We start from the raw sequence: 143,666 nt of genomic DNA, 5'->3' as shown, positions 1-143,666 counted from the left end.
GCTGCAAGCATCAGGAATTCATGCCAGTCTTTGCTGCCTTTATCCCTTGGGTGTTAATGTACTTGTAAAATCTCTCCTAGGGAATGCAGCCAGTTCACCTCTCAGCATCCCAAGTGGGAAAGGAGAAAAATCAGCTGGCCTGTCCTCATCCCCAGTCCCTGGGGGATCTGGAGGATAAAGAATAGAGGAGCTGCCAATCCTAGAGAGCACTGGGCTGTCCCTGTGTCCCTTCTGAGATGGGAGAGGCCACGTGGGGTGAACTTACAGGCTTGGGCTTTTGAAACAGTTCAAACGGTGAGGCCTCACCAGTAGAGGGCAGAGAAACTACGGCAAGTTCTGGATTTTACCTTGAGTACTGCTATTATTTATTTATTTATTTATTTATTTATTTACTGAGATGGAGTTTCGCTCTTGTTGCCCAGGCTGGAGTGCAATGGCGCAATCTTGGCTCACTGCAAACTCCGCCTCCTGGGTTCAAGGGATTCTCCTGCCTCAGCCTCCCAAGTAGCTGGGATTACAGGCATGCACCCCCATACCCAGCTAATTTTGTGTGTGTGTGTGTGTGTGTGTGTGTCTATATATATATGTATATATATACGTGTATATATATGTGTATATATATATATGATACGTGTATACACACACACACACACATATATATATATATATATTTTTTTTTTGTAGAGACAGGGTTTCACCATATTGGCCAGGCTGGTCTCGAACTCCTGACCTCAAGTGATCCCCCTGCCTTGGCCTCTCGAAGTGCTGGGATTACAGGTGTGAGCCACCACGCCCAGCCTTGAGTACTATTATTTAATATCCTTTGAAATAAAAGATAAAAGAAGAGAGAATTTTAAGAGGTTTTCATTTTTGACAAAAGTTTGAGCTGGAAGACACTGGAAAAAGTTGAATTCTTTGAAAAGTACGCTGAATTTACAACAAGCAAGGGGGAATCTGGGGGGTGAATTGATACCACATAACAAAGAGGGCATTGGGATCCAGGACCGTTCGCCTGCAGCGTTGCAGGGGTCTGGTGTGCTTAGCCAAGGGTCTTGGGGACAAGCTCTGGCCGTGGGGGGCGTAAAACTGAGACCTTGCAGGAAGCAGGACCTTGGAAAGGGCCACGCTCTCTGTGCAGGGGGAACTACAGAAACCTCTACCCTGCAGAACAGGGAACGAAAAGGGATTTTGCCTGTATCGGCCTGGCTTCTGGGTAGAAAAAAAAACAACTGCCCTGAGATGTACACACAGGCCTGAACTTCAGATGGCTTTGGGGTTGGAGTGGATGCTGCCTGCATAATTGCAGAGATGCCAAGCCAATAAATCACACCAAAGTGTGGTCTTGCCTTAGTGACATCCCTGGGGCTCCTGGGGAAAGAAGATGAGACCTGGATATGAAGGGAAAGGAATCCCCTGAAATAGGGGCTCCCAGAAGACAGCTTCAAGATTCATGATTTCAAAACTCATTAGGTAACACACCCACTGAGGGTGACATGTTGTAGGCACAGCAAAGGGCAGAATTCGTTCCATGAGACCTCGGAATAATAGCACTTTGGAGAGGCACTGCATGATACATAGTTTTAAATAATTGGAGACGTAAAAGAATAAACTGGGAGGCTGGGCGCAGTGGCTCATGCCTGTAATCCCAGCACTTTGGGAGGCTGAGGCAGGCGGATTGCCTGAAGTCAGGAGTTCAAGGCCAGTCTGGCCAACATGGTGAATCCCCATCTCTACTAAAAATACAAAAAAAATTAGCCAGGTGTGGTGGCGGGCGCCTGTAATCCCAGCTACTTGGGAGGCTGAGGCAGGAGAATCTCTTGAACCCAGGAGGTGGAGCTTCCAGTGAGCTGAGATCGCACCACTGCACTCCAGCCTGGGCGACAGAGCGAGACTTCATCTCAAAAAAAAAAAAAAAAAAAGAATAAACTGGGAACAAGATAAAATAGACAAGATTCCAAGGTATAAAAACAGGAGTATTTGAAAGAAAAAGCAAACAATCATGTGAGTTCTTGTATTAAAAGCTACATGTTTATTTTCTGTGCAGGGAAGAGTGTATCACAGCCATTGGGAACTTTCTTCACCCATCAAAGCCTCAGGGCTGAAGCATCCTGAACAAGAACTCAGGAGAGTGAAAGAAACAGTTACCTGTCGGCTGTAGCTGGTACCAGCTCCCCACCCTGTACAGAGACCGAAGCGTCCTCTCTCTCCCCATCACCCAGCACCAGACTCTGCCCCGTGACCTCAGCCTGCACCTGCTTCCTGGCTCCATCCAGCCTTCCAGCCTCACTAGATCATCATGGGCCACTGGCCAACACACAGATCAGGGCTGAGCCCAGGCCGTGGTCACACATGGCTGGGTTAGCAGCTAAAAACATTGTTTTTCACTGGCCTCACAGTAATGGCACCTGCCCCCATTTTCTGTGATTGAATTTTTGGATCCTGCTACCAGGTTATGATAGATTTTATGGTATGTCTCAAGATGTTGAGATAAAGGTAATAAAACAGCTATAAAGTCCTGGCTCAAGAAGTGTTACAAACCCAAGCAGGGTAAATACAAGAAAACTGCACCCAGACACAACATAGTAAAATTGCTGAAAACCAAAGATGAATAGAACACTTAACAATTGGAGGAAAAAAGCCACATTACCTTCATAAGGACACCAATCACACTAACATCTGACTTCGAAATAGAAATATAAAAGCCAAACTACAAGGGAATGTGATCTTCAAAATATTGAAAGAATTTAATTGTTAAGTGAAATAATTAACTGCCAACCTAAATTCTATTCCTAGTGGAAATACTCTCCAAGAATAAAGGTGAAATAAATACAGACTCACACAAGAGAAATCAAGAGCGTTCTTCCTCAGGAGACATGAGCTGATTGGTATAGAAGAGGTGTTTGAAACTTCCTTAGAGGGAGGGCTAGAGACACAGGGAGGAGAAACCTTCAGAACACACCTTCCATTGAGGGCCAAAAAAGTCAACTATCGATTCTTTGAAAGTGCCCCAAACTCGTAAATCTCTGGTGATGCTGACCAAGAAAACAATGAAGGAAGGCACCCTGTGATGGGGAAGGAAAAGGGGAGATTGCTGGAGATCTGTGGACATTAAAAATAGGCACATATACACCATGGAATACTATGCAGCCATAAAAAAGGATGAGTTCATGTCCTTTGTAGTGACATGGATGAAGCTGAAAACCATCATTCTGAGCAAACTATCGCAAGGAGAGAAAACCAAACACTGCATGTTCTCACTCGTAGGTGGGAACTGAACAATGAGAACACTTGGACACAGGGTGGGGAGCATCACACACCGGGGCCTGTTGGGGGGTGGGGGGAGGGGGGAGGGATAGCATTAGGAGATATACCTAATGTAAATGATGAGTTAATGGGTGCAGAACACCAGCATGGCACATGGATACATATGTAACAAACCTGCACATTGTGCACATGTACCCTAGAACTTAAAGTATAATGATAATAGAAAAAAAAATAGAGCACAAGGAACATGCTAACAAATTTGAAAGTTTCGATGAGATGGAAAAATTCCTAGAAAATTATAACTTACCAAAACTGAAAGAAGAAGAAAGATAAATGACCCCACATTTGTTAAATAAATTGGATCTGTCATGAAAATATTCCACACAGTGGAACCTCTAGTCACAAATGCTTCACCAGTGAATTCTACTAAACATTTAAGGAATAAATAGCACCCATCTCACACAAACTCTTCTAGAGCCGAGGCATCATGGGAATAGCAACTCCACCTGTCATGTTTCACCTCCAGGAAAACGTGATTCCCAAACTCAACAGAGAAAAAATAAACTTACAGACCAGTCTCACTCATGAACATAAACAGAAATCCTCAGCAAGATGTTAGCATATAAGACCTGGCAGTTGGCCAGGCGTGGTGGCTCACGCCGGTAATCCCAGCACTTTGGGAGGCTGAGGTGGGTGGATCACGAGGTCAGGAGATCGAGACCATCCTGGCTAACATGGTGAAACCCTGTCTCTATTAAAAATCAAAAAATTAGCCGGGCGTGTTGGCGGGCGCCTGTAGTCCCAGCTACTTGGGAGGCTGAGGCAGCAGAATGACGTGAACCCAGGAGGCGGAGCTTGCAGTGAACCGAGATCGCACCACTGCACTCCAGCCTGGGCGACAGAGCGAGACTCTGTGTCAAAAACAAAGAACAAATAAACAAAAAACCCTGGAAGAATGTAATGAACATATTAAATTGAGTCATCTCTCTCTCTCTCTCCTCCTGCCTCTGTGTGTGTGTGCTTGTGTGTGTATATATATATATATATATCTATCTACAAACCAATGAAAAAATGACCGGCAGCCTAGGAGGCAATACGCGTAGAATTGAACAAACACTTCACAAAAGAAGATGTCCCGTGGCCAATAAACATGAAATGGTGATCAACCTCATTAACACCAGGGAAATGCAATGCAAAGACAAGATACATCAGCATGTTCATCAAAATGTAGAGAATTGAGGAGACCAACCACACCGAGCATTGGGGAGGTTGTGGGGCGAAGAGAGCTCTGTGCACAGCGGTGGGGAGGGCACATGTGGAAGGTCCTGCCATTGCCTGCGAGGTGGCAGGGCTGGAACGTCTGTGCTGGCTTCCTTCCTCCCTCGTGGCTCTGTGGCTTGGACAGCTGCAGGCTGGCCGGAGCCGCTCCACTGGAGTCGCATTTCTGGGGCCTCAATTCCTGCTGTCAGCTGGGTTCCCCGATTTCTTTCCATGTAGCCTCAGGCTCTCTCCCTCTGCACATGGCTTCTCCACCTGGTGTCTTTAGAGGGGCAGCTGGGCTTCATCCATGGTCACCTCTGGCTTCCAAGAGGCGTAAGACGGAGCTGCCCAGTCCTCGTGAGACTCAGACCCAGAACTACAACATAGGCCCTACCCAGATCCATGAGGTGTGGACTACAAGGGCGCAAATACGGGAGGCAGGTTAACACCTGCACCACCTGCACCACCATCCCCGCCGTCGTGTGCCCAGACGATGGCGAGTGAGAAAGCAACCGCACAGGCGTACGTAGGGGATGCCATGATGTAAAAATTTTAAACCAGCCTGACAGACACTGTGTATTAAGCACATCTTTAGCAAAGATACAGACACATTTGGAGGGCAAGGATAGCCCCGTGTGAAGGATGGGGTTACCTCTGGGTCTCACTCTGTTTCCCAGGCTGGAGTGCAGTGGTGCGATCTCGGCTCACTGCAACTTCCGCCTCCTGGGTTCAAGCGATTCTCCTGCCTCAGCCTCCCGAGTAGTTGGGATTACAGGTGCGTGCCACCATGCCCGGCTAATTTTTGTATTTTTAGTAGAGACGGAGGTCTCACCATGTTGGCCAGGCTGGTCTCGAACTCCTGACCTCAGGTGATCCGCCCGCCTTGGCCTCCCAAAGTGCTGGGATTACAGTCATGAGCCACTGCGCCCGGCCAAATCATGTCTTTAAAATAATTAGAAGCAACTATGTCAAAATGTTAAAATAGGACATATGTGGGTGGTGAGTTTACAAGTGTTTGTTATGTTATTCTACCATCTATCTATTATCTATCTACCTATCTATATCTATCTATCTACCTACCTATCTATCTACCTATCTATCTATCTATCTATCTATCTATCTATCTATCTATCTCTATCATCTATCTATCCATTATCTATATCTATCATCTCTATCATCTATCTATCTCTATCACCTATTATCTATCTATCTACCTATCTATCTATCTATCTATCTATCTATCTATCTATCTATCTATCTATCTATCTCTATCATCTATCTATCTATTATCTGTCTATCTCTATCTATCATCTATCTCTATCACCTATTATCTATCTATCTACCATCTATCTATCATCTATCTGTCTATCACCTGTCTATCATTTATCTATGTAATCTGTATGAGAAATGTTAAGCAACACTTACTTAAAAGTTTCCAGAGCGGTACTAAGAGCTCCCGTGTCCCCTCTGTCTCTCCAGGAAGTGGTCACTGCCTTTGCCCCGTCGCGCTGTGGACGTGCACTCTCTGCCATCATTCTTTCTCGGATGCCAGCCCTGGCCCCTGGTCCTGTGGGGGTTGGCCAGGTTTCTCCACCTGAGATTCTCCTTTTTCCCTTTGTAATTGATTGGTCTTTTGTGGGAGTCGTTCCGGATTCCACCAATGTCCTGTTCTTTAAGTCTCCACCCAGCAGCCTCATAGCTCGAACAACCACCCCAAATTAGCCGCCTCCAGGAGAGTTGCCCATGGACAAACCTTCATTTCTGTAATTCCTTCTGCGTTTATTAGCTGATATGTGACTATTAACAAATGTGAGTTTTCTCATCTTCCTTGTTCCTTCATGTACACTATTAACTTCTGGGTTCCTATTTTATTCAGAGGGCTATAATCCATGAATTACCTTTATTTATTTATTTGTTTGTTTGTTTACTTGTTTTGAGAGTGAGTCTCTGTCACCCAGGCTGGAGTGCAACGGTACAATCTCGGCTCACTGCAACCTCCACCTCCCAGGTTCAAGTGATTCTCCTACCTCAGCCTCCTGAGTAGCTGGGACTGCAGCCGCCTGCCACCATACCCAGTGAATTTTTTTATTTTAGTAGAGATGGGGTTTTACCATGTTGTCCAGGCTGGTCTTGTACTCCTGATCTTAACTGAGCCACCCGCCTCAGCTTCCCAAAGTGCTGGGATTATAGGCATGAGCCACCGTGCTTGGGCAATTATTTATTTTTGATGTTAAAATGGTTTCTGATTTAGGCATGGGGGCCCCTTCAGGCTGTGTCCCTTTGACAGGCCTATATCATTCATTGACTAAGTCTGTCCTTTATGGCACAAAAAGATGTCCCAGGCTCATTTTATTCTTTCCCTGCCTGGCCCTGGAATCATTCCTTTTAGTGCAGGATGGTGTTTAGAAATCAAGATCCGGGCACTAGGTCTGCTCATTGCTGCCAGGGTGTTAATGCCGCTGAGTCCTCTCAGTGGGCAGCCTGGGAAGTATGTGTGTGTTTATCCGTACACGACACTCATCTGTAAGTATCTTTGTATCTATCTGTGCATCCAGTCAACAGCCATGAGTTCTTACCAGTACTCTCAGTTCCAACCCAACACCCCAGGATTCTTTCTAGCCTCTCAGACTTCTGTGTTTGTGAATGTCTTCCCCAGCAGGGAGTAACTCGATCCCCTTCATCCTGAATATATTTACTTGTTTGCTTAACATTACTGATCTCTCTATCGCACCGATGGCCTCCATCCACTCACTTTGTGCCCCTTCCCTGACACCCCTTGGCAATGGGGCCCAGTGGCCTGCATTCTGAGGGGCTCCCCTGCACTCCTGCCACCCCCTGTGTCCTAGGAAGCCAGAGCCCCTGGTCCACACCTTTGTGCAGCTGACAGGCTCCAGCCTGTGCCTCAGAGTGACTTCCCAATCTCCATCACTTCCTCATGTCCTCAACCCCTTGGCTGTCTCTTCCATGCTAGAAGGGGAGGGAAGAGAAGGGGAAGGGGAAGGAAGGTGTCTTAGTCTGTTGGGGTTACTATGACAGAATACCACAGCACAGGTATCTTATAAAAAACAGACACTTATGTCTCACAGCTCTGGAGGCTGGAAGTCCAAGATCAAAGTGCTGGTGGATTCCATGTCTGGCTAAGGCTTCCTGCTTCATCGAGGCGCTGGTGGATCCCGTGTCTGGCTAAGTCCTGCTTTCTGGTTCATCGAGGCGCTGGTGGATCCCGTGTCTGGCTAAGTCCTGCTTTCTGGTTCATCGAGGTGCTGGTGGATCCCGTGTCTGGCTAAGTCCTGCTTTCTGTTTCATTGAGGCACTGGTGGATTCCGTGTCTGGCTAAGGCTTTCTGGTTCATTGAGGCGCTGGCGGATCCCGTGTCTGGCTAAGTCCTGCTTCCTGCTTCATCGAGGTGCTGGTGGATTCTGTGTCTGCCCAAGGCCTGGTTTCTGGTTCATCGAGGCACTAGCAGATTCTGTGTCTGGCCAAGGCTTTCTGGTTCACAGATGCCACACTCTCACTGTGACCTCACATGGGGGAAGGGTGCATGAGCTCCCTTGGCCCTCTTTCTTAAGGGCACAAATCCCATTCATAAGGGCTCTGCCACCATGACCTAATCACCTCCCCAAAGACCCCACCTCCTGATACTCAGTCCTTGGGGACTAGGATTTCAGCATAGGAATTTTTAGAGGACACAAACTTTCCAGCCGTAGCATTCTGCCCTGCAAAACTCATATCTTCCTCATATGCAAAATACGTTCACTCCATCCTAACAGACCAAAAGTTTCCAGTCATTCCAGCATCAACTCGATGGTCTAAGTCCAAAAGTCTCATTTAAATATCATGTAAATCACAGCTGGGTGAGACTCAAGGTATGATTCATCCCGAGGCGGATTCTCCTCCAGCTGTGAGCCTACAGAAGCAAACGAGATGTGAGCTTGCGAAACCCAGGGGTGGGACAGGCAGAGGACAGACGCACCTATTCCAAAAGGGAGAAATAGGAAAGAAGAAAGGGTCACAGGTCCTGATCAAGGACGAAGGCAATAAAGCAAACAGCATTAGATCGTAAGGCTCAAGAATAGTCTTTTTTTGGCCGAATTCGCTGGTCTCCCATCCCACTGGGGCAGTCGAGGGATCCACCTTTCAGAGACAGTGGGCGCAGCCCTGCCGGCTCGCTCTGTGCCTAGTATTTTGTATCTTTAGTAGAGACGGAGTTTCACCATGTTGGCCAGGCTGGTCTCGAACTCCTGACCTCAAGTGATCCAACCGTCTCGGCCTCCCAAAGTTTTGGGATTACAGGCATAAGCCACTGTGCCAGTCCGGCTTCATGCATTTTGACATGAGTGACTCCATTCTGAGACATGAGGATCACAACTAGGATGACAGATCTCTCTTCCCTGCCTGCGCTCTCCCTGCCTGCGCTCTCCCAGCCTGCGCTCTCTCTCCCCTGTGCCCTCCCAGCCTGCACTCTCTCTCCCCTGTTCTCTCCCAGCCTGCGCTCTCCCAGCCTGCGCTCTGCCAGCCTGCGCTCTGTCTCCCCTGTGCCCTCCCAGCCTGCACTCTCTCTCCCCTGCTCTCTCCCAGCCTGCACCCTCCCAGCCTGCACCCTCCCAGCCTGCACTCTCTCCCCTGCGCTCTCCCAGCCTGTGCTCTCTCTCCCCGCCTGCGCTCTCTCCCCGCCTGCGCTCTCTCTCCCCTGCAATCTCTCTCCCCGCCTGCGCTCTCTCCCCGCCTGCGCTCTCTCTCCCCTGCGCTCTCTCTCCCCTGCGCTCTCCCAGCCAGTGCTCTCCCAGCCTGCACTCTCCCAGCCTGCACTCTCTCTCCCAGCCTGCACTCTCCCAGCCTGCACTCTCTCTCCCAGCCTGCACTCTTCCAGCCTGCACTCTCTCTCTCAGCCTGCGCCCTCCCAGCCTGCGCTCTCTCTTCCCTGCGCTCTCCCAGCCTGCACTCTCTCTCCCCTGCGCTCTCCCAGCCTGTGCTCTCTCTCCCCGCCTGCGCTCTCTCCCCGCCTGCGCTCACTCTCCCCTGCGCTCTCTCTCCCCTGCGCTCTCTCTCCCCTGCGCTCTCTCTCCCCTGCGCTCTCCCAGCCAGTGCTCTCCCAGCCTGCACTCTCTCTGCCAGCCTGCACTGTTCCAGCCTGCACTCTCTCTCTCAGCCTGTGCCCTCCCAGCCTGCGCTCTCTCTTCCCTGCGCTCTCCCAGCCTGCGCTCTCTCTCCCCGCCTGCGCCCTCCCAGCCTGCACTCTCTCTCCCCTGCGCTCTCCCAGCCTGCACTCTCTCTCCCCTGCGCTCTCCCAGCCTGCACTCTCTCTCCCCGCCTGCGCCCTCCCAGCCTGCACTCTCTCTCCCCTGCGCTCTCCCAGCCTGCGCTCTCTCTTCCCTGCGCTCTCCCAGCCTGCGCTCTCTCTCCCCGCCTGCGCCCTCCCAGCCTGCACTCTCTCTCTCCTGCGCTCTCCCAGCCTGCACTCTCTCTCCCCTGCGCTCTCCCAGCCTGCACTCTCTCTCCCCTGTGCTCGCTCTCCCAGCCTGCGCTCTCCCAGCCTGCACTCTCTCTCCCCTGTGCTCGCTCTCCCAGCCTGCGCTCTCCCAGCCTGCACTCTCTCTCCCAACCTGCGCTCTCCCAGCCTGTGCTCTCTCTCCCTTGCGCTCTCCCAGCCTGCGCTCTCCCAGCCTGCGCGCTCCCAGCTCTCCATCTGTCTCTGTCTGCTTCTCACCCCATGCTTTTTCCACTCTCTGTGCCCCCACCTGCCTGCACTTGCCGCCACCTGCCTGCACTTGCTCCCGCCCCTGGCCCCCGCCCCCTGCCTCTGCCTCCTCACATCTTGTGCAACCCCAGGCTCTGGTCTGTGCGGGGGGCGGGGGGCGGGGAGGCGAGTGGCCTGCAGGCTGTTGCACCCGGGAGCCTGCGAAGGGAGAAGGGCAGAGGATGCCGAAGTCTCCAGATGCCGCTCCTCCCCAGGGACTCTCCACTTCTCTCACGCATTCCCTTGGCCTAGCAGGGGCTCCTTCCTTCTTCAGTTTCCACCAACCAACCTCAGCTTTCAGAGCCTTTGTTCTGGAAGCCTTTGGGGGTGGTGCCTCAGACATCCAAATCAGCCTGTGCAGGCCTCAGGCTCCCAGGCATCCCCAGCAGCCTTGGGACCCAGAGAGGCAGGCACCTGTGGAGGCAGCACAGCGAGGGGAGGGGCACAGCCAGACCCTGTGCTCCCAGATGGCTCTTTTTGCTAGGCCAGAGGAAGCACCCTGGGGTGACTACCCCAATTGTCCCGCTTCCGTAAATATGGAGCTTTCAACACCTGTTCTCACATCCCAGAAATGACAAACTGAGAAATGGCAGAGCTGCTATTAGAACCCAGGTCCCCTGGCCCAGGCTCTGGTGGCTGCCCAGTTCTGGCAGACACGAGAGAGCCACATCCCAGGCCACAGGCATGTCCATCAGCCCCGGCAAGTGAGGGCAGTCAGGTGAGAACTGGAGCCCTCCCAGCTGCCTGTGGGCTGCCCTGCCTGGTGTCCAGGGGCACCTCACAGTCAGCATAACCCACTGCCTTCCCCAGCATTCGCCCCCATGGTCTTGCTGTTGAAGAAGTGTGTTGTGTGCACAGCTGCAGATGCAGCTGGAGAAAAGGATGGCAGTCAAGTCACACAGGCTCAGGTGTGCACACAAAACCAGAGGACGCCTGGATTTGAATGTCAAGGGTGTAGTGTCCTGAGACAGAGAACCAAGACAAAGGGCATATGCAAGGTGAAGGCCAAGGACAAGATCAGATCCACAGTGAGAACAGCTACATCACATCTAGGGCCAGGAGGAGAATCGAGTCCAAGACCCCTCAACCAAGACCGAAGAAACAAAAGACCTGCAGGCAGAGGAGAGAACAACAGGCAAAAGGGATCCAAGAGGAGGGACACCCAGGGGTAGGCCTCGGTCAAGGCTGACAGCAGCCAACAACTCGACCAAGATGGAGGCCAGACCAAAGGCAAGGCTAAGCCCAGGCAACGTCAGTGCACGGAGAGGCTGAGTAGGCTCACTGGGTTCTGGGCAGGCTCGCTGGGTTCTGAGCAGGCTCGCCGGGTTCTGGGCAGGCTCGCCGGGTTCTGGGCAGGCTCGCCGGGTTCTGGGCAGGCTCGCCGGGTTCTGGGCAGGCTCGCTGGGTTCTGGGCCTCTGCAACAGACAGCTGGGATGGTTTGGGCCACACCTGGGGTCAGGCCTCTTGGTCCAAGGATCTAAAGGTTTCTCACTGTTGGAGATAAATGCTCAGTGCTGCAAAGAGAAACCAGCACTCAGGCAAAAGTTTTCTCAGCAAGGCAATTTTCTTCTGCAGAAGGGTGCTGTTTGCATCACTCATAATCGCAAGAGCACACCGAACAAAGGAGGGAAAGGGTTTTTATTTCTAATGCAGCCCCTACCTCTATGTCATTCTCTCATGGGCTGGGGTCGGACCGCACATTTTAAATTGACCCAATTGGCTATTTGTGAATACTTTCCCAAATAAGGAAGGGAATGGGAGATGTGAGTTATAGTGGTGGGACGTGCAGTTTCAAAGGGAGGAATGGGTGTACAGCGGTAACAAAAGGAACAGATGTGAGTTATTGCTTAGAGCTGACTTGAAGGTTGTTTGCAGTAACTAGGGGCAAGGAGGCATGGAGAACAAGAAAGTGGAGTTTGAGAACAAAGAACAAGGAAGTTAACAGGCTAAACCTTTGAAGAGGAATTTTATTGTATCTGACACCACTAAGTCACATCAACCTGGTGCGTGTTACCCCCCATCTAACTTGGGGCTGGGCCAGAAACATTGGAGTTGACTTTTGGGTGTGCGCCTTTCAGAATTTATTTTTATCGTAGTAAAATATACAGAACATAAAAGTTGCCATTTTACCTATGTTTAAGTATAAAGTTCAGGGAGATGAAGTGCGTGTGTGTCTGATTTCCCTCGGCATGATGTCATCAGGGTTCCCACGGTGCAGTGCCTGTCAGGATTTCCTTCCTCTTTGAGGCTGAATTCTATATACGTATGTTCCATGTTTTGCTTATTCACTCCTGGATTGAGGACTTAACATTGTAACGACATTAATGGTACCCAGAGCAGTCCGGGATTCTACATCATCCCCGTCAGAATCGCAGCAGACACTTGGGCTGTTGTGATTAATATCGCTATGAACATGGGGGTACAAACATCTGTTTGAGCCCCTGCTTTCAATTCTTTGGGGTATGCACTCAGAAGTGAAGTCGTTGCATCTTATGGTAATTCTGTTTAAGTGTTTGAGGAGCCGCCATCCTGGTTTCCATAGCTGCTGCACCATTTTCCAGGCTCTGCCCACCAATGGCACACAGGGGCTCCAGTTCCTCCACATCCTCACCAACACCTGCTGTTTCCTGCATTGTTGATGGAGGCCATCCTAATGGGCGTGAGGCCATTCCTCCTTGTGGTTTTAATGTGCGTTTCCCTGATGCTTAGTGGCATCGAGCATCTTTTCCTGTGCTTACCGGCCATTTGTGTATCTTCTTTGGAGAAATGTCTATTGTTGCATGATGAGCAGGTCTATTCAAACCCATCCCAAAAAGCCAAGGAAGCTGAGAGGCCAAAGAAAGGACAAATCCAATTTCTTGGAAGGAAGCATGTAATAGAGACTTATGAACAGAAGCCGTGTCTTGGGAACTGTGAGACGAGACGGTGAATCTCCACACCATTACCACCCACCCCCTGCCCCGAACCAGGGTTTATGTACCATAGGGAGGGGGTTTGCTTGCATCAGGAGGGGCATGCAGGACAACTGCCTAAGGGCAGGGTTTCTGGCGAGTGCATGCCCTTCTCGTGCCCTTCCGCAAGGATGGTAGATCAAATGGAACTGGGGTTAACCAGAAGTCAGCATAGCAGGTGAGCACCCAAGGTGCAGCCGCTTCAGTATTAAGGCTAGGGCGACTGAGGGGAGACAGGCTCAGAGTGGAAGCCGCTTGCCCTCCTGGGATCTGGGACTCAGGGCCCAGCGCTCCCTCTGCTCTGGGTTTAGGGCTGAGGTCAGAGGCAGCCCTGACCTCCTGCGGGTGGTGGGGTGAGTGGTCCCACCAGGTTCCTGCTGCCCCACCCTCGGGAGGTGGGAGACCCCCCAGAGACAGGTGTTTCCAGGAGCAGAGGGAGGGAGCCTGGGTTGTGTCCTGGGCCTGGGGCAGAGGGAGAAGCCCAGCGCACAGAGTTTCAATGTCCTGAAGCCTAGGGGAGGGAGGCTGGGTGGTGAGGGGTGAAGTGGGGAGGCCTGCAGGGAAGGGGAGGGAGAGGAAGGAGGCCATCTCAGGGCTCTGGACCTGAGCCTCCCGCCCACACCCTGCTAGGAGGTGGGATTTCCCAGTCTCCATGCCCCGGCCCGAACTGGGCCCCCTCCTCTGCGAAGCCCTATCCACGCCCCACTTCCCGGCATCTGCCCGCAGATAAGCCTCCAGAGGATGGGTGGCCCATCCAGGCGCTGCCCCTCACCTGTCCCCCACCGCTCAGCCCCTGTGGGGACCTGGGGGGGTTGGGGGGCGAGGCCCAGGCAGGACCCTGTGCCGCCTCCCCCATCCACAGGCTCTGAACCCCTTGAAGCCCCCGCCCTCTGCAGTGCCTTGCAGGAGTCACCAGCCTGTGGGCCCGGGACCCTTTGACAGCTGTCCATGGTCATGGAAACCCAGCAGCCATGCCAGGCCTGGGCCGGCAGTGCCTCCACCCCTCCGCCGCCTCTGGCAACCCCCAGTAAATCTTCCTCGGGGGGCCCAGCCCCGAGTTTGAGACCCTCTACCCCTCCACTGCCTCTGGCAACCCCCAGTAAATCTTCCTCGGGGGGCCCAGCCCCGAGTTTGAGACCCTCTACCCCTCCACTGCCTCTGGCAACCCCCAGTAAATCTTCCTCGGGGGGCCCAGCCCCGAGTTTGAGACCCTCCACCCCTCCGCCCTCTCTGGCAACCCCCAGTAAATCTTCCTGGGGGGGCCAGCCCTGAGTTTGAGCCCCTCCACCCCTCTGCCCTCTCTGGCAACCCCCAGTAAATCTTCCTTCGTGGGGGCCCAGCCTCGAGTTCGAGACCCTCCACCCCTCCGTCTCCTCTGGAAACCCCCAGCAAATCTTCCTGGAGGGGGCCAGTCCCAAGTTCGAGACCCTCCAGACTGCTCCTGGATCTCAGGCTGAGTCCAATCCTGGCTGGAAATGAGCACAGGGTGGGGGTGGCCTGGGGAAGCCCCTCCCATCTCAGAGCCCCACCCTGGGGAATTGAAGGCCACAGGCCAGACCCCGAGGGTTAAAAATGGGACAAAGTCTCTGGGCTGAACGCATTTACTCTCCAGCCAGCAGGCTGGGTGATAGGGGTGGGGGGTGGGGCCTGAGGGCTGCCCTGGGCGACCACCGTGGTCTCCTCTAGTTTACCCAGAAGTGGCAGCGTACTGAGTGGGCTGGGCTCACAACAGGGCCTAGAGGAGGGGCCCCAGGTTGAGCAGGCAACCCACCTCCACTGCCTCCCCCTCCCCTCTACTGCCTTCCCCCTCCACTGCCCTCCCTTCACTGCCTCCCCCTCCCCTCCACTGCCACCCCCTCCCCTCCACTGCCTACCCCTCCCCTCCACTGCCTCCCCCTCCCTCCACTGCCTCCCCCTCCCCTCCACTGCCTCCCCCTCCCCTCCACTGCCTCCCCTTCCCTCCACTGCCTCCCCCTCCCCTCTACTGCCTTCCCCCTCCACTGCCCTCCCTTCACTGCCTACCCCTCCCCTCCACTGCCTCCCCCTCCCTCCACTGCCTCCCCCTCCCCTCCACTGCCCCCCTCCCCACTGCACTCCTGCTCCCCCTTTCCCCTCCTCCCCTCTCTGCCTCTCCCTCCCCTCCACTGCCTCCCCCTCCCCACTGCACTCCCACTCCCCCTTTCCCCTCCTCCCCTCTCTGCCTCCCCCGGCTCCCCTCTTGTCTCCACCCCTTCCTTCCCCCACTTCCTCCTGCACACCCCCCACTTCCTTTTGTTACCACTTCCCCATCCAGGTCCCAGGCAAGTATGTGCAAACATTTACAAATATTGATCATATAATGAGCCATAAAAAAAGTATCCACAAAGTTCAAAGCATTGAAATGATACAAAGCGGCTTCTGCATTTGCAGTGTAATTATACTAGAAATAATTGACAAAAGCACAGAAAATCTTGATCTTTTTGGAAATAAGGAAACATAAATATTTATGAATAAGCCCCAGATCACCTAAGAAATTGAAAGGAAAGTCCTGACTTGGTGGTTCATGCCTGTAATCCCAGCACTTTGGGAGGCTGAGGTGGGCAGATCACAAGGTCAGGAGATTGAGACCATCCTGGCTAACATGGTGAAACCTGTCTCTACTAAAAATACAAAAAAGTAGCCAGGCGTGGTGGCATGCACCTATAGTCCCAGCTACTTGGGAGGCTGAGGCAGGAGAATCACTTGAACCTGGGAGGCAGAGGTTGCAATGAGCTGAGATTGCGCCACTGTGCTCCAGCCTGGGCAACAGAGCAGAGACTCTGTTCCAAAAAAAAAAAAATTGGTGGGGGAAAGGAAGAGAGATCAGACTGTTACTGTGTCTATGTAGAAAAGGGAAGACATAAGAAACTCCATTTTGATCTGTACTAAGAAAAATTGTTCTGCTTTGAGATGCTATTGACCTATAACTTTAGCCCCAACTCTGTGCTCACAGAAACATGTGCAGTATTGAATCAAGGTTTAAGGGATTTAGGGCTCTGCAGGATGTGTCTTGTTAACAATTTGTTTGCAGGTAGTATGCTTGGTAAAAGTCATCACCATTTTCCATTCTGTATTAACCAGGGACACAATGCACTGTGGAAAGCCCCAGGGACCTCTGGCCGAGAAAGCCTGGGTATTGTCCAAGGTTTCCCCCCACTGAGACAGCCTGAGATGTGGCCTCGTGGGAAGGGAAAGACCTGACCGTCCTCCAGCCTGACACCCACAGGGGTCTGTGCTGAGGAGGATTAGTAAAAGAGGAAAGCTTCTTTGCGGTGGAGATAAGAGGAAGGCCTCTGTTTCCTGCATGTCCCTGGGAATGAAAGGTCTCGGTGTAAAGCCGACCATTCATTCTATTCTGAGATAGGAGAAAACCACCCTACGCTGGAGGCGAGATATGCTGGTGGTGACACTGCTCTGTTACTCTTTGCTGCACTGAGATGTTTGGGTAAAGAGAAACATAAATCTAGCCTACGTGCACATCCGGGCACAGTACCTTCCCTTGAACTTATTTATGACGCAGATTCCTTTGCTCATGTGTTTTCCTGCTGACCTTCTCCCCACCATCACCCTGTTCTCTTGCCACACTCTCTGTGCCGAGATAGTAAAAATAAAATAGCAATCAATAAATACTAAAGGAACTCAGAGACCAGTGCCGGTGCAGGTCCTCGCATGCTGAGTGTGCCAGTCCCCTGGGCCCACTTTTCCTCCTCTATACATTGTCTCTCTGTCTTATTTCTTTTCTCAGTCTCTTGTCTCCACCTGAAGAGAAATACCCACAGGTGTGGAGGGGCAGGCTCCCTTCAAAAATTAAAAGGAAAATCAGAAAACAAACTAAACGATGAGAAACGGGCTCTATGTCAAAGTTCACAGGGTGCATCTCGGGCACACTTAGAGGGTACCGTGTAGACCTCATATATTAGAAAACCAAAAATGTTGAATTTTAACGAACTAAGTATGCACCACAAGAAGTTACAGAAGAAACAGGAAAGTACAAAAAATAATAGAATGGAAATTAAAGAGTAGAAGTTAATGATATAAGATACAATAAATTTTTCTGAGTTTCTCTTTAAAGGGTTTAGCCTGTTAACTTCCTTATCCTTTGTTCTCAAACTCAACTTTCTGGTTCTTCCTTGCCCCTAGTTACCATAAACAGCCTACCCCCTTCCCGTCAGCTCTAATCAACTCACACCTGTTCCCTTGGTTACCTGCACACATTGTTCCCCCGAAACTGCACGTCTCACGCCTCTGTACCTCACATCCCCCTCCCCTTCTATATTTAGAAAAATATGTACAAGTAGCCAATTGGGTCAGCTCAGATTGTGCAGTCCAACCCCAGCCAATGGGGGAGTGACACAGAGATAGGGGCCACGTTCAGGATAAACCCCCTGGTCTCCTTTGTTCTGTGTGCACTTGCCATCTTGATTGACACGAGTGACGCCCTTCTGCAGAAGTAAATTGCCTTGCTAAGAGGATTAAACTTTTGCCAGAGTGCTGCTTTTACTTTGAGGCACTGAGCATTTATTCCTGGAGCATCTTATATCCAACAATGATATAGAAACTATGTATGCATTAGATAAGATCAATAAATTAGTTATTTCTTTGGAAAAGCTAGTACCGTGGATAACTCTGGTGAAACTAATGTTAAAGCAAACTAAATATGACCTGAGAAGGACTCTGTACTTCTATATCTGAGTTCTTGTGGGTGATTGTAACCTAGCTTAATAGTCAAACAAAATTGGAAACCTAACTTAGGAGTATTCGCCTATAACAATAACTGAATCTTGGTCAATCCCAGTGGCCATACTTCAACCACTCAGGCTGCCGAGTGTTCAAACCGTGTTCAAATCAGGCCAATGCCAGCCTGTAACCCATCCAGCTGTGCTGTACCTCACTGTCAATTTCTATATGTCATTTCCTTTTTTTGTCTATAAATCTTCCACCACGTGGCTGCACTGGGGTCTCTGTGAATCTGCTGTGATTCTGGGGGCTGCCCGATTTTCAAACTGTTCATTGCTCAATTAAACTCCTTTATATTTAATTCGGCTGAAGTTTTTCTTTTTTTTTTTTCAGACGGAGTCTTGCTCTGTTGCCAGGCTGGAGTGCAGCGGCACCATCTCAGCTCACTGCAACCTCCACCTCCCAGGTTCAAGTGATTCTCCTGCCTCAGCCTCCCAAGTAGCTGCCCAGCTAGTTTTTGTATTTTTAGCAGAGACGGAGTTTCACCATGTTGGCCAGGATGGTCTCAATCTCTCGACCTCGTGATCCACCCACCTTGGCCTCCCAAAGTGCTGAGATTACAGGCGTGTGCCACCGTGCCCAGCCTGAAGTTTTTCTTTTATCGCTAGTAAAGAGAAAAACATTTAAAATAACTAGTACTGGCAATGGAAAAAAATAAAGACCAATGGAGATTTAAAACATAAGAAAATTTTACAACTGTATGCCCAAAAATTGGAAATTTAGCTAAATTGAATAAATTATTAATAAAAAGCTGGCCGGGCGCGGTGGCTCACGCCTGTAATCCCAGCACTTTGGGAGGCCGAGGCGGGTGGATCACGAGGTCAGGAGATCGAGACCATCCTGGCTAACACAGTGAAACCCCGTCTCTACTAAAAATACTAAAAATTAGCTGGGCGTGGTGGCGGGCGCCTGTAGTCCCAGCTACTCGGGAGGCTGAGGCAGGAGAATGGTGTGAACCCAGGAGGCGGAGCTTGCAGTGAGCCGAGATTGCGCCATTGCACTCCAGCCTGGGCGACAGAGCGAGACTCCGTCTCAAAAAAAAATAAAATAAAAAAAATAAAAAAATAAAAAAATAAAAAGCTAACAAAAACTGACAGAAGAAAAAAGTTTTCCATTTTTATTTGTATTTCTACAAATAGCTCTGATTTTAGAGAAACATTTTACTTTGAAATATTGACAAAATAAAAACTTCAGCCAAATAAAATTTAATTGAGCAATGAACAGTTTGAGAATCCAGCAAGCTTCCAGTCAGCGTAGGCTCAGAGACTCCAGTGCAGCCACGGGGTGGAAGATTTATGGACAGAAAAAAGAAAGTGACTTACAGAAAATGGAAGTGAGGCACAGAAACAGCTGGAGGGTTACAGCTTGGTGTTTGCCTTATTTGCACATGGTTTGAACAGTTGGCTACATTTGGTTGGCCAAAACTCAGTGACTGGCACAAGTGTAGGCTATGGTCTGTTTATACCTCCACCTGTTACAGTTCATGATGTACAGAAAAACCTTTAGGCCGAACTTAAAATATGTAAAGACGTGGCTTTAGGCTAAACCTGATTTGACGATTTCTGTGCAATCTCAGGTGTTACAGGAAAGGGGCCCCAGTCCAGATCCCAAGAGAGGGTTCTTGGATCTAGAGCAAGAAAGAATTTGGGATGAGTCCACAGTGCAAAGTGAAAGCAAGTTGATTAAGAAAGTAAAGGAGGCTGGGTGCGGTGGCTCACGCCTGTAATCCCAGCACTTTGGGAAGCCAAGGCAGGTGGATCACGCGGTCAGGAGATCAAGACCATCCTGGCTAACACGGTGAAATCCCATATCTACTAAAAATCCAAAAAGTACCCAGGCATGGTGGCAGGTGCCTGTCGTCCCAGCTACTCAGGAGGCTGAGGCAGGAGAGTGGTGTGAACCCGGGAGGTGGAGCTTGCAGTGAGCTGAGATCACGGCACTGCACCCCAGTCTGGGTGACAGAGCAAGACTCCACCTCAAAAAAAAAAAAAAAGAAAGTAAAGGAATAAAAGAATGGCTGCTCCATAGAGCCACCCTGAGGGCTGCTGGCTGCCCATTTTCATGGTTATTTCCTGATGATATGCTAAACAAGGGGTGGGTTATTCATGCCTCCTCTTTTCAAACTGTATGGGGCAACTTCCTGACGTTGCCATGGCATTTATAAACTGTCATGGCGCTGATGGGAGTGTAGCAGTGAGGATGACCAGAGGTCACTGTCATGGCCATTTTGGTTTTGGTGGGTTTTGGCTGGCTCCTTTACTGCAACCTGTTTTATCAGCAAGGTCTTTGTGACCTGTATTTTGTGCTGACCTCCTATCTCATCCTGTGACTTAGTATGCCTTAAACATCTGGGAATGCAGCCCAGTAGGTTTTAGCCTCATTTGACCCAGTTCCTGTTTAAGATGGAGTTGCTCTGGTTCACATGCCTCTGATATTTCCCCCCTTCCTTTTATAAGAGAACACTTATTCCTAAAGGTTGCAGAGGGATGGAGATCCATCTTCTGTAACTTCTTCAGGCTGAATAGGGGTGATGATATTCCTCTCTAACTATGAGGGTCTCTTGCAATCAGGGTAGAGAGGAGCTCAGTCAGAAAGCATCAGTGTGGTAAGTCCATTAATAACTCTTGAGTTTTGATGAAAGGTGATATCTGGAAGATTAATATGTGTTTAATTTAAGAAAACATTCAGTAAGCTTGTCCTGTATTTCTATACAAAGAGTATGACAGCAATATATTCCCCAAGAGTAAAGCAAAATAAGTAAAGTTATTCCAAGTAAACATAATTAGAAGGCTTTTCATGAACTGGGCAACTGTTGGAACTAAGCTGGTATGGGGTTGTTAGCTGATTGTCATGTGCCCAGAATTAGAATACCAATTCAGATTTTTACATTGCCCATCCCTCTTTGTTGTGGGAAGTCAGGGACCCGAAATGGAGGGACTGGCTGAAGCCATGGCAGAAGAATGTGGATTGTGAAGATTTCATGGACATTTATTAGTTTTTATAAAATTAATACTTTTATAATTTCTTATGCCTGCCTTTACTGCAATCTCTAAACATAAATTGTAAAGATTTCATGGACACTTATCACTTCCCCAATCAGTACCCTTGTGATTTCCTATGTCTGTCTTTACTTTAATCTCTTAATCCTGTCAGCTGAGGAGGATGTATGTCACCTCAGGACCCTGTAATAATTGCATTAACTGCACAAATTGCACATCATGTGTGTTTGAGCAATATGAAATCTGGGCACCTTGAAAAAAGAACAGGTAACAGCAATTGTTCAGGGAATAAGAGAGAGAACCTTAAACTCTGACTGCTGGTGAGCCGGGTGGAATAGAGCCATATTTCTCTTCTTTCAAAAGCAAATGGGAGAAATAACGCTGAATTCTTTTTCTCAGCAAGGAACATCCCTGAGAAAGAGAATACGCGCCTGGAGGTATAGGCTTATAAACAGTCCCCCCAGGTGCGCCTGTCTCTTATGGTCGAAACTGCAGAGATGAGATAGACTCCAGTCTCCCATAGCGCTCCCAGGCTTATTAGGAAGAGGAAATTCCCGCCTAATAAATTTTCGTCAGACCGGTTGCTCTCAAAACCCTGTCTCCTGATAAGATGTTATCAATGACAGTGGTGCCTGAAACTTCATTAGCAATTTTAATTTCGCCTCGGTCCTGTGGTCCTGTGATCTCCCCCTGCCTCCACTTGCCTTGTGATATTCTATTACCTTGTAAAGTACTTGATGTCTGTGACCCACACCTATTCGCGCACTCTCTCCCCTTTTGAAAATCCCTAAAAAAAACTTGCTGGTTTTTGTGGCTTGTGGGGGGCATCACAGAACCTGCTGACATGTGATGTCTCCCCCGGACGCCCAGCTTTAAAATTTCTCTCTTCTGTACTCTGTCCCTTTATTTCTCAAGCCGGCCAATGCTTAGGGAAAATATAAAATAACCTACATGAATATCAGAGCAGGTTCCCCAATACCTCTTGTTTCTACTGAGCAGCAGTCAGAGATCACTGGTTGATTCACAGGAATAAGCAGGGTTAGCCTAAATTGCAGAAACAAACTTAAAAACAACAGATAAGACTAGAATTTAACAACAAGTGCACCATAGTTCTTGAAACATAATATTTCTCTCTCCAGTTTTCCATTTTTACTAAAGACAAATTATGGTAAGACTGATTTGCTTTATTATACTTGGCCTGATTATTTGTATAAAGTGCAGCAAGAATAATTATTTTTCACATAAGCTGTTTTTAAATTGGCTTTGATGGAACTCTGTTTCATAAGGAATCTCAGATGAGACTTTTTTAAAGCCGAGCCCAGCCATCGGTTTGTACCTTTGGATATCTATGAGTTAGGTAAATTTTTTTTCCTGTTGATGTCCCAGGATAACCTGGGGCTCCTGGACCTGTCAGAAAGTGACATTCTTTACTCACCACAGGTTAGAAACCCTGCACAGGGACTGTTTTGGAAAGGTATAAGGTCAGTTCCCTAAAGAGATTTTATTGGCTCTATAAGTCAAGTTTAATTCCCTAAAGGAAAACACACTATTCCAGCCAAAGCCTTGACAAAAATCACCAATTTCTCCCATTGTGTCCTGTTACAAAAGAAAACAGATTCTTATCGCACCTATGCAAAAAACTATATTGCCATAAGTTAAGAATACTCACAACTAGCTTACAAATTCTGGAGAAATTAGGTAGAGAGAAACAAATATGCTCCACATTTTGTTTCTAGGTGGATACATACTTAACTGTTAAAAGCTGTAAATAGCTCAAAAGAAAAGTTTCCTTGACTTTGAAAAACAAAACAAAGGATCAGCAATGTTTTAAGCAAAGTTTAAAAGATTACTTCAGTTTTTTTATTGGTTTAGTGAATTTAGTTAACTCCTGTTTTGCTTGATATTTATGAACATTTTAGCTCTCCATGAGAGTCCTGCAAGTTTTTCCTTTATTCTGATGTTACAATTTCCAAAGTTATTAGAAAACCTACATTTAAGAATGCCTGTTAGGCCAGGCATTGTGGCTCATGCCTGTAATCCCAGCACTGTGGGAGGCCGAGGCAGGGGGATCACTTGAGGTCAGGAGTTCAAGACCAGACTGTCCAACATGGTGAAACTCTATCTGTACAAAAAATACAAAAAAAAAAAAAAATTAGTGAGGCATGGTGGTGCATGCCTCTAATCCCAGATACTCAGGAGGCTGAGGCAGGAGAATTGCTTGAACCTGGGAGGCGGAGGTTGCGGTGAGCTGAGATCACGCCACTGTACTCCAGCCTGGGCAATAGAGTAAGATTCTGTCTCAGAAAAACAAACAAACAAACAAACAACAACAACAACAAAAACCTGTTAGAGTTCTGTAATTGATTTTAAACTGCCTTTTAAAGAGGACTAAAACAAGGTAACAATTGTCTGTGGCCAACAAAATGTGTTAGGGCAGCCACAGTCAAATAAAAAATTGACAAGGAAATTTGTTACCACTACGGTATACAATGATTCTGTGTAACAATTATAATTATTACTGCTAATGTACACTGTCATATCTGGATTATACGAGTTGCCCATAATTTTGGAATATATACCAATAACACATTTATACAAATACTGCCCAGATAAAACCATACAGGACAGGGCTTCCTGTAGGATTTTTGTACCAAAATAAGCCAAATGTCACTGTTGCATTAGTGCACTATTGATGCCAAACCCAATTCTTAATAAAACCTTATAAATAAGGTTTTATTTATAAAAATATGTCCAGTCTTAATCAGTTTGACCATAAGGTAAGATTCTCATAAACCTTTTATAACCCTTTACAAGTTTTTGTTAAAGAGCAGATTATAAGCAGTTTTTTTGCTCTAAGAAAAACCTGTTGTGCTTTTATTCCAATGTTTAATTTATATAAAAACGGAATAATATCCCTTTAATTTAGCCAATGTACACACATAGAATCTCTTTTACAATTAAGTTTTTACAAACTTTCCACAACTGTTCAAACCTTTACCTTTATTCTACTAACTTACAACAATTCTTTATCCCTTTAAGCAAAAAAATTCACATTCCCATGCCTTCTTATAACCTTGTACCAAAAGTACATTCTACTTTCCTTACACACCTTACATGTAAAGCTGTTTTTTTCAATAGTCTCAATTATGTGTTACAATGTTAACTTTTAGCGACGCTTACTTTTGGTGAAAACGCTGGTTAGTGAGCAATTTTAATTGTCTACTAGATGTGGAGCCTAGCCTAGGACATACGAGGTAGAAGTACAGATAACGGCTGACTCTCCGGCATAGCTAGGGACGTGACTAACTCCACATGTCCCCAGGCCTTATCTTACCGAAGCAGGCAAATTGTATGGTAAGCGTCATGGTGGCATTTTATGAAGCATTTAAGAAGCCCAACCACCTTTGAATTGTAGAACATTTCTCGCACAAATTCCCTTTCACAAATCCTTTCACGACTTACACAGACCACATGAGGCATTTTTCGACTTTCTGACTTGCCGTAAACATCCCTCCTTTTAAACAACCAGTTATTTTACTTTAGGACAAGAATTTACCATACAAGATCCTTTCTCATATAACATTTCTTTCTTTATAATCTTTGTACAGCTAGGGGGCATGGCTAATTCTACATGTCCCCCCAGGCCTTATCTAGAATCTAATGGCTTTAAGGTAGGTAAATTGAACAAATTTTAAAAGTTAAAGAAGCAGTTTACGACCTCAAAGCATTTAGCCAACTTAATATCTGACCTGCATACTTTAGACTAAATGGTTTTATTTTATCAACAATTATTAAAGCTGTTTTTATTTCCCAAAGATTTCTAAAGTTACATGAACTAAAATACATTACAGTTTTTATTTTGGTTTCAAAATATTTGATATAAGTGCTTATTTTTGTTTAAGCCAATTAATTAGTTTTTAAAAATATAAACATTACACGCAACACATATGTAGCTACACAGAAAGACAGAAGCAGATCACCACAGGGGTTGTAAGATTTTTCATTTGCCAGTTTTTAAGTTTTTTAATTGGATTACCAGCTTTAGGGTGGAGCACTTGTAAGAACAGGGCCAGCAAAGGGTTCTCTGGTGCCTCCTGTTTTTCCCAGGGAGTCCTGGCTGTTAGAGCTTGAATATCCACTTTTAGTTAAACTAATTTTAACCATAGCACTCTTTAATATTAAAGTCCTTTTGTGTCCGGAATTGGTGGGTTCTTGGTCTCACTGAGTTCAAGAATGAGGCCGTGGACCCTCGCAGTGAGTGTTACAGCTCTTAAGGTGGCGCGTCTGGAGTTTGTTCCTTCTGATGTTCAGATGTGTTCGTGGTCTCGCTGGCTCAGGAGTGAAGCTGCAGACCTTCGAGGTGGGTGTTACAGCTCTTAAGGCGGCGCGTCTGGAGTTGTTCGTTCCTCCTGGTGGGCTCGTGGTCTCGCTGGCTTCAGGAGTGAAACTGCAGACCTTCCCCGCGAGTGTTACAGCTCATAAAAGCAGTGTGGACCCAAAGAGTGAGCAATAGCAAGATTTATTGCAAAGAGCGAAAGAACAAAGTATCCACAGTGTGGAAAGGAACCCCAGCGGGTTGCCACTGGGGGCTCTGGCAGCCTGCTTTTATTCCCTTATCTGGCCCCACCCACGTCCTGCTGATTGGTAGAGCCGAGTGGCCTGTTTTGACAGGGCACTGGTTGGTGCGTTTACAATCCCTGAGCTAGATACAAAGGTTCTCCACCTCCCCATCAGATCAGTTAGATACAGAGTTTGGACACACAGGTTCTCCAAGGCCCCACCAGAGCAGCTAGATACAGAGTGTCGATTGGTGCACTCACAAACCCTGAGCTAGACACTGGGTGCTGATTGGTGTGTTTACAAACCTTGAGCTAGATACAGAGTGCCGATTGGTGTATTTACAATCCCTGAGCTAGACATAAAGGTTCTCCAAGGCCCCACCAGACTCAGGAGCCCAGCTGGCTTCACCCAGTGGATCCCAAACCGGTGCTGCAGGTGCAGCTGCCTGCCAATCCCGCACTGTGCGCTTGCACTCCTCAGCCCTTGGGCGGTCGATGGGACTGGGCGCCGTGGAGCAGGGGGCGGCAGTCGTCGGGGAGGCTGGGGCTGCACAGGAGCCCACGGAGGCGGGGGAAGGCTCAGGCATGGTGGGCTGCAGTCCCGAGGCTTGCCCTGCGGGAAGGCAGCTAAGGCCCGGGGAGAAATCGAGCACAGTGCCGGTGGGCCGGCACTGCTGGGGGACCCAGTACACCCTCCACAGCCGCTGGCCTGGGTGCCAAGTCCCTCACTGCCCAGGGCCGGCAGGGCCGGCCGTCTGCTCCAAGTGCAGGGCCGCCAAGCCCACGCCCACCCGGAACTCCAGCTGGCCTGCAAGCGCGGCACAGCCCGGGTTCCTGCTCGCACCTCTCCCTCCACACCTCCCTGCAAGCTGAGAGAGCCAGCTTCGGCCTTGGCCAGCCCAGAAAGGGGCTCCCACAGTGCAGCCGTGGGCTGAAGGGCTCCTCAAGTGCTGCCAAAGTGGGAGCCCACGCCGAGGAGGCGCCGAGAGTGAGCGAGGGCTGTGAGGACTGCCAGCACACTGTCACCTCTCACTTTTAGAATTTCTTATGCCAAAAGGCCGATATTTCTGGCTTTGAACTTACCAAAGGTAACCACCCAGGTGCTTAGAGAAAGGAAAATTTAAGACGTTCTGCAGAGGAGAAGAGAATAGACAAGATATTAAACCAGAAATGACTTATTTCTTATGGGGGAATTGAACCCCAACTGCCACTGTGAAAGTGCAAAGCCTTGGCTACTGAGCTACAGCACAAGGCAGTACCCAGTTCTCTTCCCAGAAGGAGTCTTGAGTAGTTAACTTTGAGCTTGCAAAGGCTTTTAACTGTTTAATATGATTTTTAGAGCTAATTATGACATGAATCCTAAAATTCCTCTTCCCCGAAGGCGGAGACCAAAAGGAAGTACTGCCATATGGTTAAAAGGTCAAGCTCCCAAGGACATAAAATCTCCATCTCAAATGCCACAAACTATGGCTCCATGTAAGTAACCTTCCCAACATGACAAAACTGTAGTGATGGAGGACAGTTGAGAAGTTGCCAAGAGTTAGTGGTGTGCGAGGAGGGCAGCCATGTCCACAAAGGTGTAGCACAAGGGAGGGTGTCTGCAATGATGGAAGGGCTCTGCATATTGAATGGGGTGATGGCTGCAGGAATGACACAAGCGTGGAGTTCCTGGAACTCCGAGCACATTGTATCATGTCGATTTCCTGATTATCACATTTTACTATAGAATGGAAGATGTAACCACTGGGGGAACTGGGATCTCTCTGGACAGTCTTTGCAACTTCCTATGTCAGAGGTGCGTGAACCAGAGCAACTCTATCTTAAATAGGAGCTGGGATTACAGGCGTGAACCACTGCGCCTGGCTCATGTACTTTGTTTTTAAATAAAATGCCAAGCTGTTTTCCAGAGTAGTTGTACCGTTTCACATTCCCACCAGCGACGAATGAGCCATCCAGCCTCTCCACTTCTTCACCAGCATTTGGTGAGGTCGCTATTTTATTTTAGCCATTCTGATAGGTGTGTAGTAGGATCTTATTGCAGTTTTGATTTGCCTTTTTCCCTAATGGCTAATTATGTTGACATCTCTTCATTGGCTTGTTCTCTGTATTTCCTCTTCAGTGAAGAGTTTTTCATGTTTCTTTTTCTGACAATTTTCTAATTGAATTGAGATTTTTTTTTTCTCTTGGGTTTAGAGAGTATATATAAGAGCTCGTATCTAGAATATAGAGCTCGCTATGGCTTCAATGTTTGTCCCCTCCAAAACTCATGTAATCTCCTTTGAGGCAGTACAGAGCAGGGGGCCTTTAAGAGGTGATTGGATCACAAGGGCTCCACTCTCTTGAATGGATTAACCCATTCATGGGTTAATGGATTACTAGATTAATGGGTTAATGAATTAGTGAGTTATCATGGGATGGGACTGGTGGCTTTATAAGAAGACGAAGAGAAAACTGAGCTAGCACAGAAGCACACTCAGCCCCCTCGCCCTCCCTGGGATGCCCTGCACTCCTTTGGGACCCTATAGAGAGCCCCCACCAGCTAGAAGGCCCTCACCAGATGCGGCCCCTTACCCTTAGACATCGCAGCCTCCATAACTGTAAGAAAGGAATTCTTTTTTTTTTTTTTTTTTTTGAGATGGAGTTTCGCTCTTGTTGCCCAGGCTGGAGTACAATGGCACAATCTCGGCTCACTGCAACCTCCGCCTCCCGGGTTCAAGCAATTCTCCTGCCTCAGCCTCCCAAGTAGCTGGGACTACGGGTGTGCACCACCACACCCGGCTAATTTGTGTATTTTTAGTAGAGACGGGGTTTCTCCATGTTGGCCAGGCTGGTCTTGAACTCCTGACCTCAGGTGATCCACCCGCCTTGGCCTCCCAAATTGCTGGGATTATAGGCGTGAGCCACTGCGCCCGGCCAGGAATTCTTTTTCTTTATAAATTACCCAGTTTCAGGTATTCTGTTATAAACAACAGAAAACAGATTAAGACAGAGCTGTATTCTAGGTATTAGCTCTTTGCCAGATATGTGGTTTGCAAATATTTCAATAGTTCAGCATTTCCCATTTAAATCTAGGAGCTATTTTGAGTTAATTTTTCTATAAGTAGTTTAGGTCGAGGTTACCTATGGATATCCAATTGTTTCAGTACAGCTGTTAATATGACTCTCCTTCCTCCATTAAATTGCTTTTTACCTCTGCCAGGTGTCCACTGGCAGCACTTGTTAATATGACTCTCCTTCCTCCATTAAATTGCTTTTTACCTCTGCCAAGTATCCACCGGCTGCACTGTGAGGGGCTGTTTCTAGGCTCGCTGTTCTGTTCCATCCATCTATGGGTCTGTTCCTCTTCCAGGACCACAGTCTTCACTACAGTAGCTCTATAGTAAGTCTTGAAACTAGATAGAACAATTCCTTCCATTTTTTAAAAGTTATTTTAGCTATTCTAGTTCCTTTGCCTTTTCATATACATTTTAGAATAATCTCATCTATACGAAGAACAGCTTTTCCTGGGCTTTTGATAGGGATTGCATTAAAAGTATGTCAAGTTGGAGAGAACTGACACCTTTCCTATGCTGAGTCTTCCAATCCACTGACAGCCTATATCTCCATCGATTTAGGTTTTTTTTTTTTTACTTATTTCAATAGCATTTTATAATTTTCAATAGCATTTTATAATTTTCAGCATACAGATGCTGTACATGTTCTTTTTTTATTTCCTTTGGAGTAACGGCAGAAAGTATTATGCCTTTCATTTCTATTTCCTCTTATTCATTGTTAGTATATAAAACATCATTGAGTTTTGTGTGTTAATCTTGTGACATTGCTAGACTTACTAGTTCTAAGAATTTTTTTTTGTAGATTCATTGAACCAGCAGGCATGCCCCAGAACATCTCCCAGACTTACTCTCACACGTGAATTATGGAAAATTGACTTATTGGTTGCAGTGTTGTTGGAAAGGGCAAAAGACAGAAAACCACCAAAACGTCCATCGGTAGGAGACTAGTTAAATAAATTATCATCAGCCAGCCTGACGGTCAGCAATTTTAAAATAAGTTCTCCAAGATGTGCATTAAATGACCCATGTACATAATGTGTGAAATTTTGAGCAAAATTGAAAATAAATTAGACTCCATACCCTTATGTGATTGCATTCCCATAAAGGAACCTGGAAAGGATAAGAAGTCAGTACGCCTGACCGCTGGCGGCAGCTGCCCTGGCGAGTGCCTGGGAAGAGGTGTGTGCCTTTATTCCACTATTTGAAGCATTAAGTCACCTGAGATGGGAAGGACGGAGACCCCTGCCTGCAGGCCAGGGCCCCTGCTGCCCCTCCCACAGCCTGTCCCCAATGTGGGGCACTGCTCTCCCCTGTAGTCCTGCCCCCTCCCCACTCCACCTGCCAAAGGGGAGCAGTGGTCCCCATTCCACCAGAAACATGGCCCCTCTTAGCTGCCCTGCAGCCTACTTGCTGCTCCTTGGAAGACCCAGACCAAAAAACTCAAAGGAGCACCCTGGCTGGATTCTGGAATGTTCCAGAGCTCTCTGGATGTGACTTCTTTCTGAGATGGTCCCCAGAGCTCTTGGAGGCCCACAGCTTCCCTAGTTTTGCGGGTGGCACCCCACAAGTTCCCATCTCTGGCCTCCTGGGTCAGGCCTCCTCCCTGGCAGCAGCCTGCTGCCCACATGGGGTGAAGGTGCAGGCAGGGCAGGGGCCTAGCACCATCCACGGACCCTGGTCAGAGGTCACAGGTGGTGTTTTTCACCTGTGGCACCTTCCAGGTGGGGACTTCCTCCTCAGGGCCTCAGGGCGACACCTGCTCTCAGGAAGGGTCTCTTGACCTGGAATGGGGGGTGGGATTTCCTCCTCTGGGGGCTCCTGGATCAGGGATATGGGTCAATGAAAATGAAAGAAACACAGACTTCTATTTTTTTCCCCCAAACTACAGATTTATTGCCCATATGACTGTAAAACATAAATCAGATTATGAGCCTTCCTTCATTAAAGTCCCCCAGGAGGCCCTGTCTGTTCCGACAGCCTTGCCTGTGTCTGTTCTACTCTTTCAAAGGCCTGAAGTCATCCTGTGGCCTTGGCACTAATGGAGGAGTGTGACGTGGCCGTGCGCAGGGAGGCCAGTGCAGCCCCCCAGAGGAAAAGCAACCCCCTGGGCCCCTGGACCTGGGCCTGCGGCAAAGGAGGCTCAGGCTGAGAGGGGCAATGGGGAACTGGCCCAAGTGAGAAGCCTGTGGGGGTGGTGGGTGTGCCAGACGCAAAGCCAGAGTCCCACAGAGTCCCAGGGCTCTCTCTGCCTGTGTTAGAGTCTGACCTGCCCATTAAGGGGCTTTTGAGCCCTCTCTTGTGAAGGTGTAAGGAAGGGGGTCCCCGATGGCCTCTCAGAGCCCCGCCCCATCAGATGGGGTGCCCAGGCAAAGTTGAATTTCAGATGAACAACAAATAATTATTAGTACAAGCATGTCTCATGCAATATTTTAAAAATTCAAAATTAATGGGGTGTCCTGTGTCTCTTCACTTTTGCTAAGTCTGGCAACCCTGTCTCTCTGCCTCTGCACCTGGCACGGGCCCAGGGCCCGTCCAGTGAGTGGCGAAGGAAGCCCTCACAGTTCCCCTGCCAGCTGCCGCTCCCAAGCGTCATAGAGTGTCATAGAGCAGCTGGAGCACTCTGCTTTGCTGTGGGGAGAGCAGCACAGTAGGGCCGCTTTAGGGACGGTGTGGCCACATCAACCCAAGCTCAACAGGTGCCTTCCATGTCCATCAATTCCGCCCCTAGGTACACAGCCAGGGGAAGTGAAAACATGTGTCCACAAAGAGACTTTTGTAAGCGTGTTCATCCCCAATCTGGAAATGACACAACTGTCCGTTGACAGAAGACAAGATAATAAGTTGTGGATATTCATCAAATGGAATGCTACTCAGCAACAGAAAAAGAACACGGTACCGACACGCACGTCAGCGTGGATGCACCCTGCAGAGAGGACGCTGAGCATGTGACAGAGGGCACCCTGTGTGATTCCACTGATATAAAAGTCAGAAGCAGAAAAGACCGTCAGCTAGCCACGGAAGTCAGAAGGGTGGTTACTCCAGGTGGGGGTGGCACAAGGGAAGCTAGGAGTGGTCGCATAGGTGTATACTGTTAGGGACAAACTGCCCCAAGCAGCTTCTTGGTGCTGCCCGCCCCTCCCCACTCTGCAACTCCTCTCTGTGCTGCCCCAAGCCTCTACATTTCTAAGCCCTTATCTAGACGCCACGGTGAAGCCAGCAGACTTTACCTATCAGACCTTGCTGCTATAAAGCAAATCCCAATTACAAACCGTTGGGACCGCACAGGGGGAGGTCGTGGGAAGCACAAACAAACTTTACCTACACCCTCTGGTAGCATAAACGTCACAAGGTGATATGTGGCAGAGTTAACCAACAGACACCCCAGGGTCTCTCTCCCCCATATAATAAGCTCAGGGCTGCCTCGTCTGTCTGTAATGGAGCAGCCGGCAGGTTCAATAAACTTACTTGCCTGAACTTGGGTCTCTCTCTCTCTTGTCCTTTCTCTCGGCTGACCTTACATATTCGTGTGCAAGAATTCATGGAACTACACACTTGAGGTAAGGGTGTTGCAGGCACCATCTGCTCAGGTGTTATGCTTCACTTTTAAGTGGCGAAAAACACAAACTGGGGCAGCAACAACAACGCATTCAAAACATGCACAAAGACAGAGAGAAGCCGGGTCCTCGAGGGCCCCGGATGTGTGACTGAAGACAATGGCATCTGGTGCTCATGACTGATGGGAAGGGCCTTTGCAGCTGAGCATGGCAGCCAAGTGGCCAGAGGTGCCCTGCAGCCTGGGATGGGAGGGGAGTGGGTGGGGGAGGCAAGGAGACCAGGGGTAGACTGGGACCTGGTCCGAACAGAGATGGAGGGGCCTGAGCCTGGGCAGAGGCAGCAGGGGTGGGGAGGGGACAGGTGGGTCATGAGGTGGATTCAGGGCTGGCACATCCCCTGTAGCCTGTGGGGCTGTGGCACCAGAGGGTCTTGGCTGACAGTTGGGTCCATGGCGAGGTGCCGAGGGCATGCGGCTTGGAGCAGGAGAAAATTATAGCTGCTTTGGTTGAAGGTGGTTGGGCAACACCCTGGAGGGAATGATCCTGGGACACGTCTTGGGAGGGAGAGTTGGAGGCCAAGATGGTGGAGGGAAGCGACAAGGGACTGGGGGTGACAGGAAGGGGAGGGGCTTAGCAGGGGATGCAGGGAGAGTGAGAAGCAAGGGAAGGAGAGGTGAGGAGAGAAGAGACAGAGCAGGCAGGCAGGGAAGGCAAAGAGAGGAACGTCTATAGGAGGACTTAGGGTACAATCATATCATAGTAATTAACACGTCTTTAGCACTGACTGAGCCAGGCTTTGTTCTAAGGGCTTTATAAATATCTCATTGTTCCTCACAACGAGCATCAAAATAGAGACGCTGTCGTTTTGCAGATGAGGAAACAGAGGCAGAGAAAGCACATAGACAGCGAGTGCCTGTGCCGGGGCTGGAGCACTGGCTGGTGCCCCATCATTCTGCTTTTCAGCCTCTGCATGCCCTTCCACTTCTAGGCAATGGGACCGGACTGTGGAGAAGATGGTTAGAGCTCTAGGAAGCTCAGGGGTGTCTGGATGGGCGACTGGGAGTAAAGGGGAACCTGGGGGATGGTGGCTCCCAGGAGGTAGACAGAGAAGAGCTTCCTAACTGTGCAGGAGAAGGTGAGGCATGGGGTGTGCTGCCGCGGCTTCAGGGCCCTTGGGCAGTCGTCTCATGGCTGCCTCTCACTCTCCACCCCCAGCCACCCCCTCAGCCACAGGGAAAGGGACAGATCCTACTGCCCGTGTCAACGGCCCCACTGCCTGGCCTGACTCTTCTATGGCATCGCCAGGGTCCAGAGTCCCCTGAGTGTGTGCTCACAGCCAGGTGCATGGCTGGGAGCCTGAGAAATAAGGTGGGGTGCAGCCAGGGCTACTGAGCTCAAGGCCCGGCTGGCCCTGTGGAGAGGCTGTGACTCACCAGCCGCTGGGGTGACTCAGGGGCCAAGGCTGTGCATTGCCATCACCACCACGCAAACTCTGACGCTGCTTGGCCATGCTGTTGGAAGACTCCAGTGCATCAGGCTGAAAGCACTCACCCGTAGGGTGCATGTGTGGGGCCTGAGAGCCTTGGATGGGCTGGTCCAGAGCCTGTGGTCCAGGGGAGGAGGCAGAAACCTGCCCAGATCATGATGCTGCAACGCCATGATCTGAGCCAAGTGCTGGGAACGTGGAGCAGCTGCTGGCCCAGCCTGGAAAAGGGGAGGTCCAGAAAGACAACCCACCCTCACCTTCCCACCACCAAGGGGGTCAGTGAGAATGTGGCCCTTGACATCCTCAAAATAAACCTGAGCCAGACAGAGCGCTTGAGCTCTGGTGATGAAAATGGTAAACACTTACCTAGTGCGTGCCAGGCACCAGGTACAACTTTAAAGGATTTGTGTGTATTAAACCTGCCTGATCCTCCCCCATACCTTATGAGGTAGGTGCTATTATGAGGCCCAAATTACAGATAAGGACGTTGAGGCACAGGGAAGTTAAATAGCTTTCCCAAGGCCACACAGCTAGCAAGTGGCAGAGCTGGGATTAGAACCAGTACTCTGGATCTGGGTTTTCATCTCTAGTCACGGAGCAAAGGGATGATGACCTCAAAGCATGCAGTGTGACTAGAGTTTGACCTTCTTTAGTGGGAAATGGAGCACCAGGGAAGGCTTTGAGCCAAGAGTGGCATGAGCGAGTGTGGCTTGGAGGGTCAGCGTCTGCAGCAGGGGAAATGGTGGTGCAGTGCAATGGAAGTAGGTGGCATCACTGGCTGGGGAAAAACCTGCATTGAGATGAGGCAGCAGGAACAGAGCATACAGGGGTGATTCTGGGTGGGCAGAACTTGAGAGACCAACTGGATGTAGAGAGAAGGAGATAAGGAATCAAAGGGGTGCAGGGATGTTTGGCTAATTTGGGTGTTCTTCTTAATACATGATGTGGGGACGCAGGTTTTGGTAAGGAAAGCCTCAGGGCAAAGAGAGCAGCTAAGCGGCCAAGTCTTTGGGACATACAGGGGGCATAAGTAGTCTTCAAAAAGAGTCGGGGAAAGGTGAGCATTACGGATGGAAGCTGTCTGACACTAACCACTTCGTGGAGTCACAGCCAAAGAGCAGGCGATGCTCTGCAAACTACAGTGGTGTCTCCAGGGAAAGACATACAAGAGGAAAAGGGGTGCAGGTTGCTGGGAAGAGTGTCCTGAGTTGAGGCAGAAGGGCAAAAGAAAGAGTATAAAGGCAGCAAACAGGTGGGTTATGACAGGTCACAGAGCTAGAACAGGACAGAAATAGTGAAAGTCTGGAGACATCAAACAGCCAGCAGGGATGGAAGTATGGGATGGGGTTGGCAGACTGGTGATTCTGGGTAAGTCATTCATGTCATTCCCGGGCTCAGCACATTGTGGTGGTGATCAAACCCCGCATTCCCTTCATGTGAGTCCTGTGATTCCCATTCCACTGGTGAGGTGAGTGAGGCAAACAGATGACTCATGTGGCCGTGGTCATGCAGTGAATAAGTGCTGGAGCTGAGAGTCAAGCCCAAGTGTGTAGGATTCTGAAGGTTGGGCCTTTAATCACAACTTGTTACTGACTCATGGCAGGAAAAACTGCAACACACTCTCCTCCACCTCCTTTTTCACCAATACTGCTAGCAAAACCACAGCCACCACTCTTATTCCCACCAATAACACCGTCACCAGCACCATCATTACCCCTTCCATCACCATCAACATCACCACCACCACCGCCACCACCACCACCACCATCACCCTCATCATAACCACCACCACCAAGAACACCATCAACACCATCACCACCACCACTATCACCACCACCACAATATCACTGTCATCATAGCCTCCACCACCACCATCATCACCACCACCACCACCATCACCCTCATCACCACCAAGAACACCATCAACACCATCACCACCACCACTATCACCACCACCACAATATCACTGTCATCATAGCCTCCACCACCACCATCATCACCACCACCGCCACCACCACCACCACCACCATCACCCTCATCACCACCAAGAACACCATCAACACCATCACCACCACCACTATCACCACCACCACAATATCACTGTCATCATAGCCTCCACCACCACTATCACCACCACAATATCACCACCATCATAGCCACCACCACCACCACCACCACCACCTCCACCACCACCATCATCATAACTACCACCACCAACACCATCACCACCATCACCACCACCACTATCACCACCACCACCACCACCACCACCACCACCCTCATCATAACCACCACCACCAAGAACACCATCAACACCATCACCACCACCACTATCACCACCACCACAATATCACTGTCATCATAGCCTCCACCACCACTATCACCACCACAATATCACCACCATCATAGCCACCACCACCACCACCACCACCTCCACCACCACCATCATCATAACTACCACCACCAACACCATCACCACCATCACCACCACCACTATCACCACCACAATATCACCATCATCATAGCCACCAACACCACCACCACCACCTCCACCACCACCATCATCATAACTACCACCACCAACACCACCACCATCACCATCAACACCATCACCACCACCACTATCACCACCACAACAATATCACTGTCATCATAGCCTCCACCACCACCATCATCATAACTACCACTACCATCACCATTACCACCATCATCAACACCATCACTACCATCACTATCACCACCACCACCACAATCATCACTGTCATCATAACCAGCACTGCCACCGTCATCACCACCACCATCATCACCATCATCATAACTGCCACCACCAGCACTATCACCATAATCAGCACCATCACTACCATTACTGCCACCACCAACTTTACCATCACCACCACCATCATCACCACCATCACAATCATCACCACCACCACCACCACCATCACCATCATTATCACCGTTACCATCACCACCATTACTATTATCGCCATCCCCACCGACAGTCCCACCATCCTTGTTGTTCATTTTGTGTTGCTAAAACAGAATACTAAAGACTGGGAAATTTGTAACAAGAAAAAGAAAGAAGGAAATGTATTTCTCAAAGTTCTAGAACTGGAAAGTCCAATATCAAGGTGTCAGCACTGGTGAGGGTCTTCCCTGTGTACATCAGCCCTATGGTGAAGGTGGAAGGGCAAGAAAGCAGGAGGGAGCAGGAGAGGACAGAACTTGCTTTTATAACAAACCCACTCTCATGATAATGACATTAGTCCATTGATGAGGGTAGAAATCTCATGACCTGAACACCTCCAATTAGACCCCACTGCCTAACACGTTGCATTGGGGATTAAGTTTCCAACACATGAACTTTGAGGGACACATTCACACCACAGCACTCGGCCCTGACCCCCCATTTCATGTTCTTCTCACAATGTCAACTCCATTGATTCTATCCCAACAGTCTCCAAAGTCTCAACTTACTTCAGCATCAACTCAAAGTCAAAGTCTCATTTAACTTGATATAAATGAGACTCAAGGCATGATTTACGCTGAGGCAAGTTCCTTTCTAGCTGTGGGCCTGTGAAATCAAAACAAGTTAAGTGTTTCCAAAATACAATGGGATGGCATAAAATAGACATTCCCATTCCAAAAGGGAGAAATAGATAAGAAGAAAGGAGTAATAGCACCCAAGCAAGTTTAAAATCCAGCATGACAGAAGTTAAGTCTTAAGACTCTAGAATGATCTTTCACTCCATACACCACCTCCTGGGCACACTGCACTGGGGATTGGGCAGCCTTGGGTGGCCTGGCCCCCATGGCTTTGCAGCTCCTTTGGGTTGGAGTCTCATGCCTGTAGCTACCCCAGGCTTGCACTGCACACTGGTGGCTCCACAGTTCTGGCATCCCAGAGGTGGCAGTCCACTCTTATGGCTCCACCGGGCAATTATGCTGGTGAGGACTGTCTGTGGTGGCTTCATGTGTTAGAAACTTAAGCCCCAATGCAAAGTGGTGAGAGGTGGGATCTTTAAGAGGTAATTGGGTCATGAGGGCTCTGCCCTCATGAATGGATTAATGCCATTATCACAAGCACGGTGCTATAGTTTGGATATTTGACCCTCCAACCCTCATGTTAATATTTGATCTCCAGTGTTGGAGGTAGGGATCTGATGGAAGGTGTTGGGTCATGGGAGTGAATGCCTCATGAATGACTTGATGCTGTTCTTGAAGCAATGAATGAGTTGTTGCTCTGTTGGCTCCTGTGAAAATTCCCCCAAGAGCTGGTTGTTAAAAAGACCCTGGCATCTCTCCTCTCTCTTCCTCACTTTCTCTCTCACCGTGTGATTTCTGCACATGGTAGCTCCTCTCTCCCTTCCACCGTGAGCGGAGGCAGCCTGAAGCTCTCACCAGATGCAGATGTTGGCACCACGCTTCTTGTACAGCCTCCAGAACCATGAGCCAAATAAACCTTTTCTTTATAAATTACCCAGCCTTAAGTATTTCTTTTGTCCCCTCTTTGGGATGTTTGGGCGCCAGATAGAAGCACAGCCTCCCCCAGGTATTCCTTATAGCAACACAAATGAAGTAAGGGTTAGTTATCCTGGGAGTGGGTTCCTGATAAAAGGATGAGTTTGTCCCCCTTCCCTTCCTCTCACCCTCTCTTTGCCCTTCGGTCATGTGATGATGCATCAGTAAGGCTCTTGCCAGAAGCTGGACCCTTGATCGATGGACTTCCCGTCCTCCAGGACCATGAGCCAGATAAATTTCTGTTCATTATAAATTACCCATTCTGTGGTAGTCTGTTATAGCAGCTTCTGGAAGCTTCCATGGCTTGTGGCCTCTTTTCCCACCTTCAAAGTGAGTCACTCCAGTCTCTGCTCTGTCCCTACCTCACCATCTTTGCTTCCTCTGGCGCTTCTGCCTCCCTCTTGTAAAACCCTGTAATTACATTGAAGACCCACCTGGGCAACCCATTCCCCTCTCCCCTTCTCTAGATCTTCAACTTAATCCCATCTGCACGGTCCCCTCTGCTGTGTGAGCTAACATATCTGCAGGTTCCTGGGATGGGAGCATGAACATCTGTGGGGGCCGTCTTCCTGCGTAACACACCTAATGAAGTTCTGACCCACTGTTTAGCTCGCCTGGAGAGACCAGCCTTAGTAACAAAAAAGACAACAAACAAACTTTCCTGGGGCCTGGCTGTCAATGACTAGTCAGGGTGTTGCCGACTTCCTTATTACGGATGTGCTATTCCCTGTCTGACTCCTGCTCCATTTTCTGCTCACCCAGAGGGAGGTGAACACAGTGCAGACAGGGTGGCCAGGAAGCCTCAGTTGCCCTGTCTGGGAAGCGGGGATCATGATCAGTCCTTGTCCTGAGGTGGCTGCGAGGATTCAGGATGATGAGTGTGGAAGGCCTGCCCAGAGCACAGCTGCCCCTCCTGTCCCTTGGTCCCGTGTGGGTGGCTGGGGCACAGAAGAACAAAGCCTGGGACTTGGAGGGATCCACTGTGCCTGGCCTTAGGCCAACATCTGGGCAGGTTGCTGCCATATCTCGTGGAATTCTCCAGGTTGTTCCTGGGAATCCTGGCCAATGTGTCAGCCCATGGCAGGCTGGGGAGGGGTGAGGCCACAGATGTGCATCACAGGGCTGTGGGGGTCCCCATCATAGGGGTCCCCCAGGAGGATGGCAGCTGTTCCCCTGCAAAGGGAGAGCCATGCACGAGCCCATAGCACCAGGGGGAGCCCATTCCACACCTGTCAGGAAGACCCCCAGGCTGGCCGGAAGACTCAGTCCCACTCTGCAGAGGGCAGCCCCCACCTGGCAGCCCCCACCTGGTAGCCCTCTCCTTGCAGCCCTCACCTGGCAGCCCTTACCTGGCCAGCCCCCACCTGCCAGTCACTTCCCACCTTGGGCCTTCAGTTTCCTTGTCCTTAAAATGGGGCTAAAGCTCACACCTGGAATCCTTGTAGTCAGGAAGAAAGGACAAGTTTCTGGCATTTTGTAATTGTGAATATTTATTTGTCTAATGGAAGCAGAGCCCTGTGGGCCCAGATGTGATCAGCAGTCTCCCGACTGAATGGATTCCAGGTGTGAGTTTCGGTCCCATCTTAGGAACAAAGATACCTGCCCCCATGGGGCTCTCAGCGATTGCGTCTGTCATGCCCAGGCCTGAGCATGGAAAAATGACCCATTTCTCCCTCTCCCTGTGTTAGGGGCAGAATTGTGTTCCTCTTAATTCCTATGTTGAAGTTCCAACCCCCAATACCTCAGAGTGAGACTGTGTCTGGGGGCAGGGCTTTTAGAGAGGTGGTTAAGTTAAAATGCGATTATACAGGGGGCCTTAACCTAACCTGACTGGTGTCTTTATTAGAAGAGGAGATGAGGACACAGACACGGGTGACCGTGTGAGGATGCAGGGAGAAAATGCCTTCCCCGTGCCAAGGACAGAGGCCCCAGGAGGGACCAGCCCTGCTGCTACCTCGATCTTGGACTTCCCAGCTCCAGAGCTGTGAGATGCACACAGCTGCCATTCTGGCACCTGGCCTGTGGCCTTTGCGATGGTGGCTGAGCTGAGGGTGATGCACCCTAGGGAGAAGCAGACAGCAGCACTGCTGGCCCCTGGTGCCGTGGTGGGGAGGCGTGTGTGCAGGGGGCTGGTGAAGGGGGCACTGAGTGGCTCTCTAGGGCCCAGGGCACCAGGCCCAGGCAGCCGGGGAGCTTAGAAGCGGGGTGCGCTCGCGGAAGTATTTACTGCTCCAGCCACACCTCGGGTGATGTCACATGTTGGGATGGAGTCAGGAGACAGTGAGGGACACACCTGCCCCACCCCAGCCACAGCTGGAGAAGGCCCCATAAAGACCAGATGGCCTGATCCTGGCCAGACAGCCCGAGCTCTGGACAGGGCCACCACCTGCCTATCTGCCCCGCCCTAGCCATGAGGATCCACCTGTCTTGGCTGCTGTCTCTGAGGCTGGTGTGTTCAGGTGAGCCGACGCGAACCCTTGCTCTGGGTCCCCCCTGGGTCCCTGGGGATGCTGGCGGCCACCCTGACAGCCTGGGTTGGCCTAGCTGGACCAGCCTCTGCAGTCAGGCACCGGTGCTGCTCAGAGGGGAAGCTGGGGCACAGAGGGCAGGACTTGCCAGAGGCCCCACAGGAGGTACAGCCTGAGCCTGAGCCAGCGCAGGGCCACAGCCTGGGCCCTCCGCCCCATTCCCAGCCCCTGGGCTGCTTGCCTGCGTAACTTGTCTTTCTGACTCACCCAGAGGCACCGTTGGATCTGCTGTTGCTTTTGCGCAGTCCTGCAGAGAGTTGCCCCCATTGGCCTGGTGGGCTTTGAGGGGTACCAGGGGTGCTGGGGGTTGCCTGGTAGCCTGGATCTCTGGCTGCTCAGAGCTTTGGTTCCTAACCCAGGTGATTTCTGGTCGTCTCTGGAGAAAGCAGGGACAACTTCTTTATCTGAGCCTAAGTGTGCACCACGGAGCACTTCCGGGGCCCAGTGTCCACACGGGTGGGCGGGTGGAGGACAGGGTGCAGGGCTTGGTAAGTTGGTGCTTTCCCAAAAGCAGAGTCTATGCCTGAGGTTGTGATGTGGGAGGCTGGGCAGGGACCAGGGCTTGGTCTCTGACCACCAGCTGTGCCTCTCCCAGCCCAGGCACTGAGATGCCATGAGTGCTCTGTGACAGGGAATTGAGGGAATTGTTTCCAGCCCACATCCTGCCATAACACCACTCGCTACTGCCTGACCACCTGGACCAGTGAGTGCCTCTCCTCTGGGTGGGCAGGTGGGCAGGGCAGTGTGCCTGGGCCTCAGCAGGAGGGCAGGGAGTGGCGGGGAGATCAAAGGGGCTGGGGAGACTGGCTTCTAATCAGAACTCTGATGTTTGCAGGCAATGCCTCAGGCAAATGCTGCAACTGCCGGGCCCTCTATCTCCTCCCTCCAAAATAAGAATGGCAGGTGGCCCCCATCCTAAGGTCCTTAGAGTGGACGAGATTTTCCACGTGAAATGCCCCACAGTGCTGGCACACACGAAATGCTTAATTTAAAGCCTTGTAATTACTGAACAGTGGGTACAGGCTGCTCAGAAAGGAAGAAGGAGAAAAGTGGGACAGTGGGTTAAACCTGGAATCTGCTCACACACTGAGCCTGACTCTGGTCACACACTGAGCCTTGACCTTGGTCACACACTGAGCCCTGGGCCCTGTTCATACATCAAGTCCTGGTCCTGGTTACATACTAAGCCCTGACCCTGGTCACATACTGAGCCCTGGTCCCTGTCACACACCGAGCCCTGGTCCTGGTCACACACTGAGCCCTGGTCCCTGTTGCACACTGAGCCCTGGTCCCTATCACACACTGAACCCTGACCCTGGTCACACACTGAACCCTGGTCCCTGTCACACACAGAGCCCTGGTCCTGGTCACACACTGAGCCCTGACCCTTGTCACACACTGAGCCCTGGTCCCGGTCACACACTGAGCCCTGGGGCTGTACTTGCCTCTTGCTCTGCATCCCTGTAAGGTGGGAGAACAATGAGGAAGAGTCTGGCAGGCTTTTGTCTGTCGAGAGGGGCAGGAGTGAATTTCACAGGTCTCAGGTCTCAAAAAACAGCCCTCTGCCCTCTGTTTTCCAGCTCCCCTAGGTCAGCAAATGATTATTATAAAATTGTGTGCTTACACCTGCCCTGGCTACCAAGACAGCCTGGCCGCCTCCAGGGCCTCATGTTGCAACACAGATCTCTGCAACAGCACAACAAGCCTCAGAGTCAGCTGGGGGCTGCTGGCCCTCAGCATCTGGGTGTCCTGCCTCAACAGATAGCAGTGGGGCTCAGCCCCAGGAATGCTCAAGAGGGGATTAGGAGTCTGCAGCCAGGTTGCATCTGCCACTGACTTGCTTTGTGACCTTAAGCGGGGCACTTGCCCTCTCTGGGCCCCACCTCCAACTGGAAGGATTCCAGGAGAGAATGGACATGCACATGGGCATTACAGGAGACATTGTGGCTGCATTTGCACATGGTCTTTGCCGCTGTCCAGGGTGCTGCATTGTGATTGCTGGCCCGGAGGGTTGGCCACCTGCTGGCCTCCAGGGGCTAGCACCATTAGGCGGCCACAGCAAGAAACCTGTTAATGATGCCAGGGGCTGAGGCACCTCTGGTAGTCCAGACCACTGCCTTCGGGCCTTCATCTTTACCCGCATTCCAAGGCTGGGTCCTCCTAAGAACCTGGAATCATTCTCAAACGTGCTGCTGTAAGTTTGGTCCCAAGACCATTGGCAAACAGAAACCCTGTGGTGGGACCCCCTGGTCTGTATGCAGGGGAGGAGTGGCTGCCGACGTGGGGACTGGTGCGCCTCCAGCACCAGTCTGTGTGCGGGAGAAGCGGCTGCCCACATGGGGACAAGTGTGCCCCCAGCACCGTGTGGGTCAGCTCTGGTGGCAGCAGGGGATGATGCAGGCAATGCCAGGCTGCCTGGGCACCCCCAGCTCCCGCAGCTCCCGAAGGACATGGTGTCCCCAGGGGCTGGGCCCTGGGGGATGCCCTCCTGGAGGTGGAAGCACTAACCCCAACCGGAATCTCAGCTCCTATGTACTGCAGTCCACTCTGGACTTCCAGAGCATTGCAGAGCAGGAAGACCAAGGGTCAGGCTTCATCCAGCTGGGAGACTGGGCTTCAGGGCCGGGGCACCAATGGTACCCCCCAATCCCCTCCACCACTGCCTGCAAGCCCATGCCTCTGGTCTTGGTCAGTGTGTTAATCCACACATCCTTTAATTAAAAAGCCTCATGAGAGTCACACCTGTTCCTTGAGTGTGTTAGCTGACTCTCTCCTTAGAGACCTGAAACCCTAAGATAGTACCTCTCCCAGTCTCTTCAGTGGAGCCCCTCAGACAAGCATTTGTGAACAAGGCAGACTTCACTGAAGCTTCCCTGGAAGGCCTTTTTGCACGGTGGGAGGCTTCCAGCATGGGAGGTGTCTACAGCCTCCCCATGGGGGCTCCATGGCCCTCCTCCTTCCTCTCATGCCCTCTCCTCTGGAAGGCATGTGCACAGGTAGCTTCTCTAATGTTTTGCAGTGCTGGGGCTGGGCTGGGCTGGGCCACCTTCCTAACAAAGCCAGGGCTCTTCCTCAGCTGCAGCCCAGGGTCAGGGCATAATCCCGGGCTGACTTCACTCTGCAGCAGGGAAGCTGGTGTGGCCTGTGTCCTCAGAACCCTCAGTTGTCCCTTAAGCACACAAGGGTTCTTGAGATGAAATGGTCCCTCTAGCCAGCAGGCTCCTGGGACACAGTTGGCCCCAGGCTGGACCTTCTGCTGAGACACACACTTCAAGCACCCAGCAGTGGCCATTCCTGTGAGTTAAGTGTTTGCAGCTGGTCGAGGGGAGCCATGGGTGCTGACGCTGGTCAATGCCTTCGGCAGGTGTAGACGCTGGTCAATGCCATCTGCGGCTGGGTGGGTCACTGACTTTCTCCCGCAGGAGTTTTTCAGGCTGAGTGTGTGTGTGGGGCTCTCGCACCTGCAGGGGACCCTATGAACTGCATCCCAGGAGCTGGTTGCATATAGAAATGGTTCCATAGCTGATTCCTCAGGGATGGGCGGGGGGTCATCAAAAGGGGCTCCAGTGGAAGTTCCCCACCCAACCCAGTCCCAGCAGGGTGGCCTGGTGCAGCCTCGGATAGCCTCTAATGACCAGTGCCCTCTCCCTGGGTCTGGAATGGCACTTGGTGAGCATCTCATTAGGCTGTAGGGATCCTTGAAGCCTGTGTGCACACTGTGAGCTCTGAGCTCGGGCATGCGTCACTGGATCTGCCATCTAGAAGAAGGTGGGGCAGCAGGGTGCACAGCCCTCTGAGGACAGCCATGAGGCATCTGTCCAGGTGATGGAGGTGGGCTCTCTCTGGGCCTAACAGTGGGTTGTGAGCATTTTCTCAGGTCCTTAGAAATTGGGTCTTTTCTTTTCTTTTTCTTTCTTTCTTTTTTTTTTTTTTTTTGAGACAGAGTCTAGCTCTGTTGCCCAGGCTGGAGTGCAGTGGCGTGATCTCAGCTCACTGCAACCTCCGCCTCCCGGATTCAAGCGATTCTCCTGCCTCAGCCTCTTGAATAGTTGGGATTACAGGCGCACGCCACCACACCCAGTTAATTGTTGTATTTTTAGTAGAAACGGGACTTCACCATATTGGCCAGGTTGGCCTCGAACTCCTGACCTCAAGCGATCCTCCCACCTCAGCCTCACAAATGTTGGGATAACAGGTGTGAGCCATCACTCCCGGCTAAAACTAGGTCCTTTCTGATGGGGCCCCATCACCTGTGGCACGGGCACCCTGGAAACGCAGACTCAGGCTGGTGTCCGGCCTGTCCCTGCCCCAGGAGGCAGCGCCTGTTCATGCTGGGCCGTGGGAGGCATTCCATGGGCTTCTCAGGGCCCAGCACAGTCCAGCCCCACGGTCCCAGCGATGCACAGAGCCCCTCTCCTTGACTCCCTCTGTCCCTGTCTCACTGACCCTAGACCCTCTTCCTCTCCAAATCCTGGTCTCAGGCTCTGCTTTAGGGGTCTGAGGGGAGACAGTGGGTGCCCGTCAGTTTTTCCTATTCCCCGCCTGTGTTTGCCTATCATGAGAAACAAAGTCATATGCACAGGTGGTATCTCGGATTATTTCCTTTCAGTCAAATTCTAAAATTGCATGACGGGGTCAAAGACTAGGAACAGTTTAAAGCTCTGGGCGCACATTAGCTCACCACCTTCTGGAAGGACTCAGTGCACTGCAGTTTGCCCGGACACTCACTCCCAGCCCCCACACGAAGCTGGCTTTCATGACTGAAAACGAAATAAAACAAGAAGGCTTATAAATAAGCTGGGCTCAAGAGCGTCTCCTGGCTCTGTGACTTCTTTTTCACTGGTGGTGAGGCTGGGCATTCTGATCTGTACAGGTCACTTTATCTCTTTGTTTATGAATCAAAAGTCCCCACTTCCAGCCGGGAGCGGTGGCTCACATCTGTAATCCCAGCACTTTGGGAGGCTGAGGCGAGTGGATCACTTGAGGTCAGGAATTTGAGACCAGCCTGGACAACAGGTGAAACTCTGTCTCTACTAAAAATACACAATTAGCCAGGCATGGTGGCGCATGCCCGTAATCCCAGCTACGTGGGAGGCTGAGGCAGGAGAATCTTTTGAATCCGGGAGGCGGAGGTTGCAGTGAGCAGAGATTGCACCACTACACTCTAGCCTGGGCAACAAGAACGAAACTGTGTCTCAAAAAATAAATAAATAAATAAATAAAAAGTCCCCACTTCCTATTATTTTTTACACGTGACAATTTGACTACCACTTCTTGTTCACTTTTTTCTTTATTTTTTCCTCAGTTTATCTTTTTTGTATTTTTCCGATTTGTTTTCTCCTTTTTTTAATTTTAAAAGTTGCCTTTGAGAAAATGAACAATTACTTCTTTATTAAATATGATAAGCCCTTGTCATATATTTTTCCGTTTTTCATATACTTTTAAATTCACTTATGCAGAAGGTTGACATTTTATCATCAATCTATCAAGCCTTTCTTTTCATGCTTAGAACGTCCTTGCCCAAAATAGAAGCAAATTCGCATGAAGCTGAGTAATTTTCCACTGAACTCTTTGATCCCTCTGGGTCCTGATAACATTCAGTTGCCACAGGCTTCAAGGGAGGCGGGGGAAGCCTGGCTGGGGGGGCGTTGGCCTCTGCCTCCCGCTTCCTCCCCTCAGTCCCAGCCTGTCACATCCACAAGGTCCAGCAAGGACCAAGCCTGGACAGGGCACGCGGACATGCGTCTCTCTCCAGGACAGCGCTGCCCGACTGTGCCTGTCTAGGGCCTGCGCTTGCTCTTCCATGGTCCGGATGGTGGGGTGTGGGATGGAGGAGCACAGTCGGGTGGAGGAGCACACTGGTCCGGATGGTGGGATGTGGGGTGGAGGAGCACAGTCGCGTGGAGGAGCACGCTGGTCTGGATGGTGTGGTGTGGGATGGAGGAGCACAGTGGGGTGGAGGAGCACACTGGTCCGGTTGGTGGGGTGTGGGATGGAGGAGCACAGTCGGGTGGAGAAGCACACTGGTCCGGATGGTGGGGTGTGGGGTGGAGGAGCACAGTGGTCCGGATGGTGGGATGTGGGGTGGAGGAGCACGCTGGTCTGGATGGTGTGGTGTGGGATGGAGGAGCACAGTGGGGTGGAGGAGCACACTGGTCCTATCCCGCCCACTGCGCTCATAGCCTCCTGCGTGAGCTCACCGTCCAGCCAAAGGTGTTTGCGTGAAATGAAGGCGGAAGGATGTGCCCCTGGGGTGAAACGCCTCGGAAGCATCCAGGGTGGGCGAAGGGAAACGCTGAAAGCCGCGTGTGCTCAGTATAGGCCTCACCTGCCTGGGGGATGTCACTGTGGCAAACTGGGTCCTTCTGGTGACTCATCCTTGTTTTCCTGGGTGGAACTTGACTGCCAGCCCCACCCGTGGGGGCAAGGACAGCACCGGCCCAGCGAAGCAAAGCTCAACGGCCCGCCGGCGCCTCCTGGCCTGCCCCGACTGCAGACCCCGCCACCCGCTCCTCTGGAGCCCCTGCCCCTGCTGGCCTCCTGGGAGGCCAGGCCCTGGGGACATCCTTGTGGGGAGCCTTCAGGAAGAGTCCGGGGACTTGCTGTGTCCCGCCTCAGCCGCCAGGCGAAGCATCTTCGCCTCCCTTTCCAGACTGTGTGACTCTCCCCTTGGTCACTGTGGCTGACCCGGAGCACACAGCGGGTGCTGGGACCCAGGGGTCCAGGAGCCGCCATGCTGAGAAGTGATTCGTGGAGAGGACACTGGGAGTCCCTGACCCCGGGGCCTTCTGGGAGAACAAGCACCAGCCCCGCAGCCTCAGGGGCGCCCCACAGGCCCCCAGGAACAGCTGCCCACCTTTGTGTCACGCCTCCCGCACCAGAATCCAGGCTGGACCACCGACTCCTGCAGCTGCAAAGCAGCCCGGGGCGGCCTCCTGGAAGAGGCGGGGCCTGGTCAGGAGGGAACTGCATCCCGGTGCTCTCTCCCAGGGCAGCCGGTGATGGTAGCAGGCGCTTCATCTTCCTTCCAGAGAGAATTAGGATTCTTTATATTTTTATTAATTTAATTTTTTTGAGATAGGGTCTCTCCCTCCGTGGCCCAGGCTGGAGTGCAGTGGCACAATCACAGCTACTGCAGCCACCACCTCCTGGCTCAAGTGATTTTCGCGCCTCGGCCTCCCAAATAGCTGGGACCACAGGGGTTCGCCACCACGCCTGGGTAACTTTTTCTATTTTTTGTAGATATGGGGGTCTCACTATGTTGCCCAGGCTGGTCTCAAACTCGTGGGTTCAAGAAATCCTCTTGTCTCTGACTCCCAAAGTGCTGGGAGTACAGGCATGAGTCACAATGCCTGGTCTGTGTTAACTATGTTTATTGGAGTTTCTGGGGCCTTAATTTTTAAACATTAATGTGTCTTGTAGATATTTTAATGTTAGGATCTATAGATGCATCGAATTCTTTTTTAAATAACAGTTGCCCCCAGTATAACAGAGCCACGACTTAGACAGTGCCTCTTGCATGGAATGGAAACTTCAGCGCCCTCCAGCTTTTTGATATTACAGCTTTGCACATCTTTGACACACGTCTTCGTGCCCAAATCAGAGTATTTCTGTCAAAAAGATTCCTAAAAGTGAAATTTCTGAAAAAAGAGAAATGCTCACATATTTAACATTTTGGTTACCCCTGCCAACTGGCCCTCCTAAAGGATGGCACCAGTTTATACAGGATATAAGCGTATTCATTCCCCTACACCCTTGAAAACACTGACTTTTATCAGGCGTTTACATTTTTGCACCCTAATCTGGGTGGGGCCGGGTGGCATCTCATCACCGTGTTGAATTGCTTCCGTGGATGTTCCGTGGGGGGTCCTGTCACTTCCTCATCTGTGAATGGCCTGCTCAGGGCCTCTGCTCTTTTATGCTGGGTCTTTATGTGCTTGAGATGTTACTTTTTGCTTGTTACACCTATTGCAAATAGTTTGTCCTTCTCATCATTTGCCTTTTTTTAATCTTCAGTTAATGGTTGTTATGTAAATATTTTCACTTTTGAATAATTTAAATTTATACTTCTGCAATATTTCTCCACTCTAAGGCTGTAAAGAAAATTACTCACGGTTTTCACTGAGGTGTTTTTCAGGTTTTCTGTCTCTCTCCTCCTCTCATTCCAAATGGTTAACACATTATCCCAACGCTGCTGACTCCAAGCACTGGTTGGAACCACCACGCTGATGCCAGTGTTAAATTCACACACACAGACACACACAGAGACACACACACACACGCAGACACACAGACACACAGACACACACACTGACACACACAGACACACAGACACAGACACACACAGACACACACACAGAAACACACACACAGATACACACACACAGACACAGACACACACAGACACAGACACACAGACAGACACAGACACAAACACACACAGAGACACACACAGATACACACAGATACACACAGACACACACAGACACACACATTGACAGACAGACACACACAGACACACACAGAAACAGACACAGATACACACACAGACACACACACAGACACAGACACACAGACACACAGACAAACACACACAGAGACACACACACAGACACAGATACAGACACACACAGACACACACACTGACAGACACAGACACACACAGACACACACACACAGACGCAGACACACAGACACACACACAGACACACAGACATAGACACACACAGAATTTGTAGGGTCCAGTACCTACCTCCTGCCTACAGAGCTTGATTTCTTTGATTTGTTTATTTTTCAGATTTCACTGTGAAGACTGTCACTGCAGTGGTGTTTGGTAGGTAATTAATTTATGGCTCTCTGATGGCAGTGTCCTGCGGCAGTGCAGTATGGCATGAGACTGAGGACAACGGTGGGGCCAGGGTTTTGAAATGGGAATGGCAATTCTCAGGTTTCATTATACCGGCTTTCATTTATTCATTGCACACTGTGCGATAGGGCAGGCATGGCCCTCATGGTCGGTGCAGCTGTGGCATTTTAAGGCTCAGGCTGGAGATGGGGTGGGCACAGACAGAAGGCAGGGTGGTCGCTGGGTGATGCAGGACGCCCAGGGCTGCCCCAGCCTGCCCCTGCCTGACCTGATGGGGAGGACCCCTGCGTGTCACCCCACCTGGGCCCTGTGATGCAGCCAGCAGAGTGAGGCCTTCGTCTTGTGATAAGCAAGAAAGTTGAAAAGCTGCGGGAACCCCAACACTTTCAACTCTGAGAAAGCTGTGGCTGTGATGTGAGTCATAGATGGTAGAACTTCTATTTTCAGATTTAGATGAACTTGTTTTCTTATTTTTCTTGTCCCCCACAACCCTCCTTCTCCAAAATGAGATTTAGAAAACTGTACTTCCCAGGCCCCCCTGCTGCTACAGGAAGTCACGTGACTGGGCTCTGCCAATCAGAAGCTCAGGGTGAGACTTGCAGGGAGACTGAGTCCAGGAGACTCCAGCTGGCTTGGGGTGTGGCAGGTTCCAGGTGGTTCTGGGGCTGTGGGCCAATCCTTCATAGGATATAGTTAATTGGAGGTCTCTAACAGGCACCTATGGGTGTTATCAAATTCTTTTAGCTTAATAAAAACCCTGACCAGGTGCAGTGGCTCACGCCTGTAATCCCAGCATTTTGGGAGGCCGAGGCGGGTGGATCACTTGAGGTTGGGAGTTCAAGACCAGCCTGACCAACATGGAAAAACCCGTCTCTACTAAAAATACAAAATCAGCTGGGTGTGGTGGTGCGCACCTGTAATCCCAGCTACTCAGGAGGCTGAGGCAGGAGAATCACTTGAACCTGAGAGGCAGAGGTTACAGTGAGCCGAGATTGCACCATCGCACTCCAGCCTGAGCAACAAGAGCGAAACTCTGTCTCAAAAAGAAAAAAAAAGAACCCTAAAGAACATTGCAGTCAGGGCTCCTGAGCTGCTTGCTTGAGCCTGCTGTCACTCTGTGGAGTGTACTTTCATGTCAATAAATCTGTGCTTGTGTTACTATGCCTTTTGGTTGCTTTGTTTATGTGTTTATGTGTTTTGTTCAATTCTTTGTTCAACATGCCAGGAACCTGGTGGTGATGATGGTGGTGATGGGTGTGGTGGTGATGGTGGTGATGGGTGTGGTGGTGATGATGGTGGTGGTGGGTGTGGTGGTGGTGGTGATGGTGGTGATGGGTGTGGTGGTGATGATGGTGGTGATGGGTGTGGTGGTGATGGTGGTGATGGGTGTGGTGGTGATGATGGTGATGGGTGTGGTGGTGGTGGTGGTGGTGATGGGTGTGGTGGTGATGATGATGGTGATGGGTGTGGTGGTGATGATGGTGGTGATGGGTATGGTGGTGATGGTGGTGGTGGTGGTGACAGTGATGATGATGCTGGTGGTGATGGTGTTTTGTAACTGTGCTTCTCAGACTCTGCCACGCATGTGGGCCATGGGGACCTTGTGAAACGATGGGTTCTGGTTCCATTCAGACTCTGCTGTGCGTGTGGGTCGTTGGGATCTTGTGAAACCTTGGGCTCTGGTTCCATGGGTCTGCTGGGCTCACACGTTGCCATTTCTATGGAGCCTCAGCTGCTGCTGCTGCCACCTGCAGCAGGTCCTGCAGAGCGAGCATTGATTGGCCAGGTTCTGCCCTGTGAGAAAGCCCCCAGGGTTCTGTGAAGCCTGAGATGCTGATCTTGGGCTGGGCTTTCAGGAGTCCCTCCCAGACATGCGCCACAGACCTGGCCAGTCAGAGTGCTCACCTCTGCCACCATCCGTGGTTGCCGGGGCCCCAGGACTGTGCCACCTTTGCCACACCAGGAACCGCCCTCTGAGTGCTGGCCCTAGAACAGATGGAAGAATTGGCTCTAGCAGTGCCTGGAAGGGCTCCACAGACAGAGTGCTGTGAAGACGATGTTGCTAATAGTGGCTATGCTCTGCCATGTCACGATGGCACCATCACCACCGTGTTCGCCTATGTGTGTAAGCGCAGCTCCCCCAGGGGCCAGCTGGTACAGCTGATGTCAGCCTTTGAGGAGGAGGTGTTAGTCCTGTTGGCCCTCCCCCAGTTTCCTGTGGACTTGGGGGTGCCTGGATGCTTATTTCTGTGGCCACTCATGGGCTCCATGCACGGTGCAGAACATCTGGCTTGAGCCTCATCCCACGCTCAGTTCGTTATCAATTTCATGCAGAGACCGGTAGTCACAGCAGCTGCACAACTTTCCTGGGGCCTGCCGCGGGTCTCATGACGTGAGTGCGGTGCTTCCTGCCCACGATGCTCACCAGGGCCTGTGGCCCTCAAGGTGCCGAGCTGCCCACACCTGCAGGTGATGAGACACAGGCCCGGAGATCTGAAAATCGGAGGACTGATCTGACCCAACATTTTCCAGGCCAGCACTGAAAGACTGAGGATCCCCCAGGTTCTCGAGGTGTGGAGGGAGTGCCAGCCACGTGGCCAAGTAGAACCCACTGATTCCAGAGTCAGTCCCTGGGGTGCTTACATCCTGGATGGCTCCTGGGGCCGCTGCTCAGCACCCTTCTTCAAGTCCTGCAGCCCACCAGGCAGCAACTGCTCCCAGCCTGGCGCTGAACGTGGGCCCAGGAGGAGCACAGGCTGTGGAACCAGAGAGGAGGGCTGGGCTCCATGGTACCACTTCATAGCCGAGTATCCCTGGGCAAAGGCCCTGACTTTTTCTTGGCTTCATTTGTTTGCCAATAAAATGGGAATGATCACAGTTCTGCCTCATAGTGTCATTTATATGTATTTGATATAAAGTGTAACGTGGTGCCCAGCTGTAAGTGCTCAGTTGTGCTTCTTATTGATATCCTCATATCGTATTGTTACTGCTGCTGTTACAATTGCTCCAAGGCCATGTTACGATTAAGGAAAAACCCTAAGGACCAGAGGAGTTAAACCAGGCTCTTCCCCGGCAGGCGGCACCCACCGCCGAGCTTACCTTAGCGTCTCACAGGCAGAGCTTCGGCAGTCCACCCTGCTGCCTGAGCTGTGAATGAGAGGAGTGAGGTCCTTGGTCATGCACCAAAGACTAAAAAGGGCTTCTCGGCCAGGCGCAGTGGCTCATGCCTGTAATCCAAGCACTTCGGGAGGCTGACGCAGGCAGATCACTTGAGGTCAGGGGTTCAAGACCAGCCTGGCCAACATGATGAAACCCCATCTCTACAAAAATTAGCCAGGCATGGTGGCAGGCGCCTGTAATCCCAGCTACTCAGGAAGCTGAGGCAGGAGAATCGCTTGAACCCGGGAGGCAGAGGTTGCAGCGAGTGTAGACCACACCACTGCACTCCAGTCTGGGTGACAGAGTGAGACTCTGTCTCAAAAAGATAAAGAATAAAAATGAAAAATAAAAAGGGCTTCTCAGTATAATGTCTGGTTCTGAATGCTGACCAAGAAAAGACATCAAAGGGGAATTCTATCTGGAACGTTCTAAGTATTTCAAAGCTAAGTACCCACGGGTTATTGCCCATAGGCTATTTTGAAGTTCTTGAGCTATTGGCCTCTCCATAGTCAATTGTTAATTAAATGTATCAGCATAATTGTGTCAACTTCTGAACTCACACTCACTTTTTTATATCCCTCATCTTATCTCTGGATCACTTTCCTTTCTTTGAAGCAAATTCTGAATAGTTCTTTTGGGCAGAGTGTGTGTTGAGTAAACTGATTTTTTTCATTAATAGTTCCTTTAGCCTGTTCTCTTGGATGAGCATTTAACTGAATTTAAGATCCTATGTTTACAATAATTTTCCGTTTGCATTTTACATATATATTATTACTCCATTGTCTTCTGTCACTGAATGGTACTGTCAAGGCAAATTTATAGGTTGTCTTTGCTTTCCAGAGGCTTTGTTTGTTTGTTTGTTTGAGACAGTTTCACTCTTGTAGTACTCTCTTGTAACACGCTCTTGTAGCACAATCTCAGCTCACTGCAACCTCCACCTCCCAGGTTCAAGTGATTCTCCTGCCTCAGCCTCCCAAGTGCTAGGATTACAGGCATCTGCCACCATACCCGGCTAATTTTTGTATTTTTAGGAGTGACAGGTTTCACCGTGTTGGCCAGGCTGGTCTCGAGCTCCTGACCTCAAGTGATCCACCCGCCTCAGCTTCCCAAAGTGCTGGGATTACAGGAGTGAACCATCATGCCCAGCCTGCTTTCTAGAGGCTTTTAAAACTTTACTCTTTATTATTGACGTTCTGCTCAACACCTACTAGAACACTGGTTTATAGACATTGTTGTGTATGTGTGTGGGGGGTATTTGCAAGAACATGCAAGTGTGTCTCTGTAGATATGATTCTGACTTGTCCTTTTGCTTAACGCATGGTAAGCAACATTTTCGGTTAATTCGGATAGACCCACGTTTATTACCGACGTCCACTGTCCCACTCAACGGGGGCACCTTAACTTACTGCTTCTTTTATTACAAGACAATTATGCTGTGTCTACTCTGACATGATCAAAATTAGGGAAATAGATGTGTTAGCACATATGTCTATAGTTTAGACTTATAGAATGGAGTCACTCTGAGGGCAGACACTTTCTTTTTCATTAGCATATCGCACAGCGCCTGACTGGTAGAAAGTTCCCAGTAAAGACGTGCTGGGTGAATCAATGAAAGGGTGTACTCAGCCATTTAGAATTTTTTAGACAATGCCACTATTGCCCAACAGTCCATGAGGTCAGAAGAACAACAACCAGCAATTCCAGGGCCCCTCTTGCAAACAGGCACAGATTTCTTCAAGAAAGCTGGAACCGTTCTTTTGCAAAGTGAGGCCTGACTTCCATGATTATGAGGCGGCCACACACCTACGGAGTCAGCCTTGTCTTTCCCTCCTACGGTTGCGGAGAGCTGCCCGACACCGTGAGCTACTTAAGAAGCTCCAGGAAATGTCTTCAGGTTCTAGCAAAATTATGGAGCAGAAACTCTGAAAATCCTTTCACTTCCAGCAACAATAAATACTGAAAAGCATACAAAAATGCATTTCCAGGCTGTCAACAGAACACATCTTCAGGAGCCCCAAATAGGGAGGGACGTGGGCAAGGGATAGTCTACATGGGTTTGGATCATAATCCCAAAAGACACAGGACGGAATGCCATAATCTAAACTCCTAAAGTCTAAAATCTCTAACATCTAAAATCCCAAGATCCCAATCACAGGACAGTGGCACCGTGTTAGACAGCACTGTTTCCTTGTTCTTGTCCCTTTTTTTTTGGAAATTAACTGTGATTTCAGGAGGAGATGGGTATGGGTGCCAAGTTGACAAGGGGTGAACTTGTGGACCTAACTTTAAGTGTCAACTCAACTGGATTCAGAAATACCTGAAAACCTGGTGACACATTATTCAGGGTGTGTGTGTGAGGCATTTCCAGAGGAGATCAGCATGTGGGTCTGAGTGGTTTGTATGGGGAGGATCTGCCGCAATGTTGGTGGGCACCGGCTAATCCACGGATGCCCTGGAGAGAACAGATACAGAAGGTGAATTGTCTCCCTGAGGGCTGGGACAGACCTCTTCTGCTGCCTTGAACACAGAACTCCAGGCTCTCCAGCCTTTGGAGTCCAGGACTTTTACACCAGTGGCCCCTGGCTTCTCAGGTTTTCAACTTTGTAGTGAGAGTTACACCTGTCCCCTCCCATCCAGCAACGGGTCCTGAGGTTTTCAGCTTGAGCCACACTACTGGCTTCCCACAGTCTCCAGCTTGCAGACAGCCTGCCATGCGACTTCTCAGCCTCTGTAATCATGTGAACCAGTTCCCCTAATAAACCCCTCTCATATATCCATACCCAGAACTTATTGGTTCCGTCTCTTTGGAGAACCCTGACTAATACAGACTTTGTATTGTGGAAGTTGAATACTGTTCCTTCTTACTGTATTTCTTACAACACAATGGAAGAGATCTGTGGAATCGTTCCTTTGCAAAAAGGCTGCAATAAGTGTATTAAGCTACTTAATGGTGGAAGACAAAAGTTTAAAAGCTAATTATTATTGGCACTGCAATTAAGCAGAAAATTGCTTAATTGCAACAAACGATAATAAGACCTTCAAATAGACAGCATATACCTGCAAAAGTCATAGACCACCACCACTCTGCAGATACAAGTGCAGCGAGTGTTTTGAAGACAATGGAAGTGAAAACTCAGGTGAAAAATGCAAGAAATCTCCCAAGTCACATTATCCATTCAGGCCTGACTTCTGCCCCTTCACACACAGCACCAGGCTTGCCTTCAAAAAATGCCCTTGGGCCGGGCGCGGTGGCTCACGCCTGTAATCCCAGCACTTTGGGAGGCCAAGGCTGGTGGATCACGAGGTCAGGAGATGGAGACCATCCTGGTTAACACGGTGAAACCCCGTCTCTACTAAAAATACAAGTAATTAGCTGGGCATGGTGGCAGGTGCCTGTAGTCCCAGCTACTCAGGAGCCTGAGGCAGAAGAATTGCTTGAACCTGGGAGGCGGAGGTTGCGGTGAGCCAAGATAGTGCCACTGCACTCCAGCCTGGGTGACAGAGTGAGACTGTGTCTCAAAAACAAAACAAAACAAAAACGCCCTTCATCAGAGAATAAAGCGAGTTCGACAAGCTCAGCGAGCTTCGGAACCAAGGAGGTTTGCTCTTTGCCACTGGGCTTCCTCCAGTGACACAAACACACTGCATGGTGAGAGATTATTGATTAGGGATTTGACTGTTGGAGAGGATAGACTTCTTATATTTACCACTAAATCTGACAGAAAAACTAGCACATGCTTCACTTCGACTAAAGACGGCACTTTTAAAACTGTTCCCACTGTTTTCTTTCAACTATATGCAATTCAAGTCCCTGTTGGATCTGAAAATTCTAGAACTTTATCTCCTCATTTGTGTTTCAATGACAGGAAAAAGTGAAGCACTTTATGAATGCTTGTTTGAAGATTTGGTGGACTGTGCAGAAGAGAATAGATTTCGATGGAATCCCCAAACCATGATGATAGACTGGGAACGAGCTGTGACCAGGCTCCTACAAGTTGCCCCACGCACTCCCACTCCCAGGTGATGGCCTGAGTATTTATGATTGCAAAAATATGGAAGTTCTTATTGCCTGTTTTATTGCGTAAAGTGGCTGAGGAAGTGTTCTGCCATGTTTCTATGTGTTTCTCAAACAAGTCCCCCTTAAAAATGTGAATAAATATCTTTAAAATAATTACAATTTTTTTCCAGAATTGTATTTTTGAGATTTTGATCTTTTGGGATTTCAACATTTGGGATTATGGCATTTGGAGTTGTGTCTTCTGGGATTATGATCGACAACCAGTCAGTACAGAAGCCAACACAGCCATCACCTGGGAGTGGGGGTGCATGCAGCAACCGCTTTCATCACCTTGATGAAAAGATGGCTTGAGTTCTAAGGAGGAAAGGAGGTGAGGGTTAGGATACAAGCAAAGTTAGAAATTGGAATTGAATGGCTGGGCACTGTGGTTCACGCCTGTAATCCCAGCACTTTGGGAGGCTGAGGTGGATGGATTACAAGGTCAGGAGATGGAGACCATCCTGGGTAACACGGTAAAACCCCGTCTCTACTAAAAATACAAAGAAAAAAAAGAAAAGAAAAGAAAAGAAATTAGCTGGGCATGGTGGCACACGCCTGTAGTCCCAGCTATTTGGGAGGCTGAGGCAGGAGAATGGCTTGAACTTGGGAGGCGGAGGCTGCAGTGAGCTGAGATAGTGCCACTGCACTCCAGCCTGGGCAACAGAGCAAGACTCTGTCTCTAAAAAAAAAAAAAAAGAAAGAAACGAGTTGAAACCCCCACATAAAGCCTTAACTTTCAAGACTACAACTCCAGTGAAAATGTGGTCCAGAAATATCTATCTAACAGCATGGGAGATGAGAAGGAAGCTTGGCTCTTTAACCCTGGGAATGAGGAGTGAGAAATGTCCCCTCCTATGGATCAGGATGGAGGCCCTCAAATTGGTTTAGGATTTAGGTCACCCCACCTTTGATGAACCCCAAGCCGAGCCTTTAACACAAAAAGTGGCCCTGGGCAAGTGACAGTTTCTGGAAAACCAGAAAAGCAAACAGCAAGGCTCAGAAGGGAATACACAGCTGCAAGCCAGGCCCACCTGCATGAAGACCAGGTCCAGGGTTCCTGATTTCCAGTCTTTTGAAGCCAATAGTATCTCTACATTTAAAGAAGTGAGAAGGCGTAAGGTGTGTGACTAACGAACAATCAAAATAAACTACCAGACTGTCCTGGAGGAATTTTAAAAGAGCTGATGAAACACTAAGAGTCAGAGGCACAGAGAATTCCCAGCAGGGTGAGGGAAAAGGAACTCTTCCACAGACTCCGAAGGGATCTCAATAACAAAGCTCTCCCTGTAGCCTCCAGGGCATCCCACACCCTGGGATGGCAGCGTGATGGCCGGCGTTCCAACGCCAGCTGCGGAAGCCAGAGACAGTGGCCAAGGGGTTGGCATACAGCCACCGCTGCAACAAAAAACATGTGCACAATGGCTCCAACGGGAAAGAAGTCCCTCTCACAGACACTCGGAAGTGAGAATTCCTAATCAGGTCACCCTCCTTCCACCCGTCGTTCCGACACGTGGTATCTGAGGCTGCCAGGCCGAGATGGGGTAGGGCCAGGCCAGGGGAGGCACATGTGTCTTCTCCCCCATTCCACTGGCCAAACTCAGACACAGGGGAGCACAGACTACAAGGCAGGCTGGGAACGGACCCGTTCACCTGCCAGGGAAGAACAGAACGTGTGTGGAAGGGCAGTGAACATCGCCTGCCGCATCTAACATCCTCAAAATGCTGAAATACAAGCACTGCCTACCTGGAAACAAACACTCAACACAACTCTCTTTGAAGATTTAGATTAAAATAAGACATTTTTAGACCTAGACACCTGAAAGAGATCTCTCCAACAGAAGCTTTTCCAAAGACGTTTTAAAGAATGACCTCCAGAAAGAATGGAATTCACCTAGCCCAAAATCTTCCAGTGTAGAGATGAATCTGAGCAAAGAAAACACGTGACTAAAAGGAGGCAAACGTGAACTCTGATCACAATGATAGCATCCAGTTTATGTTGTTAAAAAAACAAAAGAGAACTTTAATATTGGCCAATAACAGCATAACAGTCAAAAGAGGGTGACCAGAGTTAAAAAGCTCTAAAGTTTCTATGTTTGTTTGTTTTTTATGGGAAGATACTGAATAGTAATATTGTACTTTAAGTTACAAAATTTACTTTATATATTTATTTATTTTTGAGACAGGGTCTTGCTCTGTCACCCAGCCTGGAGGGTTGTGGCGATCATAGCTCACCGCAGCCTTAAGCTCCTGGGCTCAAGAGATCCTCCCGCCTCAGCCTCCTGAGTAGCTGGGACTACAGGCATGTGCCACCATGCCTGGCTAACAAAATTCACTTTAAAATGTCTAAGGTAACCATGAAAATAATAGAAATGGAGAATATGTCTTCCGAAGTAGGAGAGAAAAAGAGGGAACTTAAAAATGGATAACTTGGGATAAACCAAATGCAGAAAATAAAGTGAACATAATCCACATACATTAGTTATCGTAATAAATGCTAAATGGACGGACTTTGAGAGTTAAAAGACAAAGATTGTCAAACTAAATAGAACAACACTAACAACAACAAAATATCTCTATAGGATGTTTAAATAAGAAATATCTAAAACACAACTTACAGAAAGGTTGAGTCACAGAATGAAAAAAAAAACCTCCAGGCAAATATTGACCGAAAGGAAACAACTGTGCCTCTGCAGCTGGCACTGGAGATACGTGAGTATTTTCAGTGGATCAGATGAGGGCCCCATGGAGAGAAAGTCAGCCTGGGTTCTTCTTGCAACCTGGTCAATAGGCTGCCCTCAGGGAGGGGGACTGGAGCACAGAAGGAGACGGACGCAGGAGTCATCTGGCTTCTGGAGGATTCTCAAGGGACCAGGTGGAATAGAGACACAACAGGCCAGGTTCAAGAGAACTGCAGGAGAGGCCTCCACAGAAACACCCATCAGACTATGGCTCCGTTCTAAACACTTGACTGGCTTGGGGCGTGGTCATTCAGCTCCTGACATGGGTTCGAGCAGTGAAATCTTTGATGTCTCTTCACATGCTGACCCCTCTCAAAGTGATTGGCAAGCTAGAATGCAAAAGGAGAGACACAGGAGGAGGAAGAGACACACCACACGCTGCACACTCACATACACAAAGCATACACACCTCCCACTGCTGGCTGCCAGCCTGATGCCAGCCCAAGCTTGAGGCAGTGAGCTGTGTGTTTCTGAAAGCGGAGGACGGTGGGCTGGTTGGAGGACGACGGGCTGGGCAGAGGATGACGGGCTGGGTGGAGGACAACGGGCTGGGCGGAGGTCAGCAGTCTGGGTGGAGGACAAGGAACTGGGTGGAGGCGAAGTGGCTGAGGTGCAGACTCAGCAGGGGCAGGAAGGGCCCTGGGGGTGAATCAGGGACAGCAAAGGCACAGAGGAGGGAGGACGGCTGCAGCTCCTGCACCAGCTCCTACCATCTCCATGGCGTCCAGGAATCCAGCGGAGAGGGCCGCAGGGTGCTGAGGCAGGTGGGGTCTGTGTGCGAGGGCTGCTTGTGGTCAGGGACAGTCACGCATTTGCTCCTTCAGAGCACGGACTGAAGAAGGATCCCAAGTCGCCCTCTGTGGGGTGTGCCAGGCCACCTGCATGGCCCAGCGGGGAAGACGGCTGCAGGTGCACAACGTGCTCCCCGAGGAGTCTCCGTGCTCCCCAGCAGCCTCTGGGGCAGCACCCACAGTCCTGACTCCTTGCAGATGCAGCAGGAAGTCTTCAGATCCCCTCGGCATTTGATGTTTCCTTTGCTTGTCTGCTCTGAGCTCTGCTGTATCTCCCTCTTGGTCCTCACAGCCATTGACAAGGTGGCAAGCACCCTCTCATCTGCTGCCCCACACGGTGGAGATGGGGGAGGCCCATGCCCATTGATCAGCACTGCTGGGACTAAGTCTGTTGGACCAACCAGGTTGTCCACACGTCCCTGTGCCACACCACTGATCCGGGGCCTCCAGACTTGGCATCCTGCTGCCTTTTCCTAGGCCCTATCTTTGAGACGTCACAAACACTCCACCCAACCCAAGCCCCGCCACACGGGCAGTAAGTCCCCGCTCCCCCATGTTCACAGAGACCAACCTTCCCACCTCCCCAGCACAGGCACCCACACCCAATCTCGCGCTCTCTCTGGCCTTTGCTGCTTTTGTAAGCGGTTCACTGAATGCATGTGAACCACGTGGGACACAATCTCCCGACATTCCCTCCTTCCCTTCAAGGCTGCACTGTGAGTCCCTGCACTGTTGATCACCCTCATCTTCATGTGAACCTGAAAGAATTCATCTCCACAGTGGCAAAAACTCACCTCGCATGTGCCTGGACCACATGGGCACAAACATTCTCCAGTCAACAGGCGTTTTGGTTGCTGTTTCCTCCATTTTCAGTTTCTTTCATTTTTCTTCTGTGTATTGGTTTTTGATTTGAGACAGGGTCTTACTCTGTCACCCAGGCTGGAGTGCAGTGGTGATCACAGCTCACTGCAGCCTCGAACTCCTGGGCTCAAGTGTTCCTCTCACCTCAGCTGCCCTAGTAGCTGGGACTATAGGTGCCACCACCGCGCCAGGCTAATTTTTAATTTTTGATAGTGATGGGGCCTTGTTGTGTTGCCCAGACTGGTCTGGAATTCTCTGCTTCAAGTGATCTTCTGCCTCAGCCTCCCAAATTGCTGGGATTACAGGTGTGAGCCACCGCGCTCACCCATTGTTCTGTTTGTGTTGCATTTTTCTGTTTGCGTTTGTGACACCACTGTCACTAATGCCATGGCCCAAGAGTAAAACCACTGCAGGAAAGGAGATGTTATGTCCAAGGCTACAGATGAGGGGCTGCTGCTTTCTGCACCAGCCCTAACACTCACGGTCCTCTTGGCTGGGATCAGGAGACACAGCTGCAGGTGGACAGCCCCGCTGCTCCAGAGACTGCTGGGCACACAGGCTTCTGGCCCAGGGCCACTGGAACTCAGCCCGGGGCAGGCGGATGGAGGGTGCTGGGTCAGGGCTGAGGTTTGAGTTGCTTCTCAGAACTGGGAGAGGAACCTGAGAACTTTTCAAAATATCATGGGGTGCAGACTTGGACACTGGGTGTGGGGCCAGAAAGGATTGGAATGAGCAGGACCCACAGACCCAGGGGAGGTGGAAAGTTCTGCTGCAGGCCTGAGGGCTGGCCCAGCCTGGTTCACAGGAGTCCCTGAAAGTGGGGGCCTGGTCTGTCCCCGGAGAGGGAGCCCCTCTTCCTCCACAGTGCACCTTGGGGGTGTCCAGCCTATTCAAAGACAGTTGCTCTGGCCTTGGCCTGTGACCGCAGCCCCAGGATCTTCTCCAGGCGGCTCTGGCACACCCCACCAGGGAAGAACATCAGGGTGGGGGTTCCTGGACCACCAGGGTGCCCTCTGCCTGCCCCTCTCAGCTGCCTCTGGGGCTTGGCTGGGCCCTCACTCTACAGCTGAGTTAAAGGAAAACGTTCCGGGTCAGCCTTGTCAGACCATTTCCTCCCCAGGAGGCAGACTCCAGAGGGGTGCGGCCAGACCTATGGGCAGGGAGAGGGGCCCGGAGGTGAGGTGGGGAGGGCCCTTGGGACCTGCACCTCTTCACTGCGTCAGCACGGCGACGTGACAGGCTCTGCAGGAAGTGAGTTCTGGGATTTGCTTCCAGGTTTCAAGGTCAGGGCATCTGGAAAGCCGCAGAGTCTAGAGCAAGTCCAGGGTGCTGGTTCTGGCACCTCCACACCTCAGCTGCACCCACATTGTCCTCTGGATGGGAGGGGCCTTCTGGGGTCCTCTGGGGCCCCAGCCTCCTTGTGGGTGGGCTGAGGAGGGATGGGAAATGCTGGCTCATGGCCAGAGGTTCAGAAACCTCCAGAACAGATGAGAACAGACCCAGCTGATGGGAGAGGGGAGGGTGCCCACAGGCAGGAACAGGCAGGAGGACTGTCCAGCGTGCCCGGGCAGATTGCACCACCACTCCAAGGACGTGCTGGGAAGCCCGATGGCATCAGCCTGCCCAAGGCCAGCTCTGACATGACAGCGGGAGGCACACGGGGACACACAGCACATCACAGCTGCTGAGGGGCCGAGGTCTTTGAGATTCCCGAGGAAGAATGGGGAGTGGGAACTGATTAAAGTAAAATGAAAAACAACAAATGGGTCTTTGCCCTCCCCTGTGAAAACCCTCCCAGCACCTCATCTCACTCCCCCCAGCCCAGGCCTCACGCCCCGTTGCTACCCACTCCTGGCCAGGCCTGACCTCCTGTGTCCCGGGCTGGAAGCCCCTTCCCCTGACTGCACTGGCGGCTGCCTTTGGCTTCCCCTTCAGCTTCGCCCCCCAGCGAATTCCCCACTCAGTCTTGCAGTGCCCGCCACGGCCCCTCCTGCAGTTGGAAGGACTTGACTCGGGTATTAAAAACATAATCAGCAGTCAGAGGCCACAGTCTACACGTTCCCCGAGCAACCACCCGCTGAAACGCAAGCCGTCTTCATGTCCCCACACCCTGGCTCCAGTCCCAGCAAAATGCAACAAGGTGTTCTCTGGACGTCCCTGTGAGCACAACCCAGAGAAAAGGAGCCAACCGGCGGTCCCCAAGTTAGCCTGCAAGCTCTGCAGCCCTGACGAGAATGCGGAGGGGTGACTGCCAGTGAGGGGACAGAGGGGACAGACTGCCGCACTTGCTCCCTCTGCTTTCTGGGCAACATGGTGCCTGCAGCCAGGCGGCATTGCCCACTTGGCAGGAAGTCTCCCACCGCGGTCGGCCCTTTCTGCCTGTGGGATGGTGCAAGTTGAGAGGTTTCCTAACTTGGTCTCACTTCACTGGACACAGGCGAGATGATGGGGTCCACACAGACACTGTCTTGCTTGTGAGAGCTTTGCCTGGGGACTCTGCAGTGCTGTGCAGGGTGGGATGCACACCCTCCCTGGGCCCGTGGAGTCCTGGGGACATGCAGCTGTGTGAGCCGTGAGTATGAAAGGGCCCCTTCCTCTAGGCTGGCCCCGGGCCACAGCTACCGCAGGGCAGTCCAGCCCCACTCTGGCCTTGGCTGGTGTGGCGGTACAGGCTCTGACCTGCGTCAGGGTGCCCCAGGGCACCATTCCCAGGGCATCAGGAACCCTGTCATCCTCCCCCATGGCCAGGTGCCGCCCCCCTCGACTTGGAGTGAGTGCCTTTCCAAGGGAGGGTGGACAGGCAGTGCCAGGTGCCACTGATCTGTCCTCCCAAGGGAAGGCGGGGGCCCTGGCGGGCAGCATCAGCAGGGAGGGGCGGGCAGCTCAGGCCTGGCACGGCAAGCGACCAGGCGTGTTCCCCTACCCAGGGGTCTAGGCTGAGGGTCCCTGGGGCTTTGGCGGGTCCCCCTGGAGTCTCTAGGCTCTGACATCAGAGGGTTGGAGTCAGAGGAGCTGAGCGGAGCAGATCTCGGGATTTTCTGGTCCTTGAAACTGGAAAAGGCCACAGCGTGTAGAAGCCACTGCGGAGCAGCAGGAGGGGTGTAGTCTCCCTGGGGCCGGGGCTGCTCGGCCTCAGGCTGGGCTGCTGGGCTCAGGGCTTGGAGGGCACATCTGAAGGGTGCTGAGGAGTGAGAGCTCTGCGGTCCCTCAGATCCACTGGGGGACGTGAGGCCGGGGACCGCACACCCTGGACCTCAGTTTCCTCCTGTGGAATGGGGACAGTGACAGCAATGCTCCCTTCCTGGGACTGCTGCAGGCTTCAGTGAGACAACACGTCACCAAACCGCAGATCCGCCTGCAAGTTTCGGTGCCTGGCGTGTGGCTGCTGGAGGGAGTTCATGGGACAGTGGGGACCCTGAGAGAGGCCCTCTACTCAGTTGTCACAGGCCCCTCATGGCTCTATAAATCTGAACTACAGACAACACGTTTTAGGACAGGAAAGGGGGATGTGAGCCGCTGGCACAGGGCCCCTGCCCGGATGAGGACAGACTCAGGCAAGCACTGCTCGTCTTCCAGCCTGGGTGTGGCTCCCAGCACCCGGCCTCTCGTGGTCTCCTGGGTATTCCCAGCTCCTTAGCAGGACCAGTGAGGTGAGCCCAGAGCCAGCCTCGGACATGTTTTCATCTCCTTCCACGCCACCTTGTGCCCCTGGGGACTCACAGAATTGTCCCGAGAGGACTGAGCCCTTCACAGGGAAGGGCCCCTGCGGGCTCTTGTTCCCGCTCCTTGCACCCAGCATAGGGCCTGGAAGAGGAGGTGCAATGCCATTGGGTAATTCGGGAAGTACAGCCCTCTGCCCTTCCTTCCTGTGTGGGACCTTGCTCCAGGGAGATGAGTAATCCAAGGTCCAACCTTTGCGTCCAGTTAAGCATGCTAGGAACTTGAAGCTGTTAATTCATCCTAACATCAAGTAAAAAGGAAAAAACTTCCCAAAATCAGCAACTCTTCTTAGATTCCTAGGAGAAGTGAGACCACACAGCAAACTGCCACCCCCAAGACTGGAGAGTCAGACAGGTGAAAATGGAGAATTGCCACTCACCAAGGGCAGGCTTCTTGGGGGCCAGTGACAAGAAAAAAAATCCAGAGCAATCCCAGAAGAGCTTCTGGGGCTCAGTGTGTACAAGCGTAAGAGCTGAGATCAGTCAGGAACCCGGGCACTCACTTATGTGAGTTTCACCTCCAGGAGCTCTACGAGGTGCTCACCGCAAATATCAGAAAAGCTCGTCTATGTCAGGCAGCAAGAGAAAAAGAATGGCCATTATGAAATACACCAGAGCATTCTGTTCTTTAAAAGGCCGGCCTTTCAGAGAGACTGTCTTGCCAGAGCCTAAGCTGCTGGGTTTTATCAGAGCTGAACTATCTGGGAGAGAAGAGAGACATCCAACCCCAGTCCGTGTAGCGTGCCACATGTGAGAAGAGCCACACACAGCCCCAGCCCTTACTGCTCAACCTGTCTCATTTATGTCAAGGAAACACTGAGAAGCCCTTGTAATGTTCATGGGTTGGGGACACAGGCTCACTGAAAGACTCAGACCTACTCACAGGACCACAACACACTTCCCTCTCCGCACACCTTACCTCTGCATCATCAAAGGCACCTATTTGCAGCAGTTTCTTTTATGCAGTGTATTATGTCTGGGGCTTAACAAAAAATGATACAGCATACTAAAAGGCAAAAGCCAAGGTTTGAAGTGATGGAGTAAATATTACAAGCAGGCTCAGATGTGGCAGGGACCTGGAATGATCAACTGGGAATTTTAAACAACTGTGATTAATATGCTAAGGACCCTCATGGAAAAGTAGACAACGCACAAGACCAGATGGGGAATGTGGACATTGAGATGAAAATTCAAGGATGAGTGAAAAAAGAAATTCTGGAGATCAAAAACACTGTGACAGAAACAAAGCGTGCCTTAGATGGGCTTATTAGTGGACCGAACACAGCTGAGGAAAGAATCTCCGAGCTTGAGAATATGTCAATGGAAACTGGAAGCTGAAAGGCAAAAAGAAGAAAATGGAACAGAATACTGAGGACTGTGAAACAACTACTGCTGGTGTAACATACACATAACGGGGACATTGGAAGGAGGAAAAAAGAAAGGAACAGAAGAAACATTTGAATCAATAATGATTAATGTCAGACACCAAACCACAGATTCAAGCAGCTCAGAGAACACCAAGCAGAAAACAAAACAAAACAAACGTCTCCACCTAAGCATATCATACTCAAACTTTGGAAAAATCAAAGATGAAAAAGAAACCAGGGGTTGGGTGGGGGACACCTTATCTATATAGCAGTAAAGCTAAGAATTATATGTGACTTACCCTCAGAAACCATGCAAGCAAGAAGACAGTGGAGGGAAACATTTCAAGTGTTAGAATAAAAAAGAAAATACATCAACCTAGAATTCTGCATCCTGTGAAATTATCCTTCAAAAGTGAACATAAATATTTTCTCAGGTAAATAAAAATTGAGGGGATTCGTTGCCAATAGAATGGACTTGCCAGAAATGTTTTTTAAAAGTTCTGCAGAGAGAAAGAAAATGATACAGGTCAGCAACCCTGAGCTACATAAAGAAAGGAAGAGCATTTCAGAAGGAATCAGTAAAGAGAAAACAAAGTCTTTTATTTTTTCTTAATCTTAATTGATCTAAGAGTTTGCTAAAACAAAACAACAACAACAAAAATAGGCCAGACGTGGTGGCTCACCACACCTGTAATCCCAGCACTTTGGGAGGCCGAGGTGGGCAGATCACCTGAGGTCAGGAGTTCGAGACTAGCCTGGCCAACATGGTAAAACCCCGTCTCTACTAAAAATAAAAAAATTAGCTGGGCGTGGTGGCACATGCCTGTAATCCCAGCTACTTGGGAGGCTGAGGCAGGAGAATTGCTTGAACCCGGGAGACAGAGGTTGCAGTGAGCCGAGATCACACCATTGCACTCTAGCCTGGGCGACAGAGTGAGACTCTGTCTCAAAAATAAATAAATAAATAAATAAATAAATAAATAATAAAAATACATAAATAAATAAAAGCCAGAAAGTGTATTTGATGATCATAGTTATGTATATGTGAAATGAAGGACAGCAATGATGCAAGGGATGGGTGAGTGGAATTAAAAATATCTTATTATTTATTTATTTTGAGATGGAGTCTTGCTTTGCTGCCCAGGCTGGAGTGCAGTGGGATGATCTCGACTCACTGCAACCTCCGCCTCCTTGATTCAAGCATTCATCTTGACTCAGCCTGCCGAGTAGCCGAGATTACAGGCATGCGCCACCACAGCTGGCTAATTTTGTATTTTTAGTAGAGACAGGGTTTTGCCATGTTGGCCAGGCTGGTCTCGAACTCCTGACCTCAGGTGATCCACCCGCATCGGCCTCCCAAAGTGCTGGGATGACAGACATGAGCCACTATGCCTGGCCTAAGAATAACTGATGATTATAAAGTGCTTGCATTACCTCTGAAGCTGTATAGTGTTATATGAAGGTGGACTTGGAGAGATGAGTTTTAAGCGTATATTGCAAACTCTAGGGCAACCACTAAAGAAGTGAGACCCAGCCTCTAGAAAAAAAAAAAAAAAGGAAATTAGCTATGAAGCCATGAAAAGAAATGGAGGAACCTTAAACGCATATTACTAACTGAGATAAGTCACTTTGAAAAGGCTACAAACGGTGTCATTCCAACTATACAACATTTTGGAAAAGGCAAAAGCATGGTGATGATAAAAAGATCAGAGATGTCAGGGACTGGGGCAGGAGGGATGAGCAGGCAGAGCACAGGTTTTCTTTTCCTCTTTTTAAGACAGTGAAAATACTCCTAGGATCCTGCAAGGAGGGATACAAATTACATACATTTGTCAAAACCCACGGCATGTTCACCACCAGGAGAAGACCCCATGTGACTCCAGGACCCTGGTTGATAACAACGTATCAAGATTCCTCACACGGAACCAGTGCGCTCCTGTGGTGGAGGGTGTGCCTGTGTCAGGGCAGGGGGTACGTGGACATTTTCTGCAGCTTTTGATCAATTTTGCAATGAACTAAATCTGTGGTATAAAAATAAAGTCTATTAAAAGAATCCAAGGCCCCCTCTCATCTCACGATAAGATAAAGTCCCCATCCATTTTACTCCTCTCAGCCCTGGAGAAAGGAGAGGCCAGGTCCCACCACCTTCCACCAGCATGGACCCCCAGTCCAGACCCCACGCCTTTTCTCAGCATCCTCAGACCAGCAGGACTTGCAGCAATGGGGAATTAGGCACCTGACTTCTCCTTCATCTACCTTTGGCTGGGGGCCTCCAGCCTTGACCTTCGCTCTGAGAGTTTCAGGCAGGTCCAGAGCCAGTTCTCCCATGACGTGATATGTTTCCAGAGCAGGTTCCTGGGTGAGATAAAAGGATTTGGGCTGAACAGGGTGGAGGGAGCATTGGAATGGCACTCAGGGCAAAGGCAGAGGTGTGCGTGGCAGCGCCCTGGCTGTCCCTGCAAAGGGCACGGGCACTGGGCACTAGAGCCGCTCGGGCCCCTAGGACAGTGCTGCCGTTTGAAGCCATGCCCCAGCAGCCAGGCAACAGGTGGCTGAGGCTGCTGCAGATCTGGAGGGAGCAGGGTTATGAGCACCTGCACCTGGAGATGCACCAGACCTTCCAGGAGCTGGGGCCCATTTTCAGGTAAAGCCCTCCCTGGCCCTCACTGGGAACACCCAGATCCCTGCCCCTGCTGCCCAGGACCCTGCCAGGCACTCAGCACTGCCATTCCCAGCAGGTCCCGGCACTCTGCATCCTTAGAAGGATGGGGGAGGAGTGCAGCACGTGCTGGTCTGTGGTGCTGCCAGGGCAGGGGATAGTGCAGAGAAAACCCCAGCTCACTGCAGAGAGGGCAGGACTCAGAAGCACTGAAGTTGAGAGGTTCCAGGGAGCCAGCAGGAGGGCTTTAGCTGTGAAGCCGCTAATCCAGGAGCAGGGAGGGTGGACAGGAGACACTTTGGATTGGGACTGCAGGTTGGGGCCACGAGGAACATGGCCCCGTCCAGCAGGGCCTCGTGCTTGGCCCCACAGGTACGACTTGGGAGGAGCAGGCATGGTGTGTGTGATGCTGCCGGAGGACGTGGAGAAGCTGCAGCAGGTGGACAGCCTGCATCCCCGCAGGATGAGCCTGGAGCCCTGGGTGGCCTACAGACAACATCGTGGGCACAAATGTGGCGTGTTCTTGTTGTAAGCGGCGAGTTGGGAGCTGGGAGCAGGGTGGGCAGCCTGGGTGTAGGGGGGAGGCGAGAGAGGCAGGACCCAAAAGCACATCTGCCCTGGGCCCCTGTGGTGGGCAGTGAGGGTGAGCACCCGGCCCAGAGGACGGCCATCGCATGGGGTCGCGTCTGCCCTGTGGGTTGGGGAAGCAGGGCGGTGGTGGAGAAATGGGCACGGGCACCTCTGCAGAGAAGACGCAGAGCAATGAGCCCTTCTGTGTAGTGAGAACCCGCTCTGCACCAACCTCGGCAGCTGCTTTCTCTTGCGGTCTGGGGACTCTCCTTCCCATAGGTCAGAAAACTGAGGCGCTGAGAAGGGGACTCCCACTGGCCCAGGTCACAGGCTGAGTGCTGAGCCTGGTGTTCGCTGGGGCCGCAGCCTCCCTCAGGGCGCTCAGGGTCCCTGCAGTCCCGGCAAACCTTCCTGATGGGGACAGTCCGGGGCAGGAGGCAGGTGGGGACGCAGGTGGCTGGTGGCTCCATTGTTCTCAGAAGCAAGGCACGAGGTGGGGCGGTTGATGGCACTGGGGAGGATGTTTCCTGGCCCGTGGAGAGGGTGGCACCTGGTCAGGTGGGCAGGAAGAGGCTGATGCTTGGAGTCAGTCACCTGCAGGGATGTTGTCATTAGGACGGGGGAAGGACTGGACGAGGATGTCACAGTGGCGACAGCGCCCACTCCATGGTAGGAAGGGAACGCTCTTGGGAATAGTGGGGTTTAGGTAAAAGGGCACCCGTGGGTCGGGGCCTTCACTGAGGCTGGCCTACAGATGACATCTGGGAGAGAGTCAGGACCCAGGAAGGCAGGTCCAGGAGGCTGGGTGCACATAATGGAAGGAAGGGGAGCGCACCTGTATGTGTGTGTGTCTTGCATCTGCGCACATGCTGTGTGCTTCTCTGTACCTGCATTTGCACATGTGTAGTGTGTGCACATGTGTCTGTGTGTGTGCATGTATGTGTGGTGTGTGTGCACGAGTGTCTGTGTGTGTGCGTGTGCAGGTGCCAACATGGGTGTAGTGTCTCTGCACACGTGTACATGTGTCTCTTCACACATGGTGTTGAGGTCTTGCATGGGCGCATGTGAGCATGTGCATCTTCTGCCTGTCAATCACTGTCAACAGCTCACAGCAGCCAGCTGGACTTAAATAAAGGAGTTTTGCAGGAATGTGGCTGACAGGGGAAATTCCTCCCCACCATTCCCTGGGGGCATCCATGGAGCCCCCCACGCACTCTGGCTGTGGGTGAGGATGGCATGAAGCACAAAGCTTGGTTTCTGTCCTGCAGAAGATACAGATGCTTCACAGAGACAGGCAGAGGCTGCTGCCCCAGAGGCACTGTGCCCAGGGCGGGGAAGGGCGGGGAGGAGAGGGCAGCCAGGGGCTCTCCCCTCAGGACACTGTGTGGGTGAGGTGGGCAAAGCTTGACAACAGGGGTCACCTCCTTTCTTGGAGAAAAGCCCTACCCTGTTACTACAGGGAGGGCCTGCATGGGTGAGGTGGTGCCAGACTTGGGTCACCAGGTCCCGGGAATGACCTCAGTTACCCTGTCAGCACCTGCAGGCAGAAGCTACTGTCTCATCCCTGCTTAGACCTGAGTGGCCTTTGCCCAGCACCTGGAGGCCGCTCTGAGAAAAGGCTGCAGCTCGAACACAAACAGGCAGCTTCTACCAGGGCCCCCAGTCAGCTCCCTGCAGGCCGATTCCCCTTGGGGAAAAGGAGGATGGGATACGGGTCAGGGTGTGTCTTGCTGGGGCAGCCTCACAAGCTCTGCCCTGGCCTCTGTAGGAATGGGCCTGAATGGCGCTTCAACCGATTGCGGCTGAACCCAGATGTGCTGTCGCCCAAGGCCGTGCAGAGGTTCCTCCCAATGGTGGATGCAGTGGCCAGGGACTTTTCCCAGGCCCTGAGGAAGAAGGTGCTGCAGAACGCCCGGGGGAGCTTGACCCTGGACGTCCAGCCCAGCATCTTCCACTACACCATAGAAGGTGTGGGCCATGCGGGAAGGTCCAGCCTCAGAGACCCTGGAGTGGCCAGGGACGGGGATGGGGGACTGAAGGGAGTGTGGGGAGGCAGCCAGGAGGCCCTGGGCTGCCTTGTGCTCAGCAGTGCATCCTCCCCGCAGCCAGCAACTTAGCCCTTTTTGGAGAGCGGCTGGGCCTGGTTGGCCACAGCCCCAGTTCTGCCAGCCTGAACTTCCTCCATGCCCTGGAGGTCATGTTCAAATCCACCGTCCAGCTCATGTTCATGCCCAGGAGCCTGTCTCGCTGGATCAGCCCCAAGGTGTGGAAGGAGCACTTTGAGGCCTGGGACTGCATCTTCCAGTATGGTGAGGCCAGGGACCCGGGCAGTGCTATGGGGAAGGGACACCATGGGGGCCCAATTTCTCCCTCTCCACCACCCAGTGGGGAATGGAGGCCACAGGGAGGGTTGGGGGATTCCTCACCGTCCTGCCAGGGAGATTGGTGTGAGGCTGGGGCTGGGCTGGGCTGATCCGGAGAATTTGGGATGAGAGCAGGGAGATTTGGGTGTCAGGGCAGTCTGGGCAGGAGGAGGACACTGAAGGATGCTTCCCAGCACCAAGATCTGAGGGCTGTCCCGTGCTCCCTGGACAGGTGACAACTGTATCCAGAAAATCTACCAGGAACTGGCCTTCTACCGCCCTCAACACTACACAGGCATCGTGGCAGAGCTCCTGTTGAAGGCGGAACTGTCACTAGAAGCCATCAAGGCCAACTCTATGGAACTCACTGCAGGGAGCGTGGACACGGTCAGGCCGGCAACCAGCCCCACCCAGAGAGGGTGATGCCAAGCCTGCCTCCCAGGCACTGCCTGCCAATGCCACACGGCACCCACGTGTCCCATCCCCAGGCTACAGGCCCCATATTTCTGTTGCCTTCAGCCTTCCCCCTCCTTTGTTAAGGGATGAGATTTGCAGGGGAGGGGAAATGTGAGCTACCCCTCACATGAGACAGAGTTTGCAGTTACCTGTGTAGGGAACCATGCTCCAGGCTGGAAGAAAGGTGGATGAGGCCCTGGACACACAGCAGCTCTGTCCCCACTGGAAAGCTCTGGGTGTACAAGGAGAAGGAGGGTTGAGAGGCAGCTGGAGGACTCCACTGGGCACCCTTCCCAGTGTGCCCGGTCACCTTGGGCCAGAAATGTAGATGCATGGGAGGGCAGGGTTGTGGGGAAGACAGCAGCACAGGCTCCAGCCAGTGCAGAGGGGCCTGTGGGTACACAGTGGGGAGAACTCAATGGAAGCAGAGGGAGCTGGGGCTCCAGAACTCCCTGGATGATGCTGAGGTGTGGGCCCCCTGCCCTAATGGTGGCTGTGAGAACCCGCCCTGAAGAGGCTGCAGGGGACCTGGGCCTTGGTGGAGATGGGGGTCACTTTTCCCTGAAGAAGTCAGGGAATCTGGCCCAAGTGGTCATCAAGGTTTCAGATCCGGGGTCCCAGGGCTGTGTCATGCTCAGGGCATGGATGTCTCCACCCGTCAGAGGGAGGTTGTCCTGGGAGGGGTGTCCCGGGGGCTGAGTCCTCCTGTGCAAGGTCTGACCCTGCAGACATGGCTTCTGCAGACGGCGTTTCCCTTGCTGATGACGCTCTTTGAGCTGGCTCGGAACCCCGACGTGCAGCAGGCCCTGCGCCAGGAGAGCCTGGCCGCCGCAGCCAGCATCAGTGAACACCCCCAGAAGGCAACCACCGAGCTGCCTTTGCTGCGGGCGGCCCTCAAGGAGACCTTGAGGTGGGTGCTGGCTGAGGCCTCTCTGTGGCCCTGGCCCCCTGCTGGAGAGCAGCCCCCACTGGGTGGTGGCAGACAGAATCTGGGGCTGATAAGCAGCATCACCGAGCAGCCCATTCCCCTGCACCTGCTCTTCCTCCCCCTCAAGGACAGGGAGTTCTTCTTCCTCTCGAATCCCTCTTCAACGCCCTGGGGATTAACGTGGGGCATGTCCTTCTGGGCTTGGGGCTGCTCAAGTTAGGGGAGGTTTGGCCGGGCTCACCAGGTGCAAGGAAGCACTTCCTCACGAACTGGGCTTCCCATGGGCCAGGGAGCTGTGGGGGGTCTTGGGTAGGAAGGGTGCTGAGGGCACAGGGAGCCCCGTCCAGCTGAGGACCCTTTCTGTGGATGCCCTCACCTCCAGGCTCTACCCCGTGGGTCTGTTTTTGGAGCGAGTGGCGAGCTCAGACTTGGTGCTTCAGAACTACCACATCCCAGCTGGGGTGAGTGAGCCCCACACCCCTCCAGCTGAGAACCTCCCTCCCCAGTCATTCCCTGATCCCCACTCTGCACCGTCCGCAGACATTGGTGCGCGTGTTCCTGTATTCTCTGGGTCGCAACCCCGCCTTGTTCCCGAGGCCGGAGCGCTATAACCCCCAGCGCTGGCTAGACATCAGGGGCTCCGGCAGGAACTTCCACCACGTGCCCTTTGGCTTTGGCATGCGCCAGTGCCTCGGGCGGCGCCTGGCAGAAGCAGAGATGCTGCTGCTGCTGCACCACGTAAGCAGGCCCGGGCTGGGGCGGGGCCTGGGCAGCAGAGGCGGGACCTGCACACTGGGGGCGGGGCTTGCATGGTGTGATTGACACCTGGGAACAGTGGATGGGGCCTTGGTTGGTCGAGGTCGGCGTGACCAGGGAGGATCTGTGCTGAGCAAGACAGGGTAGGATCTGGGTGAGGTTGCTTCTAAACATTGAAATGCGGACTAGGGGAGTGGGGTGGAGCCTGTACCGAATAATGGGGCTTGGGCAAGACCTGGGCAGGATTCAGTCTGGGCCTGGTCCGTAAGGTGGGGCTGGTTAGAAATGGGATAGGTTGGGGCCCAGGCTGCTGCTCCCCCTTCAGCATAATTGTTGCACCTGGGACGATGGGAGGAAGCTGCCCCAGGTCCATGGGCTACTGACTAGGCCAGATGGAAACCCAGCCTCTGTCCTAGGTGCTGAAGCACTTCCTGGTGGAGACACTAACCCAAGAGGACATAAAGATGGTCTACAGCTTCATATTGAGGCCTGGCACGTCCCCCCTCCTCACTTTCAGAGCGATCAACTAGTCTTGCATCTGCACCCAGGGTCCCAGCCTGGCCACGAGCCTTCCTCTGCCTGACCCCAGGCCACCTTTCTTCTCTCCCACGTGCACAGCTTCCTGAGTCACCCCTCTGTCCAGCCAGCTCCTGCACAAATGGAACTCCCCAGGGCCTCCAGGACTGGGGCTTGCCAGGCTTGTCAAACAGCAAGGCCAGGGCACAGCTGGAGACGATCTTGCTGGCAGGGCCTGGCCTTGTCCCCAGCCCCACCTGGCCCCTTCTCCAGCAAGCAGTGCCCTCCGGACAGCTTGACTCTACTCCTCCCAGCGCTGGCTCCAGGCTCCTCATGAGGCCATGCAAGGGTGCTGTGATTTTGTCCCTTGCCTTCCTGCCTAGTCTCACATGTCCCTGTCCCTCTCCCCCTGGCCAGGGCCTCAGTGCAGACAGTGTCAGAGTCGTTAAGCGGGATCCCAGCATCTCAGAGTCCAGTCAAGTTCCCTCCTGCAGCCTGCCCCCAGGCAGCTCGAGCATGCCTTGAGCTCTCTGAAAGTTGTCACCCTGGAATACGATCCTGCAGGGTAGACTAAAAAGGCCCCTGTGGTCACTTATCCTGACACATTTTCAAGTGATACAACTGAGTCTCGAGGGGCGTGTGTTCCCCAGCTGATCGTGTCAGCCTCATGCCCCAGGCCTCGTCTTTCATGGACCAGGTCTTGTTCAAGCAGCGAGTGTTGGGTCCTCTGCTTCCTGAGCTGTCCCCTGGAGAAGGTCCAGAGGATGCTGAGAGGAGACGGAAGAGTCACATGGGGTGGGAACCTTGGGTGTGGTTCCAGAGATGTTTTTGGCAACAGGAGAGACAGGATTGGGCCAGCAAGGACTCAGATGAGTTTTATTGACTCATTCCTCTGGTTGATACGGAGCCATGCCATGTGCCACGACCTGGGGTGAGCACAGGGAGGCTGCAGTTTCCTACGTGAACCTGCCTTGGGCCTCATCTGCTCCTAGCCCAGCAGAGAGAGTTGACCCCTCCTGAACTGGCCACTCCACAGTACTCCTGTGCAGGGATAGGAAGTGCCCCCGGGTGAGAACGTGCCCAGCCACGTCATCTTTATCTCCTGGGATTTTCACTGAGGCAAAGATCTCAGCAGCCAGCTCCTAGTAGCTGATGAGGATCAGAGTGTTTGTTCCCCCATGAAAGGGGAAATACTTAGGTAATCATTCCAGGTGTGTTCAGTAGTTCCAGTACTCAGGGACTCAGGCCAGTCACCCTGTGACCACAGGTTGCTTTCCCACCCTGGGCAATGCAGTGCAGCATGGGAAAGGAATAAGGGGGGAACAAGGTGCACAGACCTCAGAGATGGTTTTCTTGTTTATGGGGCTCTCACAGATACCCATCCAACTCCTCTAGTCAGCACTAGATCATGGGATCCTAAAATAAACCTTGGAAAAATATTTTAAAGCCTTTTATCTCAAAATTATTATAGATACATTCAAATTTGTTGACATATATATTCTGGCAGGTCCCCCCAACACCCTTCACACAGCCTCCCACCGTCAGCAGCTTGCATTTACATAGAACAGTCTTCAAAACAGGAAATTGACAGTGGCACGATTCACTGAGCTTATTTAGAACTTACCAGTGAAATGTGTGCCTGCGAATGGGTGTGTGTGTGTGTATGTGTGTGTGCGCCTGCCTAATTCCATGCAACTCTGTCCCATATGTAAATTTTTGAGTGTTTTTAAATGTAAGCTTAATTATTACTCAGTTGTGGTGAGGCCCACAGGCCAGGAGAAGACTGTGATTGAAGAAATAGTCTGTTACTGACAGCGTGCAGTGGCAGGGCTGTTCTTGCCATCATGACCTCATTGGAAGCATCCGGGTCAATCTGAAGGCAGAGGTTCTAGTTCTTCCTGGGGGAGGAGCCAGTGAAAGCAGGGTAGGCAGGCTTGGGACTGATTGCTTTGCATGATTACCCAGGGCTGCGAGTCACAGGGATTGTCTCTGGCTGTCTGGTGCCTGACTCTGGGGGAATCTGTTCAGGGGAGCTGTGGCCTGGAGTGTGCAACAAGGTGGCTGGCACAGGGCTTGTGCTGGCAAGACTTCACAGGAAAGGCATTCGCCAGGGGGGACCTTGACCATCTGTAGTAATTGGCCAGCCCTGGTAGGGCATCCTGTCCAGGATGCAAGCCCAGAAAAGCATCAGAAGCACAGAAAATAACAAGGATGATTACATGATTGGCCTGGTGATGCTTGGATGTCATTATTGAGAAAGCACTAGGGTTAGTTTCTTTATCCACTTGTTGATTGATGGGTGTTTGGGTTGGTTCCACGTTTTTGCACTTGCAAATTGTGCTGCTATAAACATGCGTGTGCAAGTGTCTTTTTTGTATAATGACTTCTTTTCTTCCGGGTGGATTGCTGGATCAAATGGTAGTTCTACTTTTCGTTCTTTAAGAAATCTCCACACTGTTTTCCATAGTGGCTGTACTAGTTTACATTCCCACCAGTATTTAGAAGTGTTCCTTGTTCATTGCATCCATGCCAACATCTATTTTTTTATTTTTATTTTTTGATTACGACCATTCTTGCAGGAGTAAGGTGGTATCACATTGTGGTTTTGATTTGCATTTGCCTGATCATTAGTGATGTTGAGAATGTTTTCATATGTTTGTTGGCCATTTGTATATCTTCTTTTGAGAACTGTCTATTCATGTCCTTAGCCCACTTTTTGATGGGTTTGTTTGTTTGTTTCTTGCTAATTTGTTTGAGTTGATTGTACATTCTGGATATTAGTCCTTTGTCAGATGTATAGATTGTGAGGCTTTTCTCCCACTCTGTGGGTTGTCTGTTTACTCTGCTGACTGTTCCTTTTGCAGTGCGACAGCTCTTTAGTTTAATTAAGTCCCAGCTATTTATCTTTGTTTTTATTGTATTTGCTTTTGGGTTCTTGGTCATGAAATCCTTGCCTAAGCCAATGTCTAGAAGGGTTTTTCCAATGCTATCTTCTGGAATTTGTATAGTTTCAGGTCTTAGATTTAAGTCCTTGATCCATCTTGAGTTGATTTTTGTGTAAGGTGAAAGATGAAGATCCAGTTTCATTTTCCTACATGTGGCTTGCCAATTATCCCAGCACCATTTGTGGAATAGGATGCCCTTTCCCCACTTTATGTTTTTGTCTGCTTTGTTGAAGGTCAGTTGGCTGTAACTATTTGGGTTTATTTCTGGGTTCTCTATTCTGTTCCTTGGTCTATGTGCCTACTTTTATACCAGTACCATGCTGTTTTGGTGACTATGGCCTTATAGTATAACTTGAAATGAGGTAATGTGATGCCTCCAGATTTGTTCTTGTTGATCAGTCTTGCTTTGGCTATGGGGGCTCTTTTTTGATTCCATACGAGTTTTAGGACTGTTTTTCCTAGTTCTGTGAAGAATGATGGTGGTATTTTGATGGGAATTGCATTGAATTTGTACAACATAATTTCAATACACTTGACAACTACACATATATTTGAAGAATAATACTTGATGTGTTGCTTGTGTCAAGGTAGCAGGTTGATCAATTATGTTTTTGGAGCATAACAATTGGTAAATTAGTAAAGTATATGTAAAGATTAGTGGCATTTTTGTGTAACCAAGGAAAAAGAGTGGTTGTGATGGTTAGAGATGCAGTGTAGAAGGTCATGGTAGAATCCTGGACAAGATTAGTAGGAGAAGTTTCTGGAGAGTGAGTAGTCCTTTCCCTGGAGGTAAGATGTTGATATGAGACAAGTACCTTCTGGGGAAAGTGATAATCTCCATTAATTTTCAGAGTGGCACAGAGAGCATCAACCTTTTCCAGGTGTCTCTTGGGCATGGGAGTGTAGGGGTGTGGGTGGTTCTGGAGATCAGGGATTTTATAAGGATCATGTGTGTTATACATGTGTTGCGTCTCCCAGAAATTTCTGTGTTGAACTCCTAAGCCCAGGACCTCAGAATATTACTGTATTTGAAGATAGAGTCTTTAAAGGGATAAACAATGTGAAACCAGGTCATTGAGGTAGACCCTAATCCAATACGACAGGTGTCCTTGGAGGAAAAGGGATTAGAACCCAGGCACAAACAGAGGGTGTCTCTGTGATTTGGTCAATAAGCCAAGGAGAGAAGCTTGAGCAGAAACCACCCCCCCGAACACCTTCGTCTAAGTCTTCTAGCCTCTGGAATTGTGAAAAAACAACTTTCTGTTGTTTAAGCCACCCAGTCCAGGGTACTTTGTTATTGCAGCCAAAGCAAACTAACGTGATAGGCTAAGCAGTCAGCAAGCTGCAGAAACTCATCACAATTCCTAAAACCAAAGAAAGAAAATCAATCCATGTCCTGTGTCCAGTTCATGCCTTAGCGTAGCTGAACCCAGGCTTGGCTGCTTGCTGCATGAAAACTAAACTCGAGAGACAAGAATTGGTGGGAGGAAAAGCAGGTGTATTCAACAGCCAGCAACCTGAGGAGATGGCAGACTAGTGTCACCAAGACCATCTCAATACAGTACAAATTTTAGGCTCTTTTTAGTTAAGGGAAAAAGGAAGAGGAGGGAGGTGTGATTGAGAGGTGACCAATGACCACAGACTCCAAGGAGCCAGCAAGGGTCTGAGGAGGCTGAAAACTTCTTTGTCCTTGGTCAGGTCTCAATGCCCCTGTAAATCTTTAACAAAACATAGTTAACTGTTTACATGCTTTTCCTTTGATCTCAGAGTTAGTTTTAAAAACTACGTGACTGCTGTTTTTGTATTATTAACTCAATGCTTTAAAATTATCCTCACCCATATGCAGGAATCAGTAAAGGCCCTTTAAAGAAAAAATGGAGTGAGTTATGTGCGTTCATTTGTTGCTTCACTTTTAGATTAGGAAAGGCAGTCATGGGCATTGCTGGGGAGTTGAGATTTTAGAGCCTGGGATGAAGTTGTGTCCTGAGTTGGGGGAGAAATCTTCTCCAATGGCAAGTTCTTGAGCTGAGTTGAGGTCCTGCAAGGCAATGTCATCTCCTGGGTGTTCTCCTGTGCCAGAGTGATGCCATCTGGGATGTGCAAGTGACATTTTCTTTTTAGTGGATACCTACTTGAGTTGATGTGGGTCTTGTGTTTATAGCTCTATGGTTTTATAATGAGCCTGAGGCTGAGCTCCAGCATTAATGCCCTCTAGGGCAGGCCCATTAATTTGGTCAATTGCAATGGCCCTGAGCCTAAGTTGTGTGGTTAATGAAGGTCAAGCCATGGGGGCCTTTTGGTCATAAGGCTTTTATCAGCCAAACTCAATAGCACGTGGACCTCAGCACAGCCCCAGCAGGACAAGTGCTGAGGTCCACATTAGAAGGGCTGAGCCTCCAGATTCCATTTAACAGTTTTTTGTTTATATTTTTGGTTTTGATGAAGGTTTGGGCTCAAATGGGTCCTGTATCGGATGAGCAGATGCCTGCCCCATGGTACAATCCATGGTTAATGGATCCCAGGAAATAATTCACCCCCCAGTCTGGTGGCCAACCCTCCTGGGATGAGGAGGGTTGGCAAACAAAGATCCAAAATTTACAAAGATGGGGGAGTCAACATAAAAAGTTTTCCTATACATGAAGGTGACACATATGCCCCTTTACAAATAAGAAAGGGAAACTGAAAAATTTTAAAACTTGGTGTGAGATGAGTCAGTCAAGCAGCCTGGAGTAAGAAGAGGTTAGGGCCTGGAACAACAGTATGATCCATGTCAGGGACATGATCCATGTTCTTCAGGGACATGTGACAATATGATCCAGTCACAACCACTCTTTTTCCTTGGTTACACACAAATGCCACTAATCTTTACATATACTTTACTAATTTACCAATTGTTACACAGACTAGGATTTGAAAAAGAGTTGTTTGAGGAGAATATATTTCTATCAATTAAATTAAATTAAATTTGGGGGACATATCAGGGAAATAAAAGTTCTATTGACTGTCTTTTCCAAGAGCCTAGCGTTGGGTACTTTGAGAAGTGATATATGTCCTCTGGTTCCTTATAAGTAAAACTTGTAAGTTAAGGAGAAGTGTCCTGGTGTTAGTGTATGTGGAGACAGGTGATTTTGTTTTATATTTTGAGTATCTGTGAGGCAAGAGATTCCCAGAGTGCTTTACCTTGAAGGGGCCAACTCTTAGACATAATCCAGCCATTAGTAGTAAGAGGGAAGATGGGGACATTTGTTGGACATCCAGCGTTAGGATGACTGCCAGAGGTTGGCCAATGTTATTGACCCTTAGGTCTTGTTCTTCATAGAGGACGCCCTGGCTAAAGCAGCAGCATTCCACTGATGCCATTAGTTCATGCTGGTTGGCAGTGCTATTGAGTAGTCTCTGGATGAACGGCTTATTGCCATTCCCTTAGTTAATGCCTTTGGGAAAAAGGGAAAGCCTCCACTTCCTGCAGGTGGAATATGCAGAGGTCCGAGTTTTGGCTCCAATCTGTCCAAAGGTGTCCTCAGTAGCTGGGGTGAGCTTGTGGGGTGCTATTTCCATGACCCACGCATAGTGGGTGCTGGGGATGGAGGGTCACTGGCTCAGGGTCTGTGAGAGCTTCTTTCCAGGAGACCTCAATAGGTAGAAAGTTGTTTTGTTTTTGTCGTGTTTTATCTTTTTATGATGTACAGAACAGGGCCGAGAAGAGCAGTTTGTTGCATCAGAAGCCCTTGGGCACCTTATGGCCATCGAAAGTGGTCAAAAGAGATGCCGGGGGGCCTGAGAGGAAACTGACAAAGTGTGTTTGTCAAAGGAGGGATCAAGTCTCCTTTAGGGTTAATATGGCTTGGATGTGTGTCCTTCCAAATCTCATGTTGAAACGTGACCCCCCGTGCCCCAATGTGGCAGTACTGCTGCCCTGGTCTCCATGTGGCAGTGCTGCTGCTTCTTGTAAAGGCTCCACCTTGGGCCTGTGCGGGCGGGTGTTGGTTGTGGTGCTGTCAGCTGGTAGGGTTGGTCTGACCTCAGGCCCTGGGGGAAGTGGTCAGGTGTCAGCAGAGTTGGAATGGGGTAGGTAGCTCCCCAGTTCCCAGACCTCTGGATGGCCCACTGGACAGCATGCATGAGTCCTAAAGGGGCTGGACCTGTGTCAGGCTGGCTCAGGGTTCAGGTGCTGGCTGTGATAGGGAAGGGGACAGGATGGTCCCCAAGTCACTGGCCAAACTCTCAGGCAGGGGCAGGCAGAATGTTTAGGTGGTGGGAGGCTGAAGGAAGATCACAGACCTGTAGGGGCTGGGTTTTCAGAAAGGTTCTGAGCTGCAGATAAAATGTTCAGGCAGGGGCAGGGCAGCTATGCTGCGTACCTTTCACTGGGGAGGACAGGACCTCTCAGCTGGGTCCATGGAGACTGGTGGCTGTGGGATATGTGGCATGCTGACACTTTCCTCCTACCCAAGCATGCTAAACTTCGCTGCTGGGGGCATGCAAAGGTGCCAAGCATTGTCTGTTAACTCCGGGAGTTTTAACCCAGAGGAACACAGAGGAACAACTCACCACAGTGTCCAGGCGGGGGTGCGGTTACTGTACTGGAAGCCCAAGCCAGTAAGCTTTGCCTGGCAAGGAACAGTGGGGGTTGGGGGACATCACGTGGGCTGTGGTGTGGGTGCATATCAGGAGAACACAGAGCCGTGCCCCCGACAGTGTTTAGGTGGGGATGGGGTTACTGCGCTGGAAACCTGAGCTGAGCCTTGCCTGGTGAGGAGAAGCACAGCAGTCTGGCCATTCCTTGGCACCACAGCTGTGTGCTCTACTGGGGCTATGGCAGCTGGCACAAGGCTGTTCGGGGATCTAAGGCCTGTGAGGCTCCATGTGGGCTTAAACAGCACCTCTGCAAAACTCCAGCTAGTTCTCTGTGTCAGTCTGGAGGCCTGGGGGTTGGGGCATCAGAGAGGTTCTCCCATGCCCAGGATTGCAAAGGTCCATGAGGGAAGTATGGATCCCTTGTGGACTCTCATTCACTCAGCTTTTCCCCAAGTTAGGAAGCTTCTCCTGGCTCCATACCGGTAACCTCCTTCCCTGTTCTCATGTCTGCTGAATTCATGAGCACACCGGGTGAGGACAGGGTTGGCTGGGGATAGTGACTGGCTGGTGTTCAAGAACAGATTGTCCTATCTACTGGATTATTAAAATCGTCCTCCATCGAGGTCACGCTTTGGTAAGCATTAGCATGGGGCAAGCTTCAGTCCTCTCTGTTCTCTGTGGGTTCCCTGATTGAGGCCCAATCAGGAAGCGTCTCTCAGATGATGCACTTGAAGAGCTAGTGTTTACTGGCTACCTTGTTTCCTCTCCAGAGAGTGGCACACAATAGCTGCTTCTATTGGCCGTCTGGAACTCCCTCCCCAACGTTTTCTGAATATATTTTGGGACTCTGTGGTTTGATATGTATATGTCTACAGTTGTTATATCTTTTTGATGAGTCTTCCCTAGAATAAGCCAGAGTTCTCCAGAAATACTGAATCAAGATGAGAGACGGATTTATTTTACAGAATTGGTTCATGTGAGTGTTTCTGCGGGTAAGTCCAGGATATGCAGGGCAGGCTAGTAGTATGAAGATGCAGAGAAAAGCTAATGTTGAGATCTTGATTCAAAGGCCATCTGGAGGCAGTATTCCTTCTTCCTCAGGAGACCTCCAGCCATCCTCTAAAGGACTTACTAGTTTGGATGAGGCATATCCTCATTCTGGAGTATAATTTGCTTTACTCAAAGTCTACTGATTTAAATCTTATTCATATCTAAAAAATTTCTTTTCAGCAACATCTTGACTGGTTTTTGACTTTTATGAAGTGAATTGTGCCCTTCCTCATTTAGATGTTGAAGCTCTAGCCCCAAGTGTGACTATATTTGGAGGTAGAGCCTTTAAGCAGGTAATTAGGGTTAAGTGAGGTCACATGTGTGGGGCCTCAATCCAATAGGGCTAGTGTCTTTATTAGAAGAGGAAGAGATACCAGGAGTGCTCATACATGGAGAAAAGGCCACGTGAGCACACAGAGGTAAGACAGCCATCTACGGTCTAAGTAGAGAGGCCCGGGAGAAACAGAGCCTTCTGGCACCACGATCGTGGACTGCTCAGCATCCGGAACTGTGAGAGATAAACATTTGTCATTTAAGCCTCTCAATCCATGGCACTTCGTTACGGCAGCCGTAGCAGACTCATGCATTGACTGAAGCTGGGTACCATAGCCTAGCCAGATGGAAACCTAAAACCAACCATCACACTCCATTCCTTCTCGTCTTGGCTCCCACACGCAGCTCCTTAAATCATACTTAACTTTCAAATAAGAATAAAAACAAGGTCATACTCCACCTAACATGATACAACTGTCCTAATCCTCTCCCCAGAAGAAGCTGCAAAAACCCTTGGTGGTGTTTATTCTTCTTGATATTCGGTACAATAAATACTATGATATAGTCAATGCATCTTATTTTATATAAAGTTATAAGAGATGAAATAAAAATATATCGTTTTGACGCAGCATTGAATGCAGAAAAAAATGCATATCCAAAGAAAGTGTGTATGTATCCCAATAGGAACAAAATGCTTCCCATCCATGATGAAAAAGGCTGGATGTAATAGACCTGCCAGAAGGTTGCTGGCTGATCTCCCCAGGGAGCCATATCATTCTGTGAGCTATCTGTTGGTGTATGCTGCTGGCAGATTGTGCACTCAGCAGGAGCTGTAGCCAGCTTGGCACCGTTAGTGCAAAACCACATTGCTGAGCATGCATAACCCCCTTCCCTGCTCCCACATCTGCTTAATTCATGAGCACATTGGGCAATGACAGGCATGGCCGGGGATAGTGACTGGCTTGTGTTCACGAATAGGTCATCCTATCTACTTGATTATTAAAATCCCCCTCTACTGAGATCACGCTTTGGTAAGCATTCACATGGGACACAAATATCCTCCCATGTTTTGCCCATTCAGAGAGATCTATCCACATACCTCTTCCTCAAAATCTCTAGTCACCAATTTTACAGTTGTGTTGCTTCCTAGATCCTGACCCCCCAGCGAAATCATTGGCAAAAGCCCATAAATCTGTATATGATTGCATGCATGGCCATTTCTCCCTCCAAGTGTAATGAACAACCAGGCTTAGTGATCAAAGTTCTGCCCACTGGGAGGATTTTCCTCTGCCATTGTCCTTCAGGGACGTCTCGGAAAGTAACTGCATTGCTGTGACTGTCTGTTTTGGGACGATAACGACATCTCTTGCAGAACCATCTCTAAACCTGACTTTAGTTTTCTTTTTCTCTGCCAACGAAATACAGGTAACCACGTAAGGCCATAGGTGCAGGCTGGGAGAGAGAAGATGGTGTAGCAGGATTGTGGACAACCTGGACATTAGGGCCACTTCTTCATGTAACTTATTTGTGCTTTCAGGGCCTCCTCGAGGCCAAATGAACATACTCCTTCCATTCATTGATAGAGTGCTGCTGGGTATGTTAAGGCTTAGTGGCTTACGTAACACCCCATGAATCAAAGGCAGTCACGTGGTAACTTAGTGGCCCCTGGTAAAGTGTTTATTCTCTACTAAGACCCAGGAGCAAGCCAAAGCTCTTTCTCAAAGGAGAGTAGCTATCAGCACAGGTTGATAGAGCTTTGTGCTACAATTCCAGGGGTTTGTGCTGTGATTAACCTACAGGGCCCGACCAAGGCTCCAGAAAGCTTGCCTATCTGCCACTGACACTTCAGTTATCATTGGATCTGCTAGAAAATGTGGCACAATTAGCAAAGCAGCTTGCATGGTGGCCGGGACCTGTTGCTGAGCCTTCCACTGTCCTGGGTTCCACTTGTAAGTAGCAGCACTTTAGGTCAAAAGAAAGTGGGCTGGATCATACTCAGATGAGAAATATGTTACCACAAAAGTCCTAAGAGTCTACTAGGCAATGTACCTCCTTTTTGATTGCAGGAGGGGCCAGATGTTACAGCTTGTAATTCACCTTAGAAGAGATATTTAGGCATGCCCCACACCACCGGATTCCTAGAAATTTCATGGAGGTAGAAGGGCCCTGAATTTCTGTTGGGTTTATTTCCCATCTGTCTTAGTTGATTTTGTGGACTTTAACAAAAACGCTAGAGACTGGGTAACTTATAAAGAACAGAAATTTATTTTCCCACAGTTCTGGTGGCTGAGAGTCCAAGATCAGGACATCAGCAGGGTCAGCATCTGGTGGAGGCTGGGTCTCTGTTTCCAAGCGGCACCTTGAACATTGCATCGTCTGGAGGGGAGGAACAATGTGTCCTCACATGGTAGAAGTCGGAGGGCATAAGGGGGATAAAATCCCCTCTGTCAAGCCCCTTTACAAGGGCACCTAATCCCATTCACGAGGGTGGAGCCCTCACTGCCTAATCATCTCTCAAAGGCCCCATATCTTAATAATATCAAACCGGCAACAACTGGATTTTGGAGGGGACACATTCAAATCACAGCAGCACCCTTTCACACAAATGTCTTTTTTTTAAATTATTATGCTTTAAGTTCTAGGGTACATGTGCACAATGTGCAGGTTTGTTACATATGTATACATGTGCCATGTTGGTTTGCTGCACCCGTTAACTCGTCATTTACATTAGGTATATCTCCTAATGCTATCCCTCCCCCTCCCCTCACCCCACTACAGGCCCTGGGGTGTTTTCACACAAATGTCTTAATAATAAGTCTAGAGCAATTGGTATGTCTTGCTCTCTGGGTCTAATTAGCATTATGTTATAAATGTAATCCATCAGTGTGATATCTTTCAGAAAGGAAAGGTGATCCCTACAAAGTAAATTATGACAAGATCCCTACAAATTAAATTATAACCAGTCTGGAGAGTTAATATATCCCTGAGGAGGACAGTGAAGGTATACTGCTAACCTTGCCAGCTAAAAGCAAACTGCTTCTGGTGTTCGTTACTGGTAGGAATGGAGAAAAGTGCATTTGTCAGCTCAGTAGCTACATACCATGTACCAGGGCATGCGTTCATTTGCTCAAGCAATGAAACCACCTCTGGTACGGTAGCTGCAATTGGAGTGGTGGCTTGGTTAATCTTACAAAAATCTGCTTTTCTCCAAGATTCATCTGTCTTCTGCACAGGTAAAACAGGAGAGTCAGATGGGGATGTGGCAGGAATCTTCACCTGTGCATTTTTCAGGTTCTGACTGGTAGCTCTAATCTCTGCCATCCGTCTAGGAATGTTACCGCTTTTGGCTATTTTTCTCGGTAGACGCAGTTCTAATGGCTTCTACTTGGTCTTTTCCACTATAATATCTCTCACTGCATAGAAGAGGGAACCAGTGTGGGGATTCTGCCAGTTGTTGACTATGAATATTCCAATTCTGCTTGAACTGTGGCGATAACCACAGGATGGATCCTGCAGGAGGATACTTGGAGGATAATTTGCTTTACTCAAAACCTACTTCTTTAAATGATGGCAAAACCTAAAAATGCCTCTCCACCAAAATCCAGACTAGTGTTTGACCAAAAACTATACCATAGCTTAGTTAATGACATATAAAATTAACCATCACAACTCTTTTTTTTTTTTTTTCTTGAGACAGAGTCTCACTCTGTCACCCAGGCTGGAGTGCAGTGGCATGATCTCGGCTCACTGCAAGCTCTGCCTCCCGGGTTCACGCCATTCTCCTGCCTCAGCCTCCCAAGTAGCTGGGACTACAGGCGCCCGCCACCACGCCCGGCTAATTTTTTTGTATTTTTAGTAGAGACGGGGTTTCACTGTGTTAGCCAGGATGGTCTCAATCTCCTGACCTCGTGATTCACCCGCCTCGGCTTCCCAAAGTGCTGGGATTACAGACGTGAGCCACCGCGCCTGGCCACAACTCTTTTACCAATGTATAATGACCTTCTTTGTCTTTTGTAACTTTTTTACATAAAGACTATTTTGTCTCATATTAGCATAGCCATCCAAGCTCCCTGGTTACTATTCCCATGAAATATCATTTTTCTACCTTTCACTTTCAACCTATTTGCATCTTTGGATATGATGTGAATCTGTTGAAGACAGCATGTAGTGGATCACAATTTTTATCCATTCTGCCTTTTCAATGGAGAGTTTAACCATTTATATGTAAAGCAATTACTGATAAATAAGACAACTTCTATAATTTTTCTATTTGTTTTCTCTACGTCTTCTACTTTTTATTTCTATCACAGAAATACAAAGGATTATAAGGCAATAGTGGAATCTATTTCTTTAGCTTGCATTAATCTGATGTTTTGACAAATTTGAGAGAGATTTTCTCCTTGAACACCAGGAGGAAAAGAAAAGAAAGAAAAAAAGAAAAGAAAAGAAAGAGGGGAAAAATAAAAAGACAAGAAAAATAATCACACTGTCTTTGTCTTTGCAGTTTGGGTCTGTTTTCGGGGCACTCCTGTAAACACAGCCAGGAGGATTATAATTAGACACTGTCTTAGCATGTGTCCTGCCCTAGGAGCTTGTGGTTTTCTAGATTTCCCAGTATAGGCTGGCATTTCAAATCCTCTAGTTTCTCAAAGAAACACTCTTCCAAGCTTTTTCTTCTAGTGTTTTGACAAAGTTTTTTTTTTCTTTCCTCAAGTTGAATCTTTTGCCTTTGATGATATCAGGTTACTCAGCTGCCTTACAATATTTTTGATGCGGGTCTTCCATAGCTACTTTTCCACTTGAATACATTCCAAGTTAGGCAAAACAAAGGCAAGGCCCTTGCATCAGTTCCTCAGGTAGTCCACAGAAAGGTTAGAACAAATAATGACAATTTTGGGGAATAAGCGCTGCCTTGATCCTTCTGTCTCCAGACCCCAGCATCCCACACTGGTAGCTTGAGCTGCCATCTTCAAAGACAGCCACTGATCTGGGGTGGGCAAAGCCAGAGCAAGTAAAAATACAGGAAAGCTTCTCTACAATGTAAGAGTTGTCAGTTTCTTCATGTAGCATTTAGATGAAAGAACAAGTCTTAAATTTAAGAAGATTAAAATCGTATCAAGTATCTTTTCTGGCAACAATATAAAACTAAGAAATCAATAGCAGCAGGAATTACAGAAAATTCACAAATATATAAAAATTAAACAACATGAACAACCAATGGGTCAAAGAAGAAATTTAAATAAAAAATTTAAAATATGTTGAGACAACTGAAAATGGAAACACAGTAGAGCAAAATATATGTAATGCAGCAAAAGCAGTTCTAAGAGGGATGTTTACAGCAACAAATGCCTGCACGAATAAAGAAGAAAAATCTCAAATAAACAATGTAACATTACACCCAAATGAACCAGATAAAGAAAAAAATAAAACCAATGTTAGCAGAGGGAAGGAAATAAGATCAGAGCAGAAGTAAACAAAATAAAGATTCCAAAAGCAATACAAAAAATCAACAAAACTAAGAGTTGGTTTTTTGAAAAGATAAACAAAATCAACAATCCTCTAGCTATACCAAATAAGAAAAAAAGAAGACTTGGGGTAAAATCAGAAGTAAAGGCTCAGAAGTAAAATCAGAAATGAAAGAAAAGACATTGTAACTGAAACCACAGAAATACAAAGGATTATACGATTCTAATATGAATTATTGATTGACAACACATTAGATGACCTAGAAGAAAAGGATAAATTCTTAGACACACACAACCTACCAAGGCTGCATTATGAAGAAATATAAAATCTGAATGAGAGAAGAGAGACAGACCTTCTCATATTGTTTTATACTCTGAAAAGGAAAGAGAAGCAAAACTAAAGGCAGGTACCCCGGCGCCTAGGAACCAGACCCAAATCCAAGAAACCAGAACCGAAACCAAGCCTGGGCCTGACCTAAGCCTGGTAGTTAAAATTCGACCCCTGACCTAGCAACTGCTGTTATCTACAGATTACGGAAAGACATCGTAAAACTTCCCGGTCTGTTCTGTTTCACTCTGACCACCGGTGCGTGCAGACCCTGTCACGTACCCCGTTTACTCAATCAATCATGACCCTCTCATGCAGACCCCCTTAGAGTTGTGAGCCCTTAAAAGGGACAGGAATTGCTCACTCAGGGAGCTCGGCTCTTGAGACAGGAGTCCTGCCGATGCTCCCGGCCGAATAAACCTCTTTCTTCTTTAACTCGGTGTCTGAGGAGTTTTGTCTGTGGCTTGTCTTGCTACATGAACAGACCAATAACAAGTAAGAGATTGAATTAGTGAGTTCAAATTCCCAATTAAAGAAAAGCTCAGAACCTGATGGCTTCGCTGCTCAATTCTACCAAACCTTAAAAAAAAAAAAAAATCTTCTCGAACTCTTCCAAAAAATTGAAGAGGAGATAATACTTCCAAACTCATTTACAAGGCCAGTATTACCTTAATACCAAAGCCCAACAAACACATCACAAGAAAATAAAATTTCAAGCCAATATCCCTGATGGACATAGATGCAAAATTCCTCAACAAAATACTAGCAAACTGAGTTCAACAGCATATTAAAGGGATCATTCACCATGATTAACTGAGATTTATTTCAGTGATGCAAGAATTGTTCAATATATGCAAATCAATAAATGTGATTCACTACATTTAAAAAGTGAATGGCCTTAGGATCATCTCAATAGATGCAGAAAAACACGTGATAAAATTCAACATCCTTTCATAATAGAAACTCCCAGCAAATTAGGTGTAGAAGGAATGTACCTCAACACAATAAAAGCCATATATAGAAATCTCTCAGCTGATATCATACTCAATGGTGAAAATGTGAAGGCTTTTCCTGGAAGACGGGGAATAAGACAAAAATGTCCATTCTTGCCACTTCTATCCAACATAGTGCTGGAAGTACTGGACAGAGCAATTAGATAAGGGAAAGAAATAAAAAGCACCTAAATTAAAAGGAAAGAAATTAAATTGTCCTCATTTGCAGATGACAATGATCTTATAAATAGAAACCCTAAAGACTGCAACCAAAAAAAAAACTGATAGAACTAAAATAAATTCAATAAAGTTGCAGGATGAAAAAAGTCAACAGACAAAAATTCATAGCATTTCTGCATACTAGTAACAAACTATCCAAAAAAAATAAATAAATAAAAGAAACCAATTTTTCTGGGCACACTGTCTCATGCCTGTAATGCCAGTTACTCAGAGGGTTAGGGGGTGGGGCTGAGGTGGGAGGATCATTTGAGCCCAGGAGTTCAAGGCTGTAATGAGCTGTAATCATGCCACTGCACTACAGCCTGGGTAACAGAGCAAGATCCCATCCCTTAAAAAAAAAAAAAAAAAAGAAGGAAAAAATATCCCACTAATAATAGCTACAAAATTTTAAAAACTTAGGAATAAATTTAACTAAGGAGGTGAAAGATCTATGCACTGAAAACTATAAAACCTTATTAAGAAATTGGGGAGAGGGGGAGAGGAGGTAAAGCAAGATGGTGGAATAGAAAGCTGAGCCAATTGTCGCCCTGGCAGCAGTGGTGTGATGTGGAGTGCATTTCAGTGCACTGGGAGAGGGAGACTGCAGCAATTGTGAGGCAGTGAACTCAGTGCTATCCTACTAGAGCAGAAAGCAAAACCAGACCAAACCCAGCTGATGCCTGCTCATGGAGGGAGCATTAAACCAGCCCTAGTTCACAGGTTCTGAGGGTTAGGACCAAAACAAACAAACAAACAAAAACAAAGCAAAAACAAAACATAACAAAACCCAGCCCTAGCCAGAGGAAAATTGCTGATCCCAGTGGTACAAACTGGAGTTGCCTCAAGCCTCATTACCACAGACTAGAGTTTCAAGTTTATTTAGAGCATCTCTAAATAAAGGGGACCTCAGGACTTTGGAGGTACCCTTTAAAGCACCTCTAAACAAACTTGAAAGGCAGTCTAGGCCACAAGAACTGCAACTCCTGCTGCTGAACTGGGCCCAGAGCCAGTGGACCGGTGGGCACGTGAGATACTTAGGCAATAGCTGGGGCAGATAAGGGAGTGCTGGCATCACACCCCTCTCCTAACCATAGGCTGCACAGTTTGAAGCTCTAAAGGAGACCCCTTCCTTCTACTTGAGGAGAGGAGAGAAAAGAAAGGGGAGGACGTTGTCTTACATCTTGGATACCAGCTTCTGCCACAGCAGGACAGGGCACTGGTCAGAGCCCTGAGGTCCCCTTTCCAGGCCCTAGCTCTCAGATGACATTACTAGACACACCTTGGGCCGGAAGGGAACCCGCTGCCTTGAAGGGAAAGGCCAAGTCTGGCAGGAATCATCACCTGCTAACTAAAGAGACCTTGGACCTTGAATAACAAGCAGCTATACCCAGGTTCTTCATCAAGGGCTTTAGGTGAGAATCTGAGACTTGCTGGCTTCGGGTGAAGCTTAGCAGATTCCCCACTGTGGTGAGAGAGATAGACCCCCAATACAATAGTAAGTGGAGACGTCAATACCTCACTTTGACTATCGGACAGATCTTCCAGACAGAAAATCAACAAGGAAACATCAGACTTAATCTGCACTATAAACCAAATGGACCTAGTAGATATTTGCAGGATATTTTATCCAACAGCTACAGAATACACATCATTTTCCTCAGCACATGGATCATTCTCCAGGATAGACCATAAGTTAGGTCAAAAAACAAATCTTAAAACATTCAAAAAATTGAAATAATATTGAGCATCTTCTATGACCACAATGAAATAAAACTAGAAATCAATTAACAAGAAGAATTTTGGAAACTATACAAATATATGGAAGTTAAACAATAGCCTCCTGAATGACCAGTGGGTCAATGAAAAAATTAAGAAGAAAATTGAAAAATTTCTTGAAACAAATGATAATGGAAACAAAACATACCAAAATTTATGGGATACAGCAAAAGCAGTACTAAGAGGGAAATTGATAGCTGTAAGTGCCTCTCAAAAAAGAAGAAAAACTTCAAATAAAACCTAAGGAACAGAAATAAATGAAATTGAAATGAAGAAAGTGATACAAAAGATCAATGAAACAAAAAGTTGGGTCTTTCTTTGAAAAGATAAACAAAATTGACAAAACTTTAGCCCAACTAACTAAGAAAAAAAAAGAGAAGATTCAAATAAATAAAATCAGAAATGAAAAAAGAGATATTAAAACTGATGCTGCAGAAACTCAAAGGATAATTAGTGGCTTCTATGAGCAACTACATGCCAATAAATTGGAAAATCTAGAAGAAATGGATACATTTCAAGACACAAAAACCTACCAAGATTGAACCTTGAAAAAATAAAAAACCTGAACAGACAAATAGCAAGTAATGAGATTTACTCCATAATAAAATGTCTCCAAGAAAAGAGAAGCCCTGGACTCAATAGCTTCACCGCTGAATTCTACCAAGCATTTAAAGAAGAACTAACACCAATCCTACTGAAACTATTCTGAAAAATAAAGGATGAAGTAATACTTCTGAACTCATTCTACAAGACCAGTATTACCCTGATACCAAAACCAGACAAAGACACATAAAAAAATTAAAGGCCAATATCTCTGATAAATATTGGTGCAAAAATTCTCAACAAAATCCTATCAAATTGAATTCCACAACACATTAAAAAGACCATTCATCATGGCCAAGTGAGATTTATCTCGGGGATGCGAGAATGGTTCAACAAATGCAAATCAATCAGTGTGATACATCCTATCAACAGAATGAAGGACAAAAACTGTATAATCATTTCCATTGACGCTGAAAAACATTTAATAAAATTCAACATCCCTTTATGATAAAAACATACCCTCAAAAAACTGGGTGTAGAAGGAATACACTTTAAAATAATAAAAGCCATATATTATAGACCCACAGCTAGTATCATACCGAATGGGGGAAAACTGAAAGCCTGTCCTCCAAGATCTAGAGAATGACAAGGATGCCCACTATCACCACTGTTATTCAACATAGTACTGGAAGTCCTAGCTAGAGGAGTCAGACAAGATAAAGATATAAACAGCATCCACATTAGAAAGGAAGCAGTGAAATTATCCTTGTTTGCAGATTATATAATCTTATATTTGGAAGAATATAAAGACTCCATAAAAAAACTATTAGAACTTATAAACAAATTCAGTAAAGTTGCAGAATACAAAATCAACTTACAAAAATCAGTAGCATTTCCATATGCCAACAGTGAACAATTTGAAAAAGAAATAAAAAGTAATTCCATTTACAATAACCACAAATAAAATTAAATACCTGAGATTAGCTAAAGAAGTGAAAGATCTCTATAAAGAAAACTATTAAACAGTGATGAAAGAAATTGAAGAAGACACCAAAAAATGGAAAGACATTCCATGATCGTTGATTGGAAGGATTGATATGGTTAAAATGTCCATACTACCCAAAGCAATCTACAGATTCAATGCAGTCCCTCTCAAAATACCAGTGACATTCCTCACAGAAATAGAAAAACAATCCTAAAATCTATATGGAACCACAAAAGACCTGGAATAGCCAAAGTTACCCTAAGCAAAGGAACAAAACTGGAGAAATCACATTACTTGACTTCAAATTATACTACAGAAGTATAGTAAGCAAAACAGCAGGGTACTGACATTAAAACAAACACATAGATCAATGGAATAGAATAGAGAGCTAAGAAAAAAATCCATACACAACAGTGAACTGATTTTTGACAAAGGTGCCAAGGAAAAGACAGTCTCTTCAATAAATGGTGCTGAGAAAACTGGATATCCATATGCAGAAGAATGAAATTAGACCCCTGTTTCTCACCATATACAAAAACCAAATCAAAATGGATTAAAGTCATAAACATAAAACCTCATACTATGAAACTACTATAAGAAAACATTGGAGAAACTTTCCAGGACATTGGTCTGGGCAAAGATTTCCCGAGTAATAACCCACAAACACACGCAACCAAAACAAAAATGGACAAATAGGATTACATCAAGTTAGAAAACTTCTGCACAGCAAAGTAAACAATTGCCAAGGTGAAGCGACAACCCACAGAATGGGAGAAAATATTTGCAAGCTACCCATCTGACAAACGAGTAATTATCAGAATATATAAGGAGTTCAAACAACTCCATAGGAAAAAAAACTAATAATCCAATTTAAAAATGGGCAAAATATTCGAATAGGCATTTCTTAAAAAAAGACATACAAACAGTAAACAGGCATATGAAAAGCTGCTCAACATCATTATCATCAGAGAAATGCAAATAAAAACTACCATGAGATATTTTCTCACCCCAGTTACAATGGCTTGTATCCAAAAGACAGGCAATAACAAATGCTAGCGAGGAAGTGGAGAAAAGTGAACCCTTCTACACTGTTGGTGGGAATGTAAATTAGTGCAACCACTATAGAAAATAGTTTGGTGGTTCCTCAAAAAACTAAAAATAGAGGTACCACACAATCCAGCAATCTCACTGCTAGGTATATACCCAAAAGAAAGGAAATCAGTATATGGGATCTGCACTAGCATGTTTATTGCAGTACTGTTCACAATAGCCAAGATTTGGAAGCAACCTAAGTGTGCATCAACAGATAAAAGGATAAAGGAAATGTGGTAAATATACACAATGGAGTACTATTCAACCATGAAAAAGCATTTGATCCTGTCATTTGCACCAACAAGGATGGAACTGCAGATTATTACATTAATTGAAATAAGCCAGGCACAGAAAGACAAGCATTGCATGTTCTCACTTATTTGTGGGATCTAAAAACTGAAACAATTGAACTCATGGGGATACAGAGTAGGACAGTTACCAGAGGCTGAGAATGGTAGTGAGGGAGTGGAGGTGAGATGAGAATGGTTAAAATATAGAAAGAATGAATAAGACCTACTATTTGATAGCACGACAGGGTGATTATAATCAATGACAATTTAATTGTACATTTAAAAATCACTAAAAGCGTATAATTGTGAGATGGTTTGGCTGTGTGTCCCCACCCAAATCTCATGTCGAACTGTAATTCCCACGTGTTGGAGGAGGGTCCTGGTGGGAGTTGCTTGGATCATGGAGGGGTGGCTTCTAATGGTTAAGCACCATCCCTCTTGTGCTGTCTCATGATAGAGTTCTCATGAGATTTGGTTGTTTGAAAGTATGTAGCACCTCCCCCTTCACTCTCTCTCTCTCCTGTTCTGTCATGTTAAGACGTGCCTGCTTCCCCTTCATCATCTGCCATGACTGTAAGTTTCCTGAGGTCTTCCAGCTATGCTCCCTATACAGCCTGCAGAACTGTGAGTCAACCAAACCTCTTTTCTTTATAAATTACCCAGTCTCAGATAGTTATTTATAGCAGTGTGAGAATAGACTAATACAGAAAATTGGTACCAGAGAAATGGGGCATTGCTATAAAGATAACTGGAAAGGTGGAAGTGACTTTGGAACTGGGTAATAGGCAGAGGTTGGAACAATTTGGAGGAATCAGAAGAAGACAGGCAGATGAGAGAAAGTTTGGAACTTCCTGGAGACTTGTTGAATGGCTTCGACCAAAATGCTGATAGTGATATGGACAGAGATGGCCAGGCAGATGAGTTCTTAGATGGAAATGAGGAACTTATTGGGAACTGGCATAAAGGTCACTCTTGCTATACTTTAGCAAAGAGACTGGTGGCATTACGCCCCTGCTCTAGAGATCTGTGGAACTTCGAACTTGAGAGAAATAATTTAGGGCATCTGGCAGAAGAAATGTCTAAGCAGCTGCATTCAAGAGGTTACCTGGCTGTTTCTAAAAGTGTATTCTCATATGCATGAAGAAAGAGATTATCTGAAATTTGAACTTATATTTAAAAGAGAAGGAGAGTATGAAAGCTTGGAAAATTTGCAGTTCGACCATGCAGTAGAAAAGAAAAACCCATTTTCTAGGGAAGAATTCAAGGCTGCAGAAATTTTCATAAGTAAAGGAGAGCCAAATGTTAATAGCCAAGTGTATTTATCCTTTCTCATGCTGCTATAAGGACATACCTGAGACCGGGCGATTTATAGAGAAAAGAGGTTTAATTGATCCAGGGTTCTGCAGGGCTGGGGAGGCTTCAAGAAACTTACAACCATGGCAGAAGGGGAAGCAAACACATCCCTCTTCACATAGTAGCAGCAAGGAGAAGTGTAGCATGAAGGGTGAGGGTGGGGAGCCCCTTATAAAACCATTAGATCTTGTGGGAACTCACTCACTCACTATCACAAGAACAGCACAGAGGTAACTGCCTCCATGATTCAATTACCTCCCACTGGGTCCTTCCCATGACACATGGGGATTATGGGAACTACAGTTCAAGATGAGATTTGGGTAGGGACACAGCCAAACCATTATCACCAAGACAATGCAGACAATGCCTTCAGGGCATTTCAGAGACATTTGTGGCAGTCCCTCCCATCACAGGCCTGGAGACCTAGGAGGGAAAAATGGTTTTGTGGGCCAGGCCCAGGGCCTTACTGATCTGTGCAGAACACGGTGTCCTGCATCCCAGTGACTCCAGCTTCAGCCATGGCTAAAAGGGGCCAAGGTACATCTCAGGCCATTGCTTTGGAGGATGGAAGCCTCAAACCTTTGTGAGTTTTAATCAGTGAGGCCCTGTGGGTGTGCAGAAGGCAAGAGTTGAGGTTTGGGAGCCTCTATCTAGATTTCAGAGGATGTAAGGAAACACCTGGATGTCTAGGCAGAAGTCTGCTGCAGGGGCAGAGCCCTGATGGAGAACCTCTACTAAGGCAGTGCAGAGGGGAAATGTGGGGTTGGAGCCCCCACACACAGTTCCCACTGGGGCACTGCTCAGTGGAGCTCTGAGAAGAGGGCCACCATCCTCCAGACCCCAGAATGGTAGATCCACTGACAGCTTACATCATGCACCTGGAAAAGCCATAGGCACTGAACGCCAGCTTGTGAAAACAGCCACAGGGGCTGTACCTTGTAGATCCACAAGGGTGGAGCTGCTCAAGGCCTTGGGAGCCCAGCTCTTGCATCAGCATGACCTGGGTGTGAGACATGGAGTCAAAGGAGAATATTTTGGAGCTTTGAGATTTAATGACTGCCTTGCTGGATTTGGGACTTGCATAGGTCCAGTAGCCCCTTTGTTTTGGCCAATTTCTCACATTTGGAATGAGAGCATTTACCCAACGCCTGTACACTCCATTATATCTTGGAAGTAACTAATTTGTTTTTTATTTTATAGGCTCATAGGTGGAAGGAACTTGCCTTGTCTCAGATGAGACATTGGCCTTTTGGTTAAAGCTGGAATGAATTCAGACTTTGTGAGACTGCTGAGAAGGGATTATTGCATTTTGAAATGTGAGAAGGACATGAGATTTGGGAGAGGCCAGGGACAGAATGATATGGTTTGGCTGTATGTCCCTACCCAAATCTCATGTCTTATTTTAATAATACCCACGATTGATAATCCCCATGATTGAAAAGTGTTAGTGAGGATGTGGACAAAGGGGAACTCTTGTGCCCTGTTGATGGAAATGTAAATTATCATAAATTATTGGAGGAGGGGCTTGGTGGGAGGTGATTGGATCATGAAGGTGTTTCTAATGGTTTAGGCACCATTCCCCTAGTGCTGTCTCGTGATAGGGTTCTCATGACATCTAGTTGTTTGAAAGTGTGTAGCACCTCCCCCTTCTCTCTCTCTCTCTCTCTCTCTCTCTCCCACCCTCCTGCTCTGCCATGGTAAGACGTGCTTGCTTCCCCTTCACTTCCCACCATGATTGTAAGTTTCCTGAGGCCTCCAAGCCATGCTTCCTGTGCAGCCTGCAGAACTGTGAGTCAATTAAACTTCTTTTCTTCATAAACTACTCAGTCTCAGGTAGTTCTTTATAACAATGTGACAATGGACTTATACAAATTGGATTGCTTGTAACAGAAAGGATAAATGCTTGAGGAAATAGATACTTCATTATCTATGATGTGATTATTACACATTGCATACTTGTATCAAAACATATACCCCATGATATGGGTTGGCTCTGTGTCCCCACCCAAATTTCACCTTGAATTGTAATTCCCATAATCCCCACATGTAAAGGGCAGGACCAAGTGGAGGTAATTGAATCATGGGGGCAGTTTCTCTCTGTTCTCGTGATAATGAGTTAGTCTCATGAGATTTGATGGTTTTATAAGCGTCTGGTATTTCCCATGCTTGCACTCATTCTCTCTCCTGCCACCCTGTGAAGAGGTGCCTTCCACCATGATTGTACTCTTTATAAATTACCCAGTCTTAGGTATTTCTTCATAGCAGCATGAGAACGGACTAAAAAATATATGCACCTACTATGTATTCACAAAAATTAAACATGAAAAATAAAGAAATTGAAGAGGGCACAAAAAATGTAAAGAAATGCAGTACTCATCAACTGGGAGAATTAATATTGCTAAAATGTCCATATACCCCCAAAATCTACAGATTTAATACAATTCCAATTAAAATTCCAATGACATTTTTCAAAGACATAGAAAACCAATCCTAAAATTGTTATAGAATCACAAAAAATCCTGAATTAGCCAAAGCAATTTTGAGCAACAATGAACAAAGCTGAGGGGCATCACGCTACTTGACTTTGAAATATACTACAAAGCTATAGTAACCAACACAGATTGGTATTGACATAAAAACAGACACATAGATTAACGGAACAGAACACGGAGCCCAGAAATTAATCCATGCATTTAAGGTCAATTGATTTTTGACAAAGATGCCAAGAACATACACAGGAGAAAGGACAGTCTCTTCAACACACGGTGTTGAGAAAACTGGATATCCATAGGCAAAGAATAAAATTAGATTCTTATTGCACTAAACTGTTCTTGCATTTCTATAAAGAAATATCTGAGACTGGGAATTTCTGCATCTGGGAATTTATAAAGAAAAGAGGTTTAATTGGCTATGGTCCTGCAGGCTGTAAAGGAAACATGGTGCTGGTGTCTTATCAGCTTCTGGTGAGGCCTGAGGAAGTTTACAATCATGGAGGAAGGCAAAGGGGGAGCCAGTGTACCAGATGACGAGAGTGGGCATGAGAAAGCGAGGGGGAAAGTGCCACATTCTTTTGAACAACAGATCTCATGTGAACTCAGATAACTTATTCTCTACTAAGGGGACACTCTCAGCCATTCATGAGGGATCTGCCCCCATGATCCAGTACCTCCCACCAGGTCCCACCTCCAACACTGGAGGTCACATTCCAACATGAGATTTGGAGGGGACACCCATCCAAACCATATTAAAAATTTTTAAGATATCACTTATTTCCCACCATACAGAAAAATCAACTCAAAATGAATTAAAGACTTAAATGCAAAACCTGAAACATTAAAAATCCTGGAAGAAAACATGGAAGAAAGAATCCATGACACTGGTCTTAGCAATTTTTTTTTTGGATATTAACACAAAACCATAGGTGACAAAAGCAATGATAGACAAATAGAATACATCAAACAAAAAAAAATCTTCTGCACAACCAAGAAAGCAATCCACAGAGTGAAGAGAAATGGGGTCTAAATATCTGCAAATCTATATCTGATAAGGGTTTAATATCCAAAATACATAAGGCACTCAACTCAATAGCAAGAAAACAAGTAACTGGATTACAAAATGGACAAAGGACCTGAATATCTATTTCTCAATCTATTTCTCAAATTCCCAGTCTCAGATATTTCTTTATAGCAATGCAAGAACAGTCTAGTGCAATAAGGGTCTAATTTTATTCTTTGCCTATGGATATCCAGTTTTCTCAACACCGTGTGTTGAAAAGCCTGTCCTTTCCCCTGTGTATGTTCTTGGCATCTTTGTCAAAAATCAATTGACCTTAAATGCATGGATTAATTTCTGGGCTCCGTGTTCTGTTCCGTTAATCTATGTGTCTGTTTTTATGTCAATACCGATCTGTGTTGGTTACTATAGCTTTGTAGTATATTTCAAGGTCAAGTATATTTCTCAAAAGAGGATGTATGAATGGCTGGCAGGTATGTGAAAAGGTGCTCAACATCAGTAATCATCAAAGAAATGCAAATTAAAACCACAATGAAATATCACTGGCTGGGCATGGTGGCTCACGCCTGTAATCCCAGCACTTTGGGAAGCCGAGGCAGGCATATCACGAGGTTAGGAGTTCGAGACCAGCCTGGCCATCATAGTGAAACACCGTCTCTACTAAAAATACAAAAATTAGCCAGACATGGTGGCGCATGCCTGTAGTCCCAGCTACTCAGGAGGCTGAGGCAGGAGAATCACTTGAACCCAGGAGGTGGAGGTTGTGGTGAGCCGAGATTGCACCACTGCACTCCAGCCTGGGCAACAGAGTGAGACTCTGTCTCAAAAAAAAAAAAAAAAAAAAAAAAAAAAAAAGAAGTATCACCTGACACTGGTTAGAATGGACTCTATAAAAAAGGGGGAAGATGACAGTGTTGTGAGAATGCAGACAAAGGGGATTCTAGTACCCTGTTGATGGGAATGTAAATTATCACAGCCATTATGGAAAACAGAATGGAAGTTTCTTAAAAATTACAAATAAAATTACCATATGACCCACCCATGTCATGGTGAGTCTACATAGATAAAGGAAATGAAATCAGTATGCTGAAGAGACACCTGCACTCCCATGTTGATTGCAGCATTATTCACAATAATGGAATCAACCTAAGTGTCCATCAACAGATGAATAAAGAAAATGTGGAATATAGACACAAAGGCTTTAATTCAGCCTTAAAAAAATAAGGAAATCTATTATTTCTGACAACATGGATGAACCTGGAAAATGGATATGTGAAATAAGCCAGGCACGGCCAGGCACGGTGGCTCACGCCTGTAATCCCAGCACTTTGGGAGGCCGAGGCGGGTGGATCACGAGGTCAGGAGATGGAGAACATCCTGGCTAACACGGTGAAACCCTGTCTCTACTAAAAATACAAAAAAATTAGCAGGGCGTGGTGGTAGTCCCAGCTACTGGGGAGGCTGAGGCAGGAGAATGGCATAAACCCGGGAGGCGGAGCTTGCAGTGAGCCAAGATCGCGCCACTGCACTCCAGCCTGGGTAACAGAGTGAGACTCTGTCTCAAAAAAATAAATAAATAAATAAATAAATAAATAAATAAATAAATAAGCCAGGCACAAAAAAAGCAAACACCAACACATAATCTCACTTATACTGTGGAATCTAAAAAAATAGAACCCACAGAAACAGAGAGTGGAATGGTGGCTACCAGCAGTTGAGGGCAGGGAGGCAGAGGTACCTGGAGGGTTGCGGTAGGGAGACGTTGGTCAGCAGGTGAAAGGGTACAAAGTTTCAGTTAGCCTGGGGGAAAAAGGCCAAGAGATTGATGATGTGACATGGAACCATGGTTAATAACCATGGACTTGAAAATCTCTAAGAGAGTAGACTTGATGTATTCTAAACACACACAAAAAGTGTCTGAGCTAATAAACATATTATTTAGCTTGATTGTGGCCGAAATTATATTTCAGATTTTATATACATATTTCAAAACATCATGTTGTACAGGATAGATACATGTAATTTTAATTGTCAACTAAAAGTTAATGAAGTAAAATTATATTTTTATTTTTATTATTTTTATTATTATTATACTTTAAGTTTTAGGGTACGTGTGCACAATGTGCAGGTTAGTTACATATGTATACATGCGCCATGCTGGTGTGCTGCACCCATTAACTCGTCATTTAGCATTAGGTATATCTCCTAAAGCTATCCCTCCCCCCTCCCCCCACCCCACAACAGTCCCCAGAGTGTGATGTTCCCCTTCCTGTGTCCATGTGTTCTCATTGTTCAATTCCCATCTATGAGTGAGAACATGTGGTGTTTGGTTTTTTGTCCTTGCGATAGTTTACTGAGAATGATGATTTCCAATTTCATCCATGTCCCTACAAAGGACATGAACTCATCATTTTCATGGCTGCATAGTATTCCATGGTGTATATGTGCCACATTTTCTTAATCCAGTCTATCATTGTTGGACATTTGGGTTGGTTCCAAGTCTTTGCTATTGTGAATAGTGCCGCAATAAACAAACGTGTGCATGTGTCTTTATAGCAGCATGATTTATAGTCCTTTGGGTATATACCCAGTAATGGGATGGCTGGGTCAAATGGTATTTCTAGTTCTAGATCCCTGAGGAATTGCCACACTGACTTCCACAGTGGTTGAACTAGTTTACAGTCCCACCAACAGTGTAAAAGTGTTCCTATTTCTCCACATCCTCTCCAGCACCTGTTGTTTCCTGACTTTTCAATGATTGCCATTCTAACTGGAGTGAGATGGTATCTCATTGTGGTTTTGATTTGCATTTCTCTGATGGCCAGTGATGATGAGAATTTTTTCATGTGTCTTTTGGCTGCATAAATGTCTTCTTTTGAGAAGTGTCTGTTCATATCCTTTGCCCACTTTTTGATGGGGTTGTTTGTTTTTTTCTTGTAAATTTGTTTGAGTTCATTGTAGATTCTGGATATTAGCCCTTTGTCAGATGAGTAGGTTGCGAAAATTTTCTCCCATTTTGTAGGTTGCCTGTTCACTCTGATGGTAGTTTCTTTTGCTGTGCAGAAGCTCTTTAGTTTAATTAGATCCCATTTGTCAATTTTGGCTTTTGTTGCCATTGCTTTTGGTGTTTTGGACATGAAGTCCTTGCCCATGCATATGTCCTGAATGGTGATGCCTAGGTTTTCTTCTAGGGTTTTTATGGTTTTAGGTCTAACGTTTAAGTCGTTAATCCATCTTGAATTAATTTTTGTATAAGGTGTAAGGAAGGGATCCAGTTTCAGCTTTCTACATGTGGCTAGCCAGTTTTCCAAGCACCATTTATTAAATAGGGAATCCTTTCCCCATTGTTTGTTTTTCTCAGGTTTGTCAAAGATCAGATACTTGTAGATATGCGGCATTATTTCTGAGGGCTCTGTTCTGTTCCATTGATCTATATCTCTGTTTTGGTACCAGTACCATGCTGTTTTGGTTACTGTAGCCTTGTAGTATAGTTTGAAGTCAGGTAGTGTGATGCCTCCAGCTTTGTCCTTTTGACTTAGGATTGACTTGGTGATGTGGGCTCTTTTGTGGTTCCATATGAACTTTAAAGTAGTTTTTTCCAATTCTGTGAAGAAAGTCATTGGTAGCTTGATGGGGATGGCATTGAATCTATAAATTACCTTGGGCAGTATGGCCATTTTCACGATATTGATTCTTCCTACCCATGAGCATGGAATGTTCTTCCATTTGTTTGTATCCTCTTTTATTTCCTTGAGCAGTGGTTTGTAGTTCTCCCTGAAGAGGTCCTTCACATCCCTTGTAAGTTGGATTCCTAGGTATTTTATTCTCTTTGAAGCAATTGTGAATGGGAGTTCACTCATGATTTGGCTCTCTGTTTGTCTGTTATTGGTGTATAAGAATGCTTGTGATTTTTGTACATTGATTTTGTATCCTGAGACTTTGCTGAAGTTGCTTATCAGCTTAAGGAGATTTTGGGCTGAGACAATGGGGTTTTCTAGATATACAATCATGTCGTCTGCAAACAGGGACAATTTGACTTCCTCTTTTCCTAATTGAATACCCTTTATTTCCTTCTCCTGCCTAATTGCCCTGGCCAGAAATTCCAACACTATGTTGAATAGGAGTGGTGAGAGAGGGCATCCCTGTCTTGTGCCAGTTTTCAAAGGGAATGCTTCCAGTTTTTGCCCATTCAGTATGATATTGGCTGTGGGTTTGTCATAGATAGCTCTTATTATTTTGAGATACGTCCCATCAATACCTAATTTATTGAGAGTTTTTAGCATGAAGGGTTGTTGAATTTTGTCAAAGGCCTTTTCTGCATCTATTGAGACAATCATGTGGTTTTTGTCTTTGGTTCTGTTTATATGCTGGATTACATTTATTGATTTGCATATATTGAACCAGCCTTGCATCCCAGGGATGAAGCCCACTTGATCATGGTGGATAAGCTTTTTGATGTGCTGCTGGATTTGGTTTACCAGTATTTTATTGAGGATTTTTGCATCAATGTTCATCAAGGATATTGGTCTAAAATTCTCTTTTTTGGTTGTGTCTCTGCCCGGCTTTGGTATCAGGATGATGCTGGTTTCATAAAATGAGTTAGGGAGGATTCCCTCTCTTTCTATTGATTGGAATAGTTTCAGAAGGAATGGTACCAGTTCCTCCTTTTACCTCTGGTAGAATTCGGCTGTGAATCCATCTGGTCCTGGACTCTTTTTGGTTGGTAAGCTATTGATTATTGCCACAATTTCAGATCCTGTTATTGGTCTATTCAGAGATTCAACTTCTTCCTGGTTTAGTCTTGGGAGAGTGTATGTGTCGAGGAATTTATCCATTTCTTCTAGATTTTCTAGTTTATTTGCGTAGAGGTGTTTGTAGTATTCTCTGATGGTAGTTTGTATTTCTATGGGATTGGTGGTGATATCCCCTTTATCACTTTTTATTGCATCTATTTGATTCTTCTCTCTTTTTTTCTTTATTAGTCTTGCTAGCGGTCTATCAATTTTGTTGATCCTTTCAAAAAACCAGCTCCTGAATTCATTAATTTTTTGAAGGGTTTTTTGTGTCTCTATTTCCTTCAGTTCTGCTCTGATTTTAGTTATTTCTTGCCTTCTGCTAGCTTTTGAATGTGTTTGCTCTTGCTTTTCTAGTTCTTTTAATTGTGATGTTAGGGTGTCAGTTTTGGATCTTTCCTGCTTTCTCTTGTGGGCATTTAGTGCTATAAATTTCCCTCTACACACTGCTTTGAATGTGTCCCAGAGATTCTGGTATGTTGTGTCTTTGTTCTCATTGGTTTTAAAGAACATCCTTATTTCTGCCTTCATTTTGTTATGTACCCAGTAGTCATTCAGGAGCAGGTTGTTCAGTTTCCATGTAGTTGAGTGGTTTTGAGTGAGTTTCTTAATCCTGAGTTCTAGTTTGATTGCACTAAAATTTTTAAAAAGTAAAAAAAATACATGTGGTTTAATACAATTCATGCCAACTCATTCCCTCGTTTTTTGCTATGAACCTTGCAAGGAGATGAATAATCCAAGGCTCTTGGATAAGATAAGGGCCCCATCCATCTTGCTCCTCTCAGCCCTGGAGGAGGAGGGAGAGTCCTTTTCCCCTGTCTACGCTCATGCACCCCCAATGAGTCCCTGTCTCCAGCCCTGACCTCTGCCCTCGGTTTCTCAGGCAGATCCAGGGCCAGTTCTCCCATGACGTGATCCCTCTCCAAGGCAAGGCACCAGGCAAGATAAAAGGATTGCAGCTGAACAGGGTGGAGAGAGCATTGGAATGGCACTCAGGGCAAAGGCAGAGGTGTGCATGGCAGTGCCCTGGCTGTCCCTGCAAAGGGCACGGGCACTGGGCATGAGAGCCGCCCAGGTCCCCAGGACAGTGCTGCCCTTTGAAGCCATGCCCCGGCGTCCAGGCAACAGGTGGCTGAGGCTGCTGCAGATCTGGAGGGAGCAGGGTTATGAGCACCTGCACCTGGAAGTACACCAGACCTTCCAGGAACTGGGGCCCATTTTCAGGTAAAGCCCTCCCTGGCCCTCGCTGGGAACACCCAGATCCCTGCCCCTGCTGCCCAGGACCCTGCCGGGCACTCAGCACTGCCGTTCCCAGCAGGTCCCGGCACTCTGCATCCTTTGGAGGATGGGGAAGGAGTGCAGCACGTGCTGGTCTGTGGCGCTGCCGGGGCAGGGGATGGTGCAGAGCAAACCCCAGATCGCTGCAGAGAGGGCAGGACTCAGAGGCACTGAAGTTGAGAGGTTCCGGGCAGTCAGCAGGAGGGCTTTAGCTGCGAAGCCACTAATCCAGGAGTGGGGAGGGTGGACAGGAAACACTTTGGATTGGGACTGCAGGGTGGGGCCAGCGGGGACATGGCCCCGTCCAGCAGGGCCTCGTGCTTGGCCCCACAGGTACGACTTGGGAGGAGCAGGCATGGTGTGTGTGATGCTGCCGGAGGACGTGGAGAAGCTGCAGCAGGTGGACAGCCTGCATCCCCACAGGATGAGCCTGGAGCCCTGGGTGGCCTACAGACAACATCGTGGGCACAAATGTGGCGTGTTCTTGCTGTAAGCAGTGAGCTGGGAGCAGGGTGGGCAGCCTGGGTGTAGGGGGGAGGCGAGAGAGGCAGGACCCAAAAGCACATCTGCCCTGGGCCCCTGTGGTGGGCAGTGAGGGTGAGCACCCGGCCCAGAGGACGGCCATCGCATGGGGTCGCGTCTGCCCTGTGGGTTGGGGAAGCAGGGCGGTGGTGGAGAAATGGGCACGGGCACCTCTGCAGAGAAGACGCAGAGCAATGAGCCCTTCTGTGTAGTGAGAACCCGCTCTGCACCAACCTCGGCGGGGGCTTTCTCTTGCGATCTGGGGACTCTCCTTCCCATAGGTCAGAAAACTGAGGCCTTGAGAAGGGGACTCCCACTGGCCCAGGTCACAGGCTGAGTGCTGAGCCTGGTGTTCGCCGGGGCCGCAGCCTCCCTCAGGGCGCTCAGGGTCCCTGCAGTCCTGGCAAACCTTCCTGATGGGGACAGTCCGGGGCAGGAGGCAGGTGGGGACGCAGGTGGCTGGTGGCTCCGTTGTTCTCAGAAGCAAGGCACGAGGTGGGGGGGGTTGATGGCACTGGGGAGGATGTTTCCTGGCCCGTGGAGAGGGTGGCGCCGGGTCAGGTGGGCAGGGAGAGGCTGATGCTTGGAGTCGGTCACCTGCAGGAATGTTGTCATTAGGACGGGGGAAGGACTGGATGAGGATGTCACAGTGGTGACAGCCCCCACTCCATGGCAGGAGGAGAACACTTTTGGGAATAGTGGGGTTTAGGTAAAAGGGCACCCAAGGGTGGGGGCCTTCACTGAGGCTGGCCTACAGATGACATCTGGGAGGGAGTCAGGACCCAGGAAGGCAAGTCCAGAAGGCTGGGTGCGCATAACGGAAGGAAGGGGAGCGCACCTGTATGTGTGTGTGTCTTGCATCTGTGCACATGCTGTGTGTTTCTCTGTACCTGCATTTGCACTTGTTGTGTGTGCATGCATGTGTGCACATGTGTCTGTGTGTGTGCATGTATGTGTGGTGTGTGTGCACGAGTGTCTGTGTGTGTGCATGTGCAGGTGCCGGCATGGGTGTAGCGTCTGTGCACACATGTACATGCGTCTCTTCACACATGGTGTTGAGGTCTTGCATGGGCGCATGTGAGCATGTGCATCTTCTGCCTGTCATCACTGTCAACAGCTCACAGCAGCCAGCTGGACTTAAATAAAGGAGTTTTGCAGGAATGTGGCTGACAGGGGAAATTCCTCCCCACCATTCCCTGGGGGCATCCATGGAGCCCCCACGCACTCTGGCTGTAGGTGGGGATGGCATGAGGCACAGAGCTTGGTTCCTGCAGAAGATGCAGACACTTCACTGGGGCTGCTGCCCCAGAGGCACTGTGCCCAGGGCAGGGAAGGGCGGGGAGGAGAGGGCAGCCAGGGGCTCTCCCCTCAGGACACTGTGTGGGTGAGGTGGGCAAGCTTGACAACAGGGGTCACCTCCTTTCTTGGAGAAAATCCCTCCCCCCCACTACAGGGAGGGCCTGCATGGGTGAGGTGGTGCCAGACTTGGGTCACCAGGTCCCGGGAATGACCTCAGTTACCCTGTCAGCACCTGCAGGCAGAAGCTACTGTCTCATCCCTGCTTAGACCTGAGTGGCCTTTGCCCAGCACCTGGAGGCCGCTCTGAGAAAAGGCTGCAGCTCGAACACAAACAGGCAGCTTCTACCAGGGCCCCCAGTCAGCTCCCTGCAGGCCGATTCCCCTTGGGGAAAAGGAGGATGGGATACGGGTCAGGGTGTGTCTTGCTGGGGCAGCCTCACAAGCTCTGCCCTGGCCTCTGTAGGAATGGGCCTGAATGGCGCTTCAACCGATTGCGGCTGAACCCAGATGTGCTGTCGCCCAAGGCCGTGCAGAGGTTCCTCCCAATGGTGGATGCAGTGGCCAGGGACTTTTCCCAGGCCCTGAGGAAGAAGGTGCTGCAGAACGCCCGGGGGAGCCTGACCATGGACGTCCAGCCCAGCATCTTCCACTACACCATAGAAGGTGTGGGCCATGCGGGAAGGTCCAGCCTCAGAGACCCTGGAGTGGCCAGGGACGGGGATGGGGGACTGAAGGGAGTGTGGGGAGGCAGCCAGGAGGCCCTGGGCTGCCTTGTGCTCAGCAGTGCATCCTCCCCGCAGCCAGCAACTTAGCCCTTTTTGGAGAGCGGCTGGGCCTGGTTGGCCACAGCCCCAGTTCTGCCAGCCTGAACTTCCTCCATGCCCTGGAGGTCATGTTCAAATCCACCGTCCAGCTCATGTTCATGCCCAGGAGCCTGTCTCGCTGGATCAGCCCCAAGGTGTGGAAGGAGCACTTTGAGGCCTGGGACTGCATCTTCCAGTATGGTGAGGCCAGGGACCCGGGCAGTGCTATGGGGAAGGGACACCATGGGGGCCCAATTTCTCCCTCTCCACCACCCAGTGGGGAATGGAGGCCACAGGGAGGGTTGGGGGATTCCTCACCGTCCTGCCGGGGAGATTGGTGTGAGGCTGGGGCTGGGCTGGGCTGATCTGGAGAATTTGGGATGAGAGCAGGGAGACTCGGGTGTCGGGGCAGTCTGGGCAGGAGGGGGACACTGAAGGACACTTCCCAGCACCAAAGTCTGAGGGCTGCCTCCTGCTCCCCGGATAGGCGACAACTGTATCCAGAAAATCTACCAGGAACTGGCCTTCAGCCGCCCTCAACACTACACCAGCATCGTGGCAGAGCTCCTGTTGAATGCGGAACTGTCGCCAGATGCCATCAAGGCCAACTCTATGGAACTCACTGCAGGGAGCGTGGACACGGTCAGGCTGGCAACCAGCCCCACCCAGAGAGGGTGATGCCAAGCCTGCCTCCCAGGCACTGCCTGCCAATGCCACACAGCGCCCACGTGTCCCATCCCCAGGCTATGGGCCCCACATTTCTTACTTGGGATAGTGATGTGATAAACACGTTTGCAGGTTGCCTTGGTTGGAATGGGGGTTCCTTTCTCTGGAGGACTCAGGGAAAGGGGTTTGGATGGGCATTAGGATTTGAAATCTTGGGCTCTGCTGTGCTCAGGGCATGGATGTCTGCACGCCTCACAGGGAGGTTGTCCTGGGAGGGGTGTCCTGGGGGCTGAGTCCTCCTGTGCAAGGTCTGACCCTGCAGACATGGCTTCTGCAGACGGTGTTTCCCATGCTGATGACGCTCTTTGAGCTGGCTCGGAACCCCAAAGTGCAGCAGGCCCTGCGCCAGGAGAGCCTGGCCGCCGCAGCAAGCATCAGTGAACACCCCCAGAAGGCAACCACCGAGCTGCCCTTGCTGCGGGCGGCCCTCAAGGAGACCTTGAGGTGGGTGCTGGCTGAGGCCTCCCTGTGGCCCTGGCCCCCTGCTGGAGAGCAGCCCCCACTGGGTGGTGGCAGACAGAATCTGGGGCTGATAAACAGCGTCACCCAGCAGCCCATTCCCCTGCACCTGCTCTTCCTCCCCCTCAAGGACAGGGAGCTCTTCTTCCTCTGGAATCCCTCTTCAACGCCCTGGGGATTAACGTGTGGCATGTCCTTCTGGGCTTGGGGCTGCTCAAGTTAGGGGAGGTTTGGCCGGGCTCAGCAGGTGCAAGGAAGCACTTCCTATGACCTGGGCTTCACATGGGCCAGGGACCTGTGGGGGGTCTTGGGTAGGAAGGGTGCTGAGGGCACAGGGAGCCCCGTCCAGCTGAGGACCCTTTCTGTGGATGCCCTCACCTCCAGGCTCTACCCCGTGGGTCTGTTTTTGGAGCGAGTGGCGAGCTCAGACTTGGTGCTTCAGAACTACCACATCCCAGCTGGGGTGAGTGAGCCCCACACCCCTCCAGCTGAGAACCTCCCTCCCCAGTCATTCCCTGATCCCCCGTTCTGCACCGTCCGCAGACATTGGTGCGTGTGTTCCTCTATTCTCTGGGTCGCAACCCCGCCTTGTTCCCGAGGCCGGAGCGCTATAACCCCCAGCGCTGGCTAGACATCAGGGGCTCCGGCAGGAACTTCTACCACGTGCCCTTTGGCTTTGGCATGCGCCAGTGCCTCGGGCGGCGCCTGGCAGAAGCAGAGATGCTGCTGCTGCTGCACCACGTAAGCAGGCCCGGGCTGGGGCGGGGCCTGGGCGGGGTCTGGGCAGCATGGGCGGGGCTTGAGCAATGTGGGACTGGCTTCGGCAAAGTGGGAGTGGCCTGCATGTTTCCTGGACTGGGCAGAGCGGGTACTGGGAGAACCTGGGCCAGGTTGACGCTGTGTAGGTCCTGGGCAGGAGTTGGTATGGTGAGGAGCGTGCCATCTGGGTGAGGTTGCTGCTAAACCGGGTCAGGCGGGAACTGGGGAAGTCGGGTGGAGCCTGTACAGGATAGTGGGGCTTGGGCAATACCTGGGCTGGATGAATTCTGGGCCTGGGCTGTAAGGTGGAGCTGGTCAGGAATGAAACAGGTTGGGGGCCAGGCTGCTGCTCCCCCTTCAGCATAATCCCTGCAACTTCGAGGGTCTGAGGAGGCTGCACCACGGGCATGGGCTGTGGACCAAGCTAGATGGAAACCCGGCTTCTGTCCTAGGTGCTGAAACACCTCCAGGTGGAGACACTAACCCAAGAGGACATAAAGATGGTCTACAGCTTCATATTGAGGCCCAGCACGTTCCCCCTCCTCACCTTCAGAGCCATCAACTAATCACGTCTCTGCACCCAGGGTCCCAGCCTGGCCACCAGCCTCCCTTTCTGCCTGACCCCAAGCCACCCCTGTTCTCTCCCACATGCACAGCTTCCTGAGTCACCCCTCTGTCTAACCAGCCCCAGCACAAATGGAACTCCCGAGGGCCACTAGGACCAGGGTTTGCCAGGCTAAGCAGCAATGCCAGGGCACAGCTGGGGAAGATCTTGCTGACAGGGCCTGACCTTGTCCCCAGCCCCACCTGGCCCTTTCTCCAGCAAGCAGTGTCCTCTGGGCAGTTTGCCCCCATCCCTCCCAGTGCTGGCTCCAGGCTCCTCGTGTGGCCATGCAAGGGTGCTGTGGTTTTGTCCCTTGCCTTCCTGCCTGGTCTCACATGTCCCTGTTCCTCTTCCCCTGGCCAGGGCCCCTGTGCAGACTGTCAGAGTCATTAAGCGGGATCCCAGCATCTCACAGTCCAGTCAAGTTCCCTCCTGCAGCCTGCCCCCCAGGCAGCTCGAGCATGCCCTGAGCTCTCTGAAAGTTGTCACCCTGGAATAGGGTCCTGCAGGGTAGAATAAAAAGGCCCCTGTGGTCACTTGTCCTGACATCCCCATTTTCAAGTGATACAACTGAGTCTCGAGGGACGTGTGTTCCCCAGCTGATCGTGTCAGCCTCATGCCCCAGGCCTCATCTTTCATGGACCAGGCCTTGTTCCAGGAGTGGGCGTTGGGTCCTCTGCTTCCTGTGCTGTCCCCTGGGGAAGGTCCCGAGGATGCTGTCAGGAGATGGAAGAGTCATGTGGGGTGGGAACCTGGAGTGTGGTTCCAGAAATGTTTTTGGCAACAGGAGAGATAGGATTGGGCCAACAAGGACTCAGATGAGTTTTATTGACTCATTCTTCTGGTTGATACGGAGCCATGTCGTGTGCCACGACCTGGGGTGGGCACAGGGAGGCTGCAGTTTCCTACGTGAACCTGCCTTGGGCCTCATCTGCTCCTAGCCCAGCAGAGAGAGTTGACCCCTCCTGAACTGGCCACTCCACAGTGCTCCTATGCAGGGAGAGGAAGCACCCAGTTTGAGAGTGTACCCAGCCAGACTGTCTTTATCTCCATGGATTTTCATCAGGGCAAAGATCACGGCAGCCAGCTCCTGGTGGCTGATGAGGATCAGAGCGTTTGTTCCCCCATGAAAGGGGAAATCCCTATGGCATCATTCCAGTGGTGGTCAGTAGTTCCAGGACACCCTGCAGGACTCAGCCTGTACAAGGAGATGAAGTGCCCCAGGTTGGGAGCACACCTAGCTAGAGTTATTGGTGTTAATCTATTCAGGATGCTCTAAGAAAATGCCATAGACTGGGTTGCTGACAAACATCAGAATTCTATTTCTCATGGTTCTGAAGGCTTAAAAGGCTAAGATCAAGGTGTCAGCAGGTTCTGTGTCTGGTGAGGACCCACCTCTTGTTTCATAGATAAAACCTTCTTGCTGTTTCCTCACATGGTGGAAAAGGGCAAGACAGCTCACAGAGACCTCTTTTATAAGGACGCCAGTTCCATTCAAGAGGGCACTGCCTGCATTCCCTTCCCCCCTCAAAGGCCCTGCCCTGCTATTATCGTCACCTTGGTGACTAGATTTCAGCCTATGAATTCTGGAGGCGGACACAAAAATTCAGATTAAACTACTCTTCTTCTGGTTCTCTAAAATCTACATCCTTCTCATATACAAAATACATGCATTTCTCCCCAGTAGCCCCAAATATCTTAACTCATTTTAGCGTCAACTTTAAAATTGTAGTCCAAAGTGTGATTTAAATGTTATCTGAGTCAAACATGGGGAAGACTCAAGGTACAATTTATCCTGAGTCCAACTGTTCTTGCTGCGAACCTATGAAATCAAACATGTTATGTGCTTCCAAAATACAGTGGTTGGAGAGGCATAGGATAAACATTCCCATTCCAGAAAGGAGAAACAGGGAAGAAGAAAGGAGTAACAAGTTTCAAGCAACTCCAAAATTGAATGTGACAAACAGTATTAAACCTTAAGCCTCAAGAATAATCTCCTTTGACTGGATTTTCCATCTTCTGAACATAGTGGTGCAGGGGTTGTTTCCCTCAGGGCTTCAGGATGCTCTGCCCCTGCAGCTTGGCTGGGTGCAGCTGCAGTGCAGCTCTCATGAGTTGGAGTTGCATTCCTGCAGGTCTCCCAGACTGGAATGACTCACCAGTAGCTTCACCTACCTGGGATCCTGGGCTGTCCTGCTCTGCTGCCTCCACTAGGCATGGCTTTCACAGCAGCCCTCTGCCTCAGTCTTGTGCCTGAAGTTGTGGGCCACTCCACCCTTTGATATCCAGGTGCAGGCTTCCACACCCCACAGCTCATGCAACCTTCACTCCAGCAGAGATGACCCTATGTTGACACCACCAAGGTTTACTACCTGTGCCCTCTGGAGGGGCAGCCACTGTGGCACATGACCCACATAAGCTCACTGGAGCCCACTTGGGGTGGTCAATGAACAGAACTCCAGAATGTGGGGAGCAGAGCCTTGAGGTAGCACAAGGGAGTGAGTGCCAAGGTCTTACAGAAAAATATAGCCCATCCTTTAAACATATTCTGTCCCCCTAGACTCTTGCACTTTGGGTGTGTGGTGACAGTGGCAGCCCCAGTTATTTCTAAAATGCCTCCAGGGTCATTCTTCCATTGTCTTGGTGAACAACACCTGGCTGATCCATACTAATCTTATCAAATGGTCCCTTGGCCACACCCTTGGTGCTGTCTCCAGAACATGCTTTCTCATATTTTGCAATATGGACAGACTGGCAATTTCCCAAATCTTTAAGTTATGCTTCCCTTTTGATTTTAAAAAAAATCCATCTTCAAATTATTTTTCTCTTCTTCTATTTTACTATAAACATTCAAGAGCACCAAGCTGCACCTTAAACACTTGGCTTAGAAATCTCTTCAGCCAAATATCTTATTTAATTACTCACCAGTTCTACTCTACATAAAACCCTAGGACATAAAGTCAATTCAGCCAAGTTCTTTGCCAGTTTATAACAAGCACTACCTTTCCCCCAGTTTCCAAATAACATGTTCCTTATTTCTGTTTGAAGCCCCATAAGAATGGCTTTTATCATCTATATTTCTAGTACCATTCTGTCCATGGCCACTTAGATATTCTCTAAGAAGATGGAGGCTTTCTCTACAGCCCTCCTCCTCTTGTTCTGAGCCCTTACCAGCAGCATCCTTCAGGGCCTGCTCATGGTGACATAGGCTTTCTCTAGCATGCACTTCAAAACCCTTCTAGCCTCTACCCAATTACCCAGCAGCACCCCATCTTTCAGTACCAATCTTCTGTCTTAGTTTATTCAAGCTGCTATAACAAAGTACCACAGACTGGGTGGCTCGGAAACAACAGAGATTTGTTACTCACAGATCTGGAGCCTGAGACATCTGAGATCAAGGTGCTGGCAGATTTGGTATCTGGGGAGGGTCTATTTCCTGAGTCATAGATAGGACATTCTTACTGTGTCCTCACATGGTGGAAAGAAATGAAGAAGCTCTCTGGGGACTCTTTTGTGTGGGCACTTTCACTTTCAACAGCATTTTTCAGTTTTACTTGCACTTATCCTGAAAAATTTCCTGTACATGTATCCAGCAGTGGAATTTAAAAAAACAAACAAACAAGGATTGGCAATAGGGTTTGGAGGAGCCAAGACCCAGATATCCAAGATAGCAGGCAGGGTCTTTTTTGGAAAAGAGCACAGTCTAGCCCTGCTCACATGTCTCAGCCCTTTTACTGATAGAGAGGGACTGTTGGGCTCTCTTCTTCCTTAAGAGTTGTCCTTGGAAATGTCCACCTCTGGCTGGAAAATAATTCCCCAGCTCCAGCCTTCTCACTCTCCTAGGTGAAGGTGTGTGAGTGTTGTGTGGAGAAGGGCACAGGGCTGAGGCAGCACAGGGGAAGGTGTCCTTGAGGATGGCAGAAACTCTGCTTTGCCTGAAGAACCTGTAATGGCCTCCCTGAGGGAGCTGCCTTGCAAGACACTGTTGATTTGTCTCAGAACCTACTGCACCATCTCTCTTTCCTTCTAGACCTAGAGCTACACTAAAGTACCAGCAGGCCCCAAAAGATGAGGTAAAAGTGTGACCCAGGAGGAGCTGTGCTACACTCTAAAACAACCATGTGCCATTCCCAATACATGCAGATGCATCAGGGGAACACAAATGGAAATGAATTTTAAGTGGGTGGGATCATGGTTGAACAAAAGAAAAGTTAGATTCAGGCTGAATTTATTGAATGGGCCCTCCAAGCAGAGATTCTGGATAGTTTGAGAGTTAGAAATGGGCTCTAATAGTTTGGTTGGTTGGCTGAAATATGAACAAAATATGGCCGACATGAAATGAATGCCAGGACAATCTTAGTTCACCATAGAGGAACATATCCAAAGCCTGAAGGAGAGTGAAATGATAAAGCAGATTGATCATATAAGATCTGTGCCAATCCATGGAGGCCACCCATCCCTGGAGGCCCAAGGAAGTATCTTTCACCATGACTGTCAGAAATAAATTTGGGAAGGGAGTTTTTTTATCCTTGAAGAGCTCTGTGGGCACTCTTCTCTGTAGGTCAAGCATTATAGTGGGAACTGCTGTCACTTAACTGGGATCCTTAAAGGCAGTGGAAATAATTGCAGTGGGAGGGGCATAGCAGGGCCTTGTGGCAATCCTTAATAACCAGATAAGCTGGCATGGCTGCAATAATGAACAGCACGGTTAAAGCCGTACTCAGAAGAATCTGCCTGGTGGAGGCCCATGGCATTGGCTAGTTGATCACGGTGTTCCTAGATGCCAAATAAGTAGGTATGGAGTCCACTAAATCCTTATTTGATCTGTATAAGCAGAGGAGTTCTAGGTCAAGTGGACAGAAGTTAAACCAGAATCATAAAAGCAGAGTCATGGACCCTGAATCACTTCCCACAATGAGCCAGTTTACATGCCCAGAACCGCTTGAATGAAGGGTAGGCCAGTTCCTCTTGAGGAACAGACCCCATGACACTGCCAAAAATTTATACTGTTAATCTTTCTCACATCCTCCCCCAAAGAGCCTTTTACCAGGGTGACTTTGCACTGGGAAAAAGGCAATCGTCAGACTTCTCAGGGATTTCTAAACACGGGCTCTGAATTGACACTAATTTCAGGAGACCCTAAATATAAGGGATTATAGAACTCAGATGATTAATGGAATTTTAGCTCAGGTCCATCTCACAGTGGATCCAATGGGCCCCAAAACCCATCGGGTGCGTATTTCCCTCAGTTCAGAATGCATTACTGGAATAGACATACTCAGGTCCTGACAAAATCCCACAAGAGTCTCTTGACCTGTGAAGCAAGGGCTATTACTGTAGGAGAAGCCAAATGGAAGCCACTAGAATTGCTTCTGCCCAGGAAAACCATAAATAAAAAGCAATATTGCATTTGCAGAAAAAATTACAAATGTTGGTGTCACTATCAAGGACTTGAAGAGTGGAGGGATGATGAAGCCCACCATACTCCCATTCAATTAGATTATCTGGACTGAGCAGAAGATAGATGGAACTTCTAGAATGACAATAAAGTACTGTAAACTTAGCCAGATGGTGACTCCAAGTGCAGTTTCTGTACCTGATATCATTTCATTATTGTGGCAAATTAATATGCCTCCTGGTACCTGGTTGCTATGATTTCAATGTCCCTTCCAGAACTCATGTTGAAACATAACCCAGAAGTGGCAGTGTTGATTCGTGGTGCCTTTGGGAGGTGATTAGACTATGAAGGGTTTTGCCCCCATTAATATATTAATCCATTCCTGGATTAATGGGCTGTCATGGAAACTGGTGACTTTATAAGAAGAGGAAGAGAGACCTGAGCTAGCACACGCAATCACACTCAGCCCCTCGCCATGTGACGTCCTGCGCCACCCTGGGAACCTTCAGAGAGTCTCCACCAGCAATAAGACTCTCACCAGATTCACCTCGAACTGACAGCTTCTTAGACCCCATAACTGTGAAAAATAAATTTCTTTTTATTTACAAATTACCCAGTTTCAGGTATTCTGTTATAAACAACAGAAAACAGACTAAGACAATAGTATGCAGGTATTGACTGACAAATGCTTTTTTCTAAATTTCTATTAGGAATGACCACCAGAAGTAATTTGCTTTCAGCTGGCAAAATCAGCAATACAACTTTTCTGTCCTAATGGCTGTGATAATTGTATACGTTAACTTGAGTAGGATACAGTATCCAGTAACTCAATCAAACATGATTTATGAGTATTAGTCTGTTCTTACCTTCCTATAAAGAAATCCCTGAGACAGTGTAATTTATTTTAAAAAGAGGTTTAATTGCCTCATGGCTCTGCAGGTTGTACAGAAAGGATAGAAGCTTCTGCTCAGCTTCTGGAGGGGCCTCAGGAAACTTACAATCATGGCGAAAGGTAAAGAGGAAGCAGGCACGTCTTATGTGGCTGGAGCAGGAGTAAGAGAGCATGGAGAGGTGCTACACACTTTTAAACAACCAGATCTTCTGAGAACTCACTCACCGTCCAGTATCAAGGGGGGATGGTGCTAAACCATTCATCAGAACTCCGCCTCTATGATCCAGTCACCTCCCACCAGGCCCCACCTCCAACACTGGGGATTACAAGTGAACATGAGATTTGGATGGGAAAACAGCCAAACCATATCACTCTGTGTTGTGAAGGTATTTTGTAGATGTAGTTAACATCAACAGTAAATTGACTTTAAGTAAAGAAGATTAAGATCACTCTCAAAAATGTGGTGGATCTTATCCAATCAGTTGAAAGGGCTTAAAAGCCAAATTAATGTTTTCTAGAGAAGAAGAAATTCTACCTCAAGACTGCGGCATCAATTCCTGCCCAAGAGGTTCCAACCTACTGACCTGGCCTACAGATTTTGAACTTACCAGCCCCCCAAATCATGTGAACACACACACACACACACACACACACACACACAGAGTATATATTTAGAGACAGAGAGAGAGATCCATTGGAACTACTGATTCTGTTTCTCTAGAGGACCTGCACTAATACATTTGGTGATATGGTTTGGCTGTGTCCCCACCCAAATCTCATCTCAAATTGCAATCCAAACATGTCAAGGGAGGGACCAGCTGGGAGGTGATTAGATCATGAAAGCAGTTTCTCCCATGCTGTTCTCATGACAGTGAGCGAGTTCTCACAAGATGTGGTTGTTTGATAGTATCTGGCACTTCCCCCTTGCTTCTCTCTCTCTCCTGCCACTTTGTGAAGAAGGTCCTTGCTTCCCCTTCACCTTCCACCATGATTGTAAGTTTCCTGAGACTTCCCCAGCCATGCAGAACTGTGAGTCAATTAAACCTCTTTATAAATTACCCAGTCTCAAGCAGTTTTTTATAGCAGTGTGAAAACAAATTAATACACCTGGATACAGGAAAAGGTTTTTTAATAAATAAAAGCTTTTCAATAAATAAATCTGACAACACAAAAAAATATTTTGCATTGCAAAAATGTAAACAAATCAAAAGACAACTGATGAACTAGTAGAAAATATTTGCAAAATACATCACAAATAAAGTGCTAATGTCCTCAAAATATAAAGTGCTTAAAGATGACTGACTGGGATCAACTACTGGGCACCTCTCTCCCAGAGAGGAATCAAAATCATGAGTAAACACTAACACTTCAAGTAGATCATCTAAGAGAGCACGCTGAAATTCAACAGAGAAATGACAGGAATCACAGACAGCCTAGGAGAGCTAAGATGGCACCCTCCGAGCTGGTACAGGCACAGAGTTGGGAGAGGCTCCCTAATGTGGGCAAGTGGTGGGCAAGTGAGAGACCCCAGGTGTCCACACCTCTGCCATGGGCCTTTAAAATCCTAGACATGAGAAAGACCACTAAAGTACCCCGGACCTACAGGGAGCTGCCTGGAGACAGCACAGAGGCACCCCTCAAACCTGTGTGGAATCCTACAGGCTTTTGATCCCTGAACAGCCTAATACCAGCTGCTGCTACCATGCCAAAGAGGGAGGCTGAGCACTTTTGCATTCCCCAAAGACAGATGCTGCACCCATGGTATGGAGGAGCAGGCAGACTACGCACTGCATGGCTTCCTACTTCTGCTGCTCCCCACCAAATGGGGTGTGCCTGCATTGGCAACAGGGCCCCAGCAAAGCCACCCCATAGCTCAGCATTTCCCTGAAATCCCAACCCCCAGAAACCACTGATAAGCCCTGTGGGTCATGCAGTAGTCACTGCCACTGCTGCCTCCACCCCTGCCACCCATGGTCCAGGGAGGGAGCAGGGAGGCCAGGCACCTGCACATGCCCCAGCAGCAAAATCCAGCGCTGCTTCTGTGGGAGGGAAGTGCGATGGGCCACGTGCTCTGAAGCTGCCAGTCTCCAGTGTCGCAGCTCGGGGGGTCTGCCTTCCCTAGTGAAAGGGCCACAGCACAAGCATCAGCTCTCACTTGACCTTTTGAGCTGCAGCTTGGAGCCTTTCTGACAGCCCAGCCCCCAGAGGCCTATAATCTGCCCTCAGGCTCTCACTGCCTGAGCATTCTGCCTGCTGGCACCTGAGAGTTTGGCTGGTGGCCAGGGACCAGTCTACCCCTCCCTGTCACATCTAGCACCTGAACTCTGGGCCGGCCGGATCCTGGTCCAGTCCCTACAGCACTCATATACACCATTCACTGGCCATCTAGGGACCTAGGAATTAGAGAATTATCTAGCCTATTGTGGCACTGCTGATACCTGACCACTCCCCCAGGGCCTGAGGTGGGCTGACCCAACCAGCTGACGTCACTGCAACTGAAACCCACCCACACAGGCTGAAAGGCAGAGGCCCTCCCCACCCGCCAGCAGTTACCACCCTGGGGAACAGGTGAGCCACAAAGCTGTCTGTATCGGACTGAGTGGAGGTTATATCCAAAACCACTCTCACAGAGAGCCATAGGACTGGCATTTCCGTGGCTCTCCGCTACACTGTGGCCTGGAGCTAGACCACAGTGTGCATCTGAAATGAAAGTCACGAGCCCTGGCACAGGGGTGTGATAGGGAAACAGATTGTGCTCCTGCCTATCTAGGACACAGAGCTAGTGCAATTCCCCAGGTGCCTGTGCTTGCCATTGGGGTATTTATGGGCAAGCCAGGGGATCCACCTCTGCCTAGCTGTGTCCCCCATCCACTGAACAGATAGCTCAGGGTGCCAGGCACTCCACTGTCCAGCCCATCACCTGAAACAACAGAGAGTTCCTCACAGTAGCCAAAGGTCTAGTTCATACCCATCCACTTATGCTGCAGCCGATTCTTACCCATAACTACCACCTACTGGCCCGCAGGTCAAACTGCACAACTCACTATAAAACCTGCTGACCGAGGTGCAGAGGGCTATAGAAGGGAAGCCAAAAGACCCTGCCCAACGTACTCCACAGTCACACCCGCAAGGGTTGGGGGGAATAATAGAGAAAAAAAAATCAGAATGAAAATAAATTCAAAAATAAGAAGTGTCAGCTTCTCCAAATGAGAAAGAATCAGCATAAGAACTCTGAAACCATGAAAAATCAGAATGTTGTGACCAAAGGGTCACACTAGCTCTTTATCAATGGACCCCAACCAAAATGAGAACTCATAAATGACAGGTAAAGAATTCAAAGTATGGGCTGTAAGGATGCTCAATGAGATCCAAGAGAAGGTTGAAAACCAACACAAAAGAACCATGAAAGCCTTCCAGGAAATAAAGACAAAGGTAAATATCTTAGAAACAAAAACCCAACAGAACTTGTGGAGAAGGAAGGTTCATTTAAGGAATTTCAAAGTACAGTTGGAAGCTTTAACAATAGACTACACCAAACAGAAGAAAGAATATCCAAGCTTGAAGACTGGTCTTTTGAATTAATCCAGTCAGACAAAAATAAAGAAAAAAGAATTATAGAAAATGAACAAAGCCCTTGAGAAATATGAGATTATGTAACGTGACCAAGCCTACAGTTTATAGGCATTCCTGAAAGAGAAGAAAAAGTAAGCAACCTGGAAAACATATTTGAGGGAATAATTCAGGAACATTTCCCTAATCTTGCTAAAGAGGTAGACATCCAGATATAAAAAATTCAGAGAACACCTGTGAGATATTATACAAGACAAACATCACCAAGGCATATAGTCATCAGACTATCCAATGTCAATAATAGAAAAAAAATCATAAGGGCAGCTAGAAAGGTGGGTCAAATCACCTGTAAAGGAAAATCCATCAGACTAACAGCAGAATTCTCAGCAGAGACCCTACAAGTCAGAAGAGATTGGGGGTCTGTTTTTAGCTTCCTTAATGAAAAAGAAAAGCCAGCCAAGAATTGTATAATCCTGGCTAGCTAAGCTTCGTAAATGAAGAAGAAATAAGGTCTTTTCCAGACAAGCAAATGTTAAGGTAATTTGTCACCACTAGACTACAATAAATACTCAAAGGAGTTCTAAACATGGAGACAGAAGGACAATACTTGCCATCATAGAAGGACACAAGAGTGCAAAGTTCACAGATCCTATAGAGCAATTACACAATTTAAACTCCAACACAACTAGCTAGCAATACTATGATAGGAACAAAACCTCACATACCATTATTAACCTTGAATGTAAATGGCCTAAGTGCTCCACTTAAAAGATAAAGAGTGGCAAATTGGATGAAAAAAATAAGACCCAATCATTTGCTGCCTACAAGAGACCCACCTACTGGCTAAAGACACCTTCACACTCAAAGTTAAAAGGTAGAGAAAGATATGTCATGCAAATGAAAAGCAGAAACAAGTGGGAATAGCCATTCTCATATCAGATAAAACAAACTTTAAACCAAAATTGTTTAAAAAAAGTCAAAGAAGGGTATTATGTAAGATAAAGGGTTGAATACAGCAAGAAGATTTAACTCTTCTAAATATATATGTACCCAACACCGGATCACCCAGATTCATACAAGAAATACTAGTAGACCTAAGAAAACAGGTTGATAGCAATGCAATAACAGTGGGGACTTCAACACCTCATTGACACCACTGGACAGATCATTGAGGCAGAAAATCAAGAAACACTGGACTTGAATTGGACTATAGACTAAATGAACCTAATAGATATTAGCAGAACATTCTACCCAATAACCACAGAATATACATTCTCGTCTATGCATGGAATATTCTCCAAAATCGACCATATGCTTGGCCATGAAGCAAATCTCAACTTTAAAAAAATCGTATCAAGTATCCTCAGAACACAGTGGAACAAAATTAGAAATCAATATCCAGAGGAACTCTCAAAACTACATAAGTACATGGAAACTAAACAACTTGTTCAAGAATGATTCTTGGGTAAACAATAAAATTAAGACAGAAATTAAACAATTCTTTGAAACAAATGAATGTAGAGATAAAACATATCAAAACCTCTGTGGTACAGCAAAAACAGAGCTATGATGAAACTTCATAGAATTAAACACCTACATTGAAAAGAAAGAAAGATCTCGAATTAGCATTCTAACATCACACCTCAAGGAACTAGAACAAGAAGAGTGTGAGTCTGAGAACACTTCTAAGGGGCTGCCCAGGCACACTGGGTGCGGGATCTACCTAGCTCTTTTCTGCAGCTCTCCCAGCTGCTTGCCCAAACCGAAATCTAGCAGAAGAGAAGAAATAACAAGAATCAGAGCAGAATTAAGTAAGACTGAGACCAAACAGGATGACACACAGGATCAGTGAAATGAAAAGTTGGTTCTTTGAAATGATAAACAAAATTAATGACCACTAGCTAGACTAACCAAGAAAAAAAGAAGATTCAGATAAGCATAATCAGAAATGATAAAGCTAACATTACCACTGATACCACATAAGAACCAAAAGATCATCAGAGAGTACTTTGAATACCTCTATGCACACAAAGTAGAAAATGTAGAGGAAATGGATAAATTCCTAGAACCATACAACCTCCCAAGATTAAACCAGAAAGAAATAGAACTACTCAACAGACCAATAAAGTGTAATAAAATTGAACTCATGTTAAAAAAAAACTTCCAACAACAACAAAAAAGCCCAGCACCAGGCATATTCACAGTGAAATATTACCAGATGTACAAAGAAGAGCTAGGACCAAAGTTACTGAAACTATTCCAAACAATCTAGAAGGAGATATTTTATGGAATGCTTTTTCTGCATCTGTTGAGATGATCACATGGTTTTCATTCTTAGTTCTGTTTATGTAGTGAGTCACATTTATTGATTTGTGTGTGTTGAGCCATCCTTCCATCCCTGGAATAAAGTCCACTTAATTGTGATGAATTGTCTTTTTGATGCACTGTTGAATTTTGGTGTCATAGAATGAGTTAGGGAGGAATCAGGCAAGCACATAACAAAGAAAACCACAGGCCAATATCACTCAACACAGAAGCCAAAATCCTCAACAAAATACTAGCAAACTGAATCCAACAGCACATCAAAAAGATAATTCATCCCTCTATTCCAGGGATGCAATGATGGCTCAACATATGCAAATCAATCAATGTGATTCACCACATAAACAGAACTAAGAACACAAAACATATGATTATCTCGATACATGCGAAAAAATCATTTGATAAAAGCCAATATCCCTTCATGATAAAAACTGTCAACAAACTAGGCATTTAAAAATACCTCAAAATAATAACAGCCATATATGACAAACCCACAGCCACTGAATGGGGAATATATATGATGAACCCACAGCCACTAAACATCATACTGAATGGGGAAAGGTTGAAAGCATTTCCCCTAAGAATTGGAACGAGGATGTCCATTCCTTGTTCCACTTCTTGGAATGGATGTCCATTCCTTGTTCCACCACTCCTATTCAACATAATACTGAAAGTCCTAGCCAGAACAATCAGGCAAGAGAAAGAAAGAAAAAAGAAAACAGGAAGTCAAATTATCTCTGTTCACCAATTACATAGTCGTATACCTAGAAAGCTCTAAAGACTCCTCCAAAAGACTCCTGACTTGATAAACAACTTCTGTAAAGTTTCAAGATACAAAATCAACATACAAAAATCAGTAGCATTTTTATACACTAATAACATTTAAGCTGGGAACCAATTCAAGAACTCAGTCCCATTTACAATAGACCACACACACACACACACACACACACACACACACACACACACAACCTAGGAATACATTTAACCAAGGAGGTGAAAGATTTCTACAAGGAGAACTACAGAACACTAATGAAAGAAATCATAGATGACACAAACAAATGGTAAAACATTTCATGCTCATGCATTGGAAGAACCAACATCATTAAAATGACCATATTGCCCAAAGCAATCTGTAGATTCAACACAATTCTTATCAAATTACCAATGCCATTTTTTACAAAATTAGAAAAAAAATTCTGTAGTTCATATGGAACAACAACAAAAAGCCCAAATAGCCAAAGCAATCCTAAGCAGAAAGGAAAAATCTGGAGGCATCATATTGCCTGACCTCAAATTGTGCTACAAGACTATAGTGACCAAACAGCATGGAACTAGTACAAAAATCGACATATAGATCAATTAAAAAGAATAGAGAACCTAGAAATAAAGCCACATACCTACAACGAACTAATTTTTGACAAAATTGACAAAAATAAACAATGGGGAAATGACACTCTATTCAATAAATGGTACTGGGAAATAGGATAGCCACATGCAGAAGAATAATACCGGGCCCCAACTCTCACCATATATATTGAGACAGAGTTTTACTCTTGTTGCCCAGGCTGGAGTGCAATGGCATGATCTCAGCTCACTGAAATCTCTGCCTCCTGGATTCAAGCAACTCTCTTGCCTCAGCCTCCCAAGCAGCTGGGATTATAGGCACCTGCCACCATGCCCGGCTAATTTTTTGTACTTTTAGTAGAGACAGGGTTTTGCCATGTTGGGCAGGCTGGTCTGGAACTCCTGACCTCAGGTGATCTGCCCACCTCAGCCTCCCAAAGTGCTAGGATTACAGGCATGTGCCACCGCGCCCAGCTCTCTCACCATATATTATACAGAAATGAAATTAAGATGAATTAAAGACTAAATGTAAGACCTGGAACTATAAAGACCTTAGAAAAAACCCTAGAAAAACTCTTCTGGATGTGCCTAGGCAAATAATTTATGATGGAGACCTCAAAAGCAAATGCAACAAAAACAAAACAAGACAAATGAGACTTAAACTAAAAAGCTTCTGCACAGCAAAAGAAACAATCAACAGAGTAAATAGACAACCTACAAAATGAGAGAAAATATTTGTAAATTATGCCTCTGATGAAGGACTAATATTTACAAGAAACTCAAACAACCCAACAAGAATAAAACCAAACACCACCATTGAAAACTGGGCAAAGGACATGGACAGACATTTCTCAAAAGAAGAAATACGAATGGCCAACAAACACAAGAAAAAATGCTGAAAATTCCTAATCATCAGAGAAATGCAAATTAAAACCACAATGAGATACTGTCTCATACCAGTCAGAATGCCTATTATTAAAATATCAGAAAACAACAGATACTGGCATGGATGTGGAGAAAAGGCAATATTTATACACTGTTGGAGGGAATGTAAATTAGTTCAACCTTTATGGAAAAACAGTATGGAGATATCTCAGGGAAATAAGAATAGAACTACCACTTGACCCAGCAATCCCACTACTGGGTATCTACCCAAAGGAAAAGAAATTATTATATAAAAAAGACACCTGCACTCATACGTTTATGGCAGCACTATTTACAATAGCAATCATGGGACCAACCTAAGTGTCCATCAACAGTTGACTGGATAAAGAAAATGTGATATATTTGCACCAGGAAATACTACAAAGCCATAAAAAGAATTAAATCATGTTATTTGTAGCAACATGGATGGAGCTAGACACCACTATGCTAAGTGAACTAACTGAGAGATAGAAAATCAAATACTGCATGTTCTCACTTATAAGTGGGGGCTAAACAATGGATACACATGTATATAAAGACAGAAATAATAGACAATAGGAATTTCAAAACGGAGGAGGGTTGGGTGGGGTGAGTGTTTAAAAATAACCTGTTAGGTACAATGTCCAATAGTTGGGTGATGGGTAGACTAGAAGCCTAACCCCCACAATTACATAATATACCCATGTAACAAACACGCACACATGACCCCTGATGTGGTTTGGCTCTGTGTCTTCACCCAAATCTCATCTTGAATTGTAATCTGAATTGTAATCCCCAAGTGCTGAGGGAGGGACCTGGTGGGAGCTGATTAGATCATGGGGGCAGTATTCCCCATGCTGTTCTCATTATAGTGAGTGAATTCTCATGAGAGCTGATTTTTTTTTAAATTTTTTTTTTCCTGGCACGAGGCTTTTTATTCTAACAGCACTGGGTGAGCCCAACCCACCTGCCAAACAGTTCCCAGGAGTGAGGCTGGTCTTTCCTAGCAAGTAAGACACAGTTTTGTTAGGTGAGTGAGCAGCTCCTCCCTTAGTCCAGGGACAGCCCCCACTCCACTGGGGATGAAACTCTGGCTTTTTGGAGGGCTGGCAATGCACAGAGGCCCTTCCTCTCCAGGAATGCCCGGGCTCACATGGTCCACTTCAGACATCTGGTCTCCTGGTGGGTCCCCAGACAGCACACGGTGCAATACCAGGCACCACAGGTGACACAGGTGTAGGGGGAGGGGAAGCCGCAGACAGCACAGAAGGAGCGCTGCGGCCGCGACAGGGAGTCTGCACAGGCTATCAGGTAGTTGGGGCCCTTGGCCACACTCAAGTTCTGCTCCTCCAGCAGGGCCTGAAAGTTTTTCTGAAAGCGAGGTTGAAAATGATCACCTCGGGTTTTCTTCTTTTACTGTCTGGTGTCTGCATCATCATCGAACTGTGGCAGTCTCTTGCTGAGCTGAGGGAGTCCCACATGGGGGTCGTCCTGAAAGTAGTCATTCTCCAGGACTTCTAGCTGCCAGTTGATGCAACGCTGCCAGGTGGCCCAGTCCAGCACCCGTTGCTGCCCAGGGTCCTGGGAGTGGACTTCATTGAATAGAAAGAGACCCTTTGCTTGCTTCCTTGACAAGATTCCAGACCTTCTCCATGTCCAGCAATGCTGCTCGGGCTCCAGCTTGGCTGCTCTCCCTGCCTCTACGGAGGTAGCTGGTCCTCTTCTCTGCTCAGTCTATGCACTCTTCCTGAAGTTTTCTTCTCCACCATTTGCACAACCCAACTGATCTGATGGTTTTATAAATGACAGTTTTCCCTGCTCTCTCTCTCTGCTGCCACCATGTAAGACATGCCTTGCTACCCCTTTGCCTTCCACCATGACTGTAAGTTTCCCGAGGCCTCCCCAGCCATGCAGAACTGTGCGTCAATTAAACCTCTTTTGTTTACAAATTACCCAGTCTCCGGTGGTATTCTTTATAGCAATGTAAAAACGGACCAATACAACTCCCAAATCTAAAGTAAATTAAATTTTAAAAGCATAGAAATTGAGAGAAAACTTTAAAACCTGATAAAATGGTAAAAATTCATGAACAGAGAATTCACACACACACACACACACACACACACACACACCCTTAGCTCTTCGTCTCTATGGTATTCTTCCCTAAGATGTGTAGCTTCAGACTAATCATGAGAAAACATCACATAATCCAAATTGATTGGCATGCTGCAAAACAGCTGACCAGAATTGAAAGTATCAAGGTCATATAAAACAAGGAAAGACTGAGAAATAGTTATGGGTCAAAGGAGACTAAGGAGACATATTCACCAAACGCAATGTGGTGTCATGGATTGTTCCTCAAAACAAACCCCAGAAAGGACATTAATGGAAAGCTGGTAAAATACAAACACATTCTGTGCTTTAGTTAATATTGCTGTAATAAAGTAGTTACTTAGTTTTGAGAAATGTGTTGTGATTATGTGAGATGCTAACTCAAAGGAAGATCGGTGAAGCGGATAAAGGAACTCTGCACTCTTCTGACACTCTTGGATAACTCTAAAATTATTTCAAAATATATATGGAAATATAAATATACACGACTACTCAGTGAAGCATTGTTTGTAATTGCAAAACATTGGAAACAAGCTGAATGTTCATATACAGTAGTGGTTGAATAAACTATGGTACATCCATATAAAGAAAAACTGTGTAGTTATAAAAAGAAGGAAGAAAACTCCTGTGATTATCATCAGAGCAATTTCCAGGATCTATTAAAAATTGTGTATACAATTTTTGCCTTTTGTGTAAGAAAGAAGAAAGAAAAAGAAAGTAAAGAAAAAGAGGAAGGCTAAACCAGAGCGATTGAGATTGTTTACATACAGGGTGTGGGTATGGGATGGGAAGGAGAGAGCGAATGGTGTGATGCCACTTCTGACACTTCCCGGAATATATATCTTTTTGTATAGTTCCTACTTCAGTAACCATTTCGCGTACACAACTTGAAAATAAAACGAAAAGGAGGTGTTGTCAGCAAGATGGAGGAGCAGGAAGCTCCAAGCCCTTGCTTCTCCACTGAAACGCTAAATAAACATTATATGGACTAAAATAGATTTCTGAGAACTCTGGAAACCAGTTAAGAAGTTGCAAGCAACCAAGTGAATGCCTAATTAAGAAAAAGCCACTCGGCCGGGCACGGTGGCTCACTCCTATAATCCCAGCACTTTGGGAGGCCGAGGAGGGCGGATCATGAGGTCAGGAGATTGAGACCATCCTGGCTAACATGGTGAAACCCCGTCTCTACTAAAAATACAAAAAAAATTAGCCGGACGTGATGACGGGTGCCTGTAGTCCCAGCTACTCAGGAGGCTGAGGCAGGAGAATGGCGTGAATCTGGGAGGTGGAAGATATTTCATGCTTATAGATTGGAAGATATAATATTGTTAAAATGTCCATACTACTTAAAGCAACCTACAGATTCAATGCAATCTTTATCAACATATCAATGACATTCTCCACAGAAATTTTTTTAAATCCTAAAATTCATATGGAATCACAAAAGCTTCCAAATATTTAAAGCAATCCTGAGCAAAAAAGGACAGAGCTGGAGGCATCACACTACCTGACTTTAGAATATTTTACAAAGCTATAGTAACCCAAACAGCATGATACTGGCATAAAAACAGATATATAGACCAATGGAACAGAATAGAGAACCCAGAATTAAATGCACATATTTATAGTCAACTCATTTTGAATGAAGGCACTGAGAACATACAGTTGGGAAAAGACAGTCTCTTCAATAAATTGTGCTGGGAAAACTGGATATCCATATGTAGAAGAATCAAATTAGACTCTGTCACCATACACAAAATCAAATAAAATGTATTAAAGAAATAAATGTAAGACATTTAAGTGTAATGTCTTAACATTACACTTAAAACATTGGGGAAACATTTCAGGACATTGGTCAGGGAAAAAATTTTGGGATAAGACCTCAATAGCACAGGCAACCAAAGCAAAAAATAGACAAATGAGATTACATCAAGCTAAAAACCTTAGGCACAACAGAGGAAACAATCAACAAAGTGAAGTGACAAGCCCCAGAATGGGAGAAAATATTTGCAAACTATCCATCTGACAGGGAATTTATAACCAGAATATATAAGGAGCTAAAGCAACCCAATAGCAAAAAAATAAATTATCTGGTTTAAAAATGGGTAAAATATCTGAATAGACAATTTTCAAAATAAGATATACAAATGGTCAACAGCTATATAAAAAATTCTCCACATCACTAATCATCAGGGAAATACGAATCAAAACCACAATGAGATATCATCTCACCCCAGTTAAAATGGCTATAATCAAAAGAAAATAATAGATGCAGGTGAAGATGCAGAGAAAGAGAAACACAGGCACACTGTGGTTGGGAATGTAAGTTAGTACAGCCACTATGGAAAACAGTATAGATGTTCTTCAAAAACAAAATAGACCTACCATATGATGTAGCAATCTCACTGCTGGATATATATCCAGAAGAAAGGAAATCTGTATATTGAAGGGATGGCTGCACTCCTATGTTTATCACAGCACTATTCACAATAGCCAAGATATGAAATCAACCTAAGTGCCCATTAACAGATAAATGGATGAAGAAAATGTGCTACATATACACCATGGAATATCATTCAGTCTTAAAAAGAATGAAATCCTGTACTTTGCAGCAGGACGGAGGTCATTGTGTTAAGTGAAAAGAACCAGGCACAGAAAGACAAATATCACATGTCCTCACTTATATGTGGGAACTAAAAATGTTGATCTCATGGAGATAAATGGTAGAATGATAGTTACCTGAGGCTGTGAAGGGAAGAGGAGGTGAAGAGAGATTGATTAATGGTACTAAAATACAGTTAGATAGAAGGAATAAGTTCTAGTGTTCAACAGCATAGTAGGGTGACTATAGTTAATTTATTGTATATTTCAAAATAGCTAGAAGAGAAAACTTGGAATGTTTCCAACACAAAGTCATGCTAAATGTTTGAAGTGATGGATATACCAATTACCCTGATTTGATCACTACACATTGTATGTATGTATCAAAATATCACATGCAACTCATAAAATATGTACAATTATTAGGTATCAATAAAATTTTTTTAAAAAGCAAAGTAGGAAAGGGCAGGGCTGCAAGGAGTAGGGTTTTTGTATGTAATTGAAGTTAATTTGTTATAAGTTTAAAATAGAATGCTATAACTTTAGGATACTATACTCAATCCCTATGGTAACCTTCAAAAAAATCTCTAGAAGATGTTCAAAAGAAAAGGAGAAGGGAACCGAACTGTGTCACTGCAAAAACTTAACTAGCACCAAGGAAGGCAGTAGGGCCAGAAACGAGGAACCTAAAAGCTATAAGACATACAAGAAACAGTTAACACAATGGCAATTGTAAGTCCTATGCACCTAGGTCATTCTATGAGGCCAGCGTTACCCTGATACCATAGCCAGGCAAAGCTACTATAGGAAAAAAACTTCAGGCCAATATCTCCGATAAATATTGGTGCAAAAATTCTCAACAATATCCCTGATGAATACTGAAGCAAAGAGAATTGAATAGCACATTGAAAGAACTGTACACCAGGACCAAGTGGGATTTATTTCTGGAATGCAAGGATGCTTTGACATAGAGATCAATCAGTGTAATACAGTACATCCACAGAATAATGGAGAGAACCCACATGATCATCTTAATTGATGCAGAAAAAGCATTTCCCCAAATTCAAGACACGTCCATGGTTAAAAACAACACTCAGCAAACCGGGACTAGAAGGAAGCCATCTCAGCATCATAAAGGCCATACGCGAAATCCCATGGCACACTCACCAGCAAAAAGTGGAAAGCTGTTTTCTAAGATCAAGAAAAAGAAAAGGATACCCACTTTTGCCACTTCTATTCAACACAGTACTGGAAGTGCCTGCCAGAGTAATTAGAAAAGAAAAGAAAAAAAAAAGAAGAGAAAAGGTATTCAGTTTGGAAACAAAAAAGTAAAAGTATCTCTGTTGACAGACAACATGATTTTATACGTAAAAATAAACAGAACCCCACTATGTGAACCCTCCATAGTCCACACACAGAGAACTTAAGAAATAATAATTTCAGCAAAGTTGCAGGATACAAAATCAACACAGAAAAGTCACTGGTATTTCTCTATACTGTCAATGAACAATCTGAAAATAGAACTAAGGAAACAATTCCACTGACAATGGCATCAAAAAGAATAAAATACCGAGGAATAAACTTGACCAAGGAGGTGGAAGATGTGTTCATAGAAAACCACAAAACAATGTCAAAAGACATTAAAGAAGACACAAATAAATGGGGAAATAAATTGTGTTCATGAGTTGGAAGGCTCAATATTGTTAAGATGATGATACTACCCAAAACAATGCATATTTAATGCAATTTATATCAAAATCCCAAAAACATTTTTTGCAGAAATAGAAAAATGTATCCTAAAATTCATACAGAATTTCAGGGTATCACGAACAGTGAAAACAATCTTGAAAAAAAAAAAGAGCAAAGATCGAGGACTCACACACCCTGATTTCAAAACTTATTACAAAGCTACAGTAATCAAAACAGTGAAAGACTGACATAAAGACAGACTGTAAACAAACGGAATGGAATAGAGAGACCAGAAGTAAAACCTCAAGACTATTCAATAGAAGAAAGGACAGTCTCTTCAGTAAGTGGTGTTGGGAAACCTGGATATCCACAGGCAGAAAAATAAAAACAGACCCAACTCAAACCATATTAAAAATCACCTCAAAATGGATTAAAGACTTAAATGTAAGACATGGAAACTGTAAAACTAGTACAAGAAAACACAGGGGAAAGGCTTCATGACATTAGACTTGTCAACAATTTCTTAGATATGACACCAAACACATAGGCAACAAAAGCAAAAATAGACAAATGGAACCACATCGAACATAAAAATTTCTGCGCAACATAGGAAATAATCAACACAGTGGAAAGTCCATCTATGCAATGGGATACAATATTTTCAAATCATGTATCTGGTAAGGAGTTAATATCCAGAATATATAAAGAACTCAAACAACTCAACAACAGCTGCCTACATAACTGAATTAAAACTGGACCAAGAACTTGAATAGAAAGTTTCCAAAGAAGATATACAAATAACCAATAGACATATGGAAAGATGCTGAATGTCACTAAGCATTGGGGAAATGCAAACCAAAACCACTATGGCCTATCACCTCTTACCCATTAGGATGACTACTATCAAAAAATAGCAGGTGTTGCAAGGATGTGGGAAATTGGAACTCTGTGCACTGCTGGTGAGAACTTAAAACTGTGCAACTGCTCTGGAAAACAGTATGGCAGTTCCTCAAAACAATAAAAATGGAACCACCATATGATCCAGCAGCCCCACTTCTGGGTATACATCCTAAAAAATTGAAAGCAGGGTCTCAAAGAGATACTTGTATACCTGTGTCATAGCAGCATTCTTCATTACACCCAAAAGGTGGAAGCAACGCAAGTGTCCGTTAGTGGACGAATGAATAAACAAAAGGTGGTGTGAACATACAGTGAAATACTATTCAGCCTTCAAAGGAAGGAAATTCTGACTCATGCTACAACATGTATGAACCTTGAAGACATATGCCAAGTGAAATACGCCGTGACAGGAAGACAAATACTGTGTGATTGCACTTATATGAGTTATGCAAAATAGTTAAATTCACAGAAGAGGTAGAATGGTAAAAGTTACCAGGGGCTGGGGTAGGGGAAAATGGGGAGCAGCCTAAGATTGAATAAAACCAGAAAAAGAATGAACCCATATTTCAAATGGTTAGCATAACTACACTACTGTTGGGCAAGGGAAGTAACTCAACTAACCATTGAACATCATTTGGGCTGAACATTCAGGCTGAACCTCCTCATTCTAAATATGAAAAACACTCTAATCAAATATTGGACTCTAATGAGTGGATTTCTTTTTGGAAAAATGTGCACAACTCTTAAATGACTTTCTGTACATTCTAAGATTGGGTAAACGAATAAATGTTTGGCCAAAGGAAGCACTGTCAAAGTACAGAGTTACACTGATGGAAAGGTGGCAAAATGGACCCAGAGTGCTGGACTTGGCATGACAGGGTGAATGCATGAGTTTTGATAGAGAGATAGCTTTATGTAGACAGGATTCTCTAAGCCTCGGTTTCCTCACCTGTGAAATGGGGATGATCACAGAGCTTACCTCATGGGGTTGCTGTGAAGAACAGGTGGACATTTGTGCAGGGACTGGCAGGGCACCACACACTCACACTCACTAGATGGTGTCTACGTTTCAATTCCACCATTGCTGTCACATGCTACCCTCAGGGCCACAAATAAAGAAGCAACTCTAGAGACGGGAGGAGACATTTGCATTTATTTTCTGTTGAGGCAGTGAGCTAGACACTTTATAAACACCAATCTTGTTTTCCTCACTGGAGCAGAGGAAAAACGGGAATTATTAAACAGAATTCCCATGTGAAGAAACTGAAGCTCAGAGGGGTGAAGGGTTGGGCCCATGTGATATGCCGGAGCTCCAGCTGGGGCCTGTGTGGCCACAGACCCTTGAACCTTCTCTCTTCTCCCTGATTCTCCAAGTCCCCTTCAAAGGTGCCTGACTGGGGCGGAGAGAAGATTGTTTCTGCAGGTAGCTCTTCCACTGGATCATCGTGGGTCAAGGAGCCTGCAGAGCCATTTCCTGACCCAAGAGTTCCAGGAACCAAACACGATGCTGTCTGGATGTTCAGTACCGCAGGACTGGACAGCCCCTGCTCCCACTCCCTGCCTTGGTGTGAGCTGAGTGCCTGGTCCTCACCAGATGGAATGAGGTGGAGAGGGAGTGAGAGTGAGATTGCAGCAAACCTCACCTCCTGGCCATCTGCCTACATGGGAATGTCAGTGCCACTGGCAGCATGGAGACAGACAACTCTTCTACCAGAAAGTTCTGCTTGGTAAACCCAACCACCAGCTAGCTGTGTTGACAATCCTTCCTGCTTCCCAGATCAGTATCTCTTGGCCCAGAAGTACATTTTTGCAGACTTGGAGGCTATTCCTCTAGCAAACACCCACTGATGACACTGTGTAGGCCTTGGGCTGGGGATTTAGCCCCAAGAGAGGCCTGATACTGCTAGAAGGAGCCTAAGGGGGCTGAGCAGAACAGGGAGGGGAAAAACAACAGAACAGCTTGAAGATCATGGCAAGGAAGCCAGAGAGGGACACCCAAGTGGATGGTTCCTGAAAGGGGACAGGAACAGGAGGACAGGGAGAAAATAAGCCCAGATACGAGTCTACGGAAGGGATCTGAGTGCCCTTGGATGGCCACATGAGGAGCCTAGAGCTACTATTGGGAAGGATGGGGGCAAACCGCTCAGAGGACACTGCTTGCTGGAGAAGGAGCCGGGTGGGACTGGGGACAAGGCCAGGCCCTGCCAGCAAGATCAACCCCAGCTGTGCCTTGGCCTTGCTGTTTGGCAAGATTGGCAAGCCCCGGTCCTGGAGGCCCTCGGGAGTTCCATTTGTGCAGGAGCTGGCTGGACAGAGGGGTGACTCAGGAAGTTGTGCATGTAGGAGAGAAGAGGGGTGGCCTGGGGTCAGGCAGAGGGAGGCTGGTGGCCAGGCTGGGACCCTGGGTGCAGAGACGTGATTAGTTGATTGCTCTGAAGGTGAGGAAGGGGAACATGCCGGGCCTCAATATGAAGTTGTAGACCATCTTTACATCGTTTTGGGTTAATGTCTCCACCAGGAAGTGTTTCAGCACCTAGGACAGAGGCTGGGTTTCCATCTGGCCTGGTCAGCAGCCCATGGAACTGGGGCAGCCTCCTCCCGCCCTCCCAGGCTCAGTGATTATGCTAAAGGGGGAGCAGTAGCCTGGGCCCTGACCTGTTCCATTCCTGACCAACCCCACCTTATAGCCAAGCCCCAGACTGCACCCCAACCAGGTATTGCCCAAGCCCCACTATCCTGTACAGGCTCCACTCCACTCCTCAAGTCCCCACCTCACTCTGTTTAGCATCGGGCTCACCCAGACGGCCCCCTCCACACAGTAGCCACTCCTGCCCCAGCTCCGCCCCGCTCCGACCTCCACCAGGTTCTCCCAGTACCCAGCCAGCTAGACCCAGGCCCCGTCCAAGCCCCACTCACTATATCCAGCCATGTCCAGGCCCCACCTGTACTGCCCAGACCCCTCCCCAGCCCGGGCCTGCTCACATGGTACAGCAGTAGCAGCATCTCTGCTTCTGCCAGATGCCGCCCAAGGTACTGGCGCATGCCAAAGCCAAAGGGCACGTGGTAGAAGTACCTGCCGGAGCCCCTGATGTCTACCCAAAGCTGGGGGTATTAGTGCTCAAGCCTCGGGAATAAGGCGGGGTTGCAACCCAGAGAGTAGAGGAAAACCTGTACCAATGTCTGCAGAAGGTGCAGAGTGGGGATCAGGGAATGATTGCGGGGGAGTATCTCAGCTGGAGGGGTGTGGGGCTCACTCACCCCAGCTGGGATGTGGTAGTTCTGAAGGACCAAGTCTGAGCTCGCCACGTGCTCCAAAAACAGACCCATGGGGTAGAGCCTGGAGGTGAGGGCATCCACAGAAAGGGTCCTCAGCTGGACGGGGCTTCCCGTGCCCTCTGCACCCTTCCTACCCAAGACCCCCCACAGGTCCCTGGCCCATGGGAAGCCCAGGTCGTGAGGAAGTGCTTCCTTGCACCTGCTGAGCCTGGCCAAACCTCCCCTAACTTGAGCAGCCCCAAGCCCAGAAGGACATGCCCCACGTTAATCCCCAGGGCGTTGAAGAGGGATTCCAGAGGAAGAAGAGCTCCCTGTCTTTGAGGGGGAGGAAGAGCAGGTGCGGGGGAATGGGCTGCTGGGTGAGGCTGCTTGTCAGCCCCAGATTCTGTCTGCCACCACCCAGTGGGGGCTGCTCTCCAGCAGGGGGCCAGGGCCACAGGGAGGGCTCAGCCAGCACCCACCTGAAGGCAGAAATAAAGATGTTCTTTGAAACCAATGAGAACAAAGACACAACATACCAGAATCTCTGGGACACATTCAAAGCAGTGTGTAGAGGGAAATTTATAGCACTAAATGCCCACAAAAGAAAGCAGGAAAGATCCAAAACTGACACCCTAACATCACAATTAAAAGAACTAGAAAAGCAAGAGCAAACACATTCAAAAGCTAGCAGAAGGCAAGAAATAACTAAAATCAGAGCAGAACTGAAGGAAATAGAGACACAAAAAACCCTTCAAAAAATTAATGAATCCAGGAGCTGGTTTTTTGAAAGGATCAACAAAATTGATAGACCGCTAGCAAGACTAATAAAGAAAAAAAGAGAGAAGAATCAAATAGACGCAATAAAAAGTGATAAAGGGGATATCACCACCGATCCCACAGAAATACAAACTACCATCAGAGAATACTACAAACACCTCTACGCAAATAAACTAGAAAATCTAGAAGAAATGGATAAATTCCTCGACACATACACTCTCCCAAGACTAAACCAGGAAGAAGTTGAATCTCTGAATAGACCAATAACAGGCTCTGAAATTGAGGCAATAATCAATAGCTAACCAACCAAAAAAGAGTCCAGAACCAGATGGATTCACAGCCGAATTCTACCAGAGGTACAAGGAGGAACTGGTACCATTCCTTCTGAAACTATTCCAATCAATAGAAAAAGAGGGAATCCTCCCTAGCTCATTTTATGAGGCCAGCATCATTCTGATACCAAAGCCGGGCAGAGACACAACCAAAAAAGAGAATTTTAGACCAATATCCTTGATGAACATGGATGCAAAAATCCTCAATAAAATACTGGCAAAACGAATCCAGCAGCACATCAAAAAGCTTATCCACCATGATCAAGTGGGCTTCATCCCTGGGATGCAAGGCTGGTTCAATATACGCAAATCAATAAATGTAATCCAGCATATAAACAGAGCCAAAGACAAAAACCACATGATTATCTCAATAGATGCAGAAAAAGCCTTTGACAAAATTCAACAACCCTTCATGCTAAAAACTCTCAATAAATTAGGTATTGATGGGACGTATCTCAAAATAATAAGAGCTATCTATGACAAACCCACAGCCAATATCATACTGAATGGGCAAAAACTGGAAGCACTCCCTTTGAAAACTGGCACAAGACAGGGATGCCCTCTCTCACCACTCCTATTCAACATAGTGTTGGAAGTTCTGGCCAGGGCAATTAGGCAGGAGAAGGAAATAAAGGGTATTCAATTAGGAAAAGAGGAAGTCAAATTGTCCCTGTTTGCAGACGACATGATTGTATATCTAGAAAACCCCATTGTCTCAGCCCAAAATCTCCTTAAGCTGATAAGCAACTTCAGCAAAGTCTCAGGATACAAAATCAATGTACAAAAATCACAAGCATTCTTATACATCAACAACAGACAAACAGAGAGCCAAATCATGAGAGAACTCCCATTCACAATTGCTTCAAAGAGAATAAAATACCTAGGAATCCAACTTACAAGGGATATGAAGGACCTCTTCAGGGAGAACTACAAACCACTGCTCAATGAAATAAAAGAGGATACAAACAAATGGAAGAACATTCCATGCTCATGGGTAGGAAGAATCAATATCGTGAAAATGGCCATACTGCCCAAGGTAATTTACAGATTCAATACCATCCCCATCAAGCTACCAATGACTTTCTTCACAGAATTGGAAAAAACTACTTTAAAGTTCATATGGAACCACAAAAGAGCCCGCATCGCCAAGGCAATCCTAAGCCAAAAGAACAAAGCTGGAGGCATCACACTACCTGACTTCAAACTATACTACAAGGCTACAGTAACCAAAACAGCATGGTACTGGTACCAAAACAGAGATATAGATCAATGGAACAGAACAGAGCCCTCAGAAATAATGCCGCATATCTACAAGTATCTGATCTTTGACAAACCTGAGAAAAACAAGCAATGGGGAAAGGATTCCCTATTTAATAAATGGTGCTGGGAAAACTGGCTAGCCATATGTAGAAAGCTGAAACTGGATCCCTTCCTTACACCTTATACAAAAATCAATTCAAGATGGATTAAAGATTTAAACGTTAGACCTAAAACCATAAAAACCCTAGAAGAAAACCTAGGCATTACCATTCAGGACATAGGCATGGGCAAGGACTTCATGTCCAAAACACCAAAAGCAATGGCAACAAAAGACAAAATTGACAAATGGGATCTAATTAAACTAAAGAGCTTCTGCACAGCAAAAGAAACTACCATCAGAGTGAACAGGCAACCTACAAAATGGGAGAAAATTTTTGCAACCTACTCATCTGACAAAGGGCTAATATCCAGAAAACTTTTGTCTTGTAGATTGCAACAATTTTACTGACCGTGCAGTGCTTCCAGTGTGTTCCAGAAGCCCTCAGCCCTAGCAGATCGTCCCCTTAAGCTGAGAGGAGTTCCATTCCTCTCAGGAAAAGGTAAAGGATATAGGAACGACACTCGTCTCAGCAGGAAGTAGCTCCAGAAGAAGAGACCTTTGCCCAAAACCCCTTAAAATGAAGATGAAATCTCTCAGGGGGAATGAAGCAGGCTGGCTGGCTTCCTGTGGTGATCTGGCCTAGGGGAGAAAAACAAAGCCCCTTACTCAAGCTCTAGCTCACCTAACTTTCAGCCAATCAGCCCTCTGAAGCAGGGGCTAGGGACTTCCCTGAAGCCCCACATGTGTAGTTAGACTTAAATTTCAACCTGGAGTTACCCCTTCCTCATTTTAATGCTAAAAATCACACCCAGAGGTGGAGATTTAAATTGCTAATGCCACACGCCACGTATGAAGAAGCATGCCAGCCACTGCATCAGTGCTAGAAAAACACCCCCTCTACACACCTACCTTGCTGGGAGAAAACGGAATCCAGGCCAAGAGCAAACCCCAGCCAAAGACGTGCAGCCTCCAACCAGGCACAGGCATGAGGTAGCCAGGTAGGGGCACAGACGGTGTCTGCGGGCATGGTTTTATTAGATCTGCATGAGTATTGCCAGGGTTGGCTGCCCAGGGCCCCTGTGGTAAGGAGGATGACAATGACATGGACGGCAACCAAAGACCTCACACTGGGAGAGCACAGCCAGGCTTAGGAGCAGGATTCTGTTTCGATGCTCATCAGTAGGTCTTCTAAGCTGCCTGGGACTACGGGAAGCATGTTTTCCGTGCAGGAGCCATTTCCCACCATCTCAGGCCTACATTCTTACCACCCCCATGGCCCCCAGGCTGTGTGCCCTTCCTGTGAAAGCTGCTGGCCCTGTGGATGCCAGTCAAGCCCACTGTGGCAAATACCCAGCACAGTGTCCAGCATGTAGGAAGTAAATGAATACTTGCCAAGCAAATGAATACATGAATGCTTTACCTTATACAACCTCATACAGGCTGTAGTGTGGAAGCCTTATCTGCTTCCTGCTTGCAACCCCAGAGACCTGCCAGGGTCCCAGTGTTAGGACAAGCCCCAGCCCACATGCCAGCCCAGCCTCTGCGGCAGAATCAGCAAGGTGGTGCTTTCCACAGACATTCCAGCCTCCAGAGGTGTCTACAGGCCCCCTGGGCCCACAGGCTCACAGAGCCCTCTAAGCACCAGGCTCTGGGCTGAGTCTTGCAAACTCAGGGAAAGCGCTTCCTTTCTGCTGAGTGGACTCAGCACATTGGGGGTGGCCTTCCACTGCGAGAGGTGGAGCAATGGGACCTGAGGCCACTGGCATGTGTCCACTGAGGAGCGGCCTGCCTTCTCCCTCGCTGACTGGGTGGGGTGCCTGAGCTCACAGATGCAGAGCTCTGGAAATGGAGACCCTCAGAGCCATGCTGGTGATGCCATCCGAGGGCCTCCTCAACGCCGGCCCCTGCTGGCATCCTCCAAGCTGCAGGAGGAAGAGATCCAAGGGTAATCTCATACCTGCTTGACCTGCTTTGTCCCCAGCCGATGCCCTCTCCCAACCTGGCAAAGGGGTATGAACTCAAGGTCTAGGCCCAGCAGAGGAGCCCCACACCCCCGCAAGTATGACCTTGCCTGTCCCTTTGTTCTCCCAGGTCCCAGTAAGGCTCTGCACCTGGACTGGGCAGGAACGGCCTTCTGCAGGCTGGCCTTGCTGGATGGCCCCGCACCCTCCCTCCGGGCTCCTGCACCCTACGCTGCTGCCCCCACCTGGGCTGTAAGCCCCGCCCCTTGTGCCTCAGCCATCCCTTCTGACCGACCTTGCTGTGGGCAGGCTCTCACGGGGTCCTTCTGCACATGCAGGATTTGGCCCAGCCCCGGCACAGGGCCCGGCCAGCCTGTCTATGACATGGGGCAGGGGGGAGGGGAGGGAATGAATGAATGGCTGAACCAAGGACCCACCATGGGCAGGACTAAGCTGTAGGGAGGCAGCACTGCCCTGCTTCGAGGGATCTTAGGCTCCAGAGTCAGGTGCAGAGCCTGCAGGGCGTCTTGGTTTCTGACCCTAAGGGATGCAGGCGTGGCCTTCCCTTCATGGGTGAAGTTGTATCTGGAAGATAAAGCAGAGGTTTGCAGGGTGGGCCCTAGGAAGGCCATCGGGGAGGCTGGGCACCGGTCCAGCTTGCACCTAGGGACACGACAGCTCCACACCCACTTATCCCCAAAGCCAAACGAACCCCAGGAATTCAGGGACAAGAGAGCTCTGGGTGGAATCACAGGAGGCTTCCTGGAGGAGGCAGAGGAGAGAATCTGAGGAGAGGGTAGAATGAGGGAGACCGCAGGCAGGGCACAGCCAGTGGCAGTGGCAGGCGCCTGAGCTTGGCCAGCATCCAGGCATGGGTGCTGTGGGACTCACTGTGATAGGAGTGTGCTCTGGTTACCTGTGAGCCAGGCTTTCCTGGGGGTGGGCTGTGGAAATGCCCGGAGGGGTTCCAAGGCCCATGAGAGCTGGTGGCTGGGGTAGGCAGGCTTTGCGGCATGAGCTGGCAAAGAGGCACCCCTGCCAAGATACTCACCGCTCCACACTACCTCCTGCCTCAGTTTCCCCAAGGTGCTCAGGACAGGAAGCACAATTGCTCAGAAGAAAGCCCTCCTGAGGTGGTCCCTCTGTGAGCAGACGTGCTGTCAGGCAGACCACATCCTGCCCTCAGGGCCCTTGGCAGACAGGGCCGGCTCTCCACCTGGCAGACCCAGCCCAGGTACCCACTCGCCAGCCCTGGGTCACACCCTTGGTCCAGGGGGTGTGCACCTGGCCTCCCCTAGATGTTTTGGCCTTGCCTACAGAGGTCGCAGTCCCTTCGGGAAACTCCTGAGTTTGTCGCAACTGGGTAGAGTCCATCTCTGTACTCTCCTCCCACCAGTGGGCAGCATCCCACCTCTACCCCTTCGGTGAGTCGTACCTCTGGCCCTTCGGTGAGTCGTACCTCTGGCCCTTCGATGAGTTGTGGCCATGGTCCAGCTGCCCGTGTGGCCAGCGACGGTCATTCAGCAATGGCGACAGCTGTGTCTGAGGGTCCCACAGAAGTGTGAGGGGGGATGCCACTCCAGGGGTCGCCAACAGGCAGCAAGTGTGGGTGGCCTCACAAAGCCTGTTCAGTTTAGGAACTTCTCTCCAGAATACTCCTGGAGAGGCCACAATACCCACCCCAGCTCTTAGCCACGTCCTCCTCCTGCCCATCTCCCCCAGGGCTTCCCCTAGCCAACCTGTAAACAAGGACTACGACTCCTGTCTCCTGGCCCAGAAGGCAGCTGGGGTCTCTGGGGACAGCCTGCTGGGCTCTGCCTTACCCTCCCCAGGCCTGTGAGGGGCACGGGGACTGTCCTGGCCCACCCTGGGCTGTGCCACAGGCCCCAAGACTGTGCAGCCTCTGTGGCTGCCTGCTTCCCTCAAGGGTCTTTCTTAGCTGGGCTACAGGGAACAGGACACTTAGCCGTTTGCTTCCCAGAAGCCCAGCAGAGGCTTGGGGGCCCAGCGCTGTCGGCAGCCTCCTCCTCAGTACAACTGCCCCTTGGCACCCAGCCCCTCTCTGTTCTCCCACCCCCTCTCGCTCCCAAACTGCGCAGCTCTTGGCACCCCCTTCTTACCACCCCCAGCACTTGGCAAACACATCTAGAGGAGGCCTTTGCTAAAAGGAGTCTGGGCCATGGGTCGGCACGGCCCTGTGGCGTCCATCAGAGCAGCCCTGGCTGCGGGCTCCTCTCCCTCTTGCTGCAGGGTCACTGACTTCTAGGTGTCTGGAGTGAGGGTCTCCAGGGAGGTCATGCCCTGGCAGGCCAGAAATTGGGAGCCTCCTGAGGGCCTCTGAGAGGGTTGAGTCGTTCGCTTAGGCCCCACATCCACAGGGGCGGACTTAGACTTGAATCCACTGCCCTGGGCTTCACCAGGCAGATCCCCTTCCGGGAGCGAGAGCCCCGCCCCAAGGCTGAGCCAATGAACTCAGGATCTGAGTGGACCTTGGGACCTGCCCTCCAGATTTGGGCCTTCAAATGTTTCAAACACTTTCCAGCCTATGGGCTCTCATTTCACCAACAGAGCCTCCCCGGCTGGCCAGTAGAGCAGGCAGCATTAGCCTATTTTTCAGGCAAAGTGAGCCGTGGAGAAGAGTGGAAGATGGGAGACGGGCCAGATCTGAAGCCTGTGGGCCCCAGAACCACCGAGACCTCAGGGGTGCCTCCTGCCAGTCAGGTCCCCAGGAGGACCCAGCATGGCCAGGTTGCAGGTTACTCTCTGATGATGCTCGTTGTCCCCGTGGTCTGCTGGGCCCCGTCACAGCCCCCACAGCGTGCCAGGGCCTGTGAGCTGTGCTACACTCTTTTAGACGTGTTTGCTGGGTGCTGGGAGTGGTACAAAGAGGGTGCCGAGAGCTGCGCAGTTTGGGAAGGAGAAGGAGAGGCGAGCAGAGGCCGGTGCAGTGGTCCCATCCTGCAGGTGAGGAATCTCGAGGTCCTGCCCAGCATTGGGGAGCAGCGGGCAGGCAGCAGAGGAGGCCCGGTGCAAGCCGGCCAGCCACAGACCTCCTCCGCCCCACCCTCCCCGGCTCCGCGGCTCCCTGGGCCCGGGTGCCTCTTGCCCCCGTCTTCCTAGGTGAC

The 143,666-nt window shown here is 48.3% G+C and overlaps 2 protein-coding genes, 1 long non-coding RNA gene and 1 pseudogene across 4 annotated transcripts; 3 read left to right on the top strand and 1 right to left on the bottom strand.

Annotated features, from left to right (window-relative positions):
- The first annotated feature begins 29,802 nt into the window (after positions 1 to 29,802).
- Positions 29,803 to 30,728, top strand: LOC129524025 (uncharacterized; annotated as a pseudogene).
- Positions 30,729 to 59,489: 28,761 nt separating this feature from the next.
- LOC129524262 (uncharacterized) lies at positions 59,490 to 61,186 on the bottom strand. Its single transcript, XR_008668022.1, has 3 exons — positions 61,074 to 61,186; positions 59,898 to 60,055; positions 59,490 to 59,797 (listed from the first exon to the last, which is right to left on the bottom strand). It is a non-coding gene; the product is annotated as an uncharacterized lncRNA (long non-coding RNA).
- A 7,442-nt stretch (positions 61,187 to 68,628) lies between these two features.
- On the top strand, positions 68,629 to 75,912 carry LOC101142418 (cytochrome P450 11B2, mitochondrial). Of its 2 annotated transcripts, XM_004047601.5 has the most exons (9): positions 68,629 to 68,870; positions 69,258 to 69,413; positions 71,224 to 71,423; positions 71,561 to 71,764; positions 72,051 to 72,205; positions 73,018 to 73,184; positions 73,585 to 73,663; positions 73,743 to 73,940; positions 74,375 to 75,912. In XM_004047601.5, exons 1-9 carry the CDS (start codon positions 68,632 to 68,634, stop codon positions 74,486 to 74,488), a joined length of 1,512 nt encoding a protein of 503 aa, XP_004047649.5. In that variant the 5' UTR covers positions 68,629 to 68,631; the 3' UTR covers positions 74,489 to 75,912. The 2 variants fall into 2 exon arrangements, with proteins under 2 accessions (XP_004047649.5, XP_004047650.5); XM_004047602.5 differs by lacking the exon at positions 73,743 to 73,940 and having other exon boundaries at positions 68,632 to 68,870; positions 74,375 to 74,685.
- A 29,742-nt stretch (positions 75,913 to 105,654) lies between these two features.
- CYP11B1 (cytochrome P450 family 11 subfamily B member 1) lies at positions 105,655 to 113,112 on the top strand. The gene is made up of 9 exons (XM_031014170.3): positions 105,655 to 105,893; positions 106,281 to 106,436; positions 108,232 to 108,431; positions 108,569 to 108,772; positions 109,059 to 109,213; positions 109,575 to 109,741; positions 110,141 to 110,219; positions 110,300 to 110,497; positions 110,968 to 113,112. The coding sequence occupies exons 1-9, from the start codon at positions 105,655 to 105,657 to the stop codon at positions 111,079 to 111,081; spliced, it is 1,512 nt and encodes a 503-aa protein (XP_030870030.3). The 3' UTR covers positions 111,082 to 113,112.
- The last annotated feature ends 30,554 nt before the right edge of the window (positions 113,113 to 143,666 follow it).

Source organism: Gorilla gorilla, chromosome 7 (assembly GCF_029281585.2).
Source record: "Gorilla gorilla gorilla isolate KB3781 chromosome 7, NHGRI_mGorGor1-v2.1_pri, whole genome shotgun sequence".
NCBI lineage: Eukaryota > Metazoa > Chordata > Mammalia > Primates > Hominidae > Gorilla > Gorilla gorilla.
This window is presented reverse-complemented; position numbering and strand designations above follow the sequence as displayed.

Excerpts from the sequence above, each read along its gene's own strand:
- CYP11B1 (XM_031014170.3), top strand. The coding sequence starts at position 105,655 with ATGGCACTCAGGGCAAAGGCAGAGGTGTGCATGGCAGTGCCCTGGCTG. Across the intron at positions 106,437-108,231 it reads AAATGTGGCGTGTTCTTGCT|GAATGGGCCTGAATGGCGCT; the intron begins GTAAGCAGTGAG and ends TGGCCTCTGTAG. Across the intron at positions 110,220-110,299 it reads ACTACCACATCCCAGCTGGG|ACATTGGTGCGTGTGTTCCT; the intron begins GTGAGTGAGCCC and ends CACCGTCCGCAG.
- LOC101142418 (XM_004047601.5), top strand. The coding sequence starts at position 68,632 with ATGGCACTCAGGGCAAAGGCAGAGGTGTGCGTGGCAGCGCCCTGGCTG. Across the intron at positions 73,185-73,584 it reads GCCCTCAAGGAGACCTTGAG|GCTCTACCCCGTGGGTCTGT; the intron begins GTGGGTGCTGGC and ends CCTCACCTCCAG. Across the intron at positions 73,941-74,374 it reads TGCTGCTGCTGCTGCACCAC|GTGCTGAAGCACTTCCTGGT; the intron begins GTAAGCAGGCCC and ends CCTCTGTCCTAG.